General features: G+C 42.8%; 10 protein-coding genes across 17 annotated transcripts in view; 7 read left to right on the top strand and 3 right to left on the bottom strand.

The window, feature by feature from the left end:
• Window positions 1-21,524, top strand: part of LOC118400004 (guanine nucleotide-binding protein G(I)/G(S)/G(T) subunit beta-1-like) — a 25,353-nt gene extending 3,829 nt beyond the window's left edge. Inside the window, exons 2-11 of the mRNA XM_035796324.2 lie at window positions 13,550-13,658; window positions 16,407-16,445; window positions 16,567-16,673; window positions 17,063-17,126; window positions 17,317-17,479; window positions 17,632-17,698; window positions 17,844-18,045; window positions 18,626-18,842; window positions 19,632-19,747; window positions 19,860-21,524. Of these exons, the coding sequence (XP_035652217.1) occupies window positions 13,602-13,658; window positions 16,407-16,445; window positions 16,567-16,673; window positions 17,063-17,126; window positions 17,317-17,479; window positions 17,632-17,698; window positions 17,844-18,045; window positions 18,626-18,842; window positions 19,632-19,738 (1,023 nt within the window). The 5' untranslated portion in view covers window positions 13,550-13,601 and the 3' untranslated portion in view covers window positions 19,739-19,747; window positions 19,860-21,524. The remainder of the gene's footprint in view (window positions 1-13,549; window positions 13,659-16,406; window positions 16,446-16,566; window positions 16,674-17,062; window positions 17,127-17,316; window positions 17,480-17,631; window positions 17,699-17,843; window positions 18,046-18,625; window positions 18,843-19,631; window positions 19,748-19,859) is intronic.
• Window positions 21,525-30,107: 8,583 nt separating this feature from the next.
• On the top strand, window positions 30,108-39,758 carry LOC118400003 (TAR DNA-binding protein 43-like). 2 transcript variants are annotated; one of them, XR_004828947.2, is made up of 6 exons: window positions 30,108-30,877; window positions 31,080-31,243; window positions 36,516-36,656; window positions 37,240-37,410; window positions 37,505-38,553; window positions 39,209-39,758. XR_004828947.2 is itself a non-coding variant. In XM_035796323.2 (5 exons), the coding sequence occupies exons 1-5, from the start codon at window positions 30,637-30,639 to the stop codon at window positions 38,003-38,005; spliced, it is 1,218 nt and encodes a 405-aa protein (XP_035652216.1). In that variant the 5' UTR covers window positions 30,108-30,636; the 3' UTR covers window positions 38,006-39,758. The 2 variants fall into 2 exon arrangements, 1 of the variants encoding a protein (XP_035652216.1); XM_035796323.2 differs by having other exon boundaries at window positions 37,505-39,758.
• An 8,038-nt stretch (window positions 39,759-47,796) lies between these two features.
• On the bottom strand, window positions 47,797-49,643 carry LOC118400002 (retinoid-binding protein 7-like). Its single transcript, XM_035796322.2, has 4 exons — window positions 49,445-49,643; window positions 48,549-48,727; window positions 48,209-48,310; window positions 47,797-48,109 (listed from the first exon to the last, which is right to left on the bottom strand). Exons 1-4 carry the CDS (start codon window positions 49,515-49,517, stop codon window positions 48,056-48,058), a joined length of 408 nt encoding a protein of 135 aa, XP_035652215.1. The 5' UTR covers window positions 49,518-49,643; the 3' UTR covers window positions 47,797-48,055.
• Window positions 49,644-49,645: 2 nt separating this feature from the next.
• LOC118400001 (uncharacterized) lies at window positions 49,646-58,320 on the top strand. Of its 3 annotated transcripts, none has more exons than XM_035796321.2 (6): window positions 49,646-50,174; window positions 50,551-50,613; window positions 50,742-50,821; window positions 51,224-51,354; window positions 51,485-51,551; window positions 51,663-52,052. In XM_035796321.2, exons 1-6 carry the CDS (start codon window positions 50,038-50,040, stop codon window positions 51,740-51,742), a joined length of 558 nt encoding a protein of 185 aa, XP_035652214.1. In that variant the 5' UTR covers window positions 49,646-50,037; the 3' UTR covers window positions 51,743-52,052. The 3 variants fall into 3 exon arrangements, with proteins under 3 accessions (XP_035652214.1, XP_052329224.1, XP_052329225.1); XM_052473264.1 differs by lacking the exon at window positions 51,663-52,052 and adding an exon at window positions 58,010-58,320 and having other exon boundaries at window positions 49,793-50,174; XM_052473265.1 differs by lacking the exons at window positions 50,551-50,613; window positions 51,663-52,052 and adding an exon at window positions 58,010-58,320 and having other exon boundaries at window positions 49,793-50,174.
• LOC118400000 (GDH/6PGL endoplasmic bifunctional protein-like) lies at window positions 53,302-59,147 on the bottom strand. Its single transcript, XM_035796320.2, has 5 exons — window positions 58,997-59,147; window positions 56,232-56,907; window positions 56,008-56,125; window positions 55,597-55,866; window positions 53,302-55,350 (listed from the first exon to the last, which is right to left on the bottom strand). Exons 2-5 carry the CDS (start codon window positions 56,880-56,882, stop codon window positions 54,002-54,004), a joined length of 2,388 nt encoding a protein of 795 aa, XP_035652213.1. The 5' UTR covers window positions 56,883-56,907; window positions 58,997-59,147; the 3' UTR covers window positions 53,302-54,001.
• Window positions 59,148-60,143: 996 nt separating this feature from the next.
• Window positions 60,144-94,023, top strand: LOC118399999 (ephrin type-A receptor 2-like). 3 transcript variants are annotated; one of them, XM_035796319.2, is made up of 15 exons: window positions 60,144-60,684; window positions 80,575-80,642; window positions 82,167-82,806; window positions 88,372-88,527; window positions 88,776-89,236; window positions 89,466-89,643; window positions 89,751-89,853; window positions 90,250-90,305; window positions 90,424-90,549; window positions 90,665-90,850; window positions 91,137-91,411; window positions 91,621-91,770; window positions 92,200-92,393; window positions 92,512-92,667; window positions 93,067-94,023. In XM_035796319.2, exons 2-15 carry the CDS (start codon window positions 80,589-80,591, stop codon window positions 93,185-93,187), a joined length of 2,856 nt encoding a protein of 951 aa, XP_035652212.2. In that variant the 5' UTR covers window positions 60,144-60,684; window positions 80,575-80,588; the 3' UTR covers window positions 93,188-94,023. The 3 variants fall into 3 exon arrangements, with proteins under 3 accessions (XP_035652212.2, XP_035652211.2, XP_035652209.2); XM_035796318.2 differs by lacking the exon at window positions 60,144-60,684 and adding an exon at window positions 78,359-78,524 and having other exon boundaries at window positions 91,140-91,411; XM_035796316.2 differs by lacking the exon at window positions 60,144-60,684 and adding an exon at window positions 78,359-78,524.
• Window positions 94,024-96,558: 2,535 nt separating this feature from the next.
• LOC127910542 (heat shock protein beta-7-like) lies at window positions 96,559-97,881 on the top strand. Its single transcript, XM_052474592.1, has 3 exons — window positions 96,559-96,721; window positions 96,962-97,095; window positions 97,222-97,881. The coding sequence occupies exons 1-3, from the start codon at window positions 96,706-96,708 to the stop codon at window positions 97,360-97,362; spliced, it is 291 nt and encodes a 96-aa protein (XP_052330552.1). The 5' UTR covers window positions 96,559-96,705; the 3' UTR covers window positions 97,363-97,881.
• A 1,053-nt stretch (window positions 97,882-98,934) lies between these two features.
• Window positions 98,935-101,187, top strand: cplane2 (ciliogenesis and planar polarity effector 2). Its single transcript, XM_035796315.2, has 5 exons — window positions 98,935-99,284; window positions 99,423-99,575; window positions 99,680-99,804; window positions 99,936-100,072; window positions 100,174-101,187. The coding sequence occupies exons 1-5, from the start codon at window positions 99,140-99,142 to the stop codon at window positions 100,403-100,405; spliced, it is 792 nt and encodes a 263-aa protein (XP_035652208.1). The 5' UTR covers window positions 98,935-99,139; the 3' UTR covers window positions 100,406-101,187.
• A 1,270-nt stretch (window positions 101,188-102,457) lies between these two features.
• Window positions 102,458-129,231, bottom strand: LOC118399997 (protein DDI1 homolog 2-like). 2 transcript variants are annotated; one of them, XM_035796314.2, is made up of 10 exons: window positions 128,788-129,231; window positions 128,184-128,313; window positions 127,601-127,882; window positions 124,656-124,782; window positions 124,342-124,469; window positions 114,438-114,566; window positions 110,778-110,881; window positions 107,293-107,485; window positions 105,797-105,847; window positions 105,091-105,189 (listed from the first exon to the last, which is right to left on the bottom strand). In XM_035796314.2, exons 1-9 carry the CDS (start codon window positions 128,923-128,925, stop codon window positions 105,837-105,839), a joined length of 1,242 nt encoding a protein of 413 aa, XP_035652207.1. In that variant the 5' UTR covers window positions 128,926-129,231; the 3' UTR covers window positions 105,091-105,189; window positions 105,797-105,836. The 2 variants fall into 2 exon arrangements, with proteins under 2 accessions (XP_035652206.1, XP_035652207.1); XM_035796313.2 differs by lacking the exons at window positions 110,778-110,881; window positions 114,438-114,566; window positions 124,342-124,469; ... (2 more) ...; window positions 128,184-128,313; window positions 128,788-129,231 and having other exon boundaries at window positions 102,458-105,189; window positions 107,293-107,391.
• A 7,648-nt stretch (window positions 129,232-136,879) lies between these two features.
• si:ch73-361p23.3 (tumor necrosis factor receptor superfamily member 9) lies at window positions 136,880-139,336 on the top strand. 2 transcript variants are annotated; one of them, XM_035795989.1, is made up of 7 exons: window positions 136,880-137,136; window positions 137,378-137,491; window positions 137,692-137,826; window positions 137,908-137,986; window positions 138,157-138,398; window positions 138,513-138,626; window positions 138,800-139,336. In XM_035795989.1, exons 1-7 carry the CDS (start codon window positions 137,040-137,042, stop codon window positions 138,823-138,825), a joined length of 807 nt encoding a protein of 268 aa, XP_035651882.1. In that variant the 5' UTR covers window positions 136,880-137,039; the 3' UTR covers window positions 138,826-139,336. The 2 variants fall into 2 exon arrangements, with proteins under 2 accessions (XP_035651882.1, XP_035651880.1); XM_035795987.1 differs by having other exon boundaries at window positions 138,795-139,336.
• The last annotated feature ends 2,260 nt before the right edge of the window (window positions 139,337-141,596 follow it).

The raw sequence follows: 141,596 nt of genomic DNA, 5'->3' as shown, positions 1-141,596 counted from the left end.
TACTGTCTGTGGATTTGAGCTTTTAGGATTACAGGCTTGGTCAGTGATAGTGCTGTTTATGGTCTTTTCTATGATCCAGCTTTAGCCATATGAAATTTGTTGGACTGATATTATAGTATCAAGCGTTCTACAACACAGGCCTACATTTGTGCTCTTTTAGTGCTTTATTATGCAATTACTTGAACATTTGTACATGATAAAAGGCAGCTCAATCTTTAACTAGAGATATAAAATACTGTACCACTATTTGGTGGAATGTGCTTTGTGGCTGCCCGATCCGGCAAGTAAAATGTTGTTTTGATGACAACATTAATTTGCTTTGATTCTAGTGTTCCACTTGTACATGTTTGCAAGGCACAACAAAAAAGAAACCAAGCCAAACTCCTCACCGTTCTTCTACCTAAATTCCATTTCCCCTCTGCGTTCGGACCGCCCCCTCCACACACACGTGCAGAGTGCGCACACAAGCTCTGGTTAAGCCTACAGGTATAAATGCCTATAAAACCCTACAGTGCTGTTTGGAAAGTATTCAGACCCCTTTTTCCACATTTTATGTTACAGCCTTGTTCTAAAATTGTTCAAAGTGTTTTTCCTCTTCAATCTACACACTACACCACAATGACAAGGCAAAATGTTATTTTTTTAAATTGTGTTTGAGAATTTATAAAAAACATAAACCTTATGTAAATAAGTATTCAGACCCTTTGCTATAAGACTCGAAATTGAGCTAAGGTGCATCCTGTTTCCATCGATCATCCTTGAGATGTTTCTACAACTTGATTGGAGTCCACCTGTGGTAAATTCAATTGATTGGACATGATTTGGAAAAGCAGACATCTGTCTATATAACGTCCCACAGTTGACAGTACATTTCAGAGCAAAAACCAATCCATGAGTTTGAAGGAATTGTCCGTAGAGCTTCGAGAGAGGATTGGGTCGAGGCACAAGAGTATTTAAATAAATAAAAAAAAAAAAAAAAAGGGGGGTCTGCAGCATTTGAAGGTCCCCAAGAACCCGGTGGCCTCCTCCATTCTTAAATGGAAGAAGTTTGGAACCACCAAGGCTCTTCCTAGAGCTGCCACCCGGCCAAACTGAGCAATTGGGGGACCAAGAACTTGACGGTCAGAGTTCCTCTGTGGAGATGGGAGAACCTTCCAGAAGGACAATCATCTCTGCAGCACTCCACCATTCAGGCCTTTATGGTAGAGTGGCCAGATGGAAGCCACTCTTCAGTAAAAGGCACATGACAGCCCGCTTGGAGTTTGACAAAAGGCACCTAAAGGACTCTCAGACCATGAGAAACAAGATTCTCTGGTCTGATGACACCAAGATGGAACTCTATGGCTTGAATGCCAAGCGTCATGTCTGGAGGAAACCAGCAGCATCATGCTGTGGGGATGTTTTTCAGCAGCAGAGACTGGGGGACTAGTCGGGATCGGGGGAAAGATGCACAGAGATCCTTGATGAACACCTGCTCCAGAGCGTTCATGACCTTCGACTGGGGTGAAGGTTCACCTTCCAACAAGACAACGAACCTAAGCATACAGCCAAGACCATGAAGGAGTGGCTTCGGGACAAGTCTCTGAATGTCCTTGATTGGCCCGGACTTGAACCCGATCAAACATCTTTGGAGAGACCTGAAAATTGCTGTGCACCAACGCTCCCCATCCAACCTGACAAAGCTTGAGAGGATATGCAGAGAAGAATGAGAAACTCCACAAATACATGTGCCAAGCTTGTAGCGTCATAACCAAGAAGACTCGATGCTGTAAAGGGAGTTTATTTTCATTAGTTTGTTAAATATGCTATTACTTGTGCTAATTTAGTTAGCATTCTGGTAATGGATTTTTATTTTTTTGGCGCCCCCTTGTGTACTAAACATGTAATACTGTACATCCTGGGATGAGAAGACGTTATGACAATATGTAAATCTGCCCAACCCCAGAATACGGTATGTATGTAAACTGACCAGGGTTCAATGACTATGTACATATGGCAGCAGGGTATTGTCCCAGGTAATGACAGTGAGATTCTGCTCTGAGAGGTGAATGTATTGTTTGCCTGCATGGAAACAAACACATGACAATTATGGTTGAAAGAAATGTGAATTCTAGAGAGCAGAAATGCTGTGTTCAAGATTCTGTTCCGGTTTTATTTTTAAAAATGTCTTATCACAACAGTTTGGTTGTTGTTATTATGCCCAAACCCCATTGGAACCAGCAGACTCAGGCTGCCCTCAAGAAACCTCAGATCAGTCAGTAAGCCACACCTCAAGGCTATTTGCCACAACTCCCTGCTTATCATGCAGTCAGCTGACCCTGATCAGGCGCTTGAAGAAATGATGGGGGGCATAGAAACTCCTTACAGTAGTGGCTTATGGACAGACTCCAAGAGCATCTGGTTCACCCACATTTCAGATTTTTTTCATTGTTTTCTTACCCTGAGGAAGTGCAGGGATGAAGTGTGACTGTCCTACATTTAGTCTTCAGCAGCTTCTGAATTGTGTGCCCAAATTGACTCAAAGGAACGTAAACCAGGCTTTAACATCAAACTCAATGAATGAGATCTTTGGACAAATGCCAGTGCAGAATTGGAAGACTTTAATTACATTTTATCCCTGCCATGATTAACGGTGACACTCTATGTCCCACATTCTGATACAACAGTAATTAGTGCTTTACAATGCATTATAGGTCTAGGCCTAGTGTCTCCCTCCTGATTCATGTTAGTCACTCTTCTCATGTTAAGGTTCATTCAATGCACAAATTCTTCCTTGTGTCTAGGAAGGATGTAGTGGGAAGTATTCCTGGAATTAAAGGTAGACTTGGTGACGGATGCAGAAAGTTAATAGCATAGTGGGACAATTTCTGCAGCAACTAAGAGTGAAGCACGAGGCTCAACTTTTCCACTTTTTGGTGCCCTGGCTACTATGCTTTAACAGCGTGACGTGGACCCACTCACATACTGTGTGAGTGGCGTCTTGCATCTCGCTCATCTTTATCTGCGGTGGTCCTCGTGGTAATGTCATATTGCTGAGTCTGCCTTTAACATAGGGCCGTGACGATACCAGTATTGCAATTTCTTTTCTCTCCATGTTCAAAATGAAAACCCGAAGAAGATCAATCTGGTCATTTAAAAAAAAAACTGCTGTATGTAAAATTGTGTGCTATAAGCTTAGAAAATAAATACATGTGACTCGATGACATGTTTGTTTCTGACATTTGTGCTGTTTTCCTTAAGTTAAATCCTCTTCGTGTTTTGTTTCCTTGCCACGATATTAACGAGTATTGCGATGCTGGTATTGTCCTGGCCTTTAACAGTGATACTTTTTATCAGCAAGACTAGAAGATTAATGTGCAACGACTAGCTAGATATGAGGTCTAGCCAATCGGGGAGGACCTTCCAGGATGAGGTGGTAAGTTTTTAGAGAACGTCCTCAGTCTAGCACTCAAATTCTTGGGAACCGTACTGAGTGAAATCCTGTACGTGATGTAAGGTGATTGGGTTAGCTAAGGGGATAAACTCGAGCTAAAATGAAAGGTTTATATTATTTGGTTTTCTGTTAAAATAATACAACAAAATTATAGAATAATAGTCCTATTGTGTATGTATGACCGCTAGGTCTGGGCAATTTAAAGTTGGATCTACTGCAGTCATATAGCCTTGATAGTGCCTCAGTTACAGCATGTTTGTTTGTTTGTTTGTTTGTTTGGCTAAGGGTACACTACTGCGTTTTTAAATGCCGAAACTAATTCCAGTGGTTTCGTTTCAAAGTTTTTGCAGCCACTGAACAGGCATTTTATTTGTCTGTAAAGGAAACGTGCTTCTGAAGCGGGATTAACATCCATCACTTGGTGACCAGAACTGTGAATCAAATAATCTTGAGCTGCCTGTGCGCAGACCATGCTCTCCTAAAAAAGTACTTTAAAGTTTGTTAAATAAGGTGACTTACCAAGACATTTGGTGGAAAGAAGACATCTTTCACTAGGAATCGATTCCTAAGATTCAGTACTTTTGGGACAGCGTAGACTAATTTCGTTTTTGTACTGCCAAGAACATGAACACTCGGGACTGCGAGGGTAGGCGCAGGTTGGCCACCAGGCAGACATGCAAAGTGCACGGTTCTGACCAATCTATTGGAATGCTGTGTTTTTGCAGTTTCTTGGCTTGCAATGTCTCGCAACTTCAGTAAAGCCTGGCCAAACATCAATGACTAGGCTAGGATCATTTGCGAAGAGCAAGAGCTGGCAAGCTAGCAGCATTTTGATTTCGTGAGGAGAAATGTTTTTCTTTAAAAAAAAAAAAAAAAATTAAGGGTCCCAATTTAGAACTTCTTATGGTCAGGTGGAGCGGTAGTGTCCCACCTGGCCAACATCCGGTGAAATTGCAGTGCGCGAAATTCAAAAATACTACATTTAAAATATTTAACATTCTTGAAAATATATAGGTTACACATCAAATATATAGGTTACACATCAAAATAAAGTTTAACTTCTTGTTAATCCAGCCGCTGTGTCAGATTTCAAAAAGGCTTTACGGCAAAAGCACACCATGCGATTATCTGAGGACAGCGCCCCACATACAAACACATACATCATTTTTCAACCAGGCAGGGGCGACACAAAAAGTCAGAAATGGCGATATAATTCATGCCTTTTGATCTTCTTCTGTTGGCACTCAAATGTCCCAGAAACAACACAAATGGTCCATTTGTTTGATAATGTCCTTATTTATATCCCAAAAATGTAAATTTATTTGGCGCGTTTGATTCAGAAATACACCGGTTTCTTACATGCCTACAAAGTATCTTAGTTACCTCAACTTGGTCCAAACATTTCAAACAACGTTCCTAATCCAACCTCAGGTACCCTAAAATGTAAATAATCAATCAAATTTAAGACGGAATAAACTGTTTCTAATACCGGATAAAAACAACGTGGAGCGCGCACCAAAACAGTGGAGCCCACCTGGAGACACAAACAATTTCTTAAGACTGTTGACATCTAGTGAAAGCCATAGGAACTGCAACCAGGTCCCTAATAAGGGTATCCCATAGAAAACTGTTGGAAAATCCTATAACCTCAATTCCCCCCCGGATGGTTTGTCCTCAGGGTTTCGCCTGCCAAATCGGTTCTGTTATACTTAGACATTATTTTAACATTTTTAGAGTTTTCTATCCAAATCTACCAATTGTATGCATATCCTAGCTTTTGGGCCTGAGTAACAGGCAGTTTACTTTGGGCACACCCCTAGTTCTTATCTTTTATTTTTTCATTTATTTCCAAATGGGCTAATCCAATTTGATGGTAATGTGAGGTCTAGACTGTGTCCTGCATTACTGTTACCTTTCACAATGCATGTGTGTGGATCATCTCTCCATTCACAATTCACAGCTTGCTTTTTTTCCCTCTCAAATGTTATCTGAAATAGGGGGAAAATGTACTTATGTAATCTGATAGTCATGTTGGTGTACTAATAGTTATCTGGGAGGCTTTATCTTGGTGCAGTATTTCCACTACGATGAATCGGTTAGATGGTGGGCATCGGTGGCATATATATTTTATTTTACATGTGTAATGCTATTATTCCGCAAAGGCTTTAGCATTTCTTGAAAATGACCAAGGCGGCCTATGGCCATGTTTGGAATTACTTGACTAATAGGAAGATCTGACGCTTTTGGCTACTATTTTGGGTAAATTGTGTGTATGCTTGCCCTGAAGAGTGTGATCAGATCAGCCTGTATCCATATGGTTTATTGATCAGTTGGCACCATTGGCTAAACCAGTGAGCATCCAGGTCATCGGCCAGTCATATCTTAACAGGACTTTGCTAAAGTGTCCCAGGATTATTTATTTATTTATCCGTTATTTTACCAGGTAAGTTGACTGAGAACACATTCTCATTTGCAGCAATGACCTGGGGAATAGTTACAGGGGAGAGGAGAGGGATGAATGAGCCAATTGTAAACTGGGTATTATTAGGTGACCGTGATGGTTTGAGGGCCAGATTGGGAATTTAGCCAGGACACCGGGGTTAACACGCCTACTCTTACGACAAGTACCATGGGATCTTTAACTTCTCTGGGATAGGGGGGGATGCTTTTCGGCAAAAGCATAAGATGCTATTATCTGATGATAACACAACAGTAAACAAAGAGAAAGCATATTTCAACCCTGCAGGCGCTACACAAAATGCAGAAATAAAATATAAATCATGCCTTTGACGAGCTTCTTTTGTTGGCACTCCAATATGTCCCATAAACATCACAAATGGTCCTTTTTGTTCTATTTAATTCCGTTGATATATATATATATATCCAAAATGTCAATTTATTTGGCGCGTTTGATCCAGAAAAACACAGCTTCCAACTTGTGCAACGTCACTACAAAATATCTCAAAAGTTACCTGTAAACTTTGCCAAAACATTTCAAACTACTTTTGTAATACAACTTTAGGTATTTTTTAACGTTTTTAATCGATCAAATTGTATACGGGACTATCTGTGTTCAATACAGGAAGACTACAAACTAACGCTACCTTTCTGGTCTTGCGCAACTCTCAAACAGTACACAACAGTCATTCAAGATGGCTGTACTTCTTCATTACACAAAGGAATAACCTCAACCAATTTCTAAAGACTGGCGACATCCAGTGGAAGCGGTAGGAACTGCAAACAAGTCCCTTAAATCTAGTTTCCCAATTGAAAAATGAATTGAATAGACAAAAATAAATCTGAATGATTTGTCCTAGGGGTTTTGCCTGCTACATAAGTTCTGTTATACTCAGACATGATTCAAACTGTTTTAGAGACTTCAGTGTTTTCTATCCAAATCTACTAATAATATGCATTTCTTATATTCCGGGGATGAGTAGCAAGAAGTTGAAATTGGGCACGCTATTTATCCAAAAGTGAAAATGCTGCCCCCTATGACCTCAGATTCAGGACACCCATTTAACATCCCATCCGAAAGACTGCACCCTACACAGGGCAGTGTGGCATTGGGATATTTTTTTAGACCAGAGGAAAGAGTACCTCCTACTGGCCCTCCAACACCACTTCCAGCAGCATCTGGTCTTCCATCCAGGAACTGACCAGGACCAACCCTGCATAGCTTCAGAAGCAAGCCAGCAGTGGTATGCAGGGTGGTATGCTGCTAACATTGAGATGAGAAGATTGGACTGAGTCAGAAGCATGGTTGTGTGAGGGCAGGACTGGGAGGGAGAGGTGCTCTGAGTGTATGGGCCTGCTGCACTGGCCAAGCCAACAGAAGTACTGTAATGTAGGCTATGGGAGTGTGGGCCTGGACTAGCCAAAGAAACATTGTCAGCACGGATGCACTTCTTCCTGACAACACTATCTGTCATGTAGCCTAATGACTACACAATATGTTTCCCTGTGGAGGGAAAGTTGCTGCTACTTTTCTGGCTGCAAGTTCTTTGAAGAGGACAATAAAGCCCATCTGCACATCTATTATGCAAATATTTTTATTCATGATTTATCATATACTTATTGTTCATTGTTTAGTACTAGTTAGTGATGCACCGATATGACATTTTTGGCTGATATCCAATATTTCCCTTGCCCCCCAAAAAAACAATACCGATATTTAGTATTTTGGCTTCCTTTTTTAAGCATTCTAGTACAGTTAACCATTTAACACTCAAATCAAATTGATTTATATAGCCCTTCGTACATCAGCTGATATCTCAAAGTGCTGCACAGAAACCCAGCCTAAAACCCCAAACGGCAAGCAATGCAGGTGTAGAAGCACGGTGGCTAGGAAAAACTCCCCAGAAAGGCCAAAACCTAGGAAGAAACCTAGAGAGGAACCAGGTTATGAGGGGTGGCCAGTCCTCTTCTGGCTGTGCCGGGTGGAGATTATAACAGAACATGGCCAAGATGTTCAAATGTTCACACACCGATGGATGAAGCGGTCAAAGGCACTGCATCTCAGTGCAAGAGGCGTCACTACATCCGGTTTTGATTGGTAGTCCCATAATTGGCCCAGCGTCGTCCAGGTTTGGCCAGGGTAAGTTGTCATTGTAAAAAATAATTTGTTCTTAATTAACTTCTTGAGTGTAGGGGGCAGTATTTTCGTTTTTGGCAATGACAAAAAACGTACTAATTTGAAACGGGCTATTTCTCAGGCCCAGAAACTAGAATATGCATATAATTGTCAGATTGGGATAGAAAACACTAAAGTTTCCAAAACTGTCAAAATATTGTCTGTGAATATAACAGAACTGATATTGCAGGTGAAAACCTGAGGAAAATCCAACAAGGAAGTGCTCTTTTTCCTGAAAGCTCTCTGTTCCATTTGATGCCTTGCCTCCATTTAATGGGATATCAACCAGATTCATTTTCTGACACGCCAGGTGGATTAACAACAAGCTAAGCTGTGTTTTGCTATATTGCACTTGGGATTTCATGAAAATTAAATATTTTTAGTAATTTAGTTTGAATTTGGCTCTCTGCAATTCAGCGGATGTTGATGAAAATGATCCCGCTAACGGGATGGGTGCGTCAAGGAGTTTTAACTGACTTGCCTAGTTAAAGGTTACACACACCACACTGACCCAAAAGTTATTTTGTTTGCACTTACATACCAGTAAAACGTAATCAAATCCGATTTATTTTACTTAGTTGGTGTGCTGTTTTGTCATTTCATTCTAACCCAGGTTCTCATACTATGGAATGCTATTTGGGTCTTTGCGTGTTAAATAACACTATTTAACGTGTCAAATAAGCTTGTTGACCAATCAGGACCTGACTATGACTGCACGTCACATAATAATTTAACGCGTTCATACATTTTTTACAAATGTAGTTATTATACAATCGCTCGTATTTATGTCTCGATACCAATACTATGATGCTGGTAAAGTTGCCTCTACAGTACTGGTCCTACAGTTGCACCTACAGTACTGGTCATAAAAAAAAGCTAGCTAGCTCATGGATGCAAACAATGTTCTTCCCCAAAAACATAGAAAAATGACAATCTGTTTCAGTAGCTATAGTTAGCTAAGTGTCATCTAAAATAACCTTAATTTATGAGTTCTTATTTGGTTAATGGTGGTCAGACCCATCTATGTGAAGCTAGCCACATTAGTGGATTTTGCAGTTAGCCTTCAAAATAAGTGTCATTGACCGAATACCAATAGTAGAATTATGCCATAATTGAATAGATCATGCTAAACGAGGTTGGAGTGTTATAAAAGCAAGACAATTTGTTAATTTGACAAATCTTTTGAAATCACACTGGATGGATTATACTTTAGAATTACATTGGGGCATACTTATTTCACTGTACAGCCTTAACTATGGCAATGACATGGGGTATCAGTCTACTCAGTGACACCCAGTGACATTAGCGTCGTAGCTCTTATTGCAGGACTCTTTGAATTGGGCCACATTTATTGTCAACCTACCATGTGTTTTGAACACTATTCCAGAGGAAAAGCAATTCAACGTGGATGTTTTGGACTCTGATAACTCTGAGGAGGATGTTGGGGGGGATATCTTGGGTATTGAGTAGGCTGATACTGCATTTAATTGATCCCCAATCCTTAGGTAAATATGTACAGTGCAATATGAATGTCAATACACACAATGTGCTGACCGGGGAGGTGATTTTACAGTCGCGCGGTAAGAGCTACTATTGCTACTACAAATTCCACTATTGTGCCTAATCCTTATTGTGGCTAGCTTCACAACACATAACCCAGTCTGGTGAAGCCTCACTAGCCAGATGAAGCTAGCTGGTTGCGTATAACGTTAGCTTTGGGCGACAGGGTTAAGTAGCTGGCGAGCTATTTATTTTCATGAACTGGATTTCAATAGGTGAACAACAAGTGGCTACCTAGCTAATACTTACTCACAAGGATTCCAAAATCATTGCTAAGAATAATGAAAATGACTGCACTTTCTACTGGTCATAGTTTTCAGGCTGGTTGTATTGGTGCTAGCTAGGTACCAAGCTAAAGCTAGCTACCCCAGACGCTGCAGTCGAATAAATAATGCTTTATCACCAACGCGGTATTGTAAACACATCGTTCGTGGCCTGTGTTTGCCTTTTTTTGTACAGCTTTCAAACCCGGTATTAAACGAGCCCCAGGGCTAAATTATGAAAGATCGTAGTATTGATAAGCTCTGACGTTATCAGTTCTGCTTTCGGTACTGGAGAAAGGGAAAAAAAAAATTTCCTATTTGTTATTGCCACAACTTTTATCTTGGACATTTTTATCTCACCAACCGTTTCTGATTTGCAATAGGATTGAAACATTCGTTTCAACGCTACAGCACACACGGCACCCTGCTTTTAATTAGTGACGATGGCGGAGAGAGCTAAACGTTCAGAAGTGTGGGTACACTTCACCAGAGTCGTTGCCACAAGACTTGCTTGTAAGGGCGGAAACAGTCTATCCAAACATCTATCGAAGGTGCGTCATGTACAATGCAGAGAAATGCAGTTTTTTACTACCTAGCTCGTAGTTCATCTATCGTTGCCTGATCTACGTTATGCATGTATGTATGCTAGCAGCCTGGAGCCCACACAGAGTTAACTAGATTATGTGAACATGGGTTCATGATCAAAAGGAACCATTAGCCAGCTGATTGTTTCGCTATGGGTGCGTTCATACATTTAATTACCCATTTAAAGATTTTGCAGCTTTTTTGTTAAAGTTGCAGCTACAATGAACCAACCCACTCCCCCCTCTAATACCGCTGGTCCAAGCCAAAGACAAGCCCAAAGCCCCTTCACACTGGCAGCTAGTGGGAGGATGACTGAGGAGAGGGCGAATGAGTGCCACCTAGTTGTGACGAAGTTCATAGTGAAAGGCCTACACCCCTTTGCAACAGTGGAGTCCAAGGGCTTTAGGTAACAGGCAGTGTATATATTGAGTTGTATTAATTTTTAGGATCTAGTAGTATATAAGGGTATGTATGTTTGTTAGTCCATCACTCCACAATACACAACTCAATAATGATAATTCAACACATGAAAACAATATTTTTTTACTGTAGCGAGATGAGCAAGGCACTAACCCCCAAATATACCCCTCCCTCCAGGAGTTACCTCGGTGACATATTCATTCCTACCTGGTATGGTGTAGAAAAGGCCAATGTGATCACTGAACTGAAGGACGTGCCAAAGCTGGCCATCACATCAGACGGGTGGACCAGCTTCTGTCAGGACCACTATCTCAATGTTACAGTGCACTATACAAGCCAGGGCAGTGTAAAATAGAAGGTCCAGGACAGTGTACAAATCGCAAGTTAGTGGCAGAGGAGATCTCAGACATTCTGGCAGAGTATGAGATAGAGCCGAGCAGATTGTAGCTGTGACTGTTGATAATGCTGGCAATATGGATGTTGCCATCAAGAGGCCTAAAAATAGGATGCTTTGCACACACATTGAATCTGGCAGCGCAGAAAATCTACAAAATAACTTCCATTGTGTGGTTCAAGAGATCCTCTATGTCCAATACAATCTTGAAGGAAAGGCAGCAGCTCCTTGGTAAGAAGCCTGTTCAATCTATTAAAGTATTATTTTAAAATTCCCACATTTTAACAATTTAATTCAATATTCAAGTGTGCGGTAATGTAGTTTTTTGTTTGTTTCAGGCCTTCCGCATCACTCACTCACTCATCCTTGATGTGAAGAACAGATGGAACTCTTATCTAATGAAGGATTCATGGAGCAGTATCCAGCGATCCAAGCAGCAGCCTTGGACCCACAACTGAGAAAAGCAATGACCGAGGACAACCTGGGCCGTCTGAAGGACGAGGACTTCCATACGGCTGAGGAGTTTGTCCATGAGAATCCTCAATACATCCACACTGTGTGTGTCATGTGGAAATAATGCCACCTGTGGACAGATCCTACCCATTTTCCAAAAACTGGAAAAGCACTTCACTGTGAAGCATGAAGATATGTTTGTGGCAACCATCAGAGAAGGTATTGGAGAACCTCTCCGAGCGCCATCAGGATGAGGACATTCAAGCCTTCCTGCATGAGGCCACAGCAATGGACCCCAGATTTAAAGGGAGGCTGGTGAGTGACACCACCTGGGACAGGCTGAGGAAGGCAACTGTTGAGGCCAATTTGATAGGAGCAACATCAGGGCTGTCAGAGGAGCCGGAGCAGACACACACAGCACCAACAACAGGAGGAGTCTGAAGGAGAAGAAGAGGAAATGGAGGAGACGGTCCCTCCATTGCACAAAACAAGGAGTGCCTTGGAGGAGCTGTTCTCAGAGGAGGACATGGAGTTGAGGTTGATGATCCAACAGGACCCCTCACCCTCAGCGAGCGTGTTGACCTAGAGACCGAGCTCTACAAAGGCCTAGCTCTCATCCCCATGGCTGAGGATCCAATGATGTGGTGGTGGGTGAAGAGAGCTACTCTGCCCCTCACAAACATTGCAACAAGTTCCCTCTGTGCTCAAGCCTCCTCCACCCCTAGCGAGAGGGTTTTTTCTTCTGCAGGGAACACAATAATCTAGGAGAGGTCCTGACTTCTGCCAGAGAAGGCAAATATGTTGATCTTTCTGAACTGTTAGTTCTTTTGCAGCCTTCCTGCATGCCCCACCCTTGTTGCTCTATACCACTTTTCTTTTGCAGGAAAATGTTTTTAATTTGTTTTACATTTCCATCACAACATAAGTCTATGATAGTGATTTGTTCAAAACATTGCTGTTTCTTCTGCTGTAAATATTTGTTGTTAATTTATTTTACATTTCTGAAAATAATGCAATGTTAATTCTGTTCTTAATTTGTTTAGAGTTTTTTGTAAAAAAATAACAAAACCATTAAGAATACTGTTAAAGTACCGGATCAATAAGCCGTATCGGTAAGAGTAGTAGTACCGTTAAAATCTTAACGATACCCATCCCTAGCTTTGACAGTGCTACTGATAGAAGTGGGGGAGCTTGGCTTGCACATGCAAATTCAGAACACACAACCGTCTGTAATAGAACTGTGTTATTTGACGTGTCAAATTAAAAGCTTATTTAACGCATCAAATAGTGTTATTTGACTCTGCAGTGATGCTATTACTGTGTAACTCCGGTAGGGCAACATGGGTAACAGTGCTCGACCAGTCGACGAAAGCCAACATCACCCACGACCGATGAACGGTTGATTGTCAAGGGCAATGAATTCCATTATCTTGCTGTTAATGGATTTGAGTTGTCTCACTGAAATGTTCTTACTCTTTAAAATGACTGCTCGACTTGTTGACTGCTCAATCCACACAGCAGACATTGTGGGCGAGGTTAGGAATGCTGTGTTGCATGTGTGATGCAAAATATTGTGGCGTCATTACGTAACCTACGTTATATAGGTATGCGGGTCTGCTTTGACATCAGTTTTGCACATCGGCGTTAAACTAGACCTCGGGCCGATACTGATGTTGGCATTTTTAGCTAATATCGGCCGATTTCCGATATGTTCACCGACATATCGTGTATCCCTATTTAGTACATAAATAATGTCTTGAGAGGGGTCAGTAGTTTTGAGAAACTGTTTTTCCCCCTTCCTCTTTCAGATCAGCAAGTGTTGCGGCAGCTGGAGCGAGGCAGACATACTAGCAGGGGAAAATGAGTGAACTGGACCAGTTACGCCAGGAGGCTGAGCAGCTCAAAAGCCAGATCAGAGTGAGTGTTAATCTCTCCATCTACCATCAATGGGGCAGGAGCAATTGTTCAAAACGTACAGAAATGGTGTATTTCAGCACTATTGACTCGATTGCAACGAACACACAGAACTTAACCTGCTCCTGCAGGTTACTGCTGGCTTTCTTAACTCTACTAACGTGAGATTACATGCAGCTGCGGCCTAAACTAACCTTGATTGCAACAAAAAAAACATTGGAATAAAACTGGTAGGCCAGGTGTTCTGACGCGTTACGGTGTCAAGCCTGCTTGATACTAGACAGTGGATATGGCATGGGAAATAGTCATTGTCTGCGTTCACCACTCCCGCCCCAATTAAATAACGTCTTATCGGTAACGACAAAATTGAAATTTGAAAGATAAATGGAAGACTATGACATACCGGTCGGGGAACTTCAATTAATAGCCCAGGCGTTTATTTGCATCAATCCCTGAACGCAACCAGCGCTTAGTAGAGAAAATCGACTCTTGATGTCAATATTCTAATGACAATCTAATAAATAAATTTCACATAGGCCTACGCTATTGCAAAAATGTGGTTGTGGGACTAACACTTAACACTTTGGGTTTATATTTCTGTTCAGTATAGTTTGTTAGCTAGAAAATTATGATCCTGACAGTCTGAGACAGGGTGCTCTGCAATCATCCTACTCCAGCTATTGGCAGGGATAATGTGGCATTTCTTATTTGTCAGCATGATTGAAATGAGTGGTTCCTGCCTTGATGACTATTATATTTAAACTACTTGTCCTATAGATTTTTGTAGTAAATTATTACTTGGAATAAACTGATAGCTAAAATGCTCCTTTTCCAGGAATTACATGCTAGTTACTGGTAACTAGCAAGCTAGCTACATTAATACGGTTCCTGTGTAAGTTGTGAGTCATTTTACAGCTTGCATTAATGGTATGATGTTTATACAGTGGGGCAAAAAAGTATTTAGTCAGCCACCAATTGTGCAAGTTCTCCCACTTAAAGATGAGAGGCCTGTAATTTTCATCATAGGTACACTTCAACTATGACAGACAAAATGAGGGGGAAAAGTCCAGAAAATCACATTGTAGGATTTTTTATGAATTTATTTGCAAATTATGGTGAGAATTTAATGGTTCATTATTGAGCGTTCATGTTCTACAAATAAATCTCTGCTGTGCACACAACAGGGAATATTACTCTTAACTACCAGTCTTATATAATTTGTGCAAGAAAGAGTGGGAGGCCCGGTGCACAACTGAGCAAAAGGACAAGTACTTGTTTAGTGTCTAGTTTGAGAGACACCTCAAGGCCTCAACTGGCAGCTTCATTAATAGTACCCACAAAACAGGCGACTCCAGGATGCTGGCCTTCTAGGCAGAGTTCCTCTGTCCAGTGGCTGTGTTTTCCCAATTTCCTAATCTTTTTTTATTTTTATTGGCTAGTCTGAGATGGCTTTTTCTTTGCAACTCTGCCTAGAAGGCCAGCATCCCAGACACCCCAGTAGAATTGGAGAAACTCTCCAAATACAGGTGTGCCAAGCTTGTAGCGTCATACCCAAGAAGACGCGAGGCTGTAATCTATGCCAAAGGTGCCTCAACAAAGTACTGAGTACAGGGTCTGAATACTTATGTAAATGTGATATTTCTGTTTTGTAAAGATTTATACAAACTCGTTTTTGATTTGTCATTATGTGGTTCTGTGTGTAGTTTGAGTGGGGGGGGGACTATTTAATCCAGTTTCGAATAAGGCTGTGACATAACAAAATGGGGAAAGTCAAGGAGTCTGAATACTTTCCAAATGCACTGTTACACATTGGGTTGTTATTTGACCTGAAATGCACAAGGTCCTTTTTTTCTGGACCTTTGTAGAATTTTGAGCCACACAATTGTGTGTTTTTGTACTCTGATAATTAATCCACAGATAAAGGGGGAAACCTAGTTAGTTTCTAGTAATCTCTCCTCCTTCAGTCTTGTTCTTCTTTGGACTTCATATGGCGGTTGGCAACCAAATTTAAGGTGCATTACCACCACCAACTGGACTGAAGTGTGGACCTCAGTTCGTCTTTCAATCGCCCATGTGGGTATATGCTCCTAAAAACCAATGAGATGGCAGAGGTGGGGGACTTGCAGCACGTCAAACGTCAAATAGAAAGAACCAAGTTCAGTTTTAGTGCCTGGCTATGCAGACATGCGCGAGCAGTTTGGATGAAATGATTGAATAACGTGCATGTGTAAAAGTATTTTGCAACGCTCGCACACGCAATGCCTGCAGTGTGGTCGGCACGTTAGTCTGCTCAAGAAGCGAGATTAAAATGTTCCGATAATACCCACCAGAGGGTGAAGTCATCTTGCAAAATTTGAGTTACAATCAGGATTTAAAGAACGCTGATACCGGTGTTACGGAGCGGTAAATCAGTGCCGGATTAAAGTTGCAAATGAGATTGGGCGATTTAAAAAATATATATATTTTTTAATTAGAATAATAATTTTAAAATATATTTTTTAAAATAATAATTTTAAAAAATATATTTTTTAAATAATTTTATAAAAAAATAAAAATAGCACGTATTGATGGTTTAACGAGACCTCAGCAAGCGATAATCTAGTGGAAAGCGGTGGTTGCAATTGGCCCATTGAATTGACATTTTGCTCTCATAATCAAGTCTCAACATTGTCATAACAAAGCTACACTGTCTTCAACTTTATTTTATTGCTTACATTTGTGTGATGGTTAATTATCGTCCTACTTTTTCAGGATGCCAGGAAAGCATGTGCAGATGCCACACTATCACAGGTAAAAATATATATATTTTTATTTATTATTTATATTGGGCTCTTTTACCTGGGGATATCCAAAACATTCAACCCGGTCTGCTATTAATCACATTATGTAACAGTCTTTTTGTGTTTTGCAGATCACGGCCAACATTGATCCTGTTGGCCGTATTCAGATGCGCACAAGACGGACACTGAGGGGACATTTGGCTAAGATCTATGCCATGCATTGGGGCACTGATTCCAGGTAAACCAAGTATAATTTTATAGTGTCTTTCGCAAACTAGGGATTTTTTTTACAGTGACAAATAGTTGAATGACTCCCGTTGTCAAGTGTAGAAGTTGGTACGGTATACATTTGTATGACCTTTGGCATGAATTGGTGATTCTATGCTTCCACATGATATACAGTAGGCATAGTGGGCGAGCTTTAAATGTACGTAGGTGTTATGACTAAGCATGTGTTGCTATTTTTGTCAAGTTACAAGGCAACGCAGTCTTGATAAATTGCTTTTAGTTTGCTATTCTATTTCATGCAGGATGTAGTTATTGTTGGACAAAAAAGAAGTGTGCTTACTATTTCTCATAGGGAAACTGTTATTCCATGACCTTACATGTTTCCACTCTTTCTTACAGGCTCTTGGTCAGTGCTTCCCAAGATGGTAAACTCATCATTTGGGACAGCTATACCACTAACAAGGTCATATACTTCAGTGGCTTACCTTTCAAAGCTCTGTACTATACGTTTCCATTGCAATTCTAGGCGTTGCATTCAGTCCCTTCAACCATTCTACTTCAGTTTTTTTAAATTCACCTCTGCACCTGTTATAAGAGATTATTACTTCAGGCGTGGAAAGATTTCATGTTTTTTTTATTTTATCACCTTGCAGGTCCATGCCATTCCTCTACGCTCTTCCTGGGTCATGACCTGCTCATATGCACCTTCAGGAAACTACGTGGCCTGTGGAGGTCTGGACAACATCTGCTCTATTTACAACCTGAAGACACGCGAGGGGAATGTGCGTGTGAGCCGGGAGCTCGCTGGACACACAGGTAGGCTACATTTTCTGTTTGGTGGCTTGGTTTTTCTTCTGTTTTGTTTTCCTATGAAATCCTTATCTTTTGTTTTCTTCTACTTAAACTACTGTGGGAACATTTCTGAAGATTTTTTGTTGTAATGTACAAATGATATCTCTCAATTCCAGGTTATCTGTCCTGCTGTCGCTTTGTTGATGACAACCAGATTATTACAAGCTCTGGAGATACCACTTGGTAAGTAAAGGAATTTACTCCCCCTCCTGTAGGGATGCTGTCTATTTTCAATACTACACCACTGTTCATTTTCCTGAAGTGGATTAGATGTGCGTTTGGATCGAAACTCATGCTTGTTTGACTAGATGTTAATTTGTTTTTACAGTGCCCTATGGGATATCGAGACTGGCCAGCAGACGACCACGTTTGCTGGGCACAGCGGTGATGTCATGAGCCTCTCCTTGGCCCCCGACACAAGGCTATTTGTCTCAGGTGCTTGTGATGCCTCCGCCAAGCTCTGGGATGTCAGAGAGGGCATGTGCAGACAGACCTTCACTGGGCATGAGTCTGACATCAACGCCATATGTGTAAGGGCAGCATCCGTTAACAATATATACGTCTTTTCACATATATTGGCGATTAGTGTATTTTACATAATGCCATTCGATCGAAATGTGTACATTTCACTTTGATTCAAAAATATTTGATACAAATTATTAAGTAAAATATAGTCAGCATATTATACCCTTTACTGTTGTCTCTAGTGATGGTGGAAAAAAGAGATAGTTATCGCAATATTATTTTGGATGATATGTCCATACTTTGACTCCAAAAAATGTAGCTAGAACTAGACGGCTGTGCCTGTACCAAGACTATTATTTTTCATCCTATAGCTTGTTCCCATCTTCTTTTTAAATAGTGAGCCAGCGTGTTTTCAGCAATTTTATTTCCATCACTGATCAAAACTCCTTTTCTCATGCTCTTGTCTCTGCAGAAGGCATATAGTGAGCATTATGTTTTGAATCTCAATACGTATAGAGTCATGACAAATGCAGTACATATCGTATCAGCACCTAAGTTCTGTGATAATATCGTATCGTGAGGTCCCTGGGAATTCCCAGTTCTAATAGTCTGTCATAATTCTGTGATCTGATCTGTGCTTTACAGTTCTTCCCCAATGGCAATGCCTTTTGTACGGGCTCTGATGATGCCACCTGCAGACTCTTCGACCTTCGTGCCGACCAGGAGCTGATGTGCTACTCCCATGACAACATCATCTGTGGCATCACCTCTGTTGCTTTCTCCAAAAGTGGCCGTCTCCTCCTAGCTGGATACGATGACTTCAACTGCAACGTGTGGGACACACTGAAGGCTGACCGTGCCGGTGAGTCACTGATAACCCCCCTGAGCAGAGGTTGCAATAACGCAGGATATTTTCCCGCATAAAAAAGCGGGACACATTTTGCTGCGTTTTTGTAAACTGCGATCTAAAATGCTTCTTATTGTCATTTCTGCTCGCCTTCAGTCACAGTTCGCTCCAAATCGTGAATATAAAAGAACACATTTTGTGATTCAGTTGCACTTCTCCAATCAGATGAGAGATCTTTGCTCTCGTCTTGACCAATCAGACAGTGCTCAGACTATGTACAGTACTTTTCTCCGGGAGCAAGTTAAATTAGATTAACTTTAAGCAACTTTCATTGCAAGCTAATTTACTTATGTGGCTGCTAGCCAAATAGTGTTGCACTTTTGTTGTCAACTAATAAAAACGTGAAGCAAATTTTTGGGGGGTGTGAAGAAAAAGTACAGTTGCAGGCCCCTGATCGCTCTAATGAAGCAACAACACAAAAAAACACGACTTTGAATATAAAATGCAGGTGAAATGGTTGAAAACGCATTCTTTGGATGGTCTGCGTTTTGAAAATGCCATTTTCTGAAAGCTAATGCGACCCCTGCAGAGACACCTCATTGCACACCAAGCAACGTTTGTCTTGTACACATATTAGTCAAACACAACGTCCTGGAAATGTTTTATTCAAAAAAACTTAGCTACCACAAACTGATGTTTATTTTAACTTTATCATGTCAGTATAATGAAACTGCATCATTCCCAGCATCATAGTAGATCCCCGCCACAAAAAGTCCTTCGACTAATGCTATAGTGCCGTTTTAGGTGTGTTGGCTGGACATGACAATCGTGTTAGCTGCCTGGGAGTCACTGATGATGGCATGGCAGTTGCAACAGGATCCTGGGACAGTTTTCTGAAGATCTGGAATTGAAACCTGAAGGTGCTTTCCCTTTTTTGTATTGCTCAGCCTTAGCTACTTGTATACAGTGTATTGTTCACTATAGTTCAACCCTGACTCGCTCTTTGACCTTTTCCACTTTTTTATTTTTCAGATGTAATTTTGAATTCAAGTTTACTGGAAGACCATTTACAACAACTTAAGAATGTAAAATTTCACAGCATCTTCTTCAACTCCGTTTTAAACGGACTTGGAAACCACAAAAATGAAGGGAAACCAATGCCTTTCCTACACAAAGAAGAGCACAATTGTTTATCACCTAGTTTAAAAGATTTCCTGTGGTATCAAATCAAACTTGTGCATTCCTTCTTGGACCATTTTATGTTACCTTGAATGAAAAAACACTATCATCCCATGCAAATGTATGCGTCTCAAAAGCAAATGTTGGAGCGTAATTGTACAAATATTTAACTTTTTTTTTTTTTTTTTGAATTCTTTTCTCTGAAGGTTATAGTTTTATTCAAGGACTTTCGTTTGTCATGTTTCCTCAGTGGTTTTAGATATGTTTTTAAAATTAAAGCTTTTCATTTTAATCTAATTTAATCATGTAAGAAAGATGGGACAAAATAACATGAAGAGAGCTTGAAAGCAAAAGCTTGACCAGATTACATGAGCAACTTTCGGAACGTTTCTATGATGTATTTATATAATAGCGGTTTGTTTAATCACAGCTTTTTTTGCACAAATCAAATTTGCTTCAACTAATATTGTCAACTAACCAAGCACATGCTATAAATTGTGATGAACGCTCATTCCAAAGCAAAAGGGTATGAGTAACTTATTTTCAGTTAACTGAAGGGGTTAACTGTCTTTTGTTATTTGGGTGGGGTTTAGAATGGGGTTCTGTTATTTTTGTGGCAAGGCTGGATTTAGTAAATGGGTGGGGGATTATTGTTTTTTTTTTGTCCACTTCTCAGTGATGGACCTCACCTGACTAAATAGACAGACCCTTCCTGTGCTTGGAACTGCATTTGCTATTCTGTGAATGAAATGTACAAATCAATGTCTGAAAATAATGATCTGAAATGTCATATTTTTTTTGGTCTGCCATGGGTTAATTTAGGCGTGCATGCTGTAGAATTGCTTTCCAAGGTGCAAAGGCCCAAGTTGTCTGTCTTTTTCGTAAGGATAGTAACCTGTTAACTATAATTTGAACTTTATTCAAGGTATTTTTGGCTAGACTCTGCATACATTTATGTACTTACACTGGCAAGGCTATGCACCAGAGAATTAAAAGTGAAGAATGATTTCCTATTGACTGCAGACTCTGAAATATGCTTACCAGTTCTAATGATGCCACTTTTTATAATTCATAAAGGAATGATTGGGAGCTCTGTTGGGTGGTTCACACAATCTCACCTTTACATTTTCACAACCAATGGAACAAAACACATTTTCAGATTTCTTATTGTAATTTTTTATTTTGTCTTTTAAATATGTCAAAAAGCATCAATGACAATTTTTTTTGTTCACTGTATACAGAAGCACTTTCTTTAATAGTTGTGACATTTCTTCTTTATTTTCCCTGCGATGTACAATAAATGTGATGTATTTGTGTGTGGCCACAAGTAAAATGACTTGCAATTAAATTGAGATTTCCTTTTTCTCCTTCCATTGATAAGATAGAGCTCTGCATCCTTGTACTCTTCACTTTTTTTTTTGTATTTTATTTCAGTATGTTGGTGTACCACAGCGAGCTGGATGCAAGATAGATAATGTACTGTTATTGAAAAATGTAATAAAAGCTGTTTGAGGTCTCTTTCTTGTTGACTTTATTCTCAGATTACTTGTAATGTTCTCTCCCATATGTACATTTTACTATATTGCTAGAGTGCAGAAATGATCCATTCAAATAAGGAGAAAAGAACCATACACTAAACATTCACAGTCCAACAAAACAAATTCGTAGCACAATGGGCAACTTAACTAGCATGTTTTGATGTCTCATGCATAAGAACCATGAAATGACTTTCTTGCTAACTCAAAACCCAACAGTTAAATAATAAATAACAATGTATTACTACACAAAGAAACAAGGAATATGAAATACACTAAGAAAGCATTCTACACTGCTCAAAATAAAGGGAACACTAAAATAACACATCCTAGATCTGAATGAAATATTCTTATTAAATACTTTTTTCTTTACATAGTTGAATGTGCTGACAAAGTCACACAAATTATCAATGGAAATCAAATTTATCAACCCATGGAGGTCTGGATGTGGAGTCACACTCAAAATTCAAGTGGAAAACCACACTACAGGCTGATCCAACTTTGATGTAATGTCCTTAAAACAAGTCCAAATGAGGCTCAGTAGTGTGTGTGGCCTCCACGTGCCTGTATGACCTCCCTACAACGCCTGGGCATGCTCCTGATGAGGTGGCGGATGGTCTCCTGAGGGATCTCCTCCCAGACCTGGACTAAAGCATCCGCCAACTCCTGGACAGTCTGTGGTGCAACGTGGCGTTGGTGGATGGAGCGAGACATGATGTCCCAGATGTGCTCAATTGGATTCAGGTCTGGGGAACGGGCGGGCCAGTCCATAGCAACAATGCCTTCTTCTTGCAGGAACTGCTGACACACCCCAGCCACATGAGGTCTAGCATTGTCTTGCATTCGGAGGAACCCAGGGCCAACCGCACCAGCATATGGTCTCACAAGGGGTCTGAGGATCTCATCTCGGTACCTAATGGCAGTCAGGCTACCTCTGGCGAGCACATGGATGGCTGTGCAGCCCCCCCAAAGAAATGCCACCCCACACCATGACTGATCCACCGCCAAACCGGTCATGCTGGAGGATGTTGCAGGCAGCAGAACGTTCTCCACGGCGTTTCCAGACTCTGTCACGTCTGTCACATGTGCTCAGTGTGAACCTGCTTTCATCTGTGAAGAGCAGAGGGCGCCAGTGGCGAATTTGCCAATGTTTGTGTTCTCTGGCAAATGCCAAACGTCCTGCATGGTGTTGGGCTGTAAGCACAACCCCCACCTATGGACGTCGGGCCCTCATACCACCCTCATGGAGTCTGTTTCTGACCGTTTGAGCAGACACATGCACATTTGTGGCCTGCTGGAGATCATTTTGCAGGGCTCTGGCAGTGCTCCTCCTGCTCCTTCTTGCACAACGGCAGAGGTAGCGGTCCTGCTGCTGGGTTGTTGCCCTCCTACGGCCTCCTCCACGTCTCCTGATGTATTGGCCTGTCTCCTGGTAGCGCCTCCATGCTCTGGACACTACGCTGACAGACACAGCAAACCTTGCCACAGCTCGCATTTATGTGCCATTCTGGATGAGCTGCACTACCTGAGCCACTTGTGTGGGTTGTAGACTCGTTCTCATGCTACCACTAGAGTGAAAGCACCGCCAGCATTCAAACGTGACCAAAACATCAGCCAGGAAGCATAGGAACTGAGAAGTGGTCTGTGGTCACCACCTGCTGAACCACTCCTTTATTGGGGGTGTCTTGCTAATTGCCTCTAATTTCCACCTGTTGTCTATCCATTTGCACAACAGCATGTGAAATTTATTGTCAATCAGTGTTGCTTCCTAAGTGGACAGTTTGATTTCACAGAAGTGTGATTGACTTGGAGTTACATTGTGTAGTTTAAGTGTTCCCTTTATTTTTCTGAGCAGTGTATATACAGGAAATATTAAAGTCATATCCAATACCATATTAACATGTGCAGGAATACTGTTGTGATGGAGGTACTGTAGCTATGTATAGGGGTAAGGGGACTAGGCAACAGGATATAAGATAAACAGAGTAGCAGCAGCATATGTGTAGAGTCAGTTTAAATGTATGTGCGTATTAAGTGTGAGTGAGCAAATTATGGGGCACTGAGTGTGCATAGACTGCAAATATTGAAATAAAAGCTCATTAAAGATACAAGATAATCTCAGTCCATATAGCTCATTTGTTAGCTATGAATCAGTCATATTGCTTGGGGAAAGAAGTTGTGCAAGAGCCTGTTGGTGTCAGACTTGATCCACCGGTACCTTTTGCAGTGCGGCAGCAGAGAAAATAGCTAATGGCTTGGGTGGTTTGAGTCTGACGATTTTCCAGGCCTTCTTTTCACACCGCCTAATATAGAGGTCCTGGATGGCAGGGAGCTTGGGCCCAGTGATGTACTGGGCTATCTGCACAATGCTCTGTAGCGCCATGCGATGGAGGGCGGTGCTATTGCCATACCAAGCAGTTATGCATCCAGTCAATATGCTCTCAATGGTACAGCTGTAGAACCTTTTCAGGATTTTAGGGCCCATGCCAAACTTTTCAACCTCCTGAGGGTGAAGAGACATTGTTGCACCTTCTTCACTACTGTGCATGTGTGTTTGGACCATTTGAAGTCTTTAGTGATTTGGACACCAAGGAACTTGAAACTGTCTACCAGCTCCACTCCTGCCCCGTTGATGTGGATAGGGGTGTGCTCGCGCTCCCTGTTTCCTGTTGTCCACGATCAACTCCTTGGTCTTGTTGACATTGACGGAGATGTTGTTGCTCTGGCACCGCACTGCCAGGTCACTGACCATGTAGGCTGACTCAACGTTGCCGATGATCAGGCCTACCACCGTTGTGTTGTCAGCTAACTTGATAATGGTGTTGGAGTCATGTGTGGCCACACAGTCGTGGGTGAACAGGGAGTACAGGGACTAAGCACACACCCCTGTGTTAAGGGTCAGCGTGGTGGAGGTGATGTTGCCTACCTCACCACCTGGGGTTGGCCCATCAGGAAGTCCAGGATCCAGTTGCAGAGGGAGGTGTTCAGACCCAGAATCCTAAGCTTATTGAAGAGCTTGGAGGGGACAATGGTGTTGATCGCTGAGCTATAGTCAATGAATAGCATTCTCACATAGGTATTCCTCTTATCTAGGTGCGTGAGGGCAGTGTGGAGAGAAATTGAGATTGCGTCGTCTATGAATCTGTTGGGGCGGTATGCAAATTGAAGTGGGTCTAGTGTGGCTGGGATGGTAGAGTAAATGTGTGCCATAACCAGCCACTCAAAGCACTTCATGATTACAGAAGTGAGTGCAACAGGGTGGTAGTCATTGTGGCATGAAGCCTTAGAATTCTTAGGAACAGGAATGATTCTGGTCATCTTAAAACGTGGGGATTACAGACTGGAACAAGGAGAGGTTGAAATTTACTGTGAATATGCCATATGGCGACCGGATCATATTTGTTTTTACCTTGGAGGATAAAGGATTTTTTCCAGGTCATACAATTAATTATTAGAGACAGAATTCTATTTGAGCCAGGCTTCTATTTCCTTAATACACTCAGTATTTTCTCATTTATATAGTTAATTGTTTAAGCCATTTTGATACATTTCTTTATTTCTTGCACTGTGTTGTCATTTACACACTGTCACATTTCTTTCATTTAAGTATGCCTCTATTTCGAGATTATTATATATTTTTTTAATTCACAGAATAATTATTCTGGGCCAGTTGTGTGCAGCCCTATGGGACTCTCGATCACGGCCAGTTGTGATCGAACCCGGGTCTGTATCACAAAAAATATATAAAGAAATATTCCCAGTCAGAGCTTGTTAATTTCCGAGTTCCTAGTTGTCTTGAACGTGACATTAATGCTCAGAGGGAGACGGCAGGGTATTATTCCCTTTGAGTCAGGAACCAAAACTCCTCCATAGTGACCCGTAAATGCATTCGGTCACATGACAGCTCGATCAGCTGTTCGATTTCACTTACAAGCATGTCAACTGAGCCAGGATCACAGTAAAACGGATTGAGAAGTAGGTCCCAAAATGCTCTTCCAAGCGTTGGAGGTGAGCAGTCATCACTTGTGTGGGACACTTACTGATGCTCTTTTCTGTTAGAAACATGCACAGCCAAGGGAAGGAGGCATGTTTACCTTTTGAAAGTCTCCCTCCAATAAGAATTATTTCCTCTGAATTCACTGATTAGGTCACTCATCTGTATAATGTTTTTGTATTTCCCCTGCATGCTTGCGTTCAGTTCGTTCAGTTTCCCAAATATGTCTGTTACATAGTCAAGGAGACAGATTTTATTTTCATTACACAGATAGTCAAACAAGTCTGTTTTTTAAATCCATTGTGAATGACAACAGGTCCTCTCTCAATAAGAAAAATTTCCAGCACTCCCCCTCGATAACCACCAAGCCTCGGTGTGAAATAAAACATGGTCTTGCTCTGATCCCATATATCCATCGTTTCAGTCTCCTGAGGGGGAATAGGTTTTTGTCGTGCCCTCTTCACGACTGTCGTGGTGTGCTTGGACCATGTTAGTTTGTTGGTGATGTGGACGCCAAGGAACTTGAAGGTCTCAACCTGCTCCACTACAGCCCCGTTTAACAGTGTTTTCTGACAAAGGTATTGATGTGAGTTTTTGTGCCTTTTTTGTGCCTCTCGGTGCTAAAGTGATCTTAGAAGTAAACAGTGGCTTTGAGAACTCTTTCTATCGTATCCTATTTCTGCTACATGATTTATGTTAGGTTGTGATTTTGACGGTATGTTGGTGGAGCGCCACAGGGATGCCTCTTTCTTTTTTAATTTTTTTTATTTTATTTTAGGTACTTTTTACCCCTTTTTCTCCCCAATTGGTTCTCTTGTCCCATCGCTGCAATGCCCATACAGACTCAGGAGAGGCGAAGGTCGAGAGCCATGCTTCCTCCGAAACACGACCCCTCCAAGCCGCACTGCTTTAACCAGCCGCACCAATGTGACGGAGGAAACACCGTACAGCTGGCGACCGTAGTCAGCGTGCATGTGTCCGGCCACCACAAGGAGTCACTAGAGCGCGATGGGACAAGGACATCCCAGCCGGCCAAACCCTCCCTTCTTACCTTGAAAGTGAGATATTTGACTTCTCTAGTTCGCAGAGCAATACTCTGGGCGTACTGCCAAATAATGAGTGATAGTGTGGTGTACTCCTTTGTGTTGTCAACCATTTACTCGCATGAACCCATACAAGACAGGTTATTTCAAAAGCAGCATTGTGCTAAACATACTGCGATCACACAAACACAAGAGATTTCCATCACAAGACATTGGAGTTCTGGATAGGTCCCTAAGACCTTTTTCTTTTCTACTCCTCAGCCTGGTCGTCGTGCCACTGCCTCGCCACCGTGTCGCCACTCTCTGACTGACTGACCAGGCCTGCCCTGCAGAGGCCCCTCCCTAATGGGGTCACCTCTCCCCTCTCACCCGCCCGTACTTTTCAAATGTGAATTCCATAAACTTGAATCCCCCCCTCAATTTTGGGTGGTCCTTCTGTGGCTCAGTTGGTAGAGCATGGCGCTTGTAACGCCAGGGTAGTGGGTTCGATTCCCGGGACCACCCATACGTAGAATGTATGCACACATGACTGTAAGTCGCTTTGGATAAAAGCGTCAGCTAAATGGCATATATTATTATTATATTATTATATTAATTTTCAAATCACGTAGAGGGCTTGACCTGTTTCACGATAGCAACCAAAGTCCAGGTAAGTCCGTTTATAACATTCCATCATTGGTTACTCTAAGAGTTCTCCATATTGACATTGGCTGTGGCCTCAGGCCCTGTGGTGCTAAGCTTGGAAAAGTAATTCCAATTTCGACTGCTTCCTTTATTACTAATAGGATAGACCAAGTGGTGCTGTTCTATGCAATCTTATTACCATACCAACTATATCAATACTATATCAATATCAACCATCAGACAGGGCCTGCAACCGCCTATTGAACATAGCTTGTTTGAGTTGGAGACCCCAAGTTACTTTAAAAAACGTAAATTACTGAGGTTGATGCATCTTTACATTAGCATCTTACTTCCTGGATTACATCATCAGATCTGGGCTATGCAGATGAATACGGACATTCTTGTATTGACGGAAACTTGGATCTCTGGGGACATTCTGGACTCTGATTTTAATATTGAGGGTTATAATGTGACAGACAGGGTAGAGGTGGTGTAGTGGCTATTTCCCTTTCCCAAAAATATTTGCTACCATCTTTAAGCCTTTGTCTGGGGAAGTATGTATCCATAACTGTTATAAGGGCCTTACCGTCCTCCCTCGTCTAAACTTTGTGCACTTGAGGAGTTAACAGGTTTGTCTTCTTTTATTAAATCATAAGTTATTATCCTGGATGACCTAAATTATGTTTGGGAAATGCAAGTTTCAGACAATCTAAAAGATGTGTAATGATCTACTTCCATCACGCCAGTATCTCTGCCCATTGTAAATATGGTAATGGTACTGACCCTATATACAGTGCATTTGGAAAGTATTCAGACCGCTTGACTTTTTCCACATTTTGTTACATTACAGCCTTAGTCTAAAATGGATTAAATAGTTTTTCCCGCCTCATCAGTTTACACACAATACCCCATAATGACAAAGCAAAAAAGGTTTTAAAAAAACAACTGAAATATCACATTTACATAAGTATTCAGACCCTTTACTCAGTACTTTGTTGAAGCACCTTTGGCAGCGATTATAGCATCAAGTCTTCTTGGGTAATGAAGCTACAAGCTTGGCACACCTGTATTTGGGGAGTTTCTCCCATTCTGCTCTGCAAATCCTCTCAAGCTTTGTCAGGTTGAATGGGGGGCGTTGATGTACAGATATCTTCAGGTCTCGCCAGAGATTTTTGATCAGGTTCAAGTCCGGGCTCTGGCTGAGCCACTCAAGGACATTCAATGACTTGTCCCGAAGCCACACCTGCATTGTCTTGGCTGTGTGCTTAGGGCCATTGTCCTGTTGGAAGGTGAACCTTCACCCCAGTCTTAGGTCCTGAATGCTCTGGAGCTGGTTTTCATCAAGGATCTCCCTTCATCTTTGCCTCAATTCTGACTAGTCTCCCAGTCCCTGCCACTGAAAAACATCCCCAAAGCATGATGCTGCCACCATCATGTTTCACCGTAGGGATGGTGCCAGTTTTACTACAGACGTGATGCTTGGCATTCAGACCAGAGTTAAATCTTGGTTTCATCAGACCAGAGAATCTTGTTTCTCATGAACTGAGAGTCTTTAGGTGACCTTTGCCAAATTCCAAGCGGACTGTCATATGCCTTTTACTGAGGAGAGGGTTCCGTCTGGCCACTCTACCATAAAGGCCTGATTGGTGGAGTGCTGTAGAAATGGTTGTCCTTCTGGAAGATTCTCCCATCTCCACAGAGGAATTCTAGAGCTCTGTAACAGTGACCATCGAGTTCTTGGTCACCTACCTGACCAAGGTCCTTCTCCCCCGATTGCTTAGTTTGGCTGGGCAGCCTTGGTGGTTCCAAACTTCTTCTATTTAAGAATGATGGAGGCCACGGTGTTCTTCGGGACCTTCAATGCTGCAGAAATGTTTTGGTACCCTTCCCCAGATGTGTGCCTCAACACAATCCTGTCTTGGAGCTCTACGACAATTCTTTCGACCACATGGCTTGGTTTTTGCTCTGACATGCACTATCAACTGTGGGACCTTATATAGACAGGTGTGTGTGTGTGTGTATTAGGATGTCCCTTGGGGATATCCGTACCTATGTAGGACATGCGAGGGTTAGGTTAATAAACAGGCTGGAGCTAGAACCTCGTTGTCGCACGTCCTTATTTTAGATCATACTACAGTGTGCCTTTCCAAATCATGTCCAATACATTTAATTTACCACAGGGTGGACTCCAATGAAGTTGTAGAAACATCTCAAGGATGATCAATGTTAACAGGTGCACCTTGAATTTTGCATCTCACAGCAAACGATCTGAATAATTATTGTTTACAAGGTCCTACTTCATAAACTTACTATCTAACTTTGCTGTTGAAATATAGACGCCTGAGTTCCTATCGTTTTTAATGCACCGTATTGCTGGAACAACATTCTAAATGTAATATTGATGTTCTTGTGATGTTCGAGCAATTTAAACTATTGATTGGGGACTTATTGGTGAGGAATGTTTTTTCTGGTTGATTTGTGATGTTATATTTGTGCTTCGCATGACTGTGTTTTTTTAAGGAAGAAATTAATACGTTTCTGGTTAACAACACGGAGAGATGAGCAGCAACCAGGAGTTAATGTCTGGCATGAAAGGCGGCGTTCAAGTCGACGCCTAGTTGTTCCCGGGTCCCAGTTGTCACAGGAACTCATAATTAAGTTTGAAAAACTGGGTTTATCAAATCTATACATAGGGGGGACGCCGCAGTAGTTATCGACTATGCATCTCCGTGGTTATCATTTACACAAGTCCATTTTTTTACACAAATACGTTTACCAAGATCATAGTGAAAAATGTGTAACATTTGCCTGGAAAAAAATATTTATCCGTTTCTGTTATTTCCTAGCTGCACAACACCCCACCCCCTCCTTTTACCATGATATGATCCGAGATAATGACGCACTTCCTCCATGATCATGCCATTTTGATCGGAAAGAATAGCGTGTTTATTTTCGTCGCAGGTGTGTTTGAGGTTGAATATTTGCTCTAAACGCGCAGTATTATGTGTATGCTACTTTTGAAAATCTTAGTTAAGACTTAACGTTAATTATACGATTGCTCGATTTAAAATTACTTGGACGAAATTTCAACTTTTAGGACCAACACGCCGTTAGCTCACTAAAAGCTCCATTGCTAAAGCTAGGTCGTCCGGTGTAGATGACAGAGCAAGCTAACAAAGGAACACGGAGTGGGACTGAGGCAGGTTCGTTTGCTTGAATATCTCACGAGATCTAGTTAATCGTTTAAATACAATTTCATTTAAGCAACGTCCAACATCTAAACTGATTTATTTTTTATAAACCGCGGTGTATTTTCGAAACTATTTTTTTGTATTAATCAACTAGTCGTCGGGCATATCGAAGTGGGTAGAGAGCTAATTTTACATAGCCAGTGCAGTATTTTTGACTGAGAAAAGGCGTAATTGTAGGTACAAATGGCAGAGTTGTACATTCGTGTGGCCGAAGAAGAGAATGAGGAGCCCATGGAGATCCCTTCTGAGGACGATGGCTCTGTGTTGCTTTCTACCGTGGCAGCTCAGTTTCCTGGGGCTTGCGGCCTACGATTCAGGAGTCCTGTTTCACAGTGTATGAGAGGGGTCCGTTTGGTGGAAGGGATTCTTCATGCGCCTGAGAACGGCTGGGGCAATCTGGTCTATGTCGTTAATTATCCCAAAGGTATGTTGACTAAACTATGACATGTTTATTTTAATTAGCCACCAACTAGTGGACGTATGTTATATTTACATACTCAATTAATTATTAACGATTGAAAGGTTCCCTAGCTATACTCACTCCACATGATGCATATCTAACTAGGCAAATGTCAGTCTCAAGTGCTACATCAAGGAATGAATGACGATCCCTACCACACTTTCAGACAATAAAAGGAAAATGGACGAGATCGATGCCGCCTCTGCCGTGAAGATGAAGAGAGGTGACATGAAGACATCTGATCTGATTGTACTGGGGTTGCCATGGAAGACAACTGAACAGGACCTGAAAGATTACTTCAGCACCTTTGGGGAAGTCATCATGGTGCAGGTACAGTTGCAAATTTGAGACGTTGTTCTTTGCAGATGTTTCTTTTAGGTACCTTCACTATTTTTGTTCTCCCAGCTGTAAATTAGAACTGACACTGTTTTAACAATTTTGTAAAAATAAAATGCATAATCATATCGGTCTAAAATGTCAAATTCAGTTTATGCTTCAAAACCAACTTTTTAAGAGGTAAAAAAAAAAGGTTTTCGCTATTTATTATTATTATTTTTTTAATTTCACCTTTATTTAACCAGGTAGGCTAGTTGAGAACAAGTTCTCATTTGCAACTGCGACCTGGCCAAGATAAAGCATAGCAGTGTGAACAGACAACACAGAGTTACACATGGAGTAAACAATTAACAAGTCAATAACACAGTAGAAAAAAAGGGGAGTCTATATACAATGTGTGCAAAAGGCATGAGGAGGTAGGCGAATAATTACAATTTTGCAGATTAACACGAGTGATAAATGATCAGATGGTCATGTACAGGTAGAGATATTGGTGTGCAAAAGAGCAGAAAAGTAAATAAATAAAAACAGTGTGGGGATGAGGTAGGTGAAAATGGGTGGGCTATTTACCAATAGACTATGTACAGCTGCAGCGATCGGTTAGCTGCTCAGATAGTTGGTGAGGGAGATGAGAGTCTCCAACTTCAGAGATTTTTGCAATTCGTTCCAGTCACAGGCAGCAGAGTACTGGAACGAAAGGCGGCCAAATGAGGTGTTGGCTTTAGGGATGATCAGTGAGATACACCTGCTGGAGCACGTGCTACGGATGGGTGTTGCCATCGTGACCAGTGAACTGAGATAAGGCGGAGCTTTACCTAGCATGGACTTGTAGATGACCTGGAGCCAGTGGGTCTGGCGACGAATATGTAGCGAGGGCCAGCCGACTAGAGCATACAAGTCGCAGTGGTGGGTGGTGTAAGGTGCTTTAGTGACAAAACGGATGGCACTGTGATAAACTGCATCCAGTTTGCTGAGTAGTGTTGGAAGCAATTTTGTAGATGACATCGCCGAAGTCGAGGATCGGTAGGATAGTCAGTTTTACTAGGGTAAGCTTGGCGGCGTGAGTGAAGGAGGCTTTGTTGCGGAATAGAAAGCCGACTCTTGATTTGATTTTTGATTGGAGATGTTTGATATGAGTCTGGAAGGAGAGTTTGCAGTCTAGCCAGACACCTAGGTACTTATAGATGTCCACATATTCAAGGTCGGAACCATCCAGGGTGGTGATGCTAGTCGGGCATGCGGGTGCAGGCAGCGATCGGTTGAAAAGTATGCATTTGGTTTTACTAGCGTTTAAGAGCAGTTGGAGGCCACGGAAGGAGTGTTGTGTGGCATTGAAGCTTGTTTAGAGGTTAGATAGCACAGTGTCCAATGACGGGCCGAAAGGTTGGCCGAGGTTGGAGTAGCCAGGCGGAAGGCATGGCCAGCCGTTGAGAAATGCTTGTTGAAGTTTTCCATAATCATGGATTTATCGGTGGTGACCGTGTTACCTAGTCTCAGTGCAGTGGGCAGCTGGGAGGAGGTGCTCTTGTTCTCCATGGACTTCAGAGTGTCCCAGAACTTTTTGGAGTTGGAGCTACAGGATGCAAACTTCTGCCTGAAGAAGCTGGCCTTAGCTTTCCTGACTGACTGGTTCCTGACTTCCCTGAACAGTTGCATGTCGCGGGGACTATTCGATGCTATTGCAGTCCGCCACAGGATGTTTTTGTGCTGGTCGAGGGCAGTCAGGTCTGGAGTGAACCAAGGGCTGTATCTGTTCTTAGTTCTTTTGCATTTTATTTTTTTGAACGGAGCATGCTTATCTAAAATGGTGAGGAAGTTACTTTTAAAGAATGACCAGGCATCCTCAACTGATGGGATGAGGTCAATGTCCTTCCAGGATACCCGGGCCAGGTCGATTAGAAAGGCCTGCTCACAGAAGTGTTTTAGGGAGCGTTTGACAGTGATGAGGGGTGTTGAGTAAGGTTTTGTTGGCAGAATTAACTTCTCGATGCACCCATCCCGATAGTGGGATCATTTGTCAACATCCGCTGAATTGCAAAGCGCCAAATTCAATTACTAAAAATATTTAATTGTCATGAAATCACAAGTGCAATATAGCAAAACACAGCTTAGCTTGTTGTTAATCCACCTGGCGTGTCAGATTTCAAAAACGTTTCGGTCGAAAGCATGCCAAGCGTTTATGTAATGACATCTTTCTCGGTAGACAAAACATTAAACAGCTAGCAGCCAAGTAGATTTGTCACGAAAGTCAGAAAAGCAATCAAATTAATTGCTTACCTTTGATCTTCAGATGTTTTCACTCACGAGACTCCCAGTTACACAAATGTTCCTTTTGTTCCATAAAGATGTTTTTTATATCCAAAATACCTCCATATGGTTGGCACGTTATGTTCAGAAATCAACAGGCTCGAGCGGTCACGACCAGGCAGACAAATTCCAAATAGTATCCGTAAAGTTCGTAGAAACATGTCAAACGTTTTTTGTAATCAATCCTCGGGTTGTTTTTACAAGAGATAATATTTGAACCGGGACTGTAGCTTCTTCAATAGGAGAGAGACAGAAAATGTCTGCTCCAAGCTGTTGCGCATGCAAAATGCTGCTGACACCCAGCCATACAATGACACGATGTGATCTTTCTCGCTCAATTTTCAAAATAAAAGCCTGAAACTGTCTAAAGACTGTTCACACCATGGGGAAGCCATAGGAAAATGAATCTGGTTGATATCCCTTTTCCATGGTAAAAATTGCATTGTTTAGGAGTGCAAGGGCGAATTGAGTTATTGCACATGCGCACTTCACAGAGAAGGTTCTCGCTAACAGAAATATGCAGACATGCTAGAACTCGCCATTAGGATCTTGCTTGCTCATGCTTGGCTCTGCCTCCCTCCTTTGCTTGTTCTGCCCACTGACACATTTGTTTCCATTGGAAATGATAGACTGTGGTCTCTTGGGTTGGTTGTAAAAATCTTTGCTTGTACTGTTACCTAGATAGCTGCTGGAGGTTATTGCCTGGTAGTGTCAGCTTTGGTGGCTACAGAGATTGGGATTGAAGTGTCACTTGGTTGGCTAAGAAATGTGACTCACTCATTAGTTTAAGATGGCTACTCATTTACTCAAACTTGAACAACTGTTAGCATATCTCCTAGTTGTCAATCAAAATGTATTTGACGTGGATGAAATTACCACTGAGCAGGCAGGCAAGCTGTAAATCTATCCACCTGTTAAAACATGGGTTATTATGGGACTGGGGGCTGGCTGAGCAGGGTAGCCTACTCCTCTTTGTATTCACTGTGCAATTTTGACAGAAAAGGTTGGGTTTTATCTACCATTCCCTGTGCTAGATTTTGGCTCATCTGGCCCTGGCTAACATGTTGTGTTGTGCAGCGGCAACTGAGGGAGCAATCATACATGTTTTTTAGTATTTTATTACTATTTCTCACCCCTTTTTTCTCCCCAATTTCGTGGTATCCAATTGGTAGTAGTTAGTCTTCTCACATCGCTGCAACTCCCGTACGGACTCGGGAGAGGCAAAGGTCGAGAGCCATGCGTCCTCTGAAACACAACCCAACCAAGCCGCACTGCTTCTTGACACAGCTAGCACTGCGGTGCAGTGCCTTAGACCACTGCGCCACTCGGGAGGCCAGCTGTTGGTTTTTTGATTAATGTGAAGTTCTCAGAAGTAAGACTGCCTTGGTATTATATATTTGCAGAAAACCATTCAGGTTTCTTGTGAATTTTGCTACTGCTTTCTAACCAAAGTCAAGTTATTCTGCTGCATGTAAACAGTCCAGTAGTGCAACATCAACGTGAATGGCATAGGACTGTTTGGATAGCCTATTTTCATAATAGGCCTACTCTAGCTGTGATTGGTTATGGCGCACTGGTCTCCGTAGAGTCGACCTGGACAACACTGACACGTTTTTCACGAAAAATTCACTGCTGCAAAGATTTTCGTGTCTGTTTGATTAACCTCTAGGAATGAACGGACACTCGAGCAATCCCGTATTTGTAGGCATATCATTGGAAGTGTAATCATAGCCTCAAGCTCAAAGTCACCATAACGCATCACCTTTCCTATTCATGAAAATCCCGGGACAAATGAAATAAATATATTGAAACACAAGCTTAGCCTTTTGTTAACAACACTGTCATCTCAGTTTTTCAAAATATGCTTTAACCAAAGCTACACAAGCATTTGTGTAGGAGTATTGATAGCCTAGCATAGCATTAAGCCTAGCATTCAGCAGGCAACATTTTCACAAAAACAAGAAAAGCATTCAAATAAAATCATTTACCTTTGAAGAACTTTGGATGTTTTCAATGATGAGATTCTCAGTTAGATAGCAAATGTTCATTTTTTCCAAAAATATTATTTGTGTAAGAGAAATAGCTCTGTTTTGTTCACGTTTGGCTAAGAAAAAAGAAATGGAGTCAACATAACGCCAAACTTTTTCCCAAATTTGCTCCATAATATCGACAGAAACATGGCAAACGTTGTTTAGAATCAATCCTCAAGGTGTTTTTCACAATTCTATTTGATGAAAAATCATTCCTGGCAGTCGGTTTCTCATCCGAGGAAAACGGAAAAATACTGCAGCTGGAGATTACGCAATAATTGCGACGGACACCAAGCGACCACCTGGTAGATGTAGTCTCTTATGGTCAATCTTCCAATGATATGCCTACAAATATGTCACAATGCTGCAGACACCTTGGGGAGAACGTGGAAAAGGTAAGCTGACTCCTAGCTCCTCCACAGCCATATAGGGAGTCATTGCCATGAGGCGGTTTCAAAAAATGCGTCACTTCCTGATTGTATTTATATCTGTTTTTTTTTCTGTAACATCAGTTCTGTGGCACTCAGACAATATCTTTGCAGTTTTGGAAACGTCAGTGTTTTCTTTCCAAAGCTGTCAATTATATGCATAGTCGAGCATCTTTTCGTGACAAAATATCTTGTGTAAAACGGGAACGTTTTTCATACAAAAATTAAAATAGCGCCCCCTATATCCAATAATTTAATTGCCCAAACGCACGGCCGCTTTCCCATTCATTTCACTCTAGAATTTTCACAAATACCTGACTGTCATTTCCAAACCAGATATGTGCTCTGCTTGTTGCAAAATGATAAATGTGCCACTCTTTCCGAGGGTGTATGTGATAAGAAAAAGAAAGATTTTGATGGTGCTAAATCTTGTCAGTTCCTTTTTAGTGTGCGATTCCTTGGTATATCTGTGGTGCCTTCACTACATGCTCCTCTTCACAGGTGAAACGAGATGTGAAGACTGGAAACTCAAAGGGGTTTGGCTTTGTGAGGTTTACTGAGTATGAGACTCAAGACAAAGTGATCTCACAACGCCACATGATTGATGGAAGATGGTGTGACTGCAAACTCCCCAACTCCAAGGTAGGCGTTTTTGTTTCTGTATGGTGTGTAACGTTGATTATTAACGGCAAGAGCACTTGTTTCAGATGTGAATTCAGGTGAAAGCTGTGATCCCTTATTGATGTCACTTATTCAATCCACTTCAAATTAGTGTAGTTGAAGGGGAGGAGACAGGTTAAAGAATCATTTTTAAGCCTTGAGACAATTGAGACATGGATTGTGTGTGTGTCATTCAGAGGGTGAATGAGAAAGGCAAAAGATATGTGCCTTTGAACAGGGGTATGATGGTAGGTGCCAGGCACACTGGTTTGTGTCAAGAACTGCAACACCGCTGGGTATTTCTCACTCTCAACACTTTCCCATGTGTGTCAAGAATGGTCCACCACCCAAAGGACATCCAGCCATCTTGACACAACTGTGGGAAGCATTGGCGTCAACATGGGCCAGCATCCCTGTGGAATGCTTTCGACACCTAGGAGATTCCATACCCTGACGAATTTAGGCTGTTTTGAGGGGGAGGGGTGCAACTCAATAATAGGAAGGTGTTCCTAATGTTTGCTATATTGTTAATGTGTGAACCTTTACATTTTATTTTGTAAAACAGCAAGGTCCAGATGAGCCCATGAGAAGCAGAAAGGTGTTTGTAGGCCGTTGCACTGAAGACTTGTCCGCTGATGAACTGCGACAGTTCTTCATGCAGTATGGTGAGGTCACTGACGTCTTCATCCCCAAGCCCTTCCGTGCCTTTGCCTTCGTCAGCTTTGCCGATGACCAGGTAGGTGCCACCGCAAATTCAAAGACCTTGTTCTATTTGCCTTCTGCTGAATTGCCCCTTTAATGTCAGACTGACCCGCATGTCTTCTCTCCAGGTTGCCAGTTCCCTATGTGGAGAGGACCTGATTATTAAGGGGGTCAGCGTGCACATCTCAAATGCTGAGCCAAAACACGGCAGTAGGCAGATGACGGAGCGAGCAGGGCGGTTTGGGAATGGGTTTGGGGCTCAGGGCTTTGGTAGTAACCGCACAGGGTTAGGGACCAGCGCCAGTAGTAATATGGCTAATTTTGGCAACTTTAGTCTGAACCCTGCCATGATGGCTGCTGCTCAGGCTGCCCTACAGAGCAGTTGGGGAATGATGGGTATGTTGGCTAGTCAGCAAGGGCAAACTGCCACCTCAGGCACCACCTCCACTGGGCAGACTAACTCCACCAGGGATCAGAGCCAGGCCTACAGCACAGGCAACAGTAACTACGGCACCAACTCAGCCAGTCTAGGTTGGGGTACCGGTTCTAACGCAACAGCCAGTGGTAGTGGGTTTAGTGCAGGATTTGGCTCCAGTATGGAGTCCAAGTCTTCCGGGTGGGGTATGTGAAATAGTTTGATGGTAAGTATTGTGAGGTCTTTTTCCTAATTTATTTCTGGTGTTATGTGTATCTGATACTTAAACGCTTTTGTGAAGGCTGTTTTGTACATTTGGAGATCAAGATTTAAATTTAGAAAGTGTTTGAAATGAATTGTTTACCAGAGTCATGCTACTTTTGAAGTCAAATTTATTTGTTCTTAAGTTTGTTATATCCTGACTTATTTTCAACTGGATTCTTTGATGCATGCATTGTGAGTTGTGATGTTTCTGAATGCATGAGAAATCACTGGTTCACTATCCATCTGTATATTTGACAACAATCTTGCATTGGAAAGAATCTGGTTGAAACTTAAATGTTTTAAGTGCAACTTTATTTTCAGTCTAGTTAAATGGAAAAGCCTTCACTACAATCTCTTCTGCAGTTCACCTCTCTTCCATTTTCCCGGGAAGAAGCTCCTCTTTGGCAGCATTCTTTGGGTGATGTCAATATCACTCTCTTCCATCTATAAATGCTTTGCCATCAAAGAACGGCTTCACTCCGCATGTTCTAAGAGACGGTGGGTGTTTAATTTTTATCCACTTTTTAATGGAAAGAACTGCGCAACTGACATTAAGAACTCGTGAGTGCGATTGAGGATGGCTTGTGGCGAAGAGTGAATCGATGAGTGAGCGAACAGAGAGAGAAAAAGAAAGCGTGAAACGGACTGGTTGTGCGATGAAAGAGCCCAATTTGACTGCTGTTGTGAGTGTGAATGGAATCTGCAGATGCTTCAAGGCCCCCCCCAATGGACTTTCATTTACTAGTACTTCAAGATCTCTCTTTGCAATTTGTCACACCCTCCTGTAGTATATTGATCAAGTGCAGAAGTGGTACCCAAATGTAGTGTGGAATGTTGTGCTGAATATTTGTCTTGTATTATATAACCTACATGACCCGAGTGGTGTGTGTGTGTGGTTTCTTTCCTTGTTATTGATGCTCTCTATGTGTGAACTTTGATGTGGATGACACCTGCTGAGGACACTGGGGACGTGAGTGATGGTGTGAGAACGTGGTGTGGTTGTCAAATGTTTCCCAGTGTGTGATTCTCCGGTGTGTTTTAGATATGTCAAATGGAGGTCTCTAATAAAATGTTTGAATAGTTATATTTATTTGAATACTAGTTACTTTTGTGTCATTTGAATTGTCAAATCTAACTTAATTCACATATCTAGGGACCTTGGACACTGCTGACCGAGGTTTGCATCTGAACCCAGACCGGAGTCAGTGTCCTGAAGGATGAAGACAGAAGTCCTCACAGGCTTGAAATGGGGCCTCTTAAATTTATGCCAACTTAAAAGGAGTCAGAATTGGGTAGTAAGTTTGGATACATTTATGATCTATTCTGTCAGACATAACCAAGTTTTTTTTTCTTCAATTGGCTTAATTTTAAATTAACGTGAATGCATTATTTGGGCAGAGGAGTAATTTATGTCTAATGTATTCTTTGGGACATAAGACAAATAATGAACAGGTTATGTTATTTCAGATTTGCACACTGGGAAATAGTGTCCTGTCCATAAAGGATGTTATGGCATTTGTCAAAATGAAGCTAAATGGAAACACCAGTTGTCCTTTTAATAATAATTTTTATTGAACAGATTTTTTTAGTATAACCTGTTGGGGAGATGAAGTTGGAACCGTGCTCTTAACATTTCAGCCAATGAATATATTCTCACTGTACCACTTGTTGGATGATAATTAATAAATATTTTCTACAAGTTGGTTGAGCCAGTTGATGCCCTTTAATGTGCAATATTCGTACAAGCACAGCTGTTACCTAGTAGTGTCTGCATAATTGAACCTATTCACTTAGTACTAGGGTAGCCTCTTAGCTCTAGCATGTTGTTCCTTCCTACTCAATAGCCTGGTTCTTCCCTGCACTCTTATGTCTGGTTCGTGTTGACAAACTCTTCCCTCTTCCTTTTGTGTGAAGTTACAAGAAAGGGGAATACATTGTCAGACGACGACAGTATCGTTGCCGGGTCGTTGCTGAACTGTTTATTCTGTTTACAACTGACCCTGCAGAGCAGTTGATGCCAAATAGTTTCCTACCTACTTCTGAACAGCCAGAATATAACTACACTGCATAAACGAGAGCCTGGAAATCAAGTCCTTCATCTGGAGCTGGAGGATTGTCCGTCTGAATAAACACCAGATTTTAAAACATCACTGCAAATTGTATGAAGACCTTTTTACCTTGCAAAGGCCTTTGCAAAAATATCTTAAAAGATAAAGAATACTGTCAATCATCCTGAAACATACAAGCAGACTTTGTGTGTCCGTGTAAAGTGGATTACTCTCCCTGTCTCCCTCATCTGCATTGCTCTGAAAACGCAGGGCGGGGGAAAGCCGTGATGACCTCTAGGCCCGAAAGTTATCCTCGCCTGACAAGTTCTTTTCCCCCGCAGTACAGTCGAAGGAAAGGAAATGAGGGGAAGAACATGCTTGTGACCATTGAGCTGCACCAAAATAGGTTTAAAACTAATTATACAAATATCTCTTTTTTTTTAGACCATTTAACCACTTTACCAAAGAGCACCTTCTACCTACTAAGTTCTATTCTATCTCAGCAGCGCTTCTCTTCCTTTTCTCTACATGTTCCTTCACTTCGTTTTCATTAATGATACTAACTTCTGAGAGGACATGATAGTCGATGTATGTTCATCTGACCATCTGTGTTGGACTAATGAACTACATGTAATTCAAATAGTAATTACCCTACATTTTGAAGTAGCGTGGTGGTAGTTTAAATTCAAATCTTGGTAGTGTTTCGGTAGTTCTGCCATGTAGGGGTGTAGCTACCTACTGGAACTACACAATACTTTTTTTGAGAAATAAAATATGGGCGAACTAGGCAAGAATTTACTTTCAGAGCTCCGTAAATCTCACTTAACATTTTTTTTGTGTGTTTTATAGACTCAATTCCACATTCTGTCAACATTGACTCTAGAGTTCTGTTCGTTGTAGTAGACCTATGACATTTCAGATTTAGATATGATACATTTCACAAAGTTATTTTGACCGGTGACACTTTGATTCTTGAAAGTCCAATATCTTGACAATTTGACTGCTGACATGCAAAACATGTTTGGGCTGTATTAACAGTGGGCTGATGGAAAAATATGTAGTTTTTGAGTGGATGTTCCCTTTACGGGTAGTTTTAGTGTGACGTAAATGAAGTAGCTTCCCCAACACTGCTGACTATTCATCTGTGGTCATTCAGGAAAATAAATTAGGAAAGGGAGCCATTGAAGCCAGTGACTGTTAGGATTTCTTTCACAACGTGAAAATAATTAATTCATACAACAGAATAGTAGGCTGATACACAGCCAATGCAGTAGATGGCGGCATGCACCTATAACATTTGTTTGTGGGGGTAGCATCGAACAACTGGATTTCATTATTTACTGGGCACTGCTCAGTGACGCAAACGAAGACCTAATCAGAACTGTTAACCGATTACGGATAACTTCCAATGCGGGACACATGCTGCTTAAACTGGGACAGTCATTTGCCAAGTACTTAGCTCGAAAGCATGAATGTTATGCTCTAAGACGGAATGTTACTGTTAAAATCACTGTACTTACTGTTATTAACTGCATACAGTACCCCTAGACCCAATACAATTCACATACCGTCCCAGCAGATCCACGGACAACGCAATTGCCACTGCACTGCACACTGCCCTATCCCACCTGGAGAAGATAAATACTGTACCTATGTAAGAATGCTGTTCATCGACTACAGCTCAGCCTTCAACACTATAGTGCCCCCCAAGCACATCACAATGCTCAGGGCCCTGGGTCTGAACCCTTCCCTGTGTAACTGGGTCCTGGTTTTCCTGACTGGCCTACCCTAAGTGGTGAAGGTAGGCAACAACACCTTTGCCACGCTGATCCTCAACACGGGGGCTCCACATGGGTATGTGCTCACCCCCCTCCTGTACTCCCTGTTCACCCATGACTGCATGGCCATGTACGTCTCCAACTCAATCATCTATTTTTCTGATGACACAACAGTGGTAAGTCTGATTACCAACAATGGCAAGACAGCCTACAGCGAGGAGGTTAGAGCCCTGGTTGAGTTGCGCCAGGAAAATAACTGCAGAGGGCATGTCACTGGTCATATCGACAGGCTGCAGGGGAGTGTCAAAAGCTTCAAGTTTCTCGGCGTGCACATCACTGACATCAGAGACAGTATAGTGAAGAAGGCGCAACACCGCCTGGTACGGAAATTGCACCGTTCACAACCGCAGTGCTCTCCAGAGGTAGTGCGTTCAGCCCAACACATCATAGGGGCCACACTGCCTGCCCTCCAGGACATCTACAGCGCCCGGTGTCACAGGAAGGTCAAGAAGATCATCAAGGACCTCAGCCACCAGAGCCACAGCCTGGTCACCCCACTAGCATGTAGAAGATAGTACAGGTGTGTCAAAGCTGGGACCGAGAAACTGACAAACAGCTTCTATCTCTAGGTCATCAGACTGTTAAATAGTCACCAGAAGCCGGCCTCCGCCCAGTACCCTGCCCTAAACCTTAGTCACTGTTACTAGCCGGCTACCACCCAGTACTCTACCCTGCACCTTAGAGACTGCTTTGCCCTATGTACATAGTCATTGAACACTGGTCACTTTAATACTGTTTACATACTCTTTTAACCACATTATATGAGCAGTGCCTTCAGAAAGTATTCACACCCTTTGACTTTTTCCACATTTTATTGTGTTGCAGCCTGCATGCAGAATGGATTCAATTTAAATGGTTTGTCACACAATACCACATAATGTCAAAGTGGAAATAGGTTTTTCTACATTTTTACAAATTAATTAAATTTTTAAAAATGAAGCAAGATCCCTCAGTCGAGCAGTGAATTTCAAACACAGATTCAACCACAAAGACCAGGGAGGTTGTCCAATGCCCTGCAAAGAAGGGCACCTAGTGGTAGATGGGTAAAAAAAAGAAGAATCCCTTTGAGCATGATAAAGTTATTAATTACACTTTGGATGGGGTATCAATATACCCAGTAACTACAAAGATACAGGCATCCTTCCTAACTCAGTTGCCGGAGAGGAAGGAAACCGCTCAGGAATTTCACCATGAGGCCAATGGTGACTTTAAATCAGTTACAGTGTTTAATGGCTGTGATGGGAGAACTGAGGATGGATCAACAACGTTATAGTTATGCCACAATACTATCCTAAATCACAGAGTGAAAAGACTGTACAGAATATAAATATTCCAAAACAACCATCCTTTTTGCAATAGGGCACTAAAGTAAAACTGCGCAAAATGTGGCAAAGAAATTAACTTTAAGTCCTGAATACAAATTGGGGCAAATCCAACACAACACATCACTGAGTACCACTCTTCATATTTTCAAGCATGGTAGTGTCCGCATCATGTTATGGGTATGCTTGTCATCGGCAAGGACTAGGGATTTTTTTTGGATAAAAAGAAATGGAATAGAGCTAAGCACAGGCAAAATCCTAGAGGAAAACCTGGTTCAGTCTGCTTTCCAACAGACACTGGGAGACAAGTTCATGTTTCAGCAGGACAATAACCTAAAATACAAGGCCAAATATACACTGGAGTTGCTTACCAATATGACATTGAATGTTCCTGAGTTACAGTTACAGCCTAGTTACATTTCTGACTTAAGTTGGCTTGAAAATCTATGGCAAGACTTGATAATGTCTGTCTAGCAATGATCAACAACCAACTTGACAGACCTTGAAGAATTACAAAATAACAATGTGTAAATATTGTACAATCCAGGTGTGCAAAGTTCTTAGAGACTTACCCAGAAAGACTCACACCTGTAATCGCTGCCAAAGGCGATTCCGACATTTATTGACTCGGGGTTGAATATTTATGTAATCAAGGTATATTAGTGTTTTATTTCACATTTTCAAGAAATTATTAAATTGTTTTGACAACACTATTTGTAAATGATATAGTTGATATTTTCCAGTGATGAAGACATGGATGGATGTCTCATGGTAGGGTGGGGTTAGCCCTTGATCATGACTTTCAGTTCCATTACATTACACAAAAATGGTTAATACACACCTTTATAGGGTTAGGGGGTCCCACGCTGACATATTTACATGTTACAGCGCTTGTTTATGGAAAACAGAAGGAAGACAGAGTGGACTACCTGTGCTAAATTGCTATCTGCATCTCTGAACACCGGAGACAGACACAAACGTGTTGTCACTGATAAATACTATCGGCTGCAAATGTGTTACACAGGATGGTTGTTTTGGAATATTTGCATTCTGTACAGGCTTCCTTCATTTCACTCTGTCATTTGGGGTTAGTATTGTGGAGTAACTACAGTGTTGATCTGTCCTCAGTTTTCTCCTATCACAGCTATTAAACTCTGTAACGGTTTTAAAGTCACAATTTGCCTCATGGTGAACTCCCTGAGCGGTTTCCTTCCTCTCCAGCAACTAAGTTAGGAAGGACGCCTGTATCTTTGTAGTATTGATACATCATCCAAAGTGTAATTAATAACTTCACCATGTTCAAAGGGATATTCAATGTCTGCTTTGTTTATTTTTACCCATCTACCAATAGGTGCCCTTCTTTGCAAGGCATTGGAAAATGTCCCTGGTCTTTGTGGTTGAACCTGAGTTTGAAATTCACTGCTTGACCGAGGGACCTTAAAAATAATTCTATGTGTGGGGCACAGAGATGAGGTAGTCATTCAAAAATCACGTTAAACACAATTGTTGCACACAGAGTGAGTCCATGCAACTTATTATGTGACTTGTTTGGCAAATGTTTACCCATGAACTCATTTAGAACATTTCTCAGTGACCCCAAACTTTTGAATGGTAGTGTACATATATATATATCAGTGTTTATCAATGCAAGTAGCTAATGACAAATGTTGCGCCAGGAGTTATTCTTCTACTTCCTCTTCTTTGGGATTGGTTTGGTGGATCGCATCCAACTTTTAAGGTGCATACACAGTCAAGGCATACCTACATTAAATTCTCTTCATTAGTCCTGTTCCTCTAAGAAAGTGAAATAAAGCCCTAGACACCACTTCCCTCCCCTTTCCTCCCCCCACTACACCACCCCAAACCCAACCCCGTCCAGCCTCTAACCCTTCCACACAATCACTCCCTATCCACGTCATACAGTTCACAAAATATCAACACATGCTCCACCGTTTCCTCCACTAAACACTCATCACACAGACCTGTTTCATGCCTCCCTATAATCCACAACGTGGCATTCAAACCTGTGAACCCAAACTGTAGTCTACTCCACACAACTTCCTCACCCCTACATCCCATACTCCCCACCTCTTCCTTTACTGTGCATGTGATAAAATTGCCTCCCCTTACTACGAGCATCCTACTTTCCTTGCCAAAGATCGAGCCCTTTTGCCCGGATCAAGAACTTGACTTCCCTGCAGCTCAGCGGGACCTAAATATCTACCCCCTCTCTCCTCACAGCACTGTTAGCCACCACATCTGCATTCTCATTACCCTCCACACCCACATGGGAGGGAGGCTTACCACCACTCCCATCAACTCCACAAACACGTCTCCCCTATCCGACCTGCCCGTCTTCACACTACTCAACACTGCAGCCCAATCAGAACAGATCAACAGTCAGTGGTTTAACCACCTCCTCCTTCTCCCATCTTCAACCTAAAATAATGGCCATAAACATAATCAGTTAACCGTTTACATACTCTAACATTGAAATCTGGGATATATACCCCTGCCCCCACTCATCCACTGACTGGATCCTTTGAGCCATCTGTATATATTAAAAAATGGGTGGGGGGGATTACCTATATATCTATATATCTCTCCACACAGTCTCACGTCCTCACCCCATTCTCTCCTGCCCTCAATCATGTCCACATCTACACTTGGTTTTGGAAACAGCCATGGAGGAACATTCTCCAAAGCAATTGCCTGCACTGTTTCTGTGGCAAGAAGGTTTGCTGTGTCTGTCAGCGTAGTGTCCAGAGCATGGAGGCGCTACCAGGAGACAGGCCAGTACATCAGGAGTCGTGGAGGAGGCCGTAGGAGGGCAACAACCCAGCAGCAGGACCGCTACCTCCGCCTTTGTGCAAGGAGGAGCACTGCCAGAGCCCTGCAAAATGACCTCTAGCAGGCCACAACTGTGCATGTGTCTGCTCAAACGGTCAGAAACAGACTCCATGAGGGTAGTATGAGGGCCCGACGTCCACAGGTAGGGGTTGTGCTTACAGCCGGACGTGACAGTCTGGAGTCACCGTGGAGAACGTTCTGCTGCCTGCAACATCCTCCAGCATGACCGGTTTGGCGGTGGGTCATTCATGGCGAGCACAGCCCTCCATGTGCTCGCCAGAGGTAGCCTGACTGCCATTGGGTACCGAGATGAGATCCTCAGACCCCTTGTGAGACCATATGCTGGTGCGGTTGACCCTGGGTTCCTCCTAATGCAAGACAATGCTCGACCTCATGTGGTTGGAATGTGTCAGCAGTTCCTACAAGAGGAAGGCATTGATGCTATGGACTGGCCTGCCCGTTCCCCAGACCTGAATCCAATTGAGCACATCTGGGACATCATGTCTCGCTCCATCCACCAACGCCACGTTGCACCACAGACTGTCCAGGAGTTGGAGGATGCTTTAGTCCAGGTCTGGGAGGAGATCCCTCAGGAGACCATCCGCCACCTCATCAGGAGCATGCCCAGGCGTTGTAGGGAGGTCATACAGGTACGAGGAGGCCACACACACTACTGAGCCTCATTTTGACTAGTTTTAAGGACATTGCATCAAGTTGGATCAGCCTGTAGTGTGGTTTTCCACTTTAATTTTGAGTGTGACTCCAAATCCAGACCGCCATGGGTTGATAAATTTGATTTCCATTGATCATTTTTGTGTGATTTTGTTGTCAGCACATTCAACTATGTAAAGAAAAAAGTATTTAATAAGAATATTTCATTCATTCAGATCTAGGATGTGTTATTTTAGTGTTCCCTTTATTTTTTGAGCAGTGTATTTGCAGCCTAACATCTTTAACCTTCCTTCTAGAATACACCATAAAGCAGGACTTGGCCATAGACATCCTAAACCCCTGTGTTAAAGGTCAATCTCCCACAGCTTCTCGCATCTTCCTCATCAAATATTTCACATTCCCACCTCTCTTTCCATCATCGGCATACAAGGCCAGACCCACTCCCTGCCCCTTAAATATCTAATCTATCATCAGGGTGAACAACACCGGACTAACCACGCACCCCTGAGGAGTGCCATTGTTCACTTCAAACCCCATTGACAATTCTGACCCCACCCTCACCCGTATGACGCGATCGAACAGGAAGTCCATGATCCAGTTATACAGATGTCCCCCAATGCCCAATGCACTCAACTTGATCCCTTGAAGTTCTTTCCTCCTTGTCCATTGTTGTTGACATTTTCTGCTGACACTGTCATGTTAGCCAGCTTGCTAGCTAGAAACGTTAGTGGATAGCATACATAGCAGCTACCACAGTGGTTTCCTCGAGGAATACACTTCTTCACCAGATGATATTTAACACAGAAAACTACAGAACATGTACAATTGTTTCTAAAGTAATGGGCTTGTTAACATGGAACCATCTAATTTGAGAAATCTAATTGCAGTAAACTTGAAAAGTTGGATGGTGTCATTCAATCAAACCAATAGGCCTACAGCACCACCTGCTGGGTTGGAGTATTACAACACGATACAATACATTTGAATTATGGTCCAGTGCTTTATTCATGGTAGTGGGTAAATCACATTTATTGTAGATAATCATGAACTATCAAGTCACTCAAAAATAACAATACAATACAAATCCTCAATGCACATCAAGCATATGATTACCATTTGCTATTTCTATTAATGATGTTAATATGTTTTCTTCAGATTCTTTGGCTACTCAAAGCACGTGTACCATGAGCATATCACATTAGTGATACATTTATGATTGAAGCATATTTAAAAAATATAAGGTTGCAGAAATATTATGGTGAAAGCATGGTCAAGCACTCTTTTTATAAATTTGCTTGCAGACTTTATCCTCACAGGTGAGTTCCTATAAGAGAGAGAAACAATGCAAAACAGTTATGCCTGCTAATGCTTTGTCAATGTCACCAATGTAGTTAAAACGTAGATATGAGCACATGCAAAATACCAGATAGAGCTCATTTCCTTCTATCCAGTGCGTCCACCCTCTGTTCTTCTTCTCTCCCTTCTGAACGCATACTAGTTTATCATGGTCCCAGTTGACCACCGTCTGTTATAAAACAGCGTTTTATCAAAATGTGCAGTGTAGACCATAACTTACAAACACCTGGGAAGTAGCTGCAGCTGGCTTGAAATAGGCATATGGATCGCTCTGTTACATGTTGCTCTAATGAATCCCACAGTTCAATAAGCAATTAGGAGCAACATAAAAAAAATGGTTGTAATCATCATGATAATCATGACATCAATGATAAAATACCATCGCCCTTCGGATTACACGTGTTTACCTGGACTTTTCTGTTATCCATGGCTTTGGTCACCTCCTCGAACTCTTCCCCAATCTTGAATGAGACTGTGTAGTTTTTGAAGGTAGTGAGTGTCTTGATGGTGAAAGAATCGCTGTCTTGTTCAATCACTTTCTGAGGCTTCAACATGTTTGCAATCTTGCGTGTTGCAAAATCAATACCTGTAAGGAAATAAATTATGCATGTGTTACAAATACATCCAAAGAGACTGAACATTCCAATCTATTCTCAAAAGGCTACTGGTGAGTTGTGGTATGAATCCTAACTCCAAAGACAAGTTTTTTTTTTACAAATTTGAATTCTTCAGAATGTCTTTCGAAAGAAGTTGACATTCATATTGTATGAAGTTATCATTCATTAGCCCGGTTGCCATCTTTTTTCAGCTATTACGTTCCACTCCTTGGCACGTCTGCTATTTGTCAAATGAGTGTCAAGGAGTGGAATGTTAGCTAAAAAGACTGCCAGGCTAAGAATTCATAGCTACTGATGAAGATAGAAGGAATTTACATCTGAAGTAATTCTGACACAGGTTCCCTCCATGTGCCCCCATACATAAAAAAAAAGGAATCATAGAGATCCAGACAATACGAATCACATACATTTTATTATCTACAACATTAAAATGTGTGTTTTGAATTATTGACAGAAAATGAAAAATAATGACATGTTATGGGTTTGAAAATGTATCTAATAAATGAATCAAAGAAAATTAATTTCAGTGTAATGAAACTGCACACTGCCTAATGTCATTACGCATGAATGAATTACCAACAGCTAGTGAATAATAAAGAAATAGGCCATATTAATGCAATCAAAGTCACTTGCCTAAAAACATGAGAAAATGTGTGCTTCAATAAACAAGTAAAGAGAGAACTTACCAAGAGCAACCATGTAACCTTCAAAGTGTTCATTACTAGTCATGTCCCATGTGCCACTGTAGTCGATAGGCATGGTGAATCCTCGTGTGACACTGTCAAAACTTCAATTGAAAGCAGTTGTTAAATGAACCGATTTAAAGTCTCTGGGATGTGTTGTCCTATGGCGTGTTAATATAGGGCAGGGGTCATCTTTCATAGTTGGTAGCTATTTTTGGACAATAGAGTGGAGAGAGTAGCCCAGTGGAGGGCGGAACATGACTTTTTGCACAATTATATGACGAAATAACATTTGAGATAAGCGCTTGCAAATAGAATAGGCTGTAACGCATGTACACACTCGTTGGTTGTTCTCTTTCCAACAATGTAAAGGGCCACTATAAATGAGAGTGATACGCAGTTTCATTCAAGGTCGTTAGAGCGCGCCCGCAATCAAAAACAACTATAACCCCAGTTTTTATTTTTTACGGTAATGTTCGGTTGAGGAAAGCTGATCCCTATAGGCAGGCCAGTGAAGGCCACGCATGGACACACCAGGGTATATGATGCAACGCGTGGCTGGGGGATTATTTTCACAGTAGTCAGAACTGGAAAGGATGTGTCATCAAAACCCATCATCTCTCACTTCTTTGGCAGTTTCTTCAAAATCGATGCTGACAATGCTACATTACGCCTTAGTATACATGGCATATCATACCAGCAGATGGCTTCCAAGGAATGAAAGGTTAAAATTGTAAGTTTTGGAGATGTAACGGTCGAGTCACAGAGCCATAGAGATCGAGTCTAATTTCTACCGTGTGTCTATGATCATGATAACTAGTTTGTTGTTGACTTTTTGTGTCAAACATGATCTGATGGTGATTTCTTTTCTTTTTTTTCTGTACTATTAAATGCACCATCCGAAGCTGTCAAGACTAGGCTTCATTCTATATCTGTTATCTACTTTTGTCTTTCATTTATTTTGCCTGTATTCTGCAATTCAGCTTTTAGCTGAGAATGTGTACAAAACATCCTAACTGATAATAAACCCTTGATGTATGTTTTCTATTCGTGCCTTATTCTAACTGAGCATGAATCTAACTCCAGTGTTATAAACGTTTTATTTTCAGTCAAATTATTAATGCAGTCTTTGTGGCACTAGTTCTCATCCCTCAATTGTTTGTGCTAACCAGGTAAGTAAAATGCAAACGATACAATATGTCAATATTTTTCTACTAAAAGCTTCACATTTGAATTCACTTTGACTGCATGTTACATGTGTACTATGTTAAGTTTCTGATTGCGAGTTTAAATCCCTCAGGCCCAAATCCTCTAGATACTGCCAGCAGCCTCTTCTGAACAATCTCACTGCCTTCATTATCATGTCCTTCATGGCAACAGGTAGGCTAGAGAACATCTACTCATAAGTATAGAGGGTTGTATATCTTGTTTTGTAAATGTGTCTTGGCAACTATTTCTAATAGTTTTAATGGGGTGTGCTCCTTGCAATTGTTTGACTTTTGTGAAAGGCCATGTTTGATCATGTTATTTTAGCCAAGATCATACGTTGATTTGATTATGATGAAAGACAGATGGCAGTAGAAATGCGCTTGATTCATTCCCATCTTCCCCACAGCTTAATCTGATTTGGATATTGCGTCTCATTGCAACAATGTAAATGTATGTATGGAGTATGTATACATATTTTAGTTATTGGAAACCACTTATCACACATCTACAAATGGTAGGAGACACAGGTTCATTGGCACCGGTTTGACTGTTGAAACTCTGCCTCCTGACCAGGTTTTGCAGTAACATTCACACTGATAGACCCAGTGCCCCAAAGCTTCAGGGCAGCCTACCATGGGTTTGGACTTGTATCTTTTGTCCAGGGACTATGCACCATCGTCCTGACTCTGACTGCACAACAGTGTGTAAGTAGCATTTGAGAATATCCCAATTGTTCAATACTAATAAAATGGTTGGCATTATGGTATGGCCAAGAGGTTTTAATGCTCCAATGGAAATGATGCATAAAGCAATTGAATATTTCTCCTTTCGCAGGCAAAAACAACTCCTGAGCTGTACTATTTGTCCCTTATTCTATCATTGGCTTGTATCCTCAGTACAGGTAGGTCTTCACCACAACATTTCCTCTAATCTCTCTGATCCAGACACATCATCTTTCCTGCAGTAGTAATAATGCACATATTACAGAACTGATGCTTATGTTTCTTCTCAGCCTTCTTCTTGGTGAAGGGAGGATTCTGGGTAAAAACCAATAGGCTACCCAGGCCTTGCCAGAGAGAGAACAATGGCTAACTAGTCCAACCAGTATACAGCTGCTCCAGGTTGCAATTAGATATGCGCCATAGACCCATCCATCTATAATTGATGCTGTTTCCAGGCTACCACCAGCAAGTGATACTGTTGCACAGTATGACTAGTGACAAGTGTAGTATGCAGTGAATTTACATATCCCATTTCCTTAATTTGATACACTTGAAATCAATCAGTGTGCATATGTTTATTTGCATTCAATTACTCCGTTTTGAGTGTCAAATGAACTATTAAAATGGCTACCACTATCAAAAAGGGGCATATACATTTTTCAAGTACCCAACGTTTCTGCTTAAACATTCCTTCGTTTGAAATCGCACAGTTAAAAAGAAATCATCTGTGCAGAAAGGGTTGTGAAAGCTGTAGTTTATTTCCTTGTGGTAAAACAGCGATTAACTGTTACATTAATTCCATGTGTGTACAGTATGTAGAAAAATGGTGTTTAGGTCCCCATATGTATAAAAATAAATTGTAAATCATTTATTCATACTGTTTGAACCTCGGAGTGATAAGGAACAAACCACACTTTCACTTACAGCAATCAGAATAATCAGGTGCTATAACATTTGTATGTGCAAACATCAAAGTGAAACCTAATTACATATTTTTCCCAGGTAAAATAACCTTCAGCTAATACATATATATTAACATACACCTGTCCGTAAAATGAATTAAGGCAACGCAGTGAAGCGGTTGAACTAAACTTCATCAACCCATTTTGAAATCCATTTCAATATCCTAAAAAAAAGGCCCTTTACGTAAGAGGAACTCCTAATTCAATCCACAAATAAAACATCTATGAACTCAAGTTAGTTACACACTTTCAAATCAAATGTTGTGCAGTGAGCAGATCAGTGTGAATGCCAGTGAAGGGCGTCTCAAACGAGTAGACTCACAGTATAACAAAAAAAAAAGTACTTTTGTTTTGGAAGGTCACAACGTACTTAAGCATTTCACTGTACTTGTACGACATCTTGTAAGCACCATTTCACTCACATGAAGAGATTCTCTGATACTTTTGTATACATTTTAGCCAGTAGTTCTGAAAGTAGCACTCATGAGCCAAGTGGTTCCCGGAAATTGCATACAACATAACACATGTGCACCACGTCATTGCTCATTCTCTCTTTCTCTGCTGTGTCCACTGAGAAGTTGGGCCCACCCTGCAACCTCATTGGATAATGCCGGCCAGGCCTCTTGCTAGCTGTCACTCAAATGGGAGGGGCTGAAGCTCATTGGCTAGGACTCAAATTGCTACGGGGCTGGCCCAAGAGGGGGAAATGTAGGGAAAATAGCACTGCACAGGTTCAAGAAAACAATCACTTTCAAACTAGGGATTTTGTGGCTATCTACAGATTGACACATACAGCCCAAAGCGAGAGGTTAAAAAAAAAAAAAAGCATTTCTAAGTCGCCAAAGTACCGGAGCATGTCTTTAAAAGAGGAAGTATTAGGAACTACTGGGCTAGCTCATAGGGGAGAATACACACATTAGGGGTCAAAGGCTGTGGAAATTGTACATTTCACATAGATATCAAATAATAAATGAGATAATTGAGTTTATTTTATTTTTTATCCACAAGCATAGATTAAAACAAAGGCAGCAATGGATCATAATATGCTTTTTTATGTCATTTAAAATGTACTGGACAGTACACTATGCATTTTGATTTCTAATTGGCATTGAGGCACAAATACAATGATACATGGCTATAGACTACATTATCTGTTGACCATAGGAGCAAAAGGTTCAAATCCATTTACCATAGGGGCATATTTGATTGAATGAAATTTGAACCAAAATTGTTGTTCTTTCACAGTTTTAAAGTCCCCTTTCAACAATACTATTCTATGCTGGTTCAGTGTGGAATGGGTAGCTTTATGTGAAATGTATACTGTTTTTACAACTAAATATAATAGTTATTCAGATCATGAGTAATGATTAAAGACGAACAAACTTCCATATCCACTTGGCTTTCCTGAGATGTCCATTTGGTAAATACACACACACACACACACACACACACCCCTACATCCTGTATATTGAAAAATAAAATATATGCCAGTATACCATATGTACTTCCATACTTTAAGGTGCCCAGAATCAACAGAACCTTCATCATTACTTTACATTCTTGGTCAAAATACAGCAAAATAGTAAAATTACAGCAAATCATGAATTTCCAATTAAATGTACATTGTTTCATTGCTACAGTATCACAGAGCCAAAAGCAGCTGTTTGCTATCCTAAAAGAGCATCATAGTCTATGTACCATACTAGCCTGCCACTGGTCGGCCGGATACCAGTGATGGGCCACTTGTTTGGGTTGTCCTTAACTCGGCTGAGCTGGGTGACCAGCTCATGTTTGCTCTTACCCATCACCAGCACACCTACTTTCTGGGCCTGGTTGATAGCCCTGAGGGTGAGGCTCATACGCTGGTGAGGCTTGGCTGGGCTCTCGGTGAGGGCTACCAGACTGTCCCCATGGGCGTCAAGCTTGCTGCCTGGGAAGAGGGAGGCGGTATGTCCGTCGTAGCCCACTCCTAGAAGGACAAAGTGGAAGCTGGAGGCATTAACCAGCTGGTTGATTTCGCTCTCATAGAGCAGCGCTCCACTATCCTCCTCCACACACAGCCGCTGGTTCATCTGCACAGGCATGGGGTGGATGTTGAAATAGGGCATCTTCACGTGTTGGAGCAGGTGGTCGTGCAGGGTGCGGAAGTTGGAGTCCAACTCTGTGAGAGGCACGCATCGCTCGTCCACCATCCACACGTGGGTGTCCCTCCAGGGGAAGGAGTAGTGGTGGCGGGCCAGCCTCTGGAACAGAGCTAGGGGACTGGAGCCCCCGGAGAGGGCCAGGTGGAAGCGGCCGCCCTCCCTTACCGCTTTCTCCGCTGAAGCCTGCAGGTCTGCGGCCAGCCGCACGATGAGCTCCTCGGGCCAGGCAGACACCATTTCAGCACTGCGGTACTTCCCCTGCATCACTTGGAAGCTCTCCGCACCAGACCCACCCATGTGGTCTTGGGGGATCATGACAACAGCCTCGTTGGCGAAGTTCACCTCCCGTCCCAACAGTTTGAAGTCCAGCATGTTGCCATTGTCCGCTCCCCCAGGGTACAGGCGGGGGGAGGTTTTGGCCAGACCGTGCAGGAGAGGAGTCCAGAAACCCCAGGAGGCCAGCAGGTTCTCAGTACTGATAAAGCTGTCCTTCCGGCCTTGGAAGATGTGCGAAATGAGTTCTGCGTAAGCTTCTCTCTGCACCGTTGGTGTCAGCACATAGTAGTCAGAGATGGGCATACCTAATACACTGACATCTTTGTGTTCCGTTATCTCCTTCCACTCAGTGTCCATCAGGTCTGGCTTGAACAGGTTCTTACTCACGAGAATGGCTGGGTACTGCAGAGTGCCGTGGCCAAAGTAGAACACAATCTGCTTGGGCTTGCAGTGGACGCTGTTATGGCTCTGGACACAGAAGATGTCATTCTTGAACAAAATGCGAGCATAGCCTAAGCGCTCATCCAGCATCTTCCCTGAGGTCAGGATGATTGGCATTTTCTCATACTGGGCTATGTCAATATGCACCATGATACCTGAAACAAAAAGTATATTTCATTACTGAAACCCCCCCAAATAATCTATGTATCGTATATTATCTATATGGCTGTAAAAAAAAAAAAAATGCACAAAAATTACAAAAATGTAACTTGCATTTACTGATTAACCCTGTCATATACTAATAACTAGGGATGTCAATACAAATTCCTCCTGTTATACTGCAGCCAACTTTTTTTATTCATGCACAGGCTCAAAGCGAAAAACTTTCTCATGTCACTTACCAGCAAAGGTGGGGGTGAGGCTGTAATACTCCTTTGTTTTGTTCAGTTCTTCCTGTACCTCTAGATTGTAGTTCTGGTACTGACCAATGGTAGCACAGTTCCTGTCCAGGTGCTGCAAGGCACTGAAGATCTTCAGCTTGTTCCTGAGGACCTCCTTCACGTCGCTCAAGTTGGCTGGGAGCCCCATGGTCAGAAGGGTCATGACCTCAGTCAGGTGGTTCTGTATCACGTCTCTGATCACACCGTACTGGTCATAGAAGGGAATACGACCTGTGACAAAAGTAGGGTAAATCAAACACCTCATGACAGGTGATGCTACTGGCACCATCGCAGTCTTATAGATTGGGTTACTACACATGCGTAAGCGAACATAAAAAATGAAATGCTCAGTTCTCTGGGACCACACAGTACCTCTGGCATCCAGGGTCTCCTTCAGTACAATCTCCACTCTCTCAATGTGGTGCTTGTTCCAGATAGGATCCAGGTGCTTACTGTTCTCCCTTCTGAATGGCAAAATCTTAGAGACAACCTTTTGAGTACAAAAGCAAACAATAGAATTCAAACAAAGATCTGCCTCACGGGCAAAGTTCTGTTTAATGTCTACGGCGGACTGATAAGGAGGCCTGGTACGTCACCTGCTTCCCTAAATAGTGGTCGATCCTGTACATCTCCTCATCCTTGAGGGAGGTACCCAGTTGAGTGGACAGTAGTTGGGCACTACTGAAATCATGGCCAAACGGCTTCTCCAGCACCACCCTCAACCACGCCCCGTCGGTCGGTCTGCAGCTGTTGTTGATCCTTTCTGCAATGTCCGCATAAGCGAAGGCTGGCACTGACAGGTAGAACAGCCTGCCGGCCTCCACTATGCCCTCCTGCGTCAGCTGCTCTGTCAGGTGTTTGCCCAGGGCCTGGTAGTCCTCTGAAGTCTTCAGCTGCCAATACTCTGCCAGCTTCAGAAACTGCTCCTTCACCAGGGCACAGCGCTCCACAGACAGCTCCCGAGGGCAGACCACTCCCTTTAGCGCCTCAAACAGGAACGGCGTGGCCTTATCCTTGGGCAACAGGCCTCCGCCATAAAAGGAGAAGCTGTAGCCGCTACTCACCTGGTTAGCGTACAGATGGAAGAAGCCCTGCCACAGGTACTTCTTAGCCAAGTCACCCGTACCTCCCACTATGACCACTGACACGTGCCCCACCTTCGGCGCTCCCTTGGTCTCCTTGGCATAGCCTCTCTGGGCACACACAGTGGCCAGGAGCAGCAGTGTTGCCCACACAACTTTCCACATTCTCTGGTCCAACACAGATCAGCTCCTACAGGAGAGACAGAGAGAGACAAAGCAAGACAGATCAGCAATAACTTCAAAATGGTGATTTACAGACTTGGTTTGGATTGCTAAGTATTCAGTTGTTATTAACCCATAATCACAGTGGCTGATTCACTGGCTTAAAACACACATTGATTGCAGTCGTGGATTGGTTTTCTGCCAATGCAAGCAGGATTTCTGGGAGGCAGCCTAGCCTACTCTTAATACTGTGGCATATTTGGTTTGTGGGTGGAAATGGTCAGCTCTTAGCTATACCAGGAACTACAACATATGGACACCACCACCTTCCTACTACAGTCACCCTCCGACATGTCTGTGTCATAGATAAAGTCTTTATTTATTGTGGCAGAGGCAACTCCTCTGTCAGTAGATAACAGGCCAATCCTGTTCTCTACACATTTCCACATTCATTGTATTGTGGTTGAACCTTTAGGCCTACATGTTTTGGGTTGAAGGTTAGAGAGAACAGATCAATGGAGAAACACTGGTTTCTAGATTGAACCCATTCAAAGGAGTAAAGTCAACATTGACAAGATACACAGAAGAGGCATCTACCGTAAATGGTTTGCGTAACTTTACCGAAACACCTGAAATCATAGTCTAGTTTTGATCAAGTTTACACAGCAAACAACAAAGGTCATTGCCACTGAATTCTCCTGTGAATCATACTATTGGTATGGATGGACACTAACAGTTTTAGCTGATACATGATAGTGAGTCAAGATTTGGGAGTTGTGCTATCCCAAAACCACCAAGATCACAGCTCTGGCTGCAGGATGTTGACCTACCTGCAATGTTAATGTACAATAGCCAAATACATTTTTTAAAATAAGGATTAACATAGGCTGGGTCATTCGGTGTGAACATAAATGTACTTTTCCAACTTTGGGTAACCAAAGCCTTCTTTAAGACACTTTTGAAGTTGCAATATGTAACTTTTGGGGAGACCTGACCATATTCACATATAAATGTGAGTTATAAATCTGTGATTCTCATTGAAAGCAAGTTAAAGAAGTGGTAGATATGTTCTATGTGCATCATTTCTATGTTTCCAGTTCCTAGGTTGTTTTTTTGCGTCTTACTTTCAGTTTTCTACACCAGCTTCAAAACAGCTTGGCCCCTAAAACTTTTACAGATGCACAATCGAGAGCATCCTGTCGGGCTGTATGACCGCCTGATACGGCAACTGCACCACCTTCAAACGCAGGGCTCTCCAGAGGGTGGTGCGGTCTGCCCAACGCTTCACCAGGGGCAAACTAACTGCCATCCAGGACACCTACAGCACCTGATGTCACAGGAAGGACAAAAAGATCATCAAGGACATCAACCACCTGAGCCACGGCCTGTTCACCCCGCTATCATCCAGAAGGCGAGGTCAGTACAGGTGCATCAAAGCTGAGACAGAGAGACTGAAAAACACCTTTCATCTCAAGGCCATCATAATGTTAGATAGCTGTTAGATACTGAACTGTTAGATACTACTACACTGTTGGAGCTAGGAACACAAGCATTTTTCTCCACCCGCAATGGCACCTGCTAAATATGTGTATGTGTACCAATATAATTTTATTTTAAATGATTTAACAAACCCCTTCTGTCTAGTGTCTTTATCCACTTCATACAAACTATAGGATAGGCATTGAATAAGAAATAACAAGAAATAAAAAATAATATGGATGCCATTTTCTACAATTATTCCATTTAGTCTGATAAACCAAAAAAATGTACAAAGAAAAGACCCCCTCAAATACGATGCACTTGTCATGAAGTGTCCTCTCTACCGTAGCTTATGGCGTTGCAATATGTCACGTGAAAGCCCCTATTGAAAACCATGTGCGCTAATGTGCATGGCCATCACTATCTATACCCATACAATAGGCCTGACAGTTCCACCTGCTAGCTGTATTATAACTTTAGCCACAGCATGCCGTTGATGGATACAATGTTACCCAAACAAAAGCTTTTCTGTCCATTTAAAATCACAATAAAGTCCGTTTCTATACCAAATCCCTCTCACTCGAACTATTCAATCGAAACTCGTCTAAACACTAACGTTATATGGAATTGTGGCATACCTGTTCCCGCAATTGTCGAGTTCGACGAATGATCGCATCGTTCAATATTTGTGTCAAAAGACGTCCTAGAGCAGAGTCACGTGACAGCGGAGGCTAGCGTGACACATGCGCTTCGCGATAAAACCATGGGGGTGTTTGAGTGGCTTTTAAGCAACCGAGTGTCGACAAAAGTGGGAGATGTGAAGTTGGGGGGAGGTGCATCTGTGACAACCGAAAGTCGGACACTAGTGTGGTTTTCAAACAGCAAGGCTCAGATCGGCACGGAAACTGTTGCCATTGTTTTATAAAAGTGTTTCTTTATAACGTCGAAATAAACACCCAGGCTTCTGAGACCTTACATGAGGCGTTTATCCAAAACCACCATTCATTTTTTCCCCGTAGGCTTTGTTAGTGCCTACAAAATAAATCGCAATTCATATTTATATCTAATTTGTAGATAGACCTTTCTCTCGTTTCCGGGTTGCCACATCTGTTTTGTGAAATCTGTATATGTTTAAGGCGTATGGTCAGGGTTGCCATGTGTGCAGTTTTCCTGAAATTGGTCTACTGGTGGGGAGAGTTGGAGAGATGTGTGTGATTGAGAGCGTTGCAGCAGGCAGCTGAGTCACGTAAATTTAGATTATTAGTATTATTTTTTTATTGCCAATGTAGAAAAGTCTGTATACATACAATAAGTACATAAATAGACAATGATAACATATGCTAGGGGTACAACAAATTACAAATTATACAAAGACCTTAAAAGAAACACACATATTTATTGTTTTAACAGCTTTCTTATTAGAATAATGTAGAATGGTCTTAATGTACTGCTCAAATTCCTTATAGAAAACACGGAAGAGTGTTTTAAGACATTTTGCCATTAGCACAATTAGATTTATGAAGTAAAATCGTTTTTCTTTATCACGGTTAAGGAAACTGAGCAGCACATTCTCCCATAACAAACAAAAGTAATCAAGAATATTAACAAATCTAAAACTGTGAATATCTTTCTATTGTTTTACATATAGACAATGCCAAAATAAATGCGAAACAGTTTCTGGATGCTCAACACAAAAAGTACAATCAATGTTAATGTCCTTTTTGAGTTTCTTAAGGTAATGATTCGCAGGGTAATACTTATGGATCATTCTGAAAGAGACCTCTTTGGCCTTCTTGACAAGCAAGTATTTGTGTGGTAATAACCAGACTTTTTCCCAACAGATATTAGTGACCAATGTATTCCAGTAACTTGTGACATAAGGAATGGATACAATATCCATTTGAAATAAAGCACGTATAGATCTGTTGTTTTGACGGAGCAAGGATACACATATTTTCCCTATTGGAGAGTCAACTACATTTAGCGAGGGTAGGTCAAGGTGAGGTCTGGCTACACCGCTAAATAACATGAGAGTTCCGGATGGAAGCGGAGTCACGTAAATGAGAGGAGAAAGAGCAGCAGCGCGCACGTCGTGACAGCTTTTTATCAATTGTATATGAAGCCTCGCACTTTCAAATCAGTATTTCCACTTCCTCCAGAATATTAATGATGTCATGCTGTTTGCCAATGTGACTGTGTTACTAGCTTCGCTGTTGTTAGTTAACTAGAAATAGTATAAAGTAATTTGGCTATCCAGGTAGCCTAGTGGGTAGAGCATTGGCCCGTTCACTGAAAGGCTGCCAGATCGAATCCCCGAGTTGACAAGGTAAAAATCTGTCGTTCTGCCCTTGGACAAGGCACTAAAACCCACTGTTCCTAGGCCGTTAAGAATTTGGTTTTAACTGACTTGCCTAGTTAAATAAAAATCTAGCAATATGTTGAATAATGTAATTCACCCTCACCAAACTGTAACTAACGTAACCCCCCTCCCTATACGTTTGATGCCAGCTAGCCAAATGTTTAGCTTGCTAGCTAAACGGTTAGCATCGTCGCTAGCACAACAGGCTAGCTAAAGTCCTAACCTTGCTTGCCCTAACATTGGCCTTATTAGCTAGCGGGCTTACCAAACACATCAGACTACAGGTTGGATAGGATGTAACGTTAGGTAGTTAGATTTCAACCCATGCTAGCTCATGTTAGATATATAACAGTAGCATTCAAAGGGCCGACTGTTCTGAAACATTTGTGTAACATCAGTGCAAAAACAATTGAAGGATCCAACGATATTGGTGCTTCATGACGTGTCTGACTACTGCAATATGTTACTGCTTGTCCCAGTGCTAGCTATCAGCAACAAACCCCGCCGAAATCAGCTCCTCATTAGCTACTGACTTTTGTATATATATATATATATATATATATATTTTTTTTTTTACTGGATAACACGCCGAAATCCAAGTACATTTGTACATTAAGTTATACCAGCTCCAGTAAAGAGATAGCGACTCAGTTGACTTGTATGGCATCTTTACTAAACATAACACATTTAACAATTAACACAGCAGGCAAAAACAAGGTTTGAACACTCCCCAAAAATGGCTTCACTCCTGCTCCTCAAGAGGCAAAGACAGTAATTTTCCTGTTGTCAAATGCCTCCACATAGAACATCTCATAATCTCTCTGTAACAGGAATGGTTCCTTGAGGAGAATATTTTCCTCTTCACCCAGGACATCATACAACCGTAGTTCTTTAAGGGTTGTAATGCGGTCTTCCCCGTCCATCCCTATTACACTAGGGAGGGGAACGGTTCCTTTAAATGCTTTGGTGTTCGCACCACCTTGCTGCCTCTAGTGTGTCCCTTAGAAGAACATCTGCTTCCTCGAAGAAAAAGGAAGAATTAATATTAGGAGTAGTGCCTCATTGGGTGACCAAGAACAATTACACCCCACTTTCACAATACCACCATGCCAACAAAAGCCACTTATTACTAAAAGGGGTTTTCAGTGATATCTATAACTACTCAACAAGTCATCACAGCTATTATATATTTCCATACATCAAGCCTTCAGCATTACACACAGACTACATACCCAGTTCACAGCTCCCAGTTCGCCGTGCATTTTGTTTTCAGTATCGTCCAGAAAGAAAACAGATTGTGGTCATTAAATAATTTAACGGAACATCTAGGGAAGTGGGGGGGGTTAAGACTATACCACTCATCATATGACCTGTTGTGTTTTTCTTTCAACCTCTTCTTCAGACCATAGTGAGTGAATGACATACATTCAATATGAAAATATATTCAGGTCAGTCTGGCTACAGTGAAACGAGTGATTTTAAGGATGCAAATGAAGTTCTTATAATGTTCAAGACTTACGGCATGGGAACGTTCTGCAGGAGAACAAGGCACCACCATTGCCTTATTTGCTGCATGTTTTCCTTTGATAAAGAAAGTCACATAATCGGAAGGGGTTCCTAAAAAACAAATCCACTAGTGATGAGAATTTAAAATGTATACATACCTCAGTGAAATTACACCATGCTTCCATTGCAATGTACAGAGTGTACATTAAGAAAGAGTAGCTTGTTAAGTTTGATAGTTATGACAATAGTAAATAATAATACCCCCCCAAGGAATATATTTCTGGGTGTAGAAGACATCCCCCACACAAGAAGTCACATCAGCATCCAGCTATGCAGGAGTTTGATGTATGAATTGTGTATTTAGTCTACAAATTGTAGGAAATAAGTCCCAAAAAGTGTGAAGAATAATAAACAAGAAAAAATATGAGCAATAATAGTGTGCTCTGCATGCTGCAAGCACAGAAATAACGTTTATGTTTTTACAGAAAATAGGACAAATATAATATACTGAATAGCCAGCATCTTACCATCAAAACAAACACCCCACAGTTGTTTGAGAAACCTTGCTTTGGTAGGCCCTGTGGTGTGAACAAGGTACACTTTTCAATAAAGGAATGACAATCAAATGGTACAGTTCAGTGGAATAATTGAAAGTATATCTAACCTTAACATCATCCACACCAGAAGTCCTCCAAGGTCCAGGGGACAATATCAGATTAATGTTTCTGTGAACACACTGTATGTGAAAGTAAAGAAAAAGTACAATTCAACAGCTTTTTATACTCCAGCATGCATAACAGTTTTGAATACAGTTGGAACTGAATTAGCCCAAGTATTTTTCACAACATGTACGGGTGTTGCTGGACCAGAAAATATATGACTGCAAACACCATTTTTTCACATCAAAGCACTCACATGCCAAAAATGTTTCCTTGGACACTGTTTCAAAGCAATCTTCGTAAATGTGTTTTGACATTTTTGTTATTTAACTTCATTGTGAACAATGATGACTTTTCTAGACTTGCCATGTATGTTGGGACCAGTTTGCATCTCATGAGATTTGACGATCATTTTTAAACATTTCAAATTGCAATAGCTCCTTAGTCTTATGACCTACAACCCTCCTACTTTCAGAATATCCACTGAATAGCCTTACATGTAGCACACATTTTTGTTTGTCCATTTTCATCTCACATGATTTTACATTCATTTTAAATATTTTTCAATGTTTCTAATTTCAATAGCTCTCTGGAAATGTGACCTACAACCCTCCAAACTGCTGTCAGAAAATCCACTGACAAGCCATATATATAGAGCACACCATTTTGTTGTCAATTTTTATCTCACACTATTTTACATGAATTTTATTTTTATTTTTCAATTATTCTAATTTCAACAGCTCCTTGATCATGTAACCTACTGACCTGAAACAAAGTTCAGAATGTACACTCAGTGGGCCTACACATTGCACACCCTAGTTTGTTCATTTTCATCTTACACGATTTTAGTATAGCTTACACCCTGGGATTTCTAAAACGTCCCTATGTCAGGAACCATGTGGCCCTGGTAAGCCGAAACAGGCTCAGAGACTAAGTCCCTACTCCAACCTCCACAGTGAGTGCTACCCCCAGCCTCAGAGTCCGGCCGCCCCTGCTCGGACTCTGATTGCCCCCCGTCTTGGAGGAGGCCTCCTCTTGCACCTGGTGACCCCTTGACTTCCGCAGCTAGTCCCAACCTGACTCACAGTCCCACCAGAGGACAGGCCCGGGTGGATGGGCGACCACCACCTATCCCCCTACCTATCCAGAGCCCAATGTCAATGTCTTACGCCTTCTACCCTCCTTGCCTGGGCTCTCTCACACTCTGTGTCTGGCCTCTGGACCTGGCCCTTCTGCGTGCACCTAGTAACCTGGGAATGTGACCTACAACCCTCAAACTGCTGTCAGAATATCCACTGACAAGCCATAAGTAAAGTAGGATGGTGGAGGAAGACGTCTTCCACTCCGACAAAAGCTTGGTTCGAGGGCTGACTTTCATTTGTTCGCAGTGAGTGAGCTGCTCTGCTACGTACGAAACCATGACCCAGAATCAGGTCGGCTACGAGTGATTTAGCACCAGGTTCACCACAAAGGTGCTGTGCGCAGCAGGAGAGGGGCGGGCAACTCATCCGGCCGCACCCCAACCCCGTCACGAATGGTTCTACTCACCTACCAGAAGAGGCAGGCTATCCTGGGTCAGCCGAAGATCTGCGGCGCTACGGTATTGTTACGTTTAGGGTGGATTCTGACTTAAAGGCGTTCAGTCATAATCCCACAGATGGTAGCTTTGCACCATTGGCTCCTAAGCCAAGCACATACACCAAATGTCTGAACCTGCGGTTCCTCTCGTACTGAGCAGGATTACTACAGGTGGGCACACTCCTTTGAATTTCATTAAGTTGACATTCAGTGATCCGTGCCCAATGGGAATCTAAACTTATTCTGTCCATGTTATGGGTCTACAGCAAATTAATGGGCGTGGATGGTACCACTCACATCAGATGTAGGCCTCCCTCCCGGGACAAGCTGGAAATGCCTCTCCCGACTTCGTAGGGCACGAGCCAGATCCATGCAATGCCCTATCACTGCGGGGCCAATGGTTTTAGTCTCCACCTCGAGTCTAGTGAGCGTACAGGAGACTTCCCCACCTACAATGTGCGATGTCCCGCACTCAGGCAAGCCTGAGGCCTGGTAGTGTCAGCTAATGGTAAGGCACATGCCATCTCCACTACATGCGCCAAGGAGCATATTGGAGAGCTCCTACATAGAATGTGTAGAGTCCCACACCTGGCAGTGTTCATAACCGCTAAGCACATTCCATCTCTATTTAGTGCTCCACTGTTAGCGGATCCAGCCAAAGCAAGTGTTTGATTCAAACTTTTGCGGTTTAGAGTTAGCTAAGTATACGGGGGACAGCTGTTGGAGAGACTCCTTCAACCAGGTGACACACAGAGTAGGGGTTGGAAGAGCCTACGGTACTAGGGCTACGGTACTATTTACCATCTTTCATTACCTCCCGTTTTAACCTATCCGAGGTAGTCCCTCTCAGCCGGACCAGGGTTTAGTTTGATCTGAAGGCACCTTTTGCTCCAGTTTATTGCTATATTAGGGCCACCTGCAAGCAGGTGACAATGTATGGTTTGGGGTCTTCCGTATTCGACTTCACATTATTTCGGGAGGCGTGGAACCTTAATGTCCTGGGCTAAGGACTCCTTAATAGAGTCATAGTTACTCCTGCCGTTTACGCACGCTTCACTGAATTTCATCACTTGGGCATTCAGAGCACTGGGCGGAAATCACATCTCGTCAACAACCACCTTGCACCTTCACAATGCTTTGTTTTAATTAAACAGTCGAATTCCCCTGGTCCTCACCAGTTCTAAGTCAGCTGCTAGGCGAACAGGGCCGTAGCTGGGGAGATCCGCGAGAAGGGCCCGGCGCACATACAGAGTCGTCGCCACCAACTCCCCACCGGTCCGCCTTCGGCCCACCGACAGACACCACCCCTACACACCCCCGACACGCACCCCCATGCGAGACCACGAGATGGGCCGCACAACAAACTTGCAACGGGTGGCGAGAGGAGGGCGACGGAGCAACTGCTCCCCCAGCCGCGGCTCCAGCCCCGCTTCGCACCCCAGCCCGAGCGACCCAGCCCTTAGAGCCAATCCTTATCCCGAAGTTACGGATCTGACTTGCCAACGTCCTTTACCTACATTGTTATAACTTGCTAGAGGCTGTTCACCTTGGAGACCTGCTGCGGATATTGGTTCGGCCCGGCATGAGATTTACACCCTTTCCCCCGGATTTTCAAGGGCCAGCAGGAGCTCCCCGTACACTGCAGGAACCGCAATGCTTTCCAGGGCTTGGGCCCCTCTCTCGGGGTGAACCCATTCCAGGGCGCCCTGCCCTTCACAAAGAAAAGAGAACTCTCCCTGGGATCGGTGGCGGTACCGCACTGGACACCTTGCAGGCGCCCATCTCCGCCAGTCCATGGACATTCTGAAAGTAGTTTAAGGTTAGTAGGTCACATGACCAAGGAGCTTTTGAAATTAAAAAGTTAGAAATATTTGTGTAAAAACATATGAGATGAAAATGGACAAACGAAAGGGTATGCAATGTGTAGACCCACTGAGTGTACATTCTGAACTTTGTTTGAGGTCAGTAGGTCACATGACCAAGGAGCTATTGCAATTCGAATGTAAAAAAAAGTTTGTACTTTTTTTACACTCCCTAACTATTTCAACTAGGAATACAAAATCCTGCTTACATTTCCACATGTTTGGTAGCTTTGGAAAGCAAATGAATGTCAAAATCGTGAAAATATGATCTGTGCATTGTGAGCAATTTTTCCAACATCATGACACTTATTTGGAGTCTGTGGCTCAAGTGTTTTGAAAGCACGAATATCCATTGAATATTCAACCTGAAACTAAAAAGCTGGCGACTTAGACTGACCAGTAGCCTAATACTGGAAGAAAGTACAGACAACAACTCAGTAAGGTACCATACATAGCTGGTTACTGTAATTTATCTATCTGACTATGATGTGTTAATCTGATCCCTTAAATTATGTTCTTCAAGAATCAATGGATAGATATACAGTGGGGAGAACAAGTATTTGATACACTGCCGATTTTGCAGGTTTTCCTACTTACAAAGCATGTAGAGGTCTGTAATTTTTACCATAGGTACACTTCAACTGTGAGAGACGGAATCAAAAATCCTGAAAATCACATTGTATGATTTTTAAGTAATTAATTTGCACATGTTAACAAATTAAATATCCTAAAAACAGGACAGGTCAAGGTAAAATGGACAATGTGAAATGGACAATCAGGCTACTCACAACTGCTGTCCAGGAGTTTCACCCAGTGGGCTAATCTGTCATGATCAGTGGTTTGAAGTTAGTATCCATAAACATTTTTTACGAGAAGATCACATCGAAAAATTAAATACTTCTGCATTTCCCGCTGTGTAAACACATTGCAAATAGGCTCAGGATAATTCCTCCTGATAAAGTTGGGGTGCTGATATTCAGATCTTAAATAGCTAAATTGATTAATCACAGGAATCAGGACTAAAAACTCCAATTCAATGGCCTATTTTACGAACGGTGGGCCTATACACCTCAGTATGCACGGACCGACACCGACGTCTTGTTTTTGGTCCTGACTGGACGTTAGGCTTACCACATAGATGGGCATTCCTAAAATCAAATGTCAGGCGACACTGTAGGCCAGGGATGGGCAACTCCAGTCCTCTGGGGCCTGATTGGTGTCACACTTTTTCCCCAGCCCCAGCTAACACATCTGACTCCAATAATCTACTAATCATGATCTTCAGTTTAGAATGCAATTCGTTTCATCAGCTGTGTTAACTAGGGATGGGGGAAAGTGTGACACCACTCTGGCCCATGAGGACTGGTCTTGGCCATATCTCAGTAAACACGGACTGATGCTGACGCCTTTTGGACGCCTTTTTTTTGTGCACTCCTGACCGGCCTTGATTTCCACGTCCGCGGACGTTGGTTTTTGGTCCGGACCAAATCTGAACCAATCAAAGATGTCTATGTTTGGTTCAGATTTTGTAGGATCTGGACCAGCCTTGATTTAAAAAAAAAAGTATTTTCAACACTCGGAAAATACATATTTTCACCATTCATTCAGAATCTAAATTGAACCTTACTGCAACGTATGGGAAAATTCTTATTTTAGACGTATTTTCAACATAATTTTGCTTACTGGGACTATTCTTGTAGGGGCGGCAGAACGGTCAAGACGACCTTGTCAACCACTTCAGGTGTCAACTGCCTGTCTCTGAAACCTAAAAAAAAGCCATGCCTTGCCCACACCAAGGTAGTGACAAGGGAGAGCGAGGCAAACGCACCATTCAAAGTCCAGGTGGGGAACTGATGGCAGACCATGCCAGGGCTGCCCACAACAGAGAACAAGAAACATAGGCCTATCTTAAAATACTTAAAATATCTTAAAAGGTTGGCAAACCTTGAAAAGGTGTACTTTGTCCTCAAAGCGATGTTCACCAAGGTGACATTCTGGTGAAATTTACCCTACTTCTGTTCATTTTTATGTCTGCATATGATCAGTCTATCATCTATCTACAGTATAAGTGCATAATATCCTACTAAAGCAAATTTGATGGGTAGCCATGCTGGGACTCCCTGTGACAAACAGTCCAGCACTGTTTGGACAAACAGTCCAGGGGTGTCAAACTCAATTCCTGGAGAGACACTTTCCTTTCAATTCGTATTTAATTAAAATCTATAAAACCAGATGAGAGGGGTTCCAAACAAATAAACCAACACACTCCTCTCTCCAGGAATTGTGTTTGAGACCCCTGCCTTAGTCCTTACATCAAGAGGTCTGAGCATAACAATACATTTGAAATGCCGGAATCCAAAAATAATTTGGACTTGCAAAAATAATATGGTCGCTGGGATAGGTTTATTTTGATTGCAGATTTTATGAAGAAACAAAAAGTTTTAAAGTCCCAATGAGGAGGTGAGCCGGGTGACATGGCAAAGTTGTCTCAAAACAAGGTGAAATGTGTCAAGCACGTGGAGTGATGATTACAACACATGCAAAGTGTTTGCTCTTGATAAAAACACATATATAATTTATCTGCCTTAAACAAGTTTGAAAATTGTAAAGCGTATTTATGGAAAATACATGCTGTATGTTTCTGAACTATGTACCATGCTGCCTTGTTGACAATATGACATGGTGGCGCAGATTAAAGTTCATAGGAATTTAATCCAGACAGTCTGTGTATATAAAACACATGAAATCATGTTTTTTTTTACTGCACTGGGCCTTTAACCTTCTATTTTTCAGTGGTGGAAAAATGTAATAGATGTAAATGTAATTGCTAAAATATACTTAAAGATGCACAATATAGAAATCGAACCGCCATTTCCTGGTTGCTAAATTTCGAATTGTCTAATTTCAGTTTATGTAACAAAACAAGCATTCACTGTATAGAGCAGAGTTTCCCAAACTTTGTCCTGGGCCCCCCCTGGGTGCACATTTTGGTTTTTGCCCTAGCACTACACAGCTGATTCAAATAACCAACTCATCATCAAACTTTGATTATTTGAATCAGCTCTGTAGTGCTAGGGCAAAAACCAAAATGTGCACCCAGGTGAGGACCCCAGGACCGAGTTTTGGAAACCCTGGTGTGGAGAACTGCTGTGAAATATATTTTCCAGAACCAGAAATATTGTATATTCAGCTGTTTAAAGCTTGTGTACAAAACCGAAAGTAAAAGATGGAAAAACAAAACTTCAGAACCAGGAAGCATAGAAACCTATCTGGGCTAGCTAAAGACAACGTCATACAATTGCATGTGGCTAGTAGTATTACAGAATATTATTATTTTTAAATCTGAGGGAGCACCTGTGCCCCCCTATGGGCATGACGCCTCTGATTCCTGTAAATCCCAGTTGAGTTGACACCTATGGCCCTTCTCTTCTGAACGCCCATTCCTCCAACTCCTACACATGACTGCCCTCTGCTGGTATACTATAGTTATTTTGGATATCCACATGAGCAATTTTGGAGCGTGGTTAATATGCTCGTAATTACAAGACTGATTAGAGCTGGTATAGTGAAACAGAATGTAAGCTTGTGAGACTTCCGGATGGTTCTATGAGGTTATCCTCTGCCTTTTTTCTTTTGTTATAGAATAATAGATATAGCCTACAATACAGATAAAATAACAAGATTATAAAGTAAAGTTGCCTGGCCTACATTGTATCATGATCTATGTCTTCTTACATACTAAAAAACCTACTCAAAATGGCCATACAGTGAATTCAAGTCTTAGCTATCATGCACCAGAACAAGAAGTATACAACAATAAACTAAACATTTCTTGCACCTTTTCTGAACCTAGATTATGACTTATAAGATATTGAAATAAATTACATTTTTGGTTTCATATCCTGAAACATTTGTGGCTAGAACAACCCCTTCAGGTAAGTACTGCATCAGCTGATCAGCTGCCTCATGCCATCATTCAGTGCCTATGGAACCAAGAGCAGGTGTCCTTTTGGCTAAACAGCCAACTGTCTGTTCAGACCACAGTGTGTGTTTCCTTATGGCCCTTGGTTGTTACGTTTTTCAATACTTGCACAGTTGTTACCACATGACAGTTTTTGACTTAGTAATCTAATATCAACCTCCCTGCACTACTTTGCAACTACCAGACTATGTAATGCAATTGTATCCCTGAAAGCTTCACATTGACTTTCAACCACACAAAGGCTACTTGACAGATAAGCCTACATTAAACCCTATCAACACACACACACACACACACAGCTGTAGGTCCAGTGGCCATTCCCCAGAGCCCTCCCAAGTAGGCCTCACACTGTGAAATGTAAACAGTAAACAGGACAGAGCTTCCTGTGTGTGTGTGTGTGTGTGTGTGTGTGTGTGTGTGTGTGTGTGTGTGTGTGTGTGTGTGTGTGTGTGTGTGTGTGTGTGTGTGTGTGTGTGTGTGTGTGTGTGTGTGTGTGTGTGTGTGTGTGTGTGTGTGTGTGTGTGTGTGTGTGTGTGTGTGTGTGTGTGTGTGAGTGAGTGGGCCCATGCAGAGCCTGCTAGCCCAGCTGTCGCTGCCATAACCCAGGACTTGAGAGGCTGAGCAAGCTCTGCAAGACACATGCTGTAGGGCCACTGTGTGCTATCACCTCCTCCTCCCAGGCCTTCTACCCAGCCCCAAGCTTCCTTCCTTCCCTTTGTTCAGACTTCAGGGCAGACATCGTCAAGCTGAGCACACAAACACATGCATATGAACGTGTGCTCTCATCTTTATTAGGCCCCCTCGGCCAACGCATATCACATTTACTACGTCTCTTTACCTAATAACATTTCACTTTCATTTGTGGTCTGGCTCCCCTTCTACATCCAAATACCAGACGAGGATTAAACAGATCTGGAGGCTGGCGCTAAAGCTACAGTGGGGCAAAAAAGTATTTAGTCAGCCACCAATTGTGCAAGTTCTACCACTTAAAAATATGAGAGAGGCCTGTAATTTTCATCATAGGTACACTTAAAGTATGACAGACAAAATTAGAGAAACAAATCCAGAAAATCACATTGTAGGATTTTTAATGAATTTATTTGCAAATGATGGTGGAAAATAAGTATTTGGTCACCTAAAAACAAGCAAGATTTCTGGCTCTCACAGACCTGTAACTTCTTCTTTAAGAGGCTCCTCTGTCCTCCACTCTTTACCTGTATTAATGGCACCTGTTTGAACTTGTTATCTGTATAAAAGACACCTGTCCACAACCTCAAACAGTCACACTCCAAACTCCACTATGGCCAAGACCAAAGAGCTGTCAAAGGACACCAGAAACAAAATTGTAGACCTGCACCAGGCTGGGAAGACTTAATCTGCAATAGGTAAGCAGTTTGGTTTGAAGAAATCAACTGTGGGAGCAATTATTAGGAAATGGAAGATATACAAGACCACTGATAATCTCCCTCGATCTGGGGCTCCACGCAAGATCTCACCCCGTGGGGTCAAAATGATCTAGGGACCTAGTGAATGACCTGCAGAGAGCTGGGACCAAAGTAACAAAGCCTACCATCAGTAACACACTACGCCGCCAGGGACTCAAATCCTGCAGTGCCAGACGTGTCCCCCTGCTTAAGCCAGTACATGTCCAGGCCCGTCTGAAGTTTGCTAGAGAGCATTTGGATGATCCAGAAGAAGATTGGGAAAATGTCATATGGTCAGATCAGTTTTTGGTAAAAACTCAACTCGTCGTGTTTGGAGGACAAATAATGCTGAGTTGCATCCAAAGAACACCATACCTACTGTGAAGCATGGGGGTGGAAACATCATGCTTTGGGGCTGTTTTTCTGCAAAGGGACCAGGACGGCTGATTTCCCACCGAAATTCCAGTTGTGAGAGGTAGTGTTTTGAGGGGTGGTGAGAAACTTAAGAGGACATGTAAAGGAAAGAATGAATGGGGCCATGTATCGTGAGATTTTGAGTGAAAACCTCCTTCCATCACCAAGGGCATGAAACGTGGCTGGGTCTTTCAGCATGACAATGATCCCAAACACACCACCCGGGCAATGAAGGAGTGGCTTCGTAAGAAGCATTTCAAGGTCCTGGAGTGGCCTAGCCAGTCTCCAGATCTCAACCCCATAGAACATCTTTGGAGGGAGTTGAAAGTCCATGTTGCCCAGCAACAACCCTAAAACATCACTGCTCTAGAGGAGATCTGCATGGAGGAATGGGCCAAAATACCAGCAACAGTGTGTGAAAACCTTGTGAAAACTTACAGAAAACGTTTGACCTCTGTCATTGCCAACAAAGGATATATAGCAAAGTATTGAGATAAACTTTTGTTATTGACCAAATACTTATTTTCCACCATCATTTGCATATAAATTCATTAAAAATCCTACAATGTGATTTTCTGGATTTTTTTTCATCCCATTTTGTCTGTCATGGTTGAAGTGTACCTATGATGAAAATTACAGGCCTCTCTCATCTTTTTAAGTGGGAGAACATGCACAATTGGTGGCTGACTAAATACTTTTTTGCCCCACTGTAAATACACAAACTGCTACTTATCTTGATTTGATCTTTATTTAACTAGGCAAGTCAGTTAAGAACAAACTCTTATTTACAATGACGGCCTCCCCCTGATGACGCTGGGCCAATTGTACGCAGCCCTATGGGTCTTCTTTTCTTGGCCAGTTGTGATACAGCCTGGAATTGAACCAGGGTCTGTAGTGATGCCTCTAGCATTTAGATGCAGTACCTTAGACCGCTGTGCCACTCAGGAACCCCTAAACCTATCATGGAGGTGGCTGTTAGAAGGTACTGATAACATGGAGGTGGTTGTTGGAAGGTACTGATACAAAGGACAAGTGCAACATTTGAAATACATGTCTCATAAATGTGTTATAACCTGTCTTTGAAAAGGTAAAACAGTAGTTTTAAATATAGTTCTCAAATAAAACACTTTCCCCTTGAATTACTTTAAAGCTCTTTCGTTTGTATTTACTGTCATGTAAAACTTAATTTGATCATTGCATATGTATTTTGTACAACTACATTTGACCGAGGAGGGGATTTCAAAATGTTACCGGGATTGACTCTTAAACTTGGTACCCACCATGAATGTGTTGTCTTGTCTTAACAGTTCCATCACTCATTCCAGAAGTATTTCATTCTGCTAACCACCAATCAGCCCTGATAGGTAGACAGCAGATGCTGGCAGTGATGAAGACTGTTCAAAGCGTGAAGTCATAGTCAAACATGTTCCTTGTCGGAGTAATGGTTTGTGTGTTTCAACTGCATACTCACATTTCTTGCATCCATGGAGTGAAAACATGTCTGAACAGGTTCTTTTGTTTCTGAACGCTACACTCCCCCAAAAAAGTCCCATGTAAAACACACAGACTCCCACCGAAATTCCAGTTGTGAGAGGTAGTGTTTTGAGGGGTGGTGAGAAACTTAAGAGGACATTGTAAGACAAAAAAAGCTCCTCTCATTCTTAGAGAATACATTGGGCTCTTATTGACAGGTAAGCGACACCCCTCTATACTCCAGATGGAAATCTGGAGGTACTTATCCATGGACCTAGCCCCTATTTGTTTGACCGGAGCAAGTGACTTGTGATAAGGGGTTTCTGGTATCTAGTGCTTTATACACTTTGTGTGTAGTTTGGTCAGAGAATATTGTGTCCTTCAGTTTACCCACACACACGCAATCTGTTTTAAGGATTCCTTAAGTGGTTAAAAGACCCAATGCAGCTGTTGTTTTTATATCAATATCACATCCTTTTTTGGGTAACAATTAAGTACCTTACTGGAATATATTTCCATTTAAATAGGCAAAAATGTATTTTTAGCAAATGGTCTTGAGTGGGGAGGGAAATTTTTAAAACTAGCTGTTATTGGCTGAGAGGTTTGTAACTCTCTTTGTTATTGGTCTATTAACCAATTTACCACATGCAAAGTCACAGTAGAAAGACAAAACTCCCTTCCATGCAAATTTGCTGATTTGAAGGTGTAGATTGTATTTTCAACCAGCTACTACCAGGAACATGGCCGTAATGAGGACACCGAGGTCCGGACCTCAGTAATAATAATTGTAAAAAAAAAAATACATATATATTGTGTACACAATAAAGAAAATCAATTCCGCGTTATCATTTAAATATTGCTCCCAGTGCTGACCACAGCAGAATAACGCTCAATATTCGTAATCTGACTGAGTTATAATCACGCCTCACTCTTTACAACTGAATGGATTCATGAACAGTGGTTTGTTTGTTAAATTGGCCTCACGGATTTGCCTTTTTAACAACACATTCACCACTCTCAAACGGCTAACCCTGCCCCGAGACGTGAAACGAACTAACCCAGCTCGCAGTCGACTCAGTCGAGTGTGTTTGCGAGATGCCGGACTAAAGGCCATTTTAAACCGTCTACAGACATCCCCCAAACGAACAAAAACTCTCGGAGAATGAATGCACATCTGGTAAATAGTCGCTTATATATATATATATATATGTCAGTCAGGTGGCTAGCTGCCGGCAGATAATTATATTGCAATAACGTTGAAGGGCTTTGGCTAGTATTACTTAGCCAGCTAGACGGATGAAGTAAGAAGCAAAACGGAGCCTAACGCAGTAGGAGCAAAAAATAATAACGTTGGAGAGTAAGCAACCGAGACAGACATTGATGTGGCGCTCAGTGGTGAGGCTGAAACAGGCTGCAATAGAGCCACACAGTGGAGGTGTCATAATACCCATACAACCTAGCGTTCAAACAGGGATATGGTTCCAATCGTTTTTCCACCATTCATGTTTTCCATAGGGGATTTTAGAAACACATAAATTAAGGACTGTGATTTGTGTTTGTAGATCTATTGAGGTAAATTCACATACGGCAGCCAAGGTGATAATGGCTGAGTCATTTTTGCTATTCTCCAAATAGCATTAAATAATATATATATATATATTTTGAGGGGAAATTGAAGCTCATTTACTGCATCCGGACCTCACTAAAACTCAAATCCTGGTTAAAAACACTGATAAAAATAGAAACTTTTACATTTTTAGTTTCATCAGCTGTTGTACAATATGATAGAACACATAAGAAAACAGGATTTCGACTGCGCTAGGCCTTTAAACAATGACTAAAGAGAATCCAGCAACCAGCACAAACTCTAAATAGAAACCACTTACAGAGGCAGGGGCTTAAATGCAATGTTTCATCACACTGGCAAACCTTCATCATTGACTAGCTATGTGTCTGGGCGCCCTAACCGTGAGAACCGTGAAAAACAGTAGGCACATTCATTTGGGCATTACACACAATCCAGAGTGGCTTCACAATAGTGCTCCACCTCTCTGTTTGCTGATAGCATGAGAGGTGTAAGAAAAGAAGGGGGTGGGAGAGGCTGAATGACATGGTGTTGATGCTGCCGCTGTTCACTGACCCTCGAAATGCGGGCCCAGCCCCCAGTGTGAAGTACTTTTGTGTTGGCAGATCCCAAAGAAGCATGGAACCAGTGGAGAGGGGGGTAGGATGGGTACCGGCCGGGGGAGGGAGAGGTTGGGGTTCAACACTCTTCTGTGGCCAGCCATCCACTCTCAACCAGGACGCATGCTCCTAAGGAGGATTAAGAAGAATGTATTATAATGGCATATGCACACTGTAATGCATTTGCATACTTCCAGAGGGTGTTAACCTTTGACATCTCTCTAGCACCACTGACAACACAAACCACCTCACTCAGTATCTCAGCATTTCCATACTTGAAACATTTAGAAATAGATGGTGCGTCTCCATTTAAATATCTTCTGCCAGTAAAATGATGTCACACAGACACCTAAAAACTATTTTGCAAAAACCTACGGTGTCGAATAAAACTGAAGTGGTTGAAGAGTTTCCATTACCCATTTGGGCAAATTGGGCATTAATAAATAGGCGACAGCCTATATGCCCTCCCACCTAATTGTTTCATGTCTCGGGTAGCCCGTGGAAGCCAGCATTGATAAAATGCAATAATTGACTAATATTTGCCATATTCTAATCATTCGCATGTGCCAACATATTGCCACAGTCTGTGCCATGGTGAAACATTCACTAATATAGATCTGAAATAATTGGATGGTGGAACTTGCCAGGCAACCAGAAAAGCAAGGTGAAGCAATTCAGGCATTTTTGAAAGTCAGCAAATAAACATTATTTTTAAAGTTTAAAATTGAATTTAGCAAGCAGTAGGCATTTAGAATTGAAAGGGGAGTGGAGTTTCATAGTTACGTGATGACATCATGTGCCCCCCCCCCCACCTTCAAATTATCAGTCATAATTGATTTGAAAAACACTGTTCCATCATCATTTGTCGCAATGAAGAACATTTGACAAAGGAAAAATCCACCCCTGTCAAACAGATAGAAATGTTGCAGATCTTTAGAAAATATCTCCTATATGCGCCGTTTCCAATACACATCGCAATGAAACATTTTGTGACATTGCGTTTGTCTAATAAACCCGGGTCAATGGAAACCTGCCTAGTAATGATATATAGGCTCTTATTCTTTCTAAATGTTCTATCACGTGACCTCAACAGGACCTCCATGTGTGTTTATGGTGCGTCGTAACGGGGATGAATCATGTTATATATGCATTCTGGTGTAATGACTGACAGTCTGAGTCCTTCAAGCACAGTTCAAAAGGCACCATTATCGTCCAATTAGCATTTCACTTGTTAATACATTTTCCCCCAACAATGTTTATTCCGCCTGTTGTGTGATTAATGTCCATGTATGGTAACATATCTGTTTTCTTCAGTTGATTTTTCCATGTCTTTGTGAGGATGGCCGTCTGTCTTTGGCTCTCAGCTCAAGCGTCTCTCCTGTCCAAGTACACGCAACGCCACAAAGAGGACTTGACTCTGAAATTCTTTCAGATAAGAGTTGCTAGGTGATGCCATTATTCATGCCTTTTTTTGTGTCCCTATATTCATACCCAAATTCTGAGGTTCTTTATGAAGACTCTCATTAGTAGTCATATATTCATACCAGTACCCCCCCCCCCACACACACACACACACTTGACCCCTCCCTCTCCTAGCGTGGGAAAGATGGATTGTTGAAGATGCTTCCAGCTATTTGTAAGTCTGTCCTCCAGCTTGCTCATTTTTCTGAATTATAACACATGCCAATAATATCATAAGTAAAAACCAGTGGTTTCTGGACTCTCATGTTCTCTCTTACTGCACTAATAGTAGGTGAGAAGACAAGTTGTCATGCTATTTATTACTATTGATAAGAATATAAGATTCAATGAAAATTATATCAACATTATTCTGAGGCAGAATAGTCTCTGTGTGTGTGTGTGTGTATGCATGTGCGGTGTATTCTTGAAGGAAATGTACAAATAGACAGCACAATATTATTAATTTCATAAAAAAGCGAAATGCTCGGGGACACTGACCCAACTCCAGCCACTTTAATAATGGGAATTGATGGGAAATTATGTAAATATATCACTAGCCACTTTAAACAATGCTACCTTATATAATGTTACTTACCCTACATTATTCATCTCATATGCATATGTATATACTGTACTCTACATCATCGACTGCATCCTTATGTGTATCACTAGCCACTTTAACTATGCCACTTTGTTTACTTTGTCTATACTCATCTCATATGAAATGTACAAATCTAGACACCATCACTCATTCATATATCCTTATGTACATTCCTTATCCCCTTACACTGTGTATAAGACAGTAGTTTTGGAATTGTTAGTTAGATTACTTGTTGGTTATCACTGCATTGTCGGAACTAGAAGCACAAGCATTTCGCTACACTCGCATTAACATCTGCTAACCATGTGTATGTGACAAATAAAATTTGATTTGATTTGGTACAGTCATTTCACTGAATACACATCCGCTAAACACAGGTAGTTCAGAGTCTAATGAGATGACCCCACCCTTCGGCATACCATATATGGATTGGGTCCACATTCCCAAAGGCGGAGCTCATGACGCCACCTGTTTCTCAATGGGACGTTCGGCTGTAACAAGGGCAGTAGACGGTAGCGCTCACAGAAGTTCGGCGATATTACGAGATCCGCACACAGAGCGCACACAAAGTTAAAGAAATGGATTTCCGTCGTATACATTGTTGTTCTTTGTTTTTGTATGTATTTATTAACCACGTGTTTATTACTCTTCAATCGAAAGAACGTAAGTGCTACATTTTTCGTCTTAAAATGTGTATGTAAAGAGCTTTGCTTTGTGGCACCACATGATTGTGAGGTTTGATGAGTTGGGGGATTGGGCTGTGACATGGCACTCTTGTAATATTATTGTATATGTTTTGTATATTACAGTGCTAATACAATGTTAACTTTAAGCTTTTCTCATCCCAATAGTTTTTATTTCAATTTCAGTACGTTATTATTCCTATGATAACTTGTCAATGTGGGGAAGGACCCCTCTAACAATTCCATAGGCTATTGAAAAATATTTAATGTACTGTTTGTTGAACATGGTGAAATGATGAAGATGGTTGTAAGTTGTCTAGAAATGGTCTAAGAATTAGCCTTTGTTGAGTTAAAGAAAGCCAGTAAATTGTACACAGCCAAATCAGAAGTGTGAAAGTAATTCGCTGTTAGTGTTGATTTGAACACTTTTGCAGTGTGTATATGCATCCACTTTCAACAAAGTGATGTTCACACTTTCAAAAGTGTTAAAATGTTTACATTTAGACAGTGTTTCTGTAACCCTATACAGAGTAGAACATTAAGACTGGCTGCATGAAATTCACAATGCACTGGAATGAAATATTAAGGATTTTACAATACACTGGAGTGAACTAATTAGTATTTCACTCTACTCTGGAGTGCAATATAATGAAATGGAGTATTGAGTAAAGACACATTTGTAGAGTTTACCACCCATGACTGTATTTGTTAGTGACACGGGCATGGTTGTTCTTTTAAAAGGCCTATGGTTTTCAACAAATGATTTCCTAGGTGTATGCTATCATTCAAATTAAACTCTGACAATATACATGATGTATATCATACATACACCTTACTTTACTGGCCTAGTTTTATCCTATAACTCAGTGGTGTTAGGAAACTCCTGGTTTACAGGCCATATCAGCCTGCAAGTCACATTATGCTAGCTTGCAAAGTGATGTGTAATTCCTGTTGGAATCCAGACATAATTAGGATATTCAAAAGTTGTCATTTTTATTCACCTGCATTCAGAATGACTGTCAGGATAATGGAAATTGATAAAGGAGACTACCTAAACGATTTAAACTGGAACAACCATATCAGTAACGAGTGCAATAAATCAAACTAACTGATATATTTGCCTTTGTGTTGTATAAAATTAATAAGTCAATCAATGTACATGCAAAAACACAGACATTAAAAACAATCCTAAAAAATCTACTCGCAGTAGAGCATGCTGGGAAATGACACTGATGGGTGTGGTTTTGATGGGACTGTTTTACTCTCCACAGTGTAAGACAATAACTCTGGTTATTAACACCGACACCAGGGTTATCTTTAGACCACTGAGTGTTAATTTCACTCTTACAGAGTGAATTTAACTATTGAATCAACACTAGAAATGTAACATTAAAAAATCAACACTGGCTAATTTACTGTGTAAACTAACTTGGCTACTTCAAACATGCAGTAGTGATCATTCTCAGTATTCTTCACTTATAAAACTAGGTAATATTGCTATTTGATCAGGTTTCAAGGAAGGAATATTACTCCACATGGTTATTACTTATAAGAAGCTTTTAGTTTCAATATTGGAGTGGACAGGGTCTTGTACTGACGAAAGAGGGGATAGGAGTGTAGGCTGTGTCGGACTTCCGTTGGTTCTTAGGGATGATCCCAACTATTTTCACTCCCTTTTTCATGCTTTTTACCTTCCCACGCTTTTCTCAGCTTTCTTCATCCAAACATATAGTAATTAATAGTTGCCGGTTTATTTAATCAGGTTTGCCATGCCAGGGCATGTCCTCTTCAATGCAGTGGGTGGCATGATATTGGGCCTATTCGGTTAATCTAGTTCTGGGTATTTCTACTGTAATAATTGTTGGCTCAGAGAATCAAAGTAACTTTGATAAACCAGTTGAAGAGTAGTATTACTTGTCCATTGCTAATTACATTGCTAACTACACGTGTTCAATTGCTTATGAACACCATATGTCCTCATATGAATTCAGAATGTTTTCTAATAGGGCTCTCTATTTGTCTTTCTGTAGAGGTGCTGCTGGATATGAAGGCTTCTGGGGGAGAGTTGGGCTGGTTGCCCTGGCCACATGAAGAAGGGGTGAGTAGTTATATCTTGAAGTGAGGAATTATAAGGATTTCCGTAGTCTAACCAGATGGTCGATTAGGACTCAAAAAATTACATTGATCGTAAGGTGTATTTCCCCTACTTACTACCCAATGGTGGTTAACATAGGATAGATGTCACACAATGTTGATTCCAAGCCACATGTTTAAGTAGCATGTTTTAAAAGGGTCATAAGTTCTGCTCCCCAGAGGAGTAGAATGCCAGCTATTTTCTTCACTCTCATTCCTTCAGAATAGTTTTCTGGGAAAGATGGAATGAGTGGCAGCTCGCAAAGTCAGCCACTACTGGTTTTAAAGCAACCCTTTAATAATACAACCATGAATGTCATATAAATTCCAGGGTAAGAGACGCATCTGAATTCACAGGACAGAAGTCACTTTTCTTGCATAGAACCAACAAGTTATAATTCCTACAGTACTCCACAAAAAAAACATTATTTTATTTGATATAAAGTGGTGATATGAATGTGGGAGGCTCCCGCCAGTCACTGTGGAACATAAGACTAGGGGAATAAGAAAGGAAGGCAGATGGGTTGTGTGGGAGAAAGGCATCCCTCTATCTATAGTTGTGTGGTTGACTGTCTAAAAAAAGCAACAGGACGTGGCCAGTGGCAGTGTGCTGACTGCTTTTCTTTTGTGACCATGAGGTTTACAGATCGTCCAATGCATTCTATTGGATCCCCCCTCCCCTCTCTGTTTTATGATGTTTCACCCATTCTCACCAAACCTCCTCAAACTTTTGAAGCACATTTCAATTTGACTTTGGAGTGGAAGTGTTAAGAATGCACATTGTCCTTGTCTTTGATCTATATCTATCGTCTCTTCCTTCGCACACACACTTAAGTTTCTCCTACTGTTGTCCCAAGTCCACGAAACAGACTTGGAATAAAGCACTCACTGTGCATGGTCCAATGAAGTATGCCTTGGTGGCAGCCATCTGAGGTGTTAAAATAATTCAGGATGGCTATTCTTTTAAAGCTCTGTGCTTAATTAATGGATGCCTTTAAATACTGCTACCAGGCAAGCATTTCCTTATTTTCTCTCTCTTAAAACAGACTTAATTGTAGCCAATATTGCTGCCATGTCTTTTCCATGAGCCTATAAAAAAACAAACAGTTTAACTGCCTTAATGCTTGGTATTCCACAAGAGTTTTGGTTTTAGTGTTATGTCTGTCTCACACAGCCACTCACATCTGCTTGTGGAAGCCACACACGTCGTTTAGCACGGCACAAGTCCAGATCAAATCCTTCCCTGGCATGTGGAAAAAAGTAGCAGGAAATTAAGCTTGAGCATTTTATAGGCTTCTCAGCAGGCAAACAGTTGTTTCATGAATAAAACAGCAAACTGATCCTTGACGAGAACAGAACCCCCTTGACGTTTTTCGCATTCTCTTAAACCCTCTCTCTCGTTCCCTCACTTCTGTTTGCTGCTTTTGCAACAGTGACCCTTGTCCTATACATTGTGTTAAACTCAACCCCTGTTCTCTCTCTGTTTCAGTGGGAGATAGTTCAGACAGTGGTGAACGGCTCCCTCCTCTACACCTACAGTGTGTGTAACATCGACGCGGGGGAGCAGGACAACTGGCTCCGAACCACCTTCATCCAGAGGCGCCCGGGGACCACCCGCGTCTCTGTGGAGCTGCGCTTTGTCATGCGGGACTGCAACACCTTCGACGGCGCCTCGCTCGCCTGCAAAGAGACCTTCAACCTGCACATGTCCGAGGCCGATGCCGACGTGGGCACCATCTTCCGCAAGGGCCAGTTCCGCAAAGTGGCCACCATCGCGCCGGACGAAATCACGCGAGGCCGCGGGGCGCTGAAGGTCAACGTGGAGACACGGGCAGTGGCCCCTCTATCCAGGAAGGGCTTCTACCTGGCCTTTCAGGACATGGGAGCGTGCGTGGCACTGCTCTCTGTCAGGGTGTACTACAAGACGTGCCCGTCCACCGTGCAGAGCCTGGCCGCCTTCCCAGAGACAGTGGCGGATGCCCTGAGGGAGGTGGAGGGAACATGTGTTGAGAACGCAGTGAGCCAGGCCACCCCACGCATCTACTGCACAGCTGAGGGAGAGTGGGTGGTGCCCGTGGGACAGTGCCAATGTCGCGCAGGCTACGAAGCTGTTGGAGACTCCTGCCAAGGTAAGACTTACAGCCAGGCTTCACATATTGCATCTCTCTACACATCCCGACCCTCTGCCTGTTGTAGTGTTGGCCTAAAACAGGCTCTGTTGTATTGGGCGTTAGTTTTAAACAGTAGCTGTATTTATAGAAGCACAGGGCCTAACCACCACCCTGACTGGGTTTGAGAAATGACTGCATGGGAATGTTAATTGTAGTTTCTTCAGTGATTTCAAACACCTCAGAAATAAAAACGGTGCATTTCTCTGGATTCAGAGGAATGAATTTAGAGAGAACAGGGGAAGGTGTTTGGACAAGTTTTTGTTTGTTTAGTTTTGATTAAGTTGCTCTATAACACCAATAACAGAGTTTTAGGATTGTAGCACTATTTCCAAACATATTATGGGAGAGGAACAGAGAGAGGGACTGTCAAGGGAGAATATGTCAGAGATGAATAAGCATAGAGGAAGTTTTTGAACGTTTTGACTGCGGTTAAGAGGTCTCCTGGTAATGATACCTGTTGCTGTTGGCCAACATTCTTTCCACTGTGTTTGTCTCTCATACTTAGGAATGAGGTGGGTGAGGAGGATACTGTTTGATAGACAAGGAAAACTGGACAAGAGAAATCGGACTATAGAGGCTTGAGGCTTAAGAGTGTTAAGTTTAAATAAGAATGTTGCTGTTTAAGAACGTGCAAATGCTTGTAAACCGTCCAATCTGGGGGGTTTTAGGCGAGGAGACATTTTTGTATTTTTAAAATGTTCTATTTGAGGACACTGAGTACTCCTAGAAAGAACACACTACGGTAATGAAATTGAAATGGGATGTTTGCTCACATTGTTTGTATGGAAGTTGCCATGTCTTTGGTATTCCAGGGTGTGGTGTGTTAAGCTATCAGGAGGAAACATGGGAGGGAAGGGAGACGGGGAAGGAGAGACAGCGAGGGAGGAACATTACATGATTGTATGCTCAGTGAACTGTGGGGATTTCTGAAAGGAATTCTTTCACCCTCACGTCACCTCCTGTACTGATTGACTGAGGAGAGCAGTGTGGCTCGATGTGCCGACTGAGGAGTACCTGAGTGATGTGTCTTCTCCACACAGCTATTTGTGTGCGCCTGTAGCCATGGCTGCGGTGAACCACAGATTACAGGGACTGTGCCGTCACGCCCATCTCAGTCAGGAAGGGTATACTGAGTCAGTCTGTGGTTTCTGACAGACAAGAGGCTCCCTTGTTCAACAGTCAAAGATTCTAGTCACCTTGTGTGACAGAACTAGTTAGATTGTATCTCTTTTACTCCCTATTACAGTAGTTTATAGACCAGAGGTATTCATCTCTTACCTTACGAGGTCCGGAGTCTGCTGGTTTTCTGTACCTGATAATTCATTGCACACACCTGGTGTCCCGGGTCTAAATCAGTCCCTGATTTAGAACAATGAAAAAAATGCAGTGGAACTGGCTTTGAGGTCCAGAGTAGAGATGTATATAGGCCAAGTAACCAATTTAGCTCATAGTTTGACATGTTGTTACCTTACGACAGAGAAGAAACACTTCCATTTATCTAAACATTGAGAAAGTAGTCCACCATAGCTCTAAGCCTGAGGAAGAGTACTTCAAAGGGGCTGATAGTTCCAGGCGAAAGGGGGAAGGCCAAGCTCAGGAATGTTCCAGGTCCAGAATTCCCCACCTGAAGCGGAAATTGTCAGGGAGTGCTGGAGAGGAAAGGGGAATGTTTTAATACCAGGAAAAAGTCAGATTCCAAACCCTGCTGGACAACCTTGTGATCAGGATACAGGAAACACGTTTTTGTCACCTTTGTAAAAAAACAAAAGAGAAAGGTTATTGTACAGCGGTTGTCATAACGCCTCAAAGCCTGAAGCCAATACGTCAAAAAAAATGTATTAGGGAATTGGGGGGTGGGGGTGGGGGACACACACTCAGTTGTCATAATACCTATCGAGACCTAGGCCAATCTTTCAAAAACATCGAAACGACCGGAAAGTCCAGAAAATTGCCAAATAAAGTGGACGTGACAAACTTGTTCAGTTAATTATTACACTGATTTATAACACCGAGTCATATCCTAATTCTCTGTGTAGTCAAGCAGAAACACGTTCCTGTCCATGACAATGTATTTATGTGATTTCACCAAAGGCCCTCCGGAGAGAATCCGCTGGGAACGAGGAATTAAAGGGGAATGTTGGACCGGGCTGACTCAAATAAGCAGGTTGTCCATGACTCTGTGTGAAGTCGCGAGGGAGGGGAGTTAGTGGTTGGTGGATAGTTGGTGGTCTCATGAGAGCTGGGTTAGTTAGATGTGTGGGACCGCCGGGTGCTTAGTTAGGTGTGGAGTGTAATTTAGTCAAGAGGATTAGTGTGGAGCAACAGGACAGCTTTTAGAAGGATGACATGCCCTGCTTCACTCCACTCATCCGGTCGTTAACACACGCCACGGGCTCTTTAATCCTCGTTCCCACTCGTTAGAACAATGGGCCGGCACAAAGAGCAAAACACATATTCAATTAATAGAAGCCACTGCCACCACCTCTCATTCATCAAGGGCACAGCCGCACATGAAGAGATCAACCGGGACAATGTGAGGCGTTATTTCAGTCCAAGGTCCCCACTGTTAGTGAGTCAGATATTTGAATGTCCTTAAGTTTGCAAGAATATATATATATATATTTTTTTAAATGACACTTAACACAATGCGTCAATAACAAATAACCGCGTTAACACATGCATAATAACATATATCTTTCACATATCTGAAGTTTAACCCACTGCGACTTGAACGTTCTGGAAAGATTGCTCTCGTGCCACTGATATACGCAACGCGCACGCCACCGTTTTGAGGGCTCTGATGATTCAACACAATTTATTTATGGCACCACTCAATCCAAACCCGGTCACAATAGATGAATAGGGGTGGGGGTGCGTTGATACGTGACAGGACTCCTGCTGCTCCTTTTTCAGATGAAATAGGCTGGCCTCCTTTTCTTATGCGCGAGGGGCCCTATACACCCCCACACTCCCCGGGTGACTCCCCAGAGAGAACTCCTGTTGGTACTATAGACTTTAACCCATCCCCCATACATCCATCTATTCATCTCAACCCCCCTACTCAAACTCAAAATCTCGTCCCCATTCTTTTATTGTGGGGCTGGTTGTAACGCAAAGGTCCTTCGGCCATAGTGATTAAGTCACCGGCGGATCCCTCTTGTCCATCACAGGTCACCCTCTTCCCTATAGAGACCAGATGAAAGACTGATCCCCTGGGGAGACATGAGAATAAAGGGAGAGCGAGGAGATAGCTCAAAGGAACCATTCTTACGCGTTCTTAAAGTAAACAGTCGATCCCACAAAAAGCACATTTGCGTTTAGGCTCCAACAACACGGTCGTTCAACAACATCTCCCCTCTAGCAGTTCTTCCTCCAGACTTCCTCTCCCCCGCTCCATCCTGGCATGTTGTCATTTGCCATCAGAGGAAAAGAGGAAGGAAGGAAGCCAAACGTTGCATTGCATTTCTTGCATTCTGGTTTCTGTCCAACACACACACATTAACCCCCACAAGTTCTGGAATGGAAGGTACATTTTTTCTCTATATTCTACAGGTCAATTAAAAATTGCCAGCAGTAACCATGTTGCTAGGGCTCCTCAAACAATAACCACGTCTACATTCACAGTGCTAACCAAAGGGCTAACCAGACCCTTCTTTTACATTGCTGCTACTCTATGTTTATAATCTATGCCTAGTCACTTTAATTCTACCATTGACTCTGTACCGGTACCCCTGTATATAACCTCCACATTGACTCTGTACCGGTACCCCTGTATATAGCCTCCACATTGACTCTGTACCGGTACCCCTGTATATAGCCTCCACATTGACTCTGTACCGGTACCCCTGTATATAGCCTCCACATTGACTCTGTACCGGTACCCCTGTATATAGCCTCCACATTGACTCTGTACCGGTACCCCTGTATATAGCCTCCACATTGACTCTGTACCGGTACCCCTGTATATAGCCTCCACATTGACTCTGTACCGGTACCCCTGTATATAACCTCCACATTGACTCTGTACCGGTACCCCTGTATATAGCCTCCACATTGACTCTGTACCGGTACCCCTGTATATAGCCTCCACATTGACTCTGTACCGGTACCCCTGTATATAGCCTCCACATTGACTCTGTACCGGTACCCCTGTATAAAGCCTCCACATTGACTCTGTACCGGTACCCCTGTATATAGCCTCCACATTGACTCTGTACCGGTACCCCTGTATATAGCCTCCACATTGACTCTGTACCGGTACCCCTGTATATAACCTCCACATTGACTCTGTACCGGTACCCCTGTATATAGCCTCCACATTGACTCTGTACCGGTACCCCTGTATATAGCCTCCACATTGACTCTGTACCGGTACCCCTGTATATAGCCTCCACATTGACTCTGTACCGGTACCCCTGTATATAGCCTCCACATTGACTCTGTACCGGTACCCCTGTATAAAGCCTCCACATTGACTCTGTACCGGTACCCCTGTATATAGCCTCCACATTGACTCTGTACCGGTACCCCTGTATATAGCCTCCACATTGACTCTGTACCGGTACCCCTGTATAAAGCCTCCACATTGACTCTGTACCGGTACCCCTGTATATAGCCTCCACATTGACTCTGTACCGGTACCCCTGTATATAGCCTCCACATTGACTCTGTACCGGTACCCCTGTATATAGCCTCCACATTGACTCTGTACCGGTACCCCTGTATATCGCCTCCACATTGACTCTGTACCGGTACCCCTGTATATAGCCTCCACATTGACTCTGTACCGGTACCCCTGTATATAACCTCCACATTGACTCTGTACCGGTACCCCCTGTATATAGCCTCCACATTTACTCTGTACCGGTACCCCTGTATATAGCCTCCACATTGACTCTGTACCGGTACCCCTGTATATAGCCTCCACATTGACTCTGTACCGGTACCCCTGTATATAGCCTCCACATTGACTCTGTACCGGTACCCCTGTATATCGCCTCGCTTGTTATTTTACTGCTGCTGTTTAGTTATTTGTTACTTTTATTTTCTATTTTTTTTAGAAACTTATCAATCTTTTTACTAAACACTTATTTAAAAAAAAATCTTAACTTCTTAAAGGTTAAGGGCTTGTAAAAGTAAGCATTTCACTGTAAGGTCGAACACCCGTTGTGTTCGGCGCATGTGACAAATGCACTTTTATTTCATAGTTCAAAAGTGACGGGAAGGACAGAGTGATTATCTGCTGTGCTTAGTGTTTCCTTGGCATCCAGTTGACAAGTGTGACTCGAGGATGGAACTCGAGGATGGAAAGGACAAGTGGAAGCAAATCGTCAGGAAAATCCTATTCCATTCTGTTTAAATGCAAAGGTCTGGTTACAGTTGAACCGCAGCCTGAGTTTCCTTCCAAGCCCCCAGGGCACTGACAGAGATACCGTGTTGTTGTGTTGTAACTGAATCACTCTCGCCCCATTGTGTCTATACATATTGTACTAGGACTAATAGTGACCCTCCTTTCTCTTTCAGCGTGTACGCCAGGCTCCTTTAAAGCGTCCTTGTTCAGTGAATCCTGTGAGGTTTGTCCGAAGAATACTGAGCCATCTACAGCCGGCGCCTCCCTGTGTCCATGTACGGAGGGATTCTACCGCTCCCCATCAGACCCTCTCACGTCAGCCTGCTCTGGTAAGAACCATGGCCAGATAGTCGCCTACAGCAGGGCGTACCACCAACAAAGGTTTTATCCACTTCTACGGCTTTTCCTTCAGTTATTCTGTGGCCGACCCTTGGTTTACCTCATACCCTCATACAATACATTGTCTTTATATCATCGTCGTGGTGATAGAGGAATCTGAGGATTGTTCATCGGGTGTATTAGCATGTCGGAATGTCTCGTAATAACTCTGTCTACTCTTTGCCTCCTCCTCCTTTAGCCCCGCCCAGCGCCCCTCGTGACCTGGCCTCCACCACTCTGTCAGCGGACGGCAGGCTGCAGCTGTCCTGGAGCCCGCCGCTGGTGACAGGAGGCCGCCGGGACATTTGCTACAGCGTGGTGTGCGAGCGCTGCGCCGGGGCCCTGTGTGTGCCTTGTGGGGACAAGGTCCGCTTTCAGCCCGACCCCACGGACCTCCAGGACACCGTGGTGACAGTCAGCGAGCTGGAGCCCCATCTCAACTACACGTTCACTGTAGAGGCCCGCAGCGGAGTGTCTCAGTACAGCAGCCAGAGACCCAGCAGCACCATCACCACCGCTCTGCACTTCACTGATCCCCCCAAGGTGACGTCCATCCGTCTGGACGAGCGGAGCACCACCAGTCTGTCTCTGTCCTGGGCTCTGTCCCGCCGAGCACCATCCCACGTCAACCACCGCTATGAACTCATGTACCGCAGGAAGGTAAGACATACAAAGGCACGCGTCCCTCCTCTCTCTCTCTCTCTCTCTCTCTCTCTCTCTCTCTCTCTGTCTCTCTCTCTCTCTCTCTGTCTTCTATCTCTCTCTCTGTCTTCTATCTCTCCATATCAGTCCCACATGAAACTGACACACAGCACGTCTAACAGTACTAGTGTAGCTAGTGTAGTGAATCCCCTCTCAGTCCTCCTCTCTCTCTCTCTGTCCCGTGCAGGAGGACGACAGTGAGCGTGATGTCACCACATACACAGTCCTGGTTCTTGAGAAGAGTTCGGTGCAGATCAGTGACCTCTCCCCTGGCACGGCCTACATGTTCAGAGTCCAGGCTCTCAGCCCAGAGGGGAAACCAGGGAGTTACAGCATGGAGCATGAGTTCAAGACCCTGCCCATGGGTAAGTGCCCAAGAAACTGGAGACTGTTCTTTTTCTCCAACATCCAAATAAGATTTCTTTGCCACTCGAGTGTGTCGTGGTCTAACTGTGTTCTCTGGGGTTTTCAGCGGAGTCTCAGATCCAGAGCAACTCCACGGTGGTCATGGGAGCTGTAGTAGGAGGAGGAATCATGCTGCTGGTTGTTGTAGTCGTTCTACTACTACACAAACGGTTAGAACACACTACTGCTATCATATCCCTCTGTCCTAAGATAGTATATGATTGTGGGTGGTTCAAGGGCCAGAGCTGATTGAGAATGTAATGCCATGCAATCTGTAAGATGTTGTTGAAAACTGTAACTGTAGCTGACTGAGTCTGTGGCTGAAGACGAACTTGCCCTTTCTTCTCCGGCAGCCCGCCTATGATAAAATGGATCGACAATGTTCAAACTTGAGAGGAGATTGACGAAATGAAAAGCCACGTCGTGGCTCTAGCTAAACTTGTCTAGTCACCACAGGAAGCATGTTGATGGGTCTCTAGGCTATTTAGTTAGGGATGCCTCGATATGAATGTCTTAGCATTGCCTATTGTCTGACCAGTCCTAATAGTTACTGTGCTTCCTAACAGGAGACTGAACTTCCGTCACCGACAGCGATCAGAGGACCCCTACTTCTCCAGTTCAGGTAAGAACCACAGCACCCGTGAATATGTACCTAAGATTAGATTAGAGACGTGTCCTACCTGAAGAGATTATCTCCCATCTCCACCGCCTTCACTAATTGTCTTTCGCACTTCCTCAAGATCAACTGAAGCCCCTGAAGACCTACGTTGACCCACACACGTACGAGGACCCCAACACGGCTGTCCTGAAGTTTGCCAGCGAGATTAATCCAAGTCTGGTCACGAAGCAAAAAGTCATTGGAGCCGGTAAATGTCCAAATAGTTTACAGTAACATTTTGAACAGATCTCTCCGATCCCCTAAACCTCAAGATGAAGATTGCTGTATTAGTGTTCATCTCTGTGTGTGTTTCCGTTTCTCAGGTGAGTTCGGTGAGGTGTACCGCGGTCTGATGAAGGCTCCAGGGAGAGGAGAGGTGGCGGTGGCCATCAAGACGTTGAAGCCAGGCTACACAGAGAAGCAGAGGCAGGACTTCCTAAGTGAAGCCAGCATCATGGGCCAGTTCTCCCACCAGAACATAATTCGCCTGGAGGGAGTCGTCACCAAGTGTGAGTCCCTGCTCTCAGACACTGGTGGTGTCTCAAGTGGCACCCTATGCTCTATATAGTGCACTACTTTTGACTAGACCCCTATGGGAACTAAAGGGACTAGGTTATCATTTGGGACATGGCCACTGATTGACCACTGATTGATCCTCTACTGATTCACTGAATGGTCATTTGTGAGTTATTGTCCTTATCTAGCAGAGTCCCATATCTCCCATCTCCTATCCATGTGCCTCATTCGTTGACATGAAGAACTAAAATGTGCCCCTTTTCTATTTATTTATTCAAGCAGTCAAGCATGCCATGATTGTGACGGAATACATGGAGAATGGGGCACTTGACAACTATCTAAAGGACCACGATGGGGAGATTTCCTCGTACCAGCTGGTGGGCATGCTGCGTGGCATCGCGGCGGGCATGAAGTACCTCTCTGACATGAGCTACGTGCACCGAGACCTGGCTGCCCGCAACGTTCTGGTCAACAGCAACCTGGAGTGCAAGGTGTCTGACTTTGGCCTGTCCCGCGTGCTGGAAGACGATCCCGAGGGCACCTACACCACCAGCGTGAGTCAACCCTCCATAGTACTGATGCTAATGTATGGGAACAGAGTGGGGGCATCACAATCTACCATGTGCTTTGCAATTTGGAGCCGAGTTATGTCTTTACATATTATTGGGAACAACGGATGAATAATGCCATCAGTGAGCCTCCTGAAACCTTTACGTTAGTAACAGCTCATTCTTATGATGTGTTCTTGTTGCTGTTCCTTCAGGGAGGGAAGATCCCCATCCGCTGGACCGCCCCTGAGGCCATCGCCTACAGGAAGTTCACCTCGGCCAGTGACGTATGGAGCTTCGGCATCGTCATGTGGGAAGTCATGGCCTTCGGAGAGCGACCCTACTGGGACATGAGTAACCATGAGGTAGGTCCTACGCTTAATCTGTCACGTCTCAGGGAAATGACAGGGTTCTGTAGGTTTGGTTAAACACAAGGCCTCTGATGCATCACCTCTGGGTATTTATTCTGGGTGCATAGTGTTTAAAACAACCCACTCAAGGCCACCAAGCCAAAATAGTTCCCACAGTCCCTCTTCACATAAAACTGTTAGTGTCCTCACATTATACCCTGATGAAGACAGCTTGTCTGTCCAAACGTTGGACTTAAACATTTTTTTTGCATCTAGAGCTCCTAGAGTGTGCGGCTCTCCTTTATTTAAAAGAAAAGTGTCCACACATTAACACAAAACATGTTCTTAGAGTCTGTTGGCCTAGGCGTGGTCTAAGACAACAGTGGGCAATAAACACAAGCTCTGTGAGAACACAGTCCAAACCCCGCTTCCTCCTCTCCTCAGGTGATGAAGGCAATTAACGAGGCCTTCCGGCTGCCTGCGCCCATGGACTGTCCATCCACCGTTTACCAGCTAATGCTGCAGTGTTGGCTCCAGGATCGCTCCAAACGACCCCGGTTCCCTGACATCGTTAACATCCTGGACAAACTGCTCCGGAGCCCAGAGTCTCTGAAAACCATCGCTGACTTTGATCCCCGGTAAGATGCCAATGAATGAAGCTGATCTCCCCTGGACTTGACAGTTTATCTTGTTCAAATCACATACTGTAACTGTAACACTTACTTACCAATATATTTCCCTGTTCTTACCCCACAGTGTGTCCATCCGCCTCCCCAGCACCAGTGGCTGTGACGGCTCCCCCTTCAGGTCTGTGCCGGAATGGCTGGAGTCCATCAAGATGAGCCAGTACACTGAGAGCTTTGCCTGCGCTGGAATCACAACCATGGAGCAGGTGCTGGCCATGAAGCATGAGTAAGTACTACACACATGTTCAGTGACCACATGGCACAGATGCATCATCCTCACCACATTGCAGGGCTTAGTTGGCACCCTGCCACATTTGAACATACAGTAAAAAGTATTCAGATCTTTGTTAAGCATTTGTTGTCCGGTATGCCACACGATCAGTAATGGAATGCGACACTCTCATTCACTGAATGCTGCACCCGCCCGGCCCCCCCCGCACCCCGCCCACCTCATTACCCCCATACCATTCCTCACTGCCCCACCCTCAAAAGCATCATTGTACTCGGCTCCAACGGAATATATGACTTTCCATATTTTGCTGTGTCATGTTCAGGTCGGAAGTCGCAATCACATTGTATACTTTCCCTTAAAAGCTCCTCTCTCTATCTGCCTTCTCTCTCGCAGCGACATCAGGAACACTGGCGTGAGGTTACCAGGTCACATGAAGAGAATCGCCTACAGCATCCTTGGACTGAAAGACCAGACCAGCTCACTTAGTGCTTGCAGTACAGTGTTTGCCGTGTGAGACCCCCCAGCCTGAGATTCCCCAGAATAGGACTGCACTGAACATCTCATTTCACTGTCACACTTAATGGAGCAAGTTGGGTTGAGCATGGTTGTACTAATGTCAGAGCTGCGCTGCTTCAGACTGATCGGCGGCATGATTGAAGAGGACCCCGCCAGCCAGCCAATCAGAAATGGCAGACGTGTGAAAACGTCGAAGTACCCCATGACAAGAGACACTGAGAGATGTGGTTACAGGTTACAGAAAAAGTCATGTAATCAAGAACGTTTTATATTATCAAGTGTGGATATACTGTATAATGGCAGATAGGAAACCACAGCCTTTTGAAATGGCCGCGTGATGACTCGGGAACAGGAAGGATGGCCCCACTTTGTATTTTTCTCTGAAGTCTGACAAGCGAGAGACATTCAAGCTAAGGCATTCCAGGACCAGGGCTCCCTCCTCCTCAAGCACTCCCTTATTCCACCAGTGACTTCTGGACTCTTATTAGTTTTTTTTTTATAAAGATTTGAGGCTCTGAAATAACAGATGGATAGATGAGAATGCCTGTCTACTCAAAATGACAGGTTTATTGGTCTTCGGAATATTTCCGCTCAGGGCAAGAGATCAGATACTCTTTATCTTTTCTGTTTGATTTTATAGGTTCCATTCCGACTGCAATCCACCTCATATACTTTTCTCCTGCATTTTGAAATAGTTTTTTTCATTTTTCATTCATTTCTCTAGTTTACCGTTTGCCTCCATCTAGTCTTATAGTGGTTCTTCCATTATTATTTAATATTTATTGTATTTTGTATTTATTATATTTGTTTAATTAAAAAGACACTGATCTGGCACATGTTTGTATATATGTGTTTTTCAGTCCAATAACATCAGTGTTGCCTTGGGACTGAATCGCCTGTCTGAATTCAATCAACTAGCAGAAAATACATTTTGGTACATGAATCACATTAAAAACAGGCAAGAATGTTTGATTGAAATGGATGAATTGAAATGGAGTTTTCCTTGACACCCACCCTCCAAATCAAAGTTGGTTGTGTCCACAGTTTACCAGATGTTATAGCAGGTGCAGTGCAATGCTTGTTTGACTAGCTCCTAACAGTGCAGTAAAACGTCAAACAAGCACACACATAATCCAGAACTAAAATCAAGAAACGTCAGAATGAATCCAATTAACAACCCAAATAACACAGTTAGCTAATACGGTTGTCGAAGCAGAGTCCGCTTCGATGTCAATTGGTGACTGTACCATGGTAGTCTGAAATGTCACATCTCCACTCTACTGTACTTCATCAAATATGCATCACGAGCTACTGAGCCCCTGCTACATTCCCTGTATCTGGGACTTCGCGTTCATTCCTCTTCAATGAACAATTGACTCATCATTTTGAGTTGGACAGCAATTACAGAACGTTTCTAAATGTAATGCTTAGTATTAACACAGTGTGTTTATCCATTTCAACGTTTCACATAAAACCATGTTTATTTTTGCATGAATCTACAGTGGGGCAAAAAAGTATTTAGTCAGCCACCAATTGTGCAAGTTCTCCCACTTAAAAAGATGAGAGAGGCCTGTAAATTTTCATCATAGGTACACTTCAACTATGACAGACAAAATGAGAAGAAAAAAAATCCAGAAAATCACATTGTAGGATTTTTTATGAATTTATTTGCATATTATGGTAGAAAATAAGTATTTGGTCAATAACAAAAGTTTATCTCAATACTTTGTTATATACCCTTTGTTGGCAATGACAGAGGTCAAACGTCTTCTGTAAGTCTTCACAAGGTTTCACACACTGTTGCTGGTATTTTGGCCCATTTCTCCATGCAGAGCAGTGATGTTTTGGGGCTGTTGCTGGGCAACACGGACTTTCAACTCCCTCCATAGATTTTCTATGGGGTTGAGATCTGGAGACTGGCTAGGCCACTTCATGACCTTGAAATGCTTCTTACGAAGCCACTCCTTCTTCGCCCGGGTGTTGTGTTTGGGATCATTGTCATGCTGAAAGACCCAGCCACGTTTCATCTTCAATGCCCTTGCTGATGGAAGGAGGTTTTCACTCAAAATCTCACGATACATGGCCCCATTCATTCTTTCCTTTATACGGATCAGTCGTCCTGGTCCCTTTGCAGAAAAACAGCCTCAAAGCATGATGTTTCCACCCCCATGCTTCACAGTAGGTATGGTGTTCTTTGGATGCAACTCAGCATTCTTTGTCCTCCAAACAAGACGAGTTGAGTTTTTACCAAAAAGTTATATTTTGGTTTGATCTGACCGTATGACATTCTCCCAATATTCTTCTGGATCATCCAAATGCTCTCTAGTAAACTTCAGACGGGCCTGGACATGTACTGGCTTAAGCATGGGGACACGTTTGGCACTGCAGGATTTGAGTCCCTGGTGGCGTAGTGTGTTACTGATGGTAGGCTTTGTTACTTTGGTCCCAGCTCTCTGCAGGTCATTCACTAGGTCCCCCCGTGTGGTTCTGGGATTTTTGCACACTGTTCTTGTGATCATTTTGACCCCACGGGGTGAGATCTTGCGTGGAGCCCCAGATCGAGGGAGATTCTCAGTGGTCTTGTATGTCTTCCTTTTCCTAATAATTGCTCCCACAGTTGATTTCTTCAATCCAAGCTGCTTACCTATTGCAGATTCAGTGTTCCCAGCCTGGTGCAGGTCTACAATTTTGTTTCTGGTGTCCTTTGACAGCTCTTTGGTCTTGGCCATAGTGGAGTTTGGAGTGTGACTGTTTGAGGTTGTGGACAGGTGTATTTTATACTGATAACAAGTTCAAACAGGTGCCATTAATACAGGTAACGAGTGGAGGACAGAGGAGCCTCTTAAAGAAGAAGTTACAGGTCTGTAAGAGCCAGAAATCTTGCTTATTTTCCACCATAATTTGCAAATAAATTCATTAAAAATCCTACAATGTGATTTTCTGGATTTTTCCTTCTCATTTTGTCTGTCATAGTTGAAGAGTACCTATGATGAAAATTACAGGCCTCTCTCGTCTTTTTAAGTGGGAAAACTTGCACAATTGGTGGCTGACTAAGTACTTTTTTGCCCCACTGTATATGCTATCTCAAACCTTTATTAATGTCCAACTGTATGGGCTAATTGATTATTATTCTTGTTATGTACTTCTTCAAAAGAATATGCCGTTTTGCGCTCTGGACGGACCTAAATGGTAAATGAAGATAGATGAATAAAGGAGATAGAGGTGTAGGAAACGACAGCCACTGGCCCCCAGCTCTCGTTCTCTCTCCTACGATAAATATTGCACATGGTTATCCAGGCAGCAAAACATTCACCCACCCTGCCTCACACACACCAACAAAAAAGGACTCCATCTCACACACAGTATAAAAGACGGTACGCGAGGACAAAAGAGAGGGCTGTGGTGGACAGTGAAGTCTCCTCACAGTAAAGCATTGGGCGGATTAATACAGTGGAAAACTGCTGAATATTTGCCATTTCCACCATCTACCTCCTCACTTCAACTTCAAAATCCCGCATGGAGAGAACTCAAGGTAACTTCCCACAATAATTTAGGATCTTCCTCACACTGTTCCAACAATAACAATAAACTTGCATGTCCGTTCAGAAGATGTGTTGTTTTACCTGTGTTATGACTAACTTTACAGGAGACATTGATAAGAAATAGAGGGGCTTATGTAATACTACAGTTAATTGTGGTGAGGATGAAAACTAGCTGCAGTGTGAGTGTGCATCTGGGGGGTAACAGAGGTGTAAATGTCTGTTATTTTCAGGCCACTCTCATCCTACGGGGACGATCCAGTCGATGGGAGACATGTACCTGTTCACAGTGGATGTGAGTGAATACTCTCCAGAGGATGTCATCATCACATCGTCAAACAACCTTATAGAAGTCTATGCGGAAAAGGTGAGCTGAAGTTCCGGTACATCAAACACTTTTTGTGTATAAGTTATTGTTGTTACCAAATGTAATCTGTTTTTTTTTTTTTATCTCCCTTACATTCCTCCTCTTCTCATCATTTGTTCTCACCAGCTAGCAGAGGATGGCACGGTTAGGAACACTTTTGCCCACAAGTGCCAGTTGCCGGGGGATGTGGATCCCATGTCTGTGACAACCTCATTGGAAAACAGTGGTGGCTGTCTGACTCTGACTGTCAAAGCCAGAAGAAATTAGTCTTTCATAGGATGTGGGAGGCGTTGAAAAAGTTTAAACACACACACACAGATCTGGTTGCATTAATTCAGATGATTGTATTCAAATAATTAATTTAATTTAATTCACATTAAATTCTAACTTGGGGAATAGGGTGGGGCATAATGTCCTTAGGACAACATCTATTCTTGAATGAGGCCCCCGGGAATGGTGCTCCGCAGTGCCTAATTTATTCATTAAGTTGATATATGTTTGAAAGGATTTTAATATAGCCCAATGTTTGTTGATTATTTAATGTTACGTCTGTCAGTTCCTCTAAGATAATTTCCAGAATAAACAAATCAAACACCAGCAATGGAAGTCAATAAAATTTCAAGTTAATGCCTTTACTTTGAAAGTAACCGGAAGTTAAGTATTTATTTGTTGTTGCAGGAAGTAGGTTGTCATTAGCGTCACAGCAGCAGAACGGTTTTCGGATGGTGCCTTCAAAATAAAGGTCCGGCTTTGCATGGTTCATAACGTATAAAAATATATAACTACATGGGGAAAAAGCTAAACTAAGTGGAATTACTACTTTATATAAGATCAAGAATATTATAAGGTGGAGAATATTGAGAAATGGTTGGAGCTTAAGTAAATTAATGTAAATAACGTAATAGCCTACTGGTAAAAAAAAAAAAGCTTATTTTATGAGTCTTGTTAATTTACTGTTGTTATTTTTCAAGGATTCAATTTTGAAATGTAATGTTTAAGAAAAGTCTTACTGTATTTTTGTTGTATTGCACAAACAAATTGTACTGTACAGGAAAAACAATCGATTGTGTGTCCAGTCAAGTCTACTAACTAGTGTCCCTAGAACACAAAACAGGTGAGTTTAAACATAAAGCAAGGTCATAGGAAGTGTTGCTGGACTTTTATTGTGGTCAAACAGCTTAAATGGGGTGCCTGGACACCCTGTGGTTCAAATAAAGCACTGCTCATCGGACGCATTGTCATACCAAAAAAACTTCAATGTAAAATACAAATACCTTATTATCTTATTTCTGGTGGACACTTTGGAAAATATACAACATACTATATGTGTATTCAAAAAGTCAATAGAAATGCAAGTACATTTGGTTTAAAGAAAGCATACTTTATTTATCAATCATTTATAGGCGTACAGTTTATTGCATTGGGGGCTATGGAGTTGGTGGAGTAGAGTGTTGCTGGGTAGTTAGATCAGAGTCCCCAATGAAATAACACCATATATGGATTCTACTGAACCTACTGAGTATTCCCAACTCCACTTTTACATCGGCACATATAATACTTGTTTCTCTATAAGCAATATGTTATTCATATACAGTGTTTTGCATTGAAAGCATTTATTTGACTTTGGAAAATGTTTTAAAACCAACATTTAATGCAAATGTTCGATAAATATGAACAAATATGGTCATGTTTAGACAATAATTTGTCATATATATATATTTTTTTAAATACAAGTGAATTACATTTTTCTAATACTTGAGGGACTTATATGTAGGGGAAATTCCGTGACCCGGAAGTACTTACTTAAAGAAACGTCTTAATGTTGATGACGAGACGCTGGGTTGAGTGTCAAGGTAACAACGCTCATTTTTAGTCTCCGGTTCTCTGTTAGCGTTCTCAAAATTTAGTCGCGCAGCGCTACGGTAACGTCAATGTGTGTTAAAATATAATTCATGAACTTCAAAAGGTGCAGGTGGTCCGGTCGGGTACTCACGCAGGGACTCCTTATCGGGTTGTAGACGTGCATAGAGCAGATTCTTTATAGATGCCACGCCAGTGCGTAGTCGACCCACACGATATGGCACAAGTCCTCGATCCTGGGTCGATTGTTGTAGCCGACTGGCACCGAAGTGCAGATAGCAAGGAGTTCTTCAGCAGGATTCTACACAAGAAAAAACGTAGAAACTTTGGTATGTTTCTTGACTTAGTAGCTGCTAAGTTGCCCTGCTTGTATATCATCCATAAATCATACCGTACACAGTTAGCCTTATATTGATTCATTGTCTTTACATTTTAATACAGCAAATATATTTAAAACAATTTTCCAGGTCTTCTGGAGGCTATAGTGATGCCCCCTAATGTGTCTGTGGACACTGTTCACTACAAGATCTTCATATCAGGAAAGAGTGGGGTGGGGAAGACTGCTCTTGCTGCACGTCTAGCTGGATTCAATATTCCCAACATGCACTATGAAACTACAGGTAGGCCTAGTGCAGCTGTGAACATTTGGCATAATGCCTGAATATTTTGGGTTAAATTAACATGTGTCTACAGGGCGTTTCTCAAGTAACAACTGTTCTTGTAGGCATTGAGACCACAGTGGTGTATTGGCCTGTGAAGTTGAGGGAGAGCGGTCGTGTTCTGTTTTTCCGCTTGCAGCTATGGGACTGTGGAGAGAACGCCTTACGCCGATTTGACCACTTGCTTCCGGTATGCTTGAAGTATCACAAGCTTCACCTAGCACAGAAAAAAAGCATAGTAGCATTAAAAAAAACGGCACAATGTTTTGGATATTTCATATGAACAAAAATGATATAATTCCCTTTTCCTGTGCATCTCAGTCCTGTAAGGAGCAGGTGGATGCCATCCTCTTCCTCTTCTCCTTTACTGACCGAGTTTCCTTCAATGATCTGTCCAATCAGATCGCCAGAGGGTCTGAATCTTGTGACAGAGTTGTGAAATTGGTTGTTGGCACCAAGTATCCTTACATTGTTCCCTTTGTGTGTGTGTGTAGTTGACTGTTTTGTGACCAACTAATATCCACTACCCAGAATTCTTTGTTCTTGACAGCGACCTCAGATTTGACCTGTTCATGCATACAGACGTGACGGAGAGAGAGGTGACTCGGTTCCAGGAGGTCTGGGGGTTGCCTGTGTTCCGTATGGGGGGTGACGTCAGCAACGTCAGTAACCTGGGTGAGGTAGCCCCCCTACTGAACTGCTTGGCAGAGCACCTGTGGCACCAGGACTGTGTGTCTACCATCCTTCCAGTCGCCACACAGTCAGAGGCTGCTACTGTGGTACATGTATGAAATCCAATAGGTTGAGAGACAATTGTTTTCATCTCCTACACCACTGCTGTGGTGCACTCAACAGAGGTATCCTGGATTACCTTCTCACATAGGACTGTGGAGAAACAGGACCTGCATTTTAGTTTATTGGGCCTTTGAACATGTTCAACTTTGTGGACAAGCATTCATCCAGGCCTGGAAAATGAAACTTGAGGCAAATGGTGATTCGCAATGTTGGGTTTTTCCTTTTTAGGAACCACTGCCACCTATAGGTTAAACGGGGGAGAAGAAGCAGGCTGTGTTTAAAAAAAAATCAATCTGCATTTACACATTTTTCAAAGTTGTGATCTTGGTAAACAGAAGGGATACAATTAGTAGCCAGTGTTGGAGTAGTGAACTACATATAGGTAAACTAGTAATTTAAATACATTTTGCAGTAGCATGGTGGTAGTTGAACTCATTTCAAATCTAGGTAGTGTTTTCAGTAGTTAAGAACTTTTTTTTTTGTCATGTAGCAGTATAGCTAACTACTGGAACTAAACGCAACTTTTTTTGCAAAAATAAAATATTGGTGAAGTAGGCAAGAATTTCATTTTTTGAGGCATTTAGACCTTCTTAATTCTGAATTTTTGTGTTTTAGGCCAAATTACACATTCTGTTAACATCTGACTCCAGAGTGATATTATGTTCTTGCAATTTGTAGTCTGACATTTCAGATTGAGATATGATTTATAATGTAGTTTGGATGTAGTGAACTACTTTTTCAAAGTAACTTCAGTTAAATAAACTGTTTCTAAAGGGTAGCTTAACTTTCAGTGTGAAGTCATTTGTAGCTTGGTAAACATTTTCAGAGTAACTTCTTGCCAAAATCCATTTTCCGGGTACACCAGTTCCTCAATTTGCAGAACCCCCTCTTCGCACTCCTTCACCACCTGGTCTCCACGGAGCATTGGAGGATAGAAAGAGAGAACATAGGATTGTAGGCTAACCATTTGACAATTGACCTCTACCTTGTCTACGGCTTCAATGGCCTCTTTCAGACAAGGGATCTGAGTCTTGCTCAGTCAGCTTCAGAAACCCGCAGCATTAACCTCAACAAATTCCTCTCTACCAGACCCCCAACCAGTGGAGCCAGGGACTTGCACCACCCAATACTGCTGCTCCTGTCGATGTAGACTCCAATCTGAGGCCTGCTTACCTCCATGATGATCTTCAGACAAGACAGAGAAAATAAACTGACAGCAATAGTGATGAGGGTCTCCTGGTGCATCATGTTGGTCACATATGGCATGTAGAAGGATCAGAACATAGGGTCGTGATGGAGCAAGAATCTCTCCAACCTGAGAGATCACCGCAACTCCAGGCCCAGCAGAAACCTGCAGGTATCAGAGCAGTCACTCAGCCTAAAGCCCCATAACACACAAGTTGGTATAAAATGTCAAACAAATGGAGATGGGGGATTTGGTTTGAGCAAACGGAACAGGAGTTGACGTAGCAAATAACGTCCTGCGCCAAGGTAGGCCACCATAACTTCTCGGAGATCGATTGAGTAGTACGAGAAATACCTGGATGCCAAGCGACGACAGCTGTGCACGCACAGGTCTTATCCCTGTGGGAACGTAGATGCGCTCAGGAGGACAGATAGTGGGTGCGGGCTCCCTCTCCAGAGCCTGGGGAATGTCCACATCTACGTCTCAGACCACAGGGGCTACGACTTGAGAGGAAGGGATTATGGGACCCTCTCCTGTATTGGAGAGATGGGACAGGGCATCGACTTTGGTGTTCTTTGAACCTGGGCGATAGGTCGTGAAGTCAAATCTTGTAAAGGGCCCACCTTGCTTGGCGCGGATTCAGCCTCCATCAGATCAAGTCTACAGGTGGTGCCTTCTGCCCATTTAATAATCTATTTCCCCTCGCCCTGCCATTAGGATAGAGCTGACATAAAAACAAGTCTGCTTAATTCACTAACTCGTACATTTGCAGCAAAGAACAAATAAGACAGATTAGCAAAACATGACTAATCTTTTAACACCCATTCTTTAGAAATATCAAAAACCACACACATACAAGACAAAGAACCAGTTTCACTTTATTTGGGAGTTTAAATTGAGTACAAGAAAATCTAAATAATTAAACCTGCCACGATGTTGTTGGTATATGAATATGATCCAGATAATGCAATTTTAAAAAAACAAAGTTGATAATGAGTATATGAATGATCTGACAGCTGGATAGGGTAGACTTGGACTGTGGGAGAGGTTTCCAGTTCTGCATGTATGATAGATGTTTGAAAGTGAACAGGAACTACCAAACCCCCTCTATTAATGACCATATCACATTTCCAAAGATGTTATACATGCTGTTATATTTGAAGACCTCATCCTTTACCTGCATCCCCAGACATATTCAATACTCTTAACCCCTTGGCTATGTTGATGTTCCTCTATCAACAAAGTCGTGCTGAAAGTAAGAGTGCTGCTTGATTTATTTTCTTGTGCAAGCTGTTATAACATGAAAACACTCAGGTTCCCCAGCATTGGCAATAATCATATGACAGAGAATGTCATATTACATAATGCTAACAATCGGCAGAAAAAGACAAAAGATCAGGAGTTAGCAATGCTTCTTAAATGCAGTCATTTCCACAGTGTAATGTTTACTGTCTGGTGGGTTTTATCAGAATCGAGTTAAAATCAAACATCAATTTAAAAACAAATTAATTGTTTAGCAGATAATACTGCTGACAAATCAGACATTTTAATATAGTATTTTAGGTTCATCTTCAGCCCTTTAAACAAATGCCATTTCACATACAAATGTAAACATTTACCAACATTTTCTCGTCAATGGGGCAGTTCAATTGAGTTTAGAATAAAATACGCATATACAGGGTTAAACGAGAGGGGGGGGATTAAGGAAATCAATCTACCAATCTATAAAATCCATGAAATAGGCACCAACTACTGCTGCATGCAAACACAACTCTGATCATATTGGCTCAATCTAGGAAGAAATAAGTTGTTGTATGGTCTGTGAGAAACCAAGAGACAAAAAGCATTTCCCCTTTAGCATGTAGTGGCTACGAGGCCAGGGGGGGTTCAGATGTCACCATCAACAATAAGACAAGAGTACACATGAAACCCATGTTGACAAGAGCCTGGGTCTCCCATATGATTGTAATGTCGTGAGTGTCTAGGTGGGCACAGTGATCTTGCGGGCCAGCAGAGCCAGCAGAGCCAGCTCCACACAGCCCTGGGCCTGATCCAGTGCCTCTGCAGCCTCCCTGGCAGAGAAGCCAGCTGTCTGGATCCTCTGGATGTGCTCAACCGGAAATTGTTCAGTCACGGGATGTGGAGCAGAGAAGAGAGGGGCTGGAGAGGAGGAGGGGTGTTGGGGGCCCAGGGCCTGAGGAGGGGAAGTGCGGGGCGAAAGGCCGGAGTCATCCTCAGGTGAACCCACAGCCATGGACAGAGGGCTCCGCTGTGTTGGCTCAGGATGGAGGCCGGGAGTGTCTGGGTTGTCAATGGCAGAGGCTCTCCCGTCTGCCACGCCCCTCCCCTGCTGCCCCTCCGGGGGCTCCCTGAACTCCAGGTCTGCTTGGAGTGAAGAGGGCGAGGGACTCTGGACCTCAGACACAGTCCCTCTGTTTTTACTGGCATCTAGCCCATACCCGTCAGCCCTCTCTTCCCCCCTGGAGTTGTCTGGACACTGTGGCTCTAGTTCTCCCTGACCCGCTCCTGGTTCAGCCTCTGCCCTGTCCCTAGTCTCCAGGCTCAGCTCATGGCCAGAGGTGCCTGGCAGGACACAGTCAGGAGGAGGCCCTCCGTCAGACATAGCAGCAGCATGGTTGGCTTTGGCATCGCATGGTTCTGCACCAGCTATAATGGCAGTAAAAGGGGAGGGTTGTGTGGTGTTTTCAGGCATCAGGGTTTGGGGCTCTGCGGTGGGGTTGTGGTTGTCGTTCAGTCCGTCAGCGTCCTGTCTGTGTGAGGGGGAGCAGGAGACACTGCGGTCCTGGGGAGACAGGCCACAGCTGTTAGACACCAGCAGCTCATGGAGCTCCCGCAGGGCCTGGGCCAGTGAGGGGATCTGGTCGGAGTTGGGACAGCGCTCCCCCTCTGGCTGGTCCCTCTCTGATTGCACAGTGCTCTGGGAGGAGGCAGGGGGAGACTCCATCTCTGCAGATGTGGATCCAGAAAGACAGGGCTCCAGGGTGAGTGATGGGGTATTAGAGATGGGACGGTGGGAACCCCCTTCTCCACTCTGCTGACTTGGGTTACTCAGACATGTCCGGTGATCTGTGGTGTTGACTGACTTGTCCTCCTGCTCCATGGGCTGAATTGGGAGGCTTTCCTCTGGGAGGGGGGACAGGGAGCCATTATTTGCCTTCTCAGAGACACACATCTCTGGAGGGATCTGACTGTCTGAACCTCCCAGGGTGGGATTGCCAGTCACAGACTTGTCTGCAGGAGGGGCGCATGTGGACAGATCCTGAGCCGGGGGAGTGGGGATGGTGGGTAGGAGTCGCTGGGTGGGGCTGGTAGGGCTTGGGTCTGAGAGAGGAGACTGTTGGGCTGTAGGTGCTATGTTCTGGGATGAGGGCCCAGGGATGGAGAGACCCAGGAAACCAGGCTGGGTTTGGCTCTGCCCTGGTGTTGGGGCCCCGGCCTGGCGCATGTAGGCTGGAGCAGACTGAGAACGGTCCAGGGCAAGGCTCCGGGGGTGACCGGGGGAGGACAGGGGCATGTTGTTCGGGGGTTTGAGTGTTGGGAATGGTGGGGATTCCGGTGAGGTAGTTTGTCCACCTGCAGTGTGAGGGGAGAGATCAGTTTTAGAATGAAACAGTAGTTGAACAACAATTGAAACCTGCTATGGACCAAAACACTCTTGCACACAACATGCATAGTTTGTCCATGCCAGCCTCTGAAATGAAACATGATATTGAAATGCAGAGACCTTAAAAGGGATAGTTTGAGATTTTGGCTACTTCCCTAGAGTCAGATGAACTTGTGGATACCATCAAATCAAAGTTTGTCATGTGCGGTGAGTACAATAGGTGTGGACCTTACAGTGAAATGCTTACTTACAGGCTCTAACTAATAGTGTAAAAAATGTATTTTTATGTTATGTCAATGCGTCCAGTATAAAGGAAGTTAGCATTAGCACAATGCCTGGAAGTCTACAGGAACAGCTAGCATGCTTCATTGCCAAAATCTCTAACTATCCCTTTTAATCAGTGGTTGCATCCTCTACTTCTTAAAATAAGTTGAAAAACATGGTAATTACTATTAATCAATAACATCGTACCGATATGTTTTTTTCTCCCAATAAGCCCAAAATACAAATTTGCAACAAAAAAAGAGAATATGGGTGATAGACTTAGCATTTATTCTCTCTGTAGGTTTGCAGTACCTGGTTGGTAAGGCCCTCTCCAGCTGTCTTCACATATGCATCAGTGCTGTCCTGCTCAGGGTTAGGCCACACACCACACATCATGCAAAGGGACGCAGAGAGTTAGCACTCGCACACAAAGCATGCACCACGCTGTCAGACTGTTCACATAGTGGTGAACAGTATCAAGCAAAGATAACTTTATTTGACCAATGACCCTAGAGGTCACAGAGTAATCACAGGACCTGTCAGCTAACCTCTTCCATAAGCTAAAATGGTCCGCAGAGTGATTTCAGTGTATTTTTTTTTACTTAGTTAAAGAAGAACTGTAAAACAAAATAAAGACTAAACACTAACTAGACTAAATCCAACCACAGGTCAGGTTTTGATTTCATACCTAGGTCTGATTTATAGAGCTTATTTTTGAGGTGATGGCATGCAGTGATCATGTATGTGATAGAATCAGGGGTTGGAACCAGTTTAGGGAACAGAACCAAAACAGAACCTGGAACAAAAGTGATCCATACTGTTCCGGGAACAGAACTGTTTAATAATGTTATTTTACGTTCAACTTTTTTTTCTTCTAGTCCCACAACATAAATGTAACAAAGTGCCTACGCAAAGCCATCACTCTGTCACTCAGAAATGTATTCCATCGTCAGCCTGCAACCTGGTAATCTTACGCTGTGCGTGTTTAGGCTACCTTCCCCTCCGAAGCATAGGCTACAGTACTGACATTATGAGCTCGATTCAGAAGATAGGGAGAGAGATTTTTAATTAGCCAGGGAGAGAGATTTTTAATTAGCCAGAGAAGAATGGATTAACTTTTTAAATGGTAGTTAAGGATACTATAGGCCTAGTTATCACTTAACATTGAATTCATTACTTACAAAAAGGTAAGACGTGTTTTTAATTCTGGTGTCGCTCTGCACACACAAGCAGTTAGCGAGCTAGATCAAAGTACATTTCAAGTTCCTCCATTGAAGCCGCTCCTCTTTACGTATAATTGTCGGCCTAATTCAGATAATGCCTTCAAGCCTTCTCCTCAACCCTCCCCCAACATGTTGGTTGCATCTTCACTATAAGCAACACTTGACTGTCCATCACACATGTAAACAACAAGCTTGACTGTCAATCACACATGTAAACAACATGCTTGCCTGTTCTATCTGCACCGATTGAAGTAATTTAATGAGCTAAATGTAAGGAACAGAAAGGGATGATCTAAACCGTTATCTTTTTTGTAGGGTTCGAACCGGTTCAGAACTTTATTTTGCTGGTTGGAATGAAACCCCACAAAAATTGTGGTTCTGTTCAGAATTAAAAGATTGGAAAATAATTTTGGTTCCAACCCCTGCTGAGAATGCAGATGACTGCAGAAACAGGGCTCATGAGTAAAGAAGCTAAATGCAAATGTACTTTCTGGCTCATGTCTCTGCTGCAGTAATGTGCACTGCTTTAGTGTGCCGGCAGAGCTGAGGAATCACCATAGCCCTCTCCATGACCGTGTTCCTTACCGCTCTCCTGTACAGATCTCTGAAGTGCCTCTGCCAGCTCTCGGTCTGCAATCTCATCTGGCTGGGCGTCCTCGCGCCCCTCAGGCCCGTATGCCAGCCGGGCACATTCTGGCAGCTCCGCCTCAGGAAGGAAGCGGGTCTCAGTGCCCGTTGTCCCGATCAGCAACGTGTTCTTTTTCAGGTCAATGGAACACTGAGGTAGCAGGATATATAGACGGAACAGAAGTTTAAACACAGGGATTAGTTAGGATGTATTCAGACCCCCTCTTTTTTTCCCGCATTTTGTTATGTTACAGCCTTATTCTAAAATTGATTTGTTCCCCCCCCCCTCAATCTACAAAAAAAAGAAAAAGCTGAAATGACATTTACATAAGTAATCAGACCCTTTACTCAGTACTTTGTTGAAGCCCCTTTGACAGCAATTACAGCCTCGAGCCTTGTTGGGTATGACACTACAAGCTTGGCAGACTTGTATTTGGAGAGTTTCTCCCATTCTTCTCTGCAGATCCTCTCAAGCTCTGTCAGGTTGGATGAGGGGCATCGCTGCACAGCTATTTCCAGGTCTCTCCAGAGATGTTTGATAGGGTTCAAGTCTGGGCCACTCAAGAACACTGAGACTTGCCCAGGAGCCACTCCTGCATTGTCTTGGCTGTGTGCTTAGGGTCGTTGTCCTGTTGGAAGGTGAAACTTTGCCCCAGTCCGAGGTCCTGAGCAGGTTCATCAAGGATCTCTGTATTTTGCTCCGTTCATCTTTCCCTGGCTCCTAACTAGTCTCCCAGTCCCTGCCGCTGAAAAACATCCTCACAGCATGATGCTGCCACTGACGACCCTCCCACTGTATGCCGAATTCTCTCTCTTTGCTCTAGTTTTCCTTAATAGGATGTCGGTGGGCGGAGCCGGGAGGGTCGTCAGCGAAATGGACTCGAGTGTGTCCCGGGGATAAATACACCTTTCCCCCATTAACTGAGAAGACACTGTCCACGCACACACTATTTTGGGTTGTGGCATTTTGTGGCTTGTTTATTTTGGCACCTCAACACCTCTTATGATCACCATTTATGCACGTAACCACTGATTACTGACTACAAACACCATTGTTAATTGTATATAGTTTACTTTAGTTCATAAATATATTTTTGTTATTCCTTGAACTCTGTGTTGTCTCCCGTCTTGTTATGGGCTAATAACCGGTTCGTGACACCACCACCATGCTTCACCGTAGTGATGGTGCCAGGTTTCCTCTAGATGTGACACTTGGCATTCAGGCAAAAGAGTTCAATATTGGTTTCATCAGACCAGAGAATCTTGTTTCTCATGGTCAGAGTCCTTTCGGTGGCTCTCATGTGACTTTTTCTGAGGAGTGGCTTCCATCTGGCCACACATCCATAAAGGCCTGATTGGTAGAGTGCTGCAGAGATGGTTGTCCTTCTGGAAGGAACTCTAGAGCCCTGTCAGAGTGACCATCAGGTTCTTGGTCACCTCCCTAACCAAGGTCCTTCACCACCCCCGATTGCGCAGTTCGGCTGGGCAGCCACCTCAAGGAAGAGTCTTGGTGGCCACTGTTCTCGGGGACCTTAACTGCTGCAGAAATGTTTTGGTACCCTTCCCCAGATCTGTGCTTCGACACAATCCTGTCTCGGAGCTCTATGAACAATTCCTTCGACCTCATGGCTTGGTTTTTGCTCTGACATGCACCGTCAACTGTGGGACCTTATAAAGACAGGTGTGTGCCTTTCCAAATAAATTAGCAAACATTTCGAAAAACCTGTTTTCGCTTTGTCATGCTGGGGTATTGTGAGTGTAGATTGAGGATGTCTTTTTGTCCATTTTAAAATAAGGCTAATGTAAAAAAAAATTTAAAAAGTGGAAAAAGGCAAGGAGTCTGTATACTGTCTGAATGCACTGCACAGTCATGGCCAAAAGTTGAGAATGACACAAATATTCATTTTCACAAACTCTGCTGCCTCAGTTTGTATGATGGCAATTTGCATATACTCCAGAATGTTATGAAGAGTGATCAGATGAATTGCAATTAAATTGCGAAGTCCCACTTTGCCATGCAAATGAACTGAATCCCCCAAAAACATTTCCACTGCATTTCAGCCCTGCCACAAAAGGACCAGCATGACATGTCAGTGATTCTCTCGTTAACAAAGGTGCGAGTGTTGACGAGGACAAGGCTGGAGAACACTCTGTCATGCTGATTGAGTTCGAATAACAGACTGGAAGCTTCAAAAGGAGGGTGGTGCTTGGAATCATTGTTCTTCCCCTGTCAACCATGGTTACCTGCAAGGAAACACGTGCGTCATCATTGCTTTGCACAAAAAGGGCCTCACAGACAAGGATATTGCTGCTAGTAAGATTGCACCTAAATCACCCATTTATCAGATCATCAAGAACTTCAAGGAGAGTGGTTCAATTGTTGTGAAAAAGGCTTCAGGGCGCCCAAGAAAGTCAAGCAAGCGCCAGGACCGTCTCCTAAAGTTGATTCAGCTGCGGGATCGGGGCACCACCAGTACAGATCTTGCTCAGGAATGGCAGCAGGCAGGTGTGAATGCACCTGCACGCACAGTGAGGCTTAGACTTTTGGAGGATGGCCTGGTGTCAAGAAGGGTAGCAAAGAAGCCACTTCTCTCCGGGGGGAGAAAAAAAAAAAAAAAAAAAAAAAACAGGGACACACTGATATTCTGAGGACTGGGGTAAAGTCATTTTCTCTGAATCCCCTTTCCGATTGTTTGGGGCATCTGGAAAAAAGCTTGTCCGGAGAAGACAAGGTGAGCGCCACCATTAGTCCTGTGTCATGCCAAAAGTAAAGCATCCTGAGACAATTAATGTGTGGGGTTGCTTCTCAGCAAAGGGAGTGGGCTCACTCACAATTTTGCCTCACAAAGAACACAGCCATGAATAAAGAATGGTACCAACATCCTTCGAGACCAACTTCTCGCAACCATCCAGGAACAGTTTGGTGACGAACAATGCCTTTTCCAGCATGATGGAGCACCTTGCCATAAGGCAAAAGTGATAACTAAGTGGCTCGGGGAACAAAACATCAATATTTTGGGTCCATGGCCAGGAAACTCCCCAGACCGTAATCCCATTGAGAACTTGTGGACAAACAAAACCCCACAAATTCTGACAAACTCCAAGCATTGATTATGCAAGAATGGGCTGCCATCAGTCAGGATGTGGCCCAGAAGTTAATTGACAGCATGCCAGGGCAGATTACAGAGGTCTTGAAAAAGGGTCAACACTGCAAATATTGACTCTTTGCATCCACTTCATGTAATTGTCAATAAAAGCCTTTGACACTTATGAAATGTTTGTAATTATACTTCAGTATTCCATAGTGACATCGAACAAAAATGTCTAAAGACACTGAGGCAGCAGACTTTGTGAAAATGAACGTGTCATTCTCAAAACTTTTGGCCACGACTGTGTATGTGGTAGAGTTCATGGAAATGGAGGGACAGGAATAGGGATCTGACCTGATGTCTCTTGAGCATGTCCAGTCCAAGCAGCATGTCCATAGGTTGGTCCTCCAGAATGGAAAAGGAACAAGGCAGGAAGTCCCCTTCTATCTGGACCTGAGCTGGGTAGGGAAACACACATCTCACTTTTAGCCATTATCAGGTACAGATGCTACCATCAACATTTGCTGGAGGTTCGAATGTCTTTTCTTTCGACAGGTTGGATAAAATAAGGCAAACGTCGCAGGAGCCACTTGATTGTGGAGAAACACCCATGTTCAGTTTCTTCAACTAGCTAGACTCGTTTTCAGCTAATTATAAATAAATTAGATAGTCAGGAAAAAAAAGTCTGCCACGCCCTCTCTCACTAGAATTAACGATATGCATATTCTATCAATCTATTGATAGGCCAGGTGCTTGTCAGTCCCAAGGTGAGCAATGACAGGGAAACACTGCTGGTTTGACAGTGCTGTCTCTCCCGCCTCTCGGTAGGTGTGTGTGTGTTGTGGTTGCAGTCAAATTTCTTTACACAGAGGGAGAGAGCATGAATTTGCACGTCTCATATAATGTGGCAATGATGAGTCAAAATCCACTTAACATATTGTTTTCTGGCACATTCATGCATTTTCTTTCACGTACAGGAACAATGTTGGCCCGCTGGCCCGCTGGCCCAGGGCCAAGAAAACCACGTGTTGGACCAGTGGATCTTGTCAGTGACGTAACTTTTCAGCGCATTTTTGCATTCCAGTTCAACATTTACCTGCTCTGTCGCTGTGTACCATCGAAAACGACACGTGTAAATGTCATGCTATTTGTATTTGAGCAATACGATTGGCTGTTCATTCAAGCACCACCACACTCCTGCGAGTCAACTTCGAGCACGCAAGCAGTACATGAGTTGACGCCTTCACACCGCACACGCAAGCTGTCCAGAGCAAAAATAAAATAAAAAAATTATTTGGCCATCAATCTACTAGCTGAGCTTATTTATTTTAGGGAAAGTGATTAACAAAAGTAAACCTTCAATAGTTCACATACTAGCAAATTGCCGGCTACTGTTGCAAAAAGAAAGCTCCAAAAAGACACCTAGCATTCATCTTGGCTACCCTACTGTAAGCCTAGTTGATCTCTCTTTTGGAACGTTTATCTTTAAGGGGCAGCATCCTATTTTCACATCTTCTCCAAATGACATTTTAGAAACTAAAAACGAATGCAACTAATACAATTCTAATGAGAGCAATGACTTGCATTGCTAAATTATTACACCGCTTTTAAATACAATAACCAAATGTAGCCAATTAATAGCTGGATATAGAGAGCATGCCAACCGATAGGGTCATGCAGGGCCTAATGCATTTAAAAACTACACCATGTTTGGGCCAGTATGAATTCTGTCCGGGCCAGTAGATTTTTGGCCAACTGGCCTGAGAGGGCCAGTGGGATTTATCTTTATGTTGGACCCTGGTATGTTTCATATGCAGCCATGGTGCTGGAGCATAGGCTATTTACTGTGCTTTAATTGACGAACAGAAAGCTTGACTAGTTCATAAAAGGTGTCAAACTGACTGATCTCATATCCTTGCCATTCATAAAATCATACAACGTAGTTATATGTCCACGGTATCTCATCGGGACAAGTTACTTCAAGATTTTACTTGCCATACAGTCCTGACAAAGGGATACTTAGGGATTTTGGCAATGAAGCCCTTTATCTACTTCACCAGAGTCAGATGAACTCATGGATACCATCTTTATGTGCGGTAATTTTGCGAGCCAATGCTAACTAGTGTTAGCGCAATGACTGGATGTCTAGGGTCTCTACTAGCATGCAAGCAGTTACCATAGAGTTCGTCATTGTGCCAACGCCAGTTATTGCCAAAATCATGAAGTACCCCTTTAAATTGAGTGACTCGTCAGTAGCTTCCCGAATCTCATCGGTAAGAGAGACATTCATTTGGCTCCCTAATTTGTATACGGGTAATTATCTGCAGATAAATTATTAAAACATTCGATGAAAGCTAATCTTACTTACAAGTCCAGTGAAAAAGTATTTGCCCCCTTTCTGATTGTCTTTATTTTGGCATTTTTGATACTGAATGTTATCAAAACCTAATATTAGATAAAGGGAACTCGGTATCAAAAATATGATCAAATCAGAAAGGGGGCAAATACTTCATCACAACACTGCATGTGGTATTTTCTAAGATATTGACAAAGGTTAACTTATCTAATCAAAGTATTGACAATGGAGTAGTCAACTGCTGCTTTCTGTGTAGCAAAGCTCATCTTTAACACCTGCTTCATTCTTCAATCATACCTGTAATCGCAGATGGCTGAGAAAATACACATGACCAAAAGTATGTGGACACCTGCTAATCGAACATCTTACTCCAAATTCATGGGCATTAATATGGGGTTGGCCCCCCCTTTGCAGCTTTAACAACCTCCACTCTTCTGGGAAGGTTTTTCACTAGATGTTGGAACATTGCTGGAGGGACTTGCTTCCATTCAGCCACAAGAGCATTCGTGAGGTTGAGTACTGATGTTCAGTAATGAAGCCTGGCTCGCAGTCGGCGTTCCAATTCATCCCAAATGTGTTTGATGGGGTTGAGGTAGGGCTCTGTGCAGGCCAGTCAAGTTCTTCCACACGAATCTTGACAAACCATTACTGTATGGACCTCACTTTGTGCACGGGGGCATTGTCATGCGGAAACAGGAAAGGGCCTTCCCTAACCTATTGCCACAAAGCTGGAAGCACAGAATGTCATGCTGCTGTAGCGTTAAGATTTCCCTTCGCTGGAACTGGTTCGAGCCTAGCCAGAACCATGAAAAATAGCCCCAGACAATTATTCATCCTCCACCAAACTTTACAGTGTGAACTATGCATTCGAGCGGGCAACGTTCTCATGGCATAAGACAAACCCAGATTCGTCCATTAGACTGCCAGATGGTGAAGCGTGATTCACCACTCCAGAGAACGCGTTTCCACGGCTCCAGAGTCCAATGACTGCGACCTTTACACCAGCCCAGCCGACGCTTGGCATTGCGCATTGTGATCTCAGGCTTGTGTGTGGCTGCTCGGCCATGGAAAACCATTTCATGAAGCTTCCGATGAACGGTTCTTGTGCCGACGTTGCTTCCAGAGGCAGTTTGGAACTCGGTAGTGAGAGTTATGTTTGTCTATGGAGATCGCATGGCTATGTGCTGTATTTTATACACCTGTCAGCAACGGGTGTAGCTAAAATATCCTAATCTACTAATTTGAAGGGGTGTCCACATACTTTTGTTTATATAGTGTACCTCTTAATAGGAAGCTTGAAGCCTGTGGAAGTCAGCCGACTCTTACATGATTCGTTAAAGGCCCAGTGCAGTCAGAATTAAGTTTCCAGTGTTTCAGCCATTTCATATTGTAAAACAGCTGATGAAACTAACACTGGAAGTGTGAAAATGTGATCAGTGTTCTTTTCTGATAGTTGCTGGTTGAAAATACAATCTAGCATTAGAATGTACCACAGGGCATCAACATAGAGCTTGTTCGGCAAAACTTTCGTAACCCCCGAGGGGGCCTGTCTGGCAATCTTTTCTATTTGGCTGGCTACTCCATGTGCTTGTGGAAAACACTGCCAAGATGTGCATCGTTTGGAAAGGTAATCTCTTTGAGACATGACTTATACCCACCCAAGTGGACTCTGCCAATGATCTTCTGGGTGCCCACTCCCTTGGCGATGCCAGCCCACCGTCGGTCCACCAGACGCATGATGTTACAGCGCTTGGCACACGCCTGACTCATGATGGTCATCTGGGCCCCTGGATGAGCGGGAGCAGTCAATGGGAGAGAGGGGTGAAAACAAATACAAGGAAGAGCTCTACCAACTCCATGAGAATCCTTTTTCAAATCATGCCAGAATTTTTCTTCACTTGAAATGGCAAACCAGTTAGGGTTAAACAGGAATATTTATACAATGAACATGAGTTGAGGGTTACATCTTAAATATTAAAAAGGCATTAAACCTCCCTCTTAAAGCCTCCATTATACCAAAATAATATCCAAACTGGTTTTCCAGCAGGCTACTACAGCCTTGTTTTAAGTGACTCAAAATCATTTTTTTTTGGCATATCTGATTCAAATATGCATTTCTTTTCCTGCAGTCTGAACAGCCAAAAAGCACATGGAATCAGATATTTTAAGACACATTTCAAACCCACTTTGAAGGTGGTTTGAAATAAGATGCAAATCTGATTCCTGGCAATGCGGCTTGGCTTGAATGGTTAAATCTGATTTATTTGCCCTCAAGTTATTTCTAGATTCATTTGGCATGTCTTGTTGCTTGCTAGCTACTGGGGTAGCTAACTAGCTTGTTAATTGCTTACAAACAAATAAGTGAATGTGCTAGAAAGCTAAAAAGCTACCTAGCTAGTTGACTGCTCTGGCTAGCCAAAAAGGACTCATTTTGAAAGTTGGGTCATCTTAAAAAGTGTTCTTGCACTGATTAACATTCAACGCAACTGGAGGACCATACGTACATATCCCAACCAGAAGCTATGGATTACAGGCAACATCCACATCGAGCTAAAGCTACTGCTTTCAAGGAACAGGACACTAATTCGGACGCTTATAAGAAATCCTGCTATGCCCCCAGACAAACCATCAGACAAGCAAAGTGTCAATACAGGATTAAGATTGAATCCTACTCCACCAGCTCTGACACTCGTCGGATGTGGCAGGGCTTGAAAACTATTAAGGGAAACCCAGACACGAGCTGCTCATGGACGTGAGCCTACCTCTCATTTCGAGGCAAGCAACACGGAAGCGTGCATGAGAGCACCAGCTGTTCTGGATGACGTTGTGATAACACTCAAAGCATACGTGAACCAACTGGCAAGTGTCTTCACTGACATTTGGAACCTCTCCCTGACCTAGTCTGTAATACCTACATGTTTCAAGCAGACCACCATAGTCCCTGTGCCCAAGGAAGCGAAGGTAACCTGCCTAAATGATTACCACCTTGTAGCACTCACGTCGGTAGCCATGAAGTGCTTTGAAAGGCTGGTCATGGCTCACATCAACAGCATCCTCCCAGATACCCTAGACCCACTCCAATTCGCATACTGCCCCAACAGATACACATGATGCAAATTGCACTCCACACACTGCCCTTTCCCACATGGACAAAAAGGAACACCTATGTGAGAATACTATTCAATGACTACAGCGCAGCGTTCAACAACAGTGCCCACAAAGCTCATCACTAAGCTAAGGACCCTGGTACTAAACACCTCCCTCTGCAACTGGATCCTGGACTTTCTGATGGGCCACCCCCAGGTGGGAAGGGCAGGCAACAACATGTCTGCCACACTGATCCTCAACATTAGGGCCCCTCAGGGGTGTGTACTTAGTCCCCTCCTGTACTCCCTGTTCACCCACGGCTGTGTGGACAAACACGACTCCAACACCATCATTAAGTTTGCTGACGACAACACTGGTAAGCCTGATCACCGACAATGACGAGACAGCCTATAGGGAGGAGGTCAGAGAACTGGCACTGTGGTGCCAGGACAACAACCTCAACCTCAATGTGAGCAAGACAAAGGAGCTGATGGTGGACTACAGGAAAAGGCGGGTGGAACAGGCCCCCAATAACATCAACGAGGCTGTAGTGGAGCGGGTCCAGAGCTTCAAGTTCCTTGGGGTCCACATCACCAACTAATTATCACGGTCCAAACACACCAAGACAGTCGTGAAGAGGGCACGACAAAACCTTTTCCACATCAGGAGACTTAAAAGATTTAGCATGGGTTCCCAGATCTTCAAAAGGTTCTACAGCTGCACCATCGAGAGCATCCTGACTGGTTGCATCACCGCCTGGTATGGCAACTGGTTAGCATCTGACCATAAGGCGCTACAGAGGTTAGTGTGTACGGCCCAGTACGTCACAGAGGCCAAGCTTCCTGCCATCCAGGACCTACATAATGGGCAGTGTCAGAAAAGCCCATAAAATTCAGTCACAGACCATTTTCTCTGCTACCGCACGGCAAGCGGTACCGGAGCACCAAGTCTAGGACCAAAAGGCTCCGTAAACAGCTTCTACCCCCAAGCCACAAGACTGCTGAACAAATAATCAAATGGCCACCGGACTATTTACATTGACCCCCCCATTTGCTGCTATTCACAGTTTATTATCTATGCATAGTCACTTCAACCCTCCCTACATGTACAAATGACCGCAACTAACCTGTACATTGACGGTACCGGTACCCCCTATATATCGCCTCATTATTGTCATGTTATTCTGTTACTTTTTACAATGTTTTACTTGAGTTAATTTGGTAAATATTTTCTTTACTCTTCTTGAACTGCACTGTTGGTTTACTGCATTTCACGGTAAGGTCTACACTTGCTGTATTCGAGGGCATGTGACAAATAAAGTTTGATTTGAACTAGGAAACATCCATGGCAGGCATTGTCGTAACCTTAGCTTGTTACATTATTTGAGGTATTGGAAGCACGAGCAACACCAATCAGCCTACACCACTGTGCACACACCTGTCGTTACTGGACAAACGAGAGTAGACATGTCGCCAAATGAAAACAAAACTGATTTGAGCATTAAGGACTGGAGAGTGAACACTGCTTAAGAGGCACATCCAATGTTCAAAGGGGTGCTTTTTGCCGTTATAGAGATTAAAACCAACCATTTCCGGTGGATTGAAAATGAATCTGTTTAAAGTATTCAATTCCAATTTCATCCTCCAGAAGAGGCAGAACAAATAATGGCTAAATTCCAATGTACTTGGAGAAAATAAATGTATAAGGAAGGTGTCATGTTTAAAAAATTAAACTGAAAATAAGCATGGTAAAATGGTCACATATGTTCAATAAAAAAGTATAACCAACTCGCTGCAACTCTGCCACAAAAACTAGGCAAATGCTCAAAAGAAAATAAACCAATTAATGTATCTGCCTCCACAATGAAAAACTAAGCATGGTTTAATGACTAGTACGAATTGTAAAATGTATCAGTTTCACAATTCTACATAAAAAGAACAGTTTAAAAACTGTTATATAAGATTCTCGCCACAAAAATAATGCTCAATATATGGGGCTTTGAAGTCAGCCCTGTGCAGACTGCCACAAAAAAACAATCAATAGATCTCTTTTTGTACTTCAGTGGCTCACTTTGAGTCAGGTGGTTGTTAAGTCAAATCAAATGTTATTTGTCACATACACATGGTTAGCAGATGTTAATGAGAGTGTAGCGAAATGCTTGTGCTTCTAGTTCCGACAATGCAGTAATAACCAATAAGTAATCTAACAATTCCACAACTACCTTATACACACAAGTGTAAAGGGATAAAGAATGTGTACATAAAGATATATGAATGAGTGATGGTACAGAACGGCATAGGCAAGATGCAGTAGATGGTATAGAGTACAATATATACATACGAGATGAGTAATGTAGGGTATATAAACAAAGTGGCATAGTTTAAAGTGGCTAGTCATACATGTATTACATAAAGATGGCAAGATGCAGTAGATGATATAGAGTACAGTATATACATATACACATGAGATGAGTAATGTAGGGTATGTAAACATTCTATTAAGTGGCATTGTTTAAAGTGGCGAGTGATACATTTTTACATCAATTTCCATTATTAAAGTGGCTGGAGTTGAGTCAGTATGTTTGCAGCAGCCACTCAATGTTAGTGGTGGCTGTTTAACAGTCTGATGGCCTTGACATGGAAGCTGTTTTTCAGTCTCTCAGTCCCTGCTTTGATGCACCTGCACTGACCTCGCCTTCTGGATGATAGCGGGGTGAACAGGCAGTGGCTCGGGTGGTTGTTGTCCTTGATGATCTTTATGGCCTTCCTGTAACATCGGGTGGTGTAGATGTCCTGGAGGGCAGGTAGTTTGCCCCCGGTGATGCGTTGAGCAGACCTCACTACTCTCTGGAGAGCCTTACGGTTGTGGGCGGAGCAGTTGCCGTACCTGGATGACAGGATGCTCTCGATTGTGCATCTGTAGAAGTTTGTGAGTGCTTTTGGTGACAAGCCAAATTTCTTCAGCCTCCTGAGGTTGAAGAGGCGCTGTTGCACCTTCTTCACAACGCTGTCTGTGTGGCTGGACCATTTCAGTTTGTCCGTGATGTGTATGCAGAGGAACTTAAAACTTTACTACCCTCTCCACTACTGTCCCATCGATGTGGTGCTCCCTCTGCTGTTTCCTGAAGTCCACAATCATCTCCTTTGTTTTGTTGACGTTGAGTCTGAGGTTATTTTCCTGACCCCACACTCAGAGGGCCCTCACCTCCTCCCTGTAGGCCGTCTCGTCGTTGTTGGTAATCAAGCCTACCACTGTAGTGTCATCCACAAACTTGATGATTGAGTTGGAGGCGTGCATGGCCACGCAGTCGTGGGTGAACAGGGAGTACAGGAGAGGGCTCAGAACGCACTCTTGTGGGGCTCCAGTGTTGAGGATCAGGAGGGTGGAGATGTTAACTACCATCACCACCTGGGGGCGACCCGTCAGGAAGTCCAGTACCCAGTTGCACAGGACGGGGTCGAGACCCAGGGTCTCAAGCTTGATGACGAGTTTGGAGGGTACTATGGTGTTAAATGCTGAGCTGTAGTCGATGAACAGCATTCTTACATAGGTATTCCTCTTGTCCAGATGGGTTAGGGCAGTGTGCAGTGTGGTTGCTTCGTCTGTGGACCTACGGGGCGTAAGTCGTTTAGCTCAGTTACCTTAGCTTTCTTGGGAACAGGAACAATTGTGGCCCTCTTGAAGCATGTGGGAACAGCAGACTGGGATAAGGATTGATTGAATATGTCCGTAAACACACCAGCCAGCTGGTCTGCGCATGCTCTGAGGACGCGGCTGGGGATGCCATCTGGGCCTGCAGCCTTGCGAGGTTTAACACGTTTAAATGTTTCACTCACTTCGGCTGCAGTGAAGGAGAGCCCACAGGTTTTGGTAGCGGGCCGTGTCAGTGGCACTGTATTGTCCTCAAAGCGAGCAAAAAAGTTATTTAGTCTGTCTCGGAGCAAGACATCCTGGTCCGCGACGGGGCTGGTTTTCTTTTTGTAATCCGTGATTGACTGTAGACCCTGCCACATACCTCGTGTCTGAACCGTTGAATTGCAACTCTACTTTGTCTCGATACTGACGCTTAGCTTGTTTGATTGCCTTGCGGAAGGAATAGCTACACTGTTCGTATTCTGTCATGTTTCCGGTCACCTTGCTCTGGTTAAAAGCAGTGGTTCGCACTTTCAGTTTCGTGCAAATTCTGCCATCAATCCACGGTTTCTGTTTTGGGAATGTTATATCATAATGTCAGTGTTCAGATGGACCGACACACAAACAGTACTGTTAGGAGGAGAGGTCGACCGATTAATCGGAATGGCCGATTAATTAGGGTTTTCATAACAAATCGGAAATCTGTATTTTGAGGCCGATTTTGCCGACTTAAAATATATATATATTTTTTTACACACCTCTATTTAACTAGGCAAGTCAGTTAAGAACACATTCTTACTTTCAATGACGGCCTAGGAACGGTGGGTTAACTGCCTTGTTCAGGGGCAGAATGACAGATATTTATCTTGTCAGCGCAGGGATTCAATCTGGCACCATTACGGTTAACGAGTCCAACGCTCTAACCACCTGCCTCACGAGGAGCCCGCCTGTTACGCGAATGCAGTAAGAAGCCAAGATAAGTTGCTAGCTAGCATTAAACTTATCGTATAAAAAACAATCATAATAACTAGTTATAACTACATGGTTGATGATATTACTAGTTTATCGAGTGTCCTGGGTTGCATATAATCGATGCGGTGCGCATTCGCGAAAAAGGACTGTCGTTGCTCCAACGTGGACCTAACCATAAACATCAATGGCTTTCTTAAAATCAATACACAGAAGTATATATTTTTAAACCTGCATATTTAGCTAAAAGAAAGGTTAGCAGGCAATATTAACTAGAGTTCAACCGATTATGATTTTTCAACGCTGATACCGATTATTGGAGGACCAAAAAAGCAGCTACCGATTAAATCGGACGATTTTTGTAACGAACACATATTTTAACTTAATATAATACATCAATAAAATCAATTTAGCCTTAAGTAAATAATGAAACCTGTTCAATTTGGTTTAAATAATGTAAAAAGAAAGTGTTGGAGAAGAAAGTATATGTGCTATGTAAGAAAGCTAACGTTTCCGTTCCTTGCTCAGAACATGAGAACATATGAAAGCTGGTGGTTCCTTTTAACATGAGTCTTTAATATTCCCAGGTACGAAGTTTTGTTGTAGATATAAGAATTATAGGACTATTTCCCTCTATATACCATTTGTATTTCATTAACCTTTGACTATTGGATGTTCTTATAGGCACTTTAGTATTGCCAGTGTAACAGTATAGCTTCCGTCCCTCTCCTCGCTCCTCCCGGGGCTCGAACCAGCAACACAACAACAACAGCCACCATCGAAGCAGCATTACCCATGCAGAGCAAGGGGAACAACTACTAGAAGGCTCAGAGAGAGTGACGTTTGAAACGCTATTAGCGCGCGCTAACTAGCTAGCCATTTCACTTCGGTTACACCAGCCTAATCTCGGGAGTTGATAGGCTTGAAGTCATAAACAGCGCAATGCTTGACGCACAACGAGAAGAGCTGCTGGCAAAACGCACAAAAGTGCTGTTTGAATGAATGTTTACGCACCTGCTTCTGCCTACCACCGCTCAGTCAGATACTTAAATACTTATATGCTCAGTCAGATATGCAACGCAGGACACGCTAGATAATATATAGTAATATCAACCATGTGTAGTTAACTAGTGATTATGATTGATTTTTTTTTATTAGATAAGTTTAATGCTAGCTAGCAACTTACCTTACTGCATTCGCGTAACAGGCAGTCTCCTTGTGGAGTGCAACGAGAGAGAGGCAGGTCGTTATTGCGTTGGACGAGTTAAATGTAAGGTTGCAAGATTGGATCCCCCGAGCTGATAAGGTGAAAATTTGTCATTCTGCCCCTGAACGAGGCAGTTAACCCATCGTTCCTAGGCTGTCATTGAAAATAAGAATGTGTTCTTAACTGACGTGCTTAGTTAAATAAAAAGGTATAAAACAATAGAATAAAAAAAATATATATATAAATAAATAAATAAATAAATAAATCTGCGCCCCAAAACACAGATTTCCGATTGTTATGAAAACTTGACATTGGCCCTAATTAAAATGGGCCATTCCGATGAATCTGTCGACCTCTAATTTAAACCAGGTGAAATTGTGTCACTTCTCTTGCATACAATTTACACAGAGTCAGGGTATTTGCAACAGTTTGGGCCGCCTGGCTCATTGCTAACTAATTTGCCAGAATTTTACGTAATTATGACAACATTGAAGGTTGTGCAATGTAACAGCAATATTTAGACTTAGGGATGCCATCCATTAGATAAAATACAGAACGGTTCCATATTTCACTGAAAGAATAAACGTTTTGTTTTCGAAATGATAGTTTCCAGATTCGACCATATTAATGACCTACGGCTCGTATTTCTGTGCGTTGTTATAATTAAGTTTATGATTTGATAGAGCAGTTCATTCAAACAGCACTTTTGTGCGTTTTGCCATCAGCTCTTCACAATGCTTCAAGCATTGTGCTGTTTATGACTTCAAGCCTATCAACTCCTGAGATTAGGCTGGTGTAACTGATGTGAAATGGCTAGCTAGTTAGCGGGGTGCGCTCTAATAGCGTTTCAAACGTCACTCGCTCTGAGACTTGGAGTAGTTGTTCCCCTTGCTCTGCATGGGTAACGCTGCTTTGAGGGTGGCTGTTGTTGATGTGTTCCTGGTTTGAGCCCAGGTAGCGGCGAGGAGAGGGACGGAAGCTATACTGTTACACTGGCAATACTAAAGTGCCTATAAGAACATCCAATAGTCAAAGGTAATGAAATACAAATTGTATAATAACTACAACCTAAAACTTCTTACCTGGGAATATTGAAGACTCATGTTAAAAGGAACCACCAGCTTTCATATGTTCTCATGCTTTGAGCAAGGAACTTAAACGTTAGCTTTTTTACATGGCACATATTGCACTTTTACTTTCTTCTCCAACACTTTCTTTTTACATTATTTAAACCAAATTGAACATTTATCATTATTTATTTGAGGCTAAATTTATTTTATTGATGCATTATATTAAGTTAAAATAAGTGTTCATTCAGTATTGTTTTAACCGATTAATTGCTGATCAATTAATCGGTATCGGTATCGGCATTGAAAAAGCATAATCGGTCGACCTCTAATTTTAACCCTTGAGACATGGATTGTGTATGTGTGCCATTCAGAGAGTGAACAAAATATTTAAGTGCCTTTGAAAAGCGTATGGTATTAGGTGCCAGGCACACCAGTTTGTGTCAAGAACTACAATGCTGCTGGGTTTTTCATGCTCAGCAGTTTGTGTGTAATAAAGAATGGTCCACCACCCAAAGGACTTCCAGCCAACTTGTCACAACTGTGGTAAGCATTGGAGTCAACATGGGCCAGCATCCCTGTGGAATGCTTTCAATACCTTGTAGAGTCCATGCCCTGACAAATTGAGGCTGTTCTGAGTGCATTGGGGGCGCAAATGTTTTGTACACTCAAGTGCATATACACACTGAACAAAAATATAAATGCAACATGTCAAGTTTCACGAGCTGAAAAAAAATATCCCAGAAATGTTCCGTATGCACACAAAAAGATAATCAAATTATACATCCCTGTTAGTGAGCATTTCCCCTTTACCACAATAATCTGTCTACCTGACAGGTGTGGCATATCAATTAAACAGCATGATCGTTACAAAGGTGCACCTTGTGCTGGGCCACTAAAATGTACAGTTTTGTAACACAAAATGCAACAGATGTCTCAAGTTGAGGGAGTGTACAAATTGGCATGCTGACTACAGGATTGTCCAGCAGAGCTGTTGCCAGAATTGAATGTTAATTTCTCTACCATAAGCCACATGCAACGTCATTTCGCAGTACATGCTGATGTCAACGTTGTGAACAGAGTACCCCCTGGTGGGAGTGGGGTTATGGTATGGGCATATAAATATATAAAAAGGGGGATTAGAAATGATGCAGGTAATGTTATTTGATAGAATTTAAGTCTATCTGCTAATTTCATAGGAAGAGGGACATGAGAGACATGAGAGACGTAGGAAAGAGTAGGCAAAAACAGATGGGGCACATGTATGGAGTGCGGGCAAGCAAGTTGGAACAAATCTTTCTTTTTTTTTTTTAATCAAGTGATGTCAGAGGTGGTATAGAGAGAATATGAGTATGTGGATGAAATAATGTGAAATAGTAGGGAGGAGCCAAGATGGTTTACAGAGAATTGTAAAATATGGCAGTCTGAACAGTAGTGGATAGCTGGAATATCATCATGAGAGCAAAGCTGTCAGAACTAGCCAAGGAAAACTGTACTAGACACCACAAAACAAAACCCCTTGACTGAATTGTCTCCCTACTGCCCTAGTCAAAGAAGCCTATGCTTTGCACTGAGGAAGAAAATATTTGTGTGCATTACCTGAGTCAACAAAAGCTTTCACATGGTACCCGTTGACTATACAGTTGATGTAGAGCATAACCACCTGGCCAAAGCTCTCTGGGGCCTCCTCCATTGCAATGGTCATGTTCTCCTCTACGTTGTGCTGCCTGAAGTACAAATTGTGTGTGATTATGTAAGGAAAGCTATTGTACATGAATACCTACATTTCTCAAATAGTTAAGACAGGGGGCAAAATTCAATACGTAAACTAGCACATTGTTTCCAGAAGAGACCCTGACTGAGGCCGTCTCTGACTTCAACCCTTCCCGTTCCCATCTTGGCTGTGTGAGTACCTGATGTCCTCCTCTATCTTGGCCTGGGCCTCCATGTCAAATGGGTCCGCAGTCAGAAGTCGGATCCTCTCCTGCTCTCTGCGAGCCCGATCCTGCTGCTGCTCCAACAGCACTTTGGTGAAACGCTCTACGGGAGGCAGTCAGAAACATGATTAGAGCTCCTAGTTGAACACTTAAAGGGATACTTTGAGATTTTGGCAACAAAGCCCGTGATCTACTTTCCCCAGAGTCAGATTAATTCATTGGTAGCATGTTTATGTCTCTGCATCCAGTATGAAGAAAGTTAGAGGTAGTTTTGCCAGCCAATGCTAATTAGTATTAGTGCAATGGCTGGATGTCTATGGTATCTACTAGCATGCTAGCAGTTACCAACTTCCTTCCTTATCAACTTCCTTCAAACTGCATGCAGAGACATAAAAATGGTATCCACGAGTTCGAAAGTGATGTATGTAACCACAGTTGTGAGCTATTTGGATCACTCCAATATATTGGTATCACTCCGCATTGGAGGGATACATCTGAGGTGAGGATTACAGTCACGGCTGGGGTCCGCCCCTATATATAGACCCCATGGCCGCGACACACTTCCTCTACATAATTTCTGAGGCGCCTCTAGCACCGTAGAGGATTGGAGTGATCCAATATAGTGAAACATAATGAAGGTTACGTATGTAACCACGGTTATGTGAGCTATATGGATCACTCCAATATTGGTATACCCGTACCAGATTAGTCTGTGCTAGAGGGACCTGGCCAGCCAGCGGCAAAGTCCCAGCGCGGGACCGAGATGCAGGGGCCGTCTATGTGGAAGGGGGGGTCCCGGCACAGTCCCCAGAAGGGGAGGCAATGCCCAGGACCACTGAACCAACCGCAGAGGGAGGTGTCACATTTACCCGATAGTACCTAGCAAAGGTGCAAGAGGAAGCCTAGCTGGCCGCAGCACAGATATCAGCGAGGGGCACTCCTCTCAGTAGAGCCCAGGAAGCAGCCACACCCAGTGTTGAATATGCCACCACAGATCCCAGCACTGGCCTGCCAGCCAGGCGGTATGCCGTCATAACCGTTTCCACGATCCAGTGAGAGAGACTCTGCTTTGATAGCCCAGCCCCCAGGACTCTCTTACCATAGCAGACAAAGAGCTGGTCTGTTGTTCTCACTGACCGTGTCTGATCCACATAGGCAGCCAGTGCCCTCACAGGGCACAGCATGCCAGAGGGAGGCCCAGACTCTCTCGTCACTGCAGGGAGGTTGTAAGCAGACAGGATAAAAAAGGAAGTTCACATGAATGTCTGACAGCACCTTCAGGAGGAATCAAGGGGGTTGGGGCAGAGAGATATACTCCTCCCCCACGGGGTCCATCCGGTAGCACTCAGAACTTACCGGAAGAGCATGGAGCTCACCCACCCTCTTCATGGAAGTAATCGCTACCAATGAAGTCACCTTTATAGAGAGGTGTTTTCAGAAAGGCGGCTTTGCCAAAGCTGCCAATACCACATCCAGATCCCAGCTCGACAGAGAGCGGGTTCTAGCTGGACTCCGGCGACAAACCCCCTTCATAAATCTGTAGACAAAGGGATAGCACCCTACTGACCTGTCCATCCAGGCAGATATAGGCAGATATAGCAGCCAAATATCCTCTCAGTGTAGAGGCAGCCAAGCCCTCATCAAAGCAAGACTGCAGGTATTGGAGGACATACTACACCCCGCATTACTCGGACACAACCTTAATACCAGAACAACCGCCAGCGCAACTGGTATGCTGCGGTTGTAGCCGGCGCCCTTGCGTTCTGCATGGTGTTCATTACACCCTCCTGTAGTCCTAACATGGACAATTGTGGGCCTGGCCACTGAACGGCACGGCCTCGGATGCCACAGAGTTCCCCCGGCCTGAGACAGCAGGTCCGGTCTCAGGGGAAGTTTCCAAGGTGTCCCAAACAACAGCGACAGGAGAAGGCTGAACCAGGGTCGTCTGGGCCAGTATGGGGCCACCATTAGCAGACGATGCTCAACCTGGTCCTGTCCAGCACAGCCTGGATCAGAGAAAAGGGGGGAATGCTTAAAGCTCCAGCTCAATCGTGAGCCAGAGCATCCAAGCCCAGAGGCCCTGGTGGCGCCGACAACAGTCTGCAGTCTGGGACAACAGTCTGCAGGTAGGCCTGCAGCAGCATGGCCGTGTTGGTAAGGCAGCCAAGAGATCAGAGGAACCCATTGGTGGCTTTCAAATCCGCATCAAAGACTCTGGGGGGTCCCGGCTTCAGTCGCGGTGACATGGCGCGGTGACAGCATGTTAAGCAATTCACAGCACACACAGAACAAGCCAGCCGGCAAGTTGTGTATGGTAAATACAGTCTGTGGCAGCAAGAGCTGCCAATATATTAAAGAACGATCACGGAGTCGTAGTGTAATGCTAACGAAACGCAAGCACGACAAACCACGGGCGGAAGATACAGATCAACCGTGCGCAGCGAGTGGAGCACTCAAAAGGGGGGGCTGGCCATGTGGCCAGCTGCTCCAGGCTGCAAACAGCCAGTGAGTATACTTCCACGCAAGATATTACACTACCAGTGACTTACCAAGCAAATTTCAGAGACTTTGTACCTCAAACCATACAGACGTGCGCCGAGAAAATGAAAGAACGTGTGTCGCGGCCATGGGGTCTATATATAGGGGCGGACCCCAGCCGTGACACAGGTGTACACGGGAGTAAATCTGTAAATCCTCACCTCGGATGTATCCCTCTGCTGCGGAGTGATACCAATATATTAGAGTGATCCAATATAGTGAAACATAACAGCTGACTCTGGGGAAGTAGATAAAGGGCTTAATTTCAAAGATCCTGGTATATCCCTTTAAGACCCATTATTCGCATTGATATCTTACCAAAGCCTTTATAATGACAAGATAATCAACATCGAAAGAGAAGGGTTGATGCTATCCCCACATACCCAGGTCTCCACTCAATAAGGCTTCAGCCAATGGTGGATTGCGCTCCTTGAGCAGGGACAGCTCGTGTGGATTGGCCAAGAGCATCTGCTGCAGTAAGGCGGGGTCATCTAGACCCTGAGGAGAGGAGGCGGAGCCCGGTAGGGATGGGGGTGCAGCAGGGGGTGGAGAGCGCTGCTGTTGTGAGGTTGGGGCCTGTTGCTGCTGTCTACGGGTGAACCGTTGACTGGAACCAGAAGAAGTGCCGGGGACTGCGATGGAACTGAAGTCAATACGTGGGAGACCTGGGGGAGGGAGAAGAGACAGGGAGGGTAGGAGAGTATGAGCACGACAGAGGGTTCCAGGTTCAGTAAGATGATGCCAGGTAGACAACTGGGCTGAGATAATAACAGTGAGCCATTACTGAGGACCAATAAATAACGGAAAATGTGAGAGCTGAAGTGCAAAGGTTAATAGGTCTGTTAACCGCTCCGGGATGCCAAACTCTCACTAGAGCAGCTGGACTCCTCCCATAATTCCAACCTTGTAACAGAGCAGCGATAGAACCAGTGCGAAATCTGTCTCGCCCAACAGTGTTGACTTTACCTGGGAAGGCTGATTGTGCTGGTGGTGGCCTTCGGTCTGCCTGTCTAAGCACCACCACATCTCCATCCTTAAGTCCATAGGTCCCTAAAGCACGGGTCAGGTCTTTCAGAGCCTGCTCTGCATATGTGATCTGAAGAGAGAGAAGGGTCACAGGGGGAAAAAATAAACATTCTCTTTCCACACTAGACGAAAAATAAAAAGGACAAATTAAAACGCTGTCTGATGACCAGACCACCTCGATCAGTTAGCTAGGTTGCTAATCAAAAAGTGGCAAGCAAAGCACTGGACAGCTTGACATGTAATGTTATATGAGTCAGTAGAAGTTGTGTTCTCAGACGGTTGACACATGATCATAGGCTAGGAAAGTTGGCTAATAACTAAGGTACAACTAACGTTAGCTAGCGACCAGACGAACAATAAAGTTAATTCTGACTAGCAACGTCAATATATTATTCCTAGCTAGCTACTACTGTCAAGTCTGTCTGGATAATTAAAATGTTGAATTAACTAACTGGTTGACATAAAACAATCGCTTAATGTAACGTTAGCTACTACCACGTTTATGCTAAGCCAACTAGTTAGCATGTTTTAGCTAGTGGTTCACCTGAATTTCCCCAGCAGGGATTCCTGATTCTAGTTCACAAAGAGCAACAAAATCTCTAAGTTCAAGCTCTGGAGACACATCGAGAGAAAATGTGATTTCCGAGCGGTCATTCGGGGCGCAGAAAACGGTTACCAGCATCGCGCTTTTGGGCAGGGTCACTTGAACCCGCTAGTCACTTGCAGTTTGTTGACACTCGCTAGCGTGTTAGCAAATTTTCCGTGGCTATAATGGCAGTATCGTTGTGAACGCACAAACTTCTGTTTCAGTCAAACGCTCAACAAAGACAATTTAAAATGACATATTGACCTATTCACGGATAGTAGCTAGCTAGGTACATACACCACGGACTGCTGTGTCTTATCAAATACTGTTAACTAGCCTATGTTTCTCATTGACGTATTCTTCTTCTTCGTGTGAATTTCTGGCAGACGAGACGCTGTCTTCTTCTTTCTTATGAGAGTTTTTACTGCGGACTACAACCCCAAAAGGTGTATTGCCGCCACCAACTGGACGGGTTTAAAAAAAGAAATAATGTACAAGTAAATCCATACGTAATAGTGAAACTAACTTAATCAACCCTAATAAAAATAGTACAGTAATGAAACAGGGAGGGAGCAGGTCTCGAACCCTCGACCTACTAGCTCGAAGTCCACTTTCTTAACGTTTAAAATGTCAGGATCCTGCTGGTGAAAGGCAACCCCTGCAGCCTGCAGTGCAGGCCTATCCACCACCATGGACTCTTCTGGTGCACCATTCAAACCCTCAACTCTTTTCAAAGCTGCTGCATATGAAATGCTCTGTACAACCCTGACTTTGGCCACATCATTCTCTTTCACTCTTGTCGGGCAAAATCGAAAGATGTGGCATCATGGTTCCCACCACAATTGCAACGTCACATATTCATCACTTTTATAACACATACTATGATGTTTTTCACAACTTGGACATCTCTACCTATTGTATTCAGAATCCACTTCATCCTCTGCTTCCGCCATCTTTCGTTCGTCTCCTCCTCAATAGTTCCGTCCGCCTATCGACTAGACGCTGTGTTGCGTATTGCTGCCTTTCACAGGTTGGAATGTGGATTGCTCATTTTAGTCACCAAAAAGAAAGGGAAATGGGTAATGGGAAAATCTTAAATTGCAACACCATCTATCTCTGCACCTGCATTGAACAAAAATATAAACACAACATGCAACAATTTCAAAGATTTTACAGAGTTACAGTTAATATAAGGAAATGTGTTCATTAGACCCTAATCTGTGCATTTCACATGACTAGGAATGCAGATATTCATCCGTTGGTTACAGATACCTTAAAAGAAAAGTAGGGGCGTGGATCATAAAACCAGTCAGTATCTGGTGTGACCACCATTTGCCTCATGCAGCGCGACACATCTCCTTCGCATAGAGTTGATCAGGCTTTTGATTCTGGTCTGTGGAATGTTGTCCCACTCCTCATCAATGGCTGTGTGAAGTTGCTGAACATTGGCGGGAACAGGTGCACGCTGTTGTACACGTCGATCCAGAACATCCCACAAATGCTCAATGGGTGACATGTCTGGTGAGCATGCAGGCCATGGAAGAACACGGGACATGTTCAGTTTCCAGCAATTGTGTACAGATCTTTGCGACATGGGCCTGTGCATTATCATGTTGAAACATGAGGTGATGGCGGTGGATGAGTGGCACAACAATGGGCCTCAGGATCTCATCATGGTATCTGTGTGCGGTCAATGTGCCATAGTTGTCTGTAGCTTATGCCTACCCATACCATAACGCCACCGTCACCATGGGGCACTCTGTTCACAACGTTGACATCAGCAAACCGCTCGCCCACATGACACCATACACACTGTCTGATACTTAAAACCGGGATTCATCCGTGAAGAGCACACTTCTCCAGAGTACCAGTGACCATCTTAGGTGAGCATTTGCACACTGAAGTCGGTTATGAAGCCGAATTGCAATCAGGTCAAGGACGACGAGCATGCAGATGAGCTTCCCTGAGACGGTTTCTGACAGTTTGTGCAGAAATTCTTTGGTTGTGCAAACCCACAGTTTCATCAGCTGTCCAGATGGCTGGTCTCAGACGATCCCATAGGTGAAGAAGCCGAATGTGGAGGTCCTGGGCTGGCGAGGTTACACGTGGTCTGCGGTTGTGAGGCCGGTTGGATGTACTGCCAAATTCTCTAAAACAATGTTGGTGGCAGCTTATGGTAGAGAAATTAACATTAAATTATCTGGCAACACTCTGGTGGACATTCCTCCAGTCAGCATGTCAATTGCATGCTCCCTCAAAACTTGAGATACCTGTGGCATTGTGTTATGTGACAAAACTGCACATTTTAGAGTGGCCTGTTATTGTCCCCAGCACAAGGTGCACTTGTGTAATCATCATGCTGTTTAATCAGCTTCTTGATATGCCTGTCAGGTGGATGGACTATCTTGGTAAATGAAAAATGCTCACTAACAGGGATGAAAGCAAATTTGTGTACAACATTTTAGGGAAAGATGCTTTTTGTACGTATGGAAAATGTATTGGATGTTTTATTTCAGATCATGAAACACTTTACATGTTGTGTTTACATTTTTGTTCAGTATACGTAAGACCCTGTGCTTACAAATAATATATTAAATGAGATTGACACATTGATGTAATTGACAGTTGTAAACGTATTTTGAAGCTATACTTTGTTCAGTCAAATGACAACGAAAACAGGAACTACCTACAACCTTGCCATTTACATTCTGAAATGCATAAGGCTGCGTTTACACAGGCAGCTAAATTCTGCTCTTTTGCCCTATTATTAACCTAACGTATCAGGTGTGAAGAAAACGCCCGAGCAAAGTTCTCACATACGGTTTCAGGGCGAAAGTAAGCTAGGTTGATTCGCTGTATCCCTGAAAACCGGATACATCCAGTTGTTGGCAGCTTCGCCAAGGGTGCCCTACTATGGCAAAAGAGCTGATCTGATTGGTTGGTCTAAAGACCAATTAGTGGCAAAATATCAATATTGGTCTGCCAGTGTAAATGCAGCACAAGCCATTTACAGTACTAATTTATAACTGTTGATTTGTATTTATTTAATTTGAATGTATACATATTCATCAAGAATCAATGGGCATTTATCAGTTGAAAAGACTGTGGCACAGCAGCAGTACGTATCACAGATTGTTGCCTTTAATCACAAGGATATACACCTCTGTTTCTACTTTTTTGTTCATTTGTTATTCTCATTTTTTAAAAACTTTTTTCGCTTTGTGGTGAGCTATGTAGACGTTGGACGACAACATTACAACACTCTATCATTCGGTGGCATGTTTTACTTGACATGTTCCTGTGTGGATGGTTCATTGATTGTATGTGCTTTATCTGTTGCTAATCAAATAATAACATCAGAATTGAAACATTGGCTGATAGAGAAAACACCAAAGGGTTTGAGTGCTCTTCCACAGGAAGTTGCGTGGTTGTAGGTCTATCTTGCAGATTAGCAAGAATTGTGGTTATTTCCATCTGTAATAGCAATCAAAAGACTGGCACTCCCTGTACTTACAGGCAAAACATATGGTTAAACAGCACAGTTTCCGATGAAATAGGCCCACAGTAACTGCTATGTATTTCCCCAGAAGCTATCTCCTCACTGTCTCCGACCTTAATGTTCTCAATACAACAATTAGGGAAAAACAGAAACAGGGGCAGCTTGGTGTTACACGGCGATCAAATGTACAGGGTCATATCCTTACCCGTCCACCATGAGCTCATCTAACAGAATAATAACCACCTTGTGTCAAAGAGAGAGCCAGGTGGAGCCAAGCTTCAGCGCCTTACTGGTCCAAAGAGGAGTAGGATAGAAAGTGAGATAAAAATACTAACCCTAAAATGGCAATACATTAAAGCAGTAACCCTAACCCAAGCCATAAACATAACCCTAACCCTAGGTTCATGTCCACACCCCGATTGAACCTTAGCCAAAACCCAAATCTTGACATAATCCTAACCCTCTCCTGCAAATACTGTACATACACATTTTAACTTGAGAACCTCATCATAAAGAACATTATAAACTGGGTGGTTCGAGCACTGAATGCTGATTTGCTGACAACTGTGGTATATCAGACCGTATACCCCTGGTATGACAAAGCATTTATTTGTATTGCGCTAATTACATTGGTAACCAGTTTGTAATAGCAATAAGGCACCCCTGGAGTTGGCCGTATGTGGCAAATATACCACAGCTAAGGGTTGTATCCAGACACCCCCTGTTGCGTCGTGCATAAGAACAGCCCTTAGCTGTGGTATATTGACCATATACCACGCCCCCTCAGACCTTATTGCTTAATTATATCACTATGCAACAGTGCTGAAATGAATGTGAATGTTTCTTCCTTCTAGTCATAGCAGATGGCATGTTATCAGTAGCCTTATTAATGCATTGTATTATTCAGAGATTGTATTGCTTTGATTAGCCCATGACTTGAACACAGTGGTTGATACCACAGTACTTCTGTGTCTCTCCATGAGTCTGTTAGACGTGGTAGAATACATACACTGAGTGTTCAAAACATTAGGAGCACCTTCCTAATATTGAGTTGCACCCCCCTTCTGCCCACCGAACAGGCTCAATTCGTCGGGGCTTGGACTACAAAGTGTCGAAAGCGCTCCACAGGGATGCTGGCCCATGTTGACTCCAATGCTTCTCACAGTTGTGTCAAGTTGGCTGGATGTCCTTTGGGTGGTGGATCATTTTTGATACACACGGGAAACTGTTGAGCGTGAAACACTCAGCAGAGTTGCAGTTCGTAGGACACATTCAAACGGGTGAGCCTGGCAGTTACTACCATGCCCCGTTCAAAGGCACATCAGTATTTTGTCTTGCCCATTCACCCTCTGAATGGCACACACAATCGATGTCTCAGTTGTCTCAAGGCGTAACAATCTTTCTTTAACCTGTCTCCTTCCCTTCATCTTCACTGATTGAAGTGGATTTAACAGGTGACATCAAGGATATCATGTCATGGAAAGAGCATGTTCCTAATGTTTTGTACACTTAGTGTATGAAAACCATGCAGATAGTAATCTTGCTTCCGCCATGCAGTGCAATCATCATGCAGTGTTTTGCAAAGGGCAGGGAAGGAAATTGTGTACAAAATATTGTCGAAGGTTCAATGTTTCTGGTTGTTTTTCTTGCCAAAATTTCAACTATAGCATGTAACAATATAGAACAATGGACAACAATGAGTCATCCCGTAACAAGATATGAGATAACTTTAAGTGGACCCAATGAGAAGCTAACATAGTGGGAGGAGATGACGTCATGCAAGAACAATAAAATACTTTCTTGTCTGCAATTTTGAGATATCTTGTTGTCAATAAAACACAACAATACATTCTATTTTTACACCTCAACTTATCTTGAAACTTGAATTGACGTAATAAAGCCTACGAGAAGGTGGGTTATGCTGAGATTTAGTATACATGGCATGCAGGGTTGGGGAGTAAGGGATTACATGCTCAAACTTGCACACTTTTGATAGACTTAAAGGGGCAATCTGGAGTTGCTACATTCATTTTTGGACTATATATATATATATATACAGTATACTGTTTTGGTAAGATTAACATTTTTGTTTTATTCCATAAACTACTGACAACATTTATCCCAAATTCCAAATAAAAATATTGTCATTTAGAGTATTTATTTGCAGAAAATGACAACTGGTCAAAATAACAAAAAAAGATGCAGTGTTGTCAGACCTCGAATAATTCAAAGAAAATAAGTTCATATTCATTTTTAAACAACACAATACTAATAGTTTACATTTTTTGGTTGAATAACACTGATTTTCAATCACAGCCTTCATGCGTCTTGGCATGCGCTCCACCAGCCTTTCACATTGATGTTGGGTGACTTTATGCCACCACTGGTGCAAGAATTCAAGCAGCTCGGCTTTGTTTAATGGCTTGTGACCATCCATCTTCCTCTTGATCACTTTCCAGAGGTTTTTAATGGGGTTCAGGTCTGGAGATTGGGCTGGCCATGACAGGGTCTTGATCTGATGGTCCTCCATCCACACCTTGATTGCCCTGGCTGTGTGGCATGGAGCATTGTCCTGCTGGGGGAAAAAAACAATCCTCAGAGTTGGGGAACTTTGCCAGAGCAGAAGGAAGCAAGTTTTCTTCCAGGACAACCTTGTACGTGGCTTGATTCATGAGTCCTTCACAAAGACAAATCTGCCCCATTCCAGCCTTGCTGTAGCACCCTTTGATCATCACTAATCTTCCACCAAATTTCACAGTGGGTGCGAGACCTGGAGAGGCCTTACAAGCCTGTGTTTCGCTCCCACTGTGAAAATTGGTGGAGGAGTGTACAAAGAGTGTGCAAAGCTGTCAAGATAAATGGTAGCCATTTGATGAATCTCAAATATAAAATATATTTTGATTTGTTTAACACTTTTTCGGTTACTACATGATTCCATGTGTCATTTCATAGTTGATGTCTTCACTATAATTCTACAATGTAGAAAATAGTACAAATAAAGAAAAACCCTTGAATGAGTAGGTGTTCTAAAACTTTTGACCGGTAGTGTATGTATACACATATATACATTGATTAATGAAGAATATAACGTATAAATGCCTCATGAGCTTAATTCAACTGTCACACTCCGTGAGAACCCAAAATTCAAGGTGTTTTTTCTCTAATGTGTGTAAACATTGTAAATGTAAACAAACACTGTATAGCCTCATAATATGGTTAAAACAATAATTTTGATATCATGTATTGTCAGTCCTTGCATCCATAGCTCTGTCTATTAATCTGAGTGTGGTTACATTTCTCCAGGCCCACCCCTCAGATTTTTGCCAAAACATAGGCGGGTGCCGTTTTGTTCGTGTTATCTGTGGATTATCAAGATATCAAAGTGTCGCCAACAAAACATTTAACAATAGTCCTATAGCAAATGCAGCATATAGCAGTAATTTTTCACATGTAAATAGCACTTCTCAGTAGTGCTCAAAGCATGCCATTCCATGAGCACAGCATTTATTTATCAACTCAAATCAATGAGCCCAATCAGTCCTCCATGACAACAAAATCATAAACAGAGTAGGGCTGGTGTCACATTCGTCTAAAGCAGCGGACCAAGGCTCAGCGTGCTTATAGTTCCACATACTTTATTTCCAAGTGAAACTTAACACAAACAACTAAGCATTAACAACCGTCCAGTACAGCGCACCCTTAGGCACTAACTGAAAACAATATCCCACAACACAGGTGGGAACAATGGGCAGCTTAAGTTTGATCCCCAATTAGAGACACCGATAATCAGCTGCCACTAATTGGGAACAATACAAATACCAACATAGAAATTGAAACGCTAGAAACCCCCCTAGTCACGCTCTGACCTATACACCATTGAGAACCCAGAGGGCTCTCTATGGTTAGGGCGTGACAGCTGGCTAATAAATCCTTAGTTTTGGGGTTATGCTCAGGCAAAACAATTTGTCTAATCTATACATCCATATTTCCAAGTCCTATTCTTGAAGATCAAGGGGTATAACATTTATTGGAGTGACAGAAATTCTGATCGACTTTGGTTTTTCAATGTAAATATAGAATTGTATCATATTATTATATGTAGTAGAAAGTGATGGGTTAGAAGAAGCCTACATAACCGAATCATAAAGTAAAATGTAACATCCATATGTGGTCAGCTATGTAAATTTCAACATTGATTTATCCCGCAACAGACGTGGTTCAATTGGTAACATCCATTTTTGTCTTCTTCGAATGCCTCTTAATAATCTAAAAGTAACTGAATGTAATCATATTACATTACTGAGTTTGGGTAACCCAAATGTTATGTTCCTGATTACAATTTTGGACAGGTAACTGGTAACTGATTACTGTCTCACAAACAAAGAGTAAAACAAAAATTCTATATGAGTGGATGTGACCTGAAGGAAATATAACGAATCTTGAATTGACAGAGGATTTTCAGTTGAAAGAATGAGAGAAATATAATTTGTTTACCACTCTTGGGGCGGGGATAACTTAAGAGGGACAGGAAATGATGATTCATCACGGAAGGTTAACGCAGACATGGTACAGCTGAACTACACCACATTAAATATCGATATAAACTCTAGATATAAGTGAGATTTCATCACCCGAGTAGCTTTCATACAGTTTTACACCCTCTCTCTACAGGTTGACAGGCAGGAGTTCTCTTTTCTATTGGCAGAGTGATATGATGATCCCGTCTAGATTCTGGGTGCTCATCTATGTATGTGTTTTTATTTGTAATGGATCTTTAAATCCCGTGGAGGCTTTTAAATGCAAAATAGGTAAAGTATGTTAATGAATATTAAGGGCTATTGTGGAGCTTCTTTATGTTTTGTTGGGAATCGTACTCCACTATGCCATGCGGATGAATGTAGATGCAGATTTATCTTGAATATTTTGTCTTTACCATTGATACTATTAAGACTACTTCTAATTGGTTGACACTCATCATGGAATAATGACTCTGTCCAGCATTGAGAACAATCACAGTACAATGACAATCATGTGAACGATATTATCAAGGTGAGAGGATAAGTCGAGGAAAAAAGGAACAGTGTGAACCGTGCCCCGACGAGAACTTCCAGGCAGTACCAAATGAATCTCTGCAATGTCAACCCTGCTACTCCTGCAATGAGAGTAAGACATGATTATGCAATAAGAAGTCATCATCAGTACGAATACATTACGTAAACAATAACCTGTGGATGTGTAAATCATGACAGAAGATGGCATCTTTCAAATGTATCGTGATCCCACGCCAAATCTTTGGAGTTGAATCTAAATAGCCATAAAATATGCCAGTGTAACCCACAGACAATATGCTTGTTTCTATGCAGGTTCTGGGAGTGAGGTAATATCAAAGTGCACAAAGACTTCTAATGCTAAGTGTCAGTGTCGTGGAGGATTCACTAACAGAGACAAAGACTCTACCATATGCAAGTGTGCCGTGGGTTCTGGGTTGGATAGATCAGGTAAAGTGGAATCACATAATACTGATGCTTTTCAGTGGCTTGATGAGTGCATCTGTGAATAACTGGCATTTCTTGATTCAGGTATAATACTCAAATGCCGTGAATGTGAGCATGGATTCTTTACCACCGACAAGGACTCTACGTGTGCGAAATGGCGAGAGTATGTAGAAAAACTTACAAGCATTTGTCCGATTTTTGCAATTTGCTGATGTATCAAGCAGTCGCCTTACATTTACAATATAATGTTGGACCTTTCGTCATACTCTGCAATTGATTGGGAATCATTTAACTGTAGTTTGACTCGTGTCCATGTATCTGTCTGCGTCTTAGATGTAAGAGTGGAGTGAAGACTTCTGGGACTACGATGGCAGATGTCGTCTGTAATGAAGAGTCAGAGTCAGACGGGAAGACCCTCCCCTCCATGCAGCCCACTTCCCCCTCTGGCTCTATCCAGACTGTGTCTAAGTCCTTGATCCAGAACCAGAGCCAAGGGTCATCTCGTCATCCCGATGTCCCCACTCTAACACCAGCCGTCACTGGTCCCAAGTCCACAACGGCAGACTATGGCCAAGGTTGCATGCTGTTCTTGACTCCAGGGCATGACATTATACATCCGTGTAAAACATTGTGCTACAGTGGATAGTCGTATGACATTGTATGACTAATGCCTTATTTCTGTCTTCCAGTAATGCCACTCATTGGAATTGTCCTGCTGCTTACTTTTCTACTTACCGCTGTGACCTGCAACCTGGTCATCATCCCTTGCATCAAGAACTACAAGAACCCGGGTGTCAAAACAGGTATGCGCTACTGCTAGTGAAACTCGAAGTCGCAAAATGATTATGAGAAGTGTTATTTATGTGTTGTTGTCGTTTGAGTTTAATAGGCTCTCAAATCTGGAATGTCATCTGTGTATATTTTGTGCATTGTTTGGTTTGGGGATTCTAAACTCTATCATTCTGCCCCAGCCCAGGACTCAATGTGCCGGAGGCCAGTTGAAGAAAGTGGGGACAGCAGTCTCTCCTCCCTGGTGAAAACACCAAGCTTGGGGGAGCCATGATGGAAAAACCTGTCTGATCTGTCTGTCAAAATGCTGCAATTATTCTCAATGCTACTCAGAATAAATGTATTTTAAACCAGAAACAACTTCAAACACCTGTTTGAAAATGAAAAAATATGGTCAATATTTGATTCCCATGTAATCTGTTATTATGGAAAAGCATGTTAGGTAGGCCTATTACTTTGCCTTGCCTCCTTATCCACAAAATGGTTGTTCTTTGCTGCTCTGGGAGATCCGCATGATGTTATTGTCACAAATGGGCTACTGACAAACTTCTGAGAAATAGGCCTACTACTTCCTTCCTGTGTCTGGTTAAGATTTAGAAGAAAGATAATGTGACAACAATGCCAGCCTGGCAAAATAATGTGAAATATTGTACAATGTGCATTGTGTTAAATTTGGTTGTCGTTTATGTCTTGCAAAGTAAACCTTTGAACATTTCACACGATCTCAATGCCTATTTGCCCATTCTTAAAAGTTACATACATTTGCATGAGCTATGACTCAGCAAGAACAGAAGTATCAGGATGTAGAGAAAGTACATAAAGACAGAGACACTGACGCTGGGTCGGGGCTTCCCCCTGTGGATAGGCTATATGTCTGCCTCTTTTTTTCCGTGAGGGAGATTCTTCCACTCAGCCTATATGACTTCCACTCACGTTTTCAATCGAAGCCATCAAGTCAGACACAGAAGCTGCTACCGTGAAAGACATTGTTGATTACAGTTCTGATACTTCTGCTCACAATTTCCCCTAATGCAGAGGTGTTCACCCTAACGTTTCAGTGGAAACAAAAGGTTCGATTAGTCTTTTCTTCACAACAACATCTCTTTTCACATATCTCAGCAATGTTCATTAACGTGGTTGTAGTACCAAGGATATATGATGATGAATCATGAATCTTGATTCATTATACAGAGCCAGTCAAAAGTTTGGACACACCTACTCATTCAAGGGTTTTTCTTGATTTTGGACCATTTTCTACATTGTAGAACAATAGTGAAGACATCAAAAGGTAGTCACCTGGAATGCATTTAAATTAACAGTTGTGCCTTGTTAAAAGTTCATTTGTGGAATTTATTTGGTTCTTAACGCGTTTGAGCCAATCAGTCGTGTTTTGACAAGGTAGGGGTGGTATACAAAAGATAGCCCTATTTAGTCAAATAGGCCTACCAAGTCCATATTATGGCAAGCACAGCTCAAATGAGCAAAGAGAAACAACAGTCCATCATTACGTTAAAGACATTGAACTCGATGTGCACACTCAGATTGCACTGTCTGTCTTAAGTGGTATTAACACAGATCTGTCTATCAGACAGTGCCAGAGCTAATCAACAGATATTCACATTCACTGGCACACTTCGGCTATCTTAGGTGACAACACACACACACACACACACACACACACACACACACACACACACACACACACACACACACACACACACACACACACACACACACACACACACACACACACACACACACACACACACACACACACACACACACACACACCATGCAATAATGGTCTATATTTGGGTCTAATGAAAACATTGTTACACTGAACAAGTATAAGATATTACAGTTGAAGGTCTCTCGTCTAAGGACTCGGACTCATTACTTAAGAACTGTATTCATTCAGAAAACACTTTTCACAATTCCCAAAATGTAACATTTGTATTTAAAAATAAATCATTGCGATAGAATGAAAGCGTACCAGAAAGTAACTTCAGTAAATCAAATCCAATTTTATTTGTCACATACACATGGTTAGCAGATGTTAATGAGAGTGTAGCGAAATGCTTGTTCTTCTAGTTCTGACCATGCAGTAATATATAACAAGTAATCTAACAATTTCACAACAACTACCTTATACACACAAGTGTAAAGGAATGAATAAGAATAAGTACATAAAAATATATATGGATGAGCGATGGCCGAACGCATAGGCAAGATGCAGTAGATGGTATAGAGTACAGTATATACATTTGAGATGAATAGTGTAGTGTATGTAAACATTATACAGTATAAAGTGGCATAGTTTAAAGTGACTAGTGATACATTTATTACATCCACTTTTTAATTATTAAAGTGGCTAGAGATTGAGTCAGTATGTTGGCAGCAGCCACTCAATGTTAGTGATGGCTGTTTAACAGTCTGATGGCCTTGAAATAAAAGCTGTTTTTCAGTCTCTCGGTCCCAGCTTTGATGCACTGTATTCCTCGCCTTCTGGATGATAAACAGGCAGTGGCTTTTGTTGTCCTCATGATCTTTTTGGCCTTCCTGTGAAATGTCCTGGAACATTTTGTCCCCGGTGATTTAAAAATAAATTACGGTTGTGGGCAGATAGAACCAGGCGGTGATACAGCCCGACAGGATGCTCTCGATTGAGCATCTGTAAAAGTTTGTGAATGTTTTTGGTGACAAGCCGAATTTCTTCAGCCTCCTGAGGTTGAAGAGGCGCTGCTGTGCCTTCTTCACCACGCTGTCTGTGTGGCTGGACCATTTCAGTTTGTCTGTGATGTGTACGCTGAGGAACTTATAACTTTCCACCTTCTCCACTACTGTCTCGTCGATGTGGATAGGGGGGTGCTCCCTCTGCTTTTTCCCGAAGTCCACGATCATCTCCTTTGTTTTATTAACGTTGAGTGTGAGGTTATTTTCCTGACACCACACTCCGAGGGCCCTCACCTTCTCCCTGTAGGCCG

This window comes from Oncorhynchus keta, chromosome 21 (assembly GCF_023373465.1).
Source record: "Oncorhynchus keta strain PuntledgeMale-10-30-2019 chromosome 21, Oket_V2, whole genome shotgun sequence".
NCBI classification, from domain to species: Eukaryota; Metazoa; Chordata; class Actinopteri; order Salmoniformes; family Salmonidae; genus Oncorhynchus; species Oncorhynchus keta.
The sequence above is the reverse complement of the archived record's forward strand: the minus strand, read 5'-3'. Positions and strand labels throughout refer to the sequence as shown.

What these genes read in the sequence shown, in the direction of transcription:
- cplane2 (XM_035796315.2), top strand. Translation starts at nt 99,140, where the DNA reads ATGCCACGCCAGTGCGTAGTCGACCCACACGATATGGCACAAGTCCTC. An exon ending in GATTTGACCACTTGCTTCCG is followed by an intron (nt 99,805 to 99,935) that starts GTATGCTTGAAG and finishes TGTGCATCTCAG; the next exon opens with TCCTGTAAGGAGCAGGTGGA. An exon ending in AAATTGGTTGTTGGCACCAA is followed by an intron (nt 100,073 to 100,173) that starts GTATCCTTACAT and finishes CAGCGACCTCAG; the next exon opens with ATTTGACCTGTTCATGCATA.
- LOC127910542 (XM_052474592.1), top strand. An exon ending in TAGAAGTCTATGCGGAAAAG is followed by an intron (nt 97,096 to 97,221) that starts GTGAGCTGAAGT and finishes TGTTCTCACCAG; the next exon opens with CTAGCAGAGGATGGCACGGT.
- LOC118400000 (XM_035796320.2), bottom strand. Translation starts at nt 56,882, where the DNA reads ATGTGGAAAGTTGTGTGGGCAACACTGCTGCTCCTGGCCACTGTGTGT. An exon ending in ACCACTATTTAGGGAAGCAG is followed by an intron (nt 56,126 to 56,231) that starts GTGACGTACCAG and finishes TGTACTCAAAAG; the next exon opens with GTTGTCTCTAAGATTTTGCC. An exon ending in CCTCACCCCCACCTTTGCTG is followed by an intron (nt 55,351 to 55,596) that starts GTAAGTGACATG and finishes TTTTTGTTTCAG; the next exon opens with GTATCATGGTGCATATTGAC.
- si:ch73-361p23.3 (XM_035795987.1), top strand. Translation starts at nt 137,040, where the DNA reads ATGATGATCCCGTCTAGATTCTGGGTGCTCATCTATGTATGTGTTTTT. An exon ending in CTGCTACTCCTGCAATGAGA is followed by an intron (nt 137,492 to 137,691) that starts GTAAGACATGAT and finishes GTTTCTATGCAG; the next exon opens with GTTCTGGGAGTGAGGTAATA. An exon ending in GAACCCGGGTGTCAAAACAG is followed by an intron (nt 138,627 to 138,794) that starts GTATGCGCTACT and finishes ATTCTGCCCCAG; the next exon opens with CCCAGGACTCAATGTGCCGG.
- LOC118399999 (XM_035796316.2), top strand. Translation starts at nt 78,440, where the DNA reads ATGGATTTCCGTCGTATACATTGTTGTTCTTTGTTTTTGTATGTATTT. An exon ending in GGAGGGAGTCGTCACCAAGT is followed by an intron (nt 90,851 to 91,136) that starts GTGAGTCCCTGC and finishes TATTTATTCAAG; the next exon opens with CAGTCAAGCATGCCATGATT. An exon ending in GGGACATGAGTAACCATGAG is followed by an intron (nt 91,771 to 92,199) that starts GTAGGTCCTACG and finishes TCCTCTCCTCAG; the next exon opens with GTGATGAAGGCAATTAACGA.
- LOC118400003 (XM_035796323.2), top strand. Translation starts at nt 30,637, where the DNA reads ATGGCAGAGTTGTACATTCGTGTGGCCGAAGAAGAGAATGAGGAGCCC. An exon ending in GCAAACTCCCCAACTCCAAG is followed by an intron (nt 36,657 to 37,239) that starts GTAGGCGTTTTT and finishes TTTGTAAAACAG; the next exon opens with CAAGGTCCAGATGAGCCCAT. An exon ending in TCAGCTTTGCCGATGACCAG is followed by an intron (nt 37,411 to 37,504) that starts GTAGGTGCCACC and finishes TCTTCTCTCCAG; the next exon opens with GTTGCCAGTTCCCTATGTGG.
- LOC118400002 (XM_035796322.2), bottom strand. Translation starts at nt 49,517, where the DNA reads ATGCCTATCGACTACAGTGGCACATGGGACATGACTAGTAATGAACAC. An exon ending in AGGTTACATGGTTGCTCTTG is followed by an intron (nt 48,728 to 49,444) that starts GTAAGTTCTCTC and finishes ATTTCCTTACAG; the next exon opens with GTATTGATTTTGCAACACGC. An exon ending in AAGGAAATGAGCTCTATCTG is followed by an intron (nt 48,110 to 48,208) that starts GTATTTTGCATG and finishes TCTCTCTTATAG; the next exon opens with GAACTCACCTGTGAGGATAA.
- LOC118399997 (XM_035796313.2), bottom strand. Translation starts at nt 105,130, where the DNA reads ATGCCCCTGTCCTCCCCCGGTCACCCCCGGAGCCTTGCCCTGGACCGT.
- LOC118400001 (XM_052473264.1), top strand. Translation starts at nt 50,038, where the DNA reads ATGTGTCATCAAAACCCATCATCTCTCACTTCTTTGGCAGTTTCTTCA. An exon ending in CATGTCCTTCATGGCAACAG is followed by an intron (nt 50,822 to 51,223) that starts GTAGGCTAGAGA and finishes CCTCCTGACCAG; the next exon opens with GTTTTGCAGTAACATTCACA. An exon ending in GGCTTGTATCCTCAGTACAG is followed by an intron (nt 51,552 to 58,009) that starts GTAGGTCTTCAC and finishes TCTTACTTTCAG; the next exon opens with TTTTCTACACCAGCTTCAAA.